The following is a 144179-nucleotide window of genomic DNA, read 5'->3' on the forward strand; positions in this document are numbered from 1 at the left end:
ATTGTGGACAATTGTGTTACCTCATCACCCTAAGATTCAGTTCCCTCATCTGTAAAATGGGGATAACAAGAATGTACGCAGCTCACAAGACAACTGTAAAGCTCATATAATGTATATATATAATGCCAAGGCAATATTCATAGCAGCTGCTATTAAGGCAAAACTTCATAAAGCCACACAAATATTTGCACATATCCCAATCCAGGGAGCACCAACATCTTAAACATTCTTTCTGTCCAGCCTCCCGCCAAACAAGTTTCCCCCAGGCAAGTCCCCCTAGGCAGGTTCCTCCCTTTGCCTCTTCCTTTTCCCTCTAAACAATATAATATATGCGGTTTTCAGACAAAGACTCAGCACCTGATTGGTTTAGGCAAAGAAGCTTGAAAATCTACATGCCTCTGCACTTAGCTGGAAAGCCATGAAAATCCCAGTGACCCAGGGCCTGATTGGCTCTGCATCAGGGCTCTGTGTGACTCAGGACATGTCACAGCTATGAAATGGGCCGGAGTTCAAAGCAGCAAGACATCTTTGATTGAAATACCTGTGTACCTTTAGACCTGGGAACACTGCCTATATTCTAAGGGAGAAAAGGAATGCATGTGGTCACATAGGCCTGTTAATGGACAGGGAAGATCTTATATTCCATTAACCCTACAATGTACAACCCTACAAAATCTAGAGTACTCACTATATGTTAGTTGTTGCTGTTGAATTGCTCCAGTTGTATCTGACTCTTCGTGACCCCATTTGGGGTTTTCTTGGCAGATATTGGAGTGGTTTGCCACTTCCTTCTACAGCTCATTTTACAGATGAGGAAATTGAGGTAAATAGGGTTAAGTGACTTGCCCAGAGTCACACAGTTAGTGTCTGAGGCTGAAATGGAACTCAGGTTCTCCTGATTCTGGGGCTGGTACTCTCTTCACTGCACCACATACCTACCCAATATATGTTAGTTATCATCTCTCAAAACACTAAGCAGACTTTCAAAATCCCTTAAATCTTTCAATTCTTATTTCCATTAGAAGAGGAAACTGTATTGCAATGAAAAGCATGCTGCCTGTGGAATCACAAGACCTGGGTTCAAGTCCCAACACCACCATTTACTAGCTATATGACCTTGGGCATATCATTTCACTTCTCTTTCAGTATTCTCATCTGTAAAATGGGGAAAAGAATCATAGCACTTAGCTCTCACAATATGAAGAAAGCATCGGAATGCTTTCTAGAAGTGTGAACTCATTAAATGTGAGCTCTGACTCCCAGATATTAAATAGACAGGAAGCTTACCTTTTCACATATCTAGATATCAAATGCATAAGTTATGGCACTGAACACTCTTTATGAAATATGTATTACATTTATTACATCAACCTTAGTTCTCCCAATCAGTTCTGAGTAATTGTGATGAAAGTTAATCCAACAATAACTCTAATTCCATACCCTTTCATCACATCAAATATTTACCAATGAAGAGTTTCTGATTACTCAAGTTGTTTTGGGCTGGTATCTATCAGTTGGGGACTTTGCATTGCCTGGGTTGTAGCTACTGATTTATGGAAAGTCATGTATCTATACTTTACCAAAATAACTAAAACTGGAATCTTTAATAAACTATAAACCTAATGTCTGTTTGTCTCACAGAACACTGAGGCTGGTGACCTTTAGAGAATCCAAATAGTCTGTGTAAATGCTTCAGGGCTTACTAAAAACCATATTAGTTTTCAAGCCCTCATTGAATGTCTACTGAGCGCTGCACTGACTCTCACCAGACATACAGGGACAAAGTGAGATGTCTGAGAGAAAAAAAGAAACAAATCTCTGCTTTTAAAAAACTTGTTTTTGATTTGAGATTTCAGATATCAAGGATGATCATTTTTTAGTCTATAAAACTGACACAAAACATAATCTCGTCAGGATTATTATAAGAGAACTGTTTTGTAGTGGTTTAAGAGAAAAGTGGAATTTCTGAGAAAATTTACTTCACACATATTGAATATCATAAAACTTTTTACTGGGTTGCCATAATCAAATAAGTCATCACTAACTGGCCAGCCAGCTGAAACAAAGACGCATCTATTTTAACTGGACAACCAGGTGGTGGAGTGGATAGTGAAGCAGAGTCATAAAGACCCATTTTCCTGAGTTCAAATTCATACTCAAACACTCACTAGACATGTGACTTGGGCAAATCATTTTTTAAAGGCAGGTAAATGGTCAGAGGGAGGAATGGAGGAGGGGGACAGGGTAGAGCCTCTACATGGTGGGGATGGAAGGGTTGAACCTGGGCCAGCTGGCATCCATGATTGCAAGCAGTACCAGGAGGAGAGCAGGGAACTGCTGTGCTGGGTGGATAGCAAACAGGCCAGATGTGGGGAGCAGGATGTAGGGATGGAATTCGTTACATATGTGCACAGAGAAGGGGGGAAGTTGCTTGTAGCTAAGGTAGGTTCATTCCCATCAGCTCCAGTCCCATTCACACCCCAAGGAATTTGGGGAAGGGGGAAGGGGCAGGGGAGCAGTCAAAGTTACGAGGTAGAGGGCGATGTCTTAGATGAGCCAGCAGACACTGACATCCCAGGGTGCCGGTAGCCACCATAAATACCAAGTCTTTTCCCCTATGCCTCATGCTGTGCCTCTAATCTGACTTGTCACTATTGTCATCCTGGTGGGCATCCCTATCATACCCGTTCTTATCGTCCTTAGAGAGATGGATCTGAGAGCCCGGTGCAGAAAGGAAGAAGGCAGTACCAGTACTGACGCTGAAGGTGACAGAGGATGCAGGCCCACCAGCAGCAGAGTCAGGGCAAGGCCAGGGTGTGGAGCTGGGACAGCCGGGGAGCCTAGAGCTCTTGCCAGTTGATAGAGCTCAGTTCCAGAGCAGATACCTGATTGACTCAGTTGTCCCTAACACCAGCTGCTCTTGTGAAAGGTAAGGCAAGACTTGAGCACAAATTCCATTAAGCCCCTTCACGATTTCAGCCTGTTTGTGCATTTCAATGTTAAGGCCATAGGACATCTCCTAACACATGCCGTGGTGACGTTGCATTTCTGACTTCTCATTGGCCACCTTGTCACACTGCAGTTTCAAGTTGTGGTACTGCGCTTGTACGAGCTGAAACTCCTCTTTGATCCGGTCACAGGGGATCGTGAACTTGAGCTGCTGGGACAGGTGTGAGGATCCCCAGTGCCTGCTTTGTGGAAACATCATGTCACTCATGGGGGGCAGGAGGGCTGCAGGCTGAAGGAAGGCAGTAGCCGCTGCAGAAACAGCAGAAGTTGCAGCTGAAGCCACTAAAGGATGACTTGCCCAGGGTCACACACATGACGCCTGTTTGCCTCAGTGTCTTCATTTGTAAAATGAGTTGGAGAAGGAAATGGCAAACCACTCCAGTAGTTTTGCCAAGAAAACCCCAAATGAGATCACAGAGAGTTGGAAGCAACTGAAAAACAATTAAACAATTTATCTAAATCTCATTAATATTTGTTTTCCATCACTCTCAAATATATACATTCTCTCTGCCCTAGCCATGGAACCCTTGTAACAAAGATTAAAAGGAAAAAGAAAGTTGATAAAGTATATGCAACATTCCATACCCACAATTCCCTTCTTCAAAGAGAGGATGGAGGTACATTTTCTCAACTCCTCTGAAAGCCTGTCTTTTTAAATGACAACATTCTTCTGCTGCTACAACTGCTAGTTAGGAGTTATGGAACACTACAGTCTGAGGATCACCCAAAGAAAAATGATGAGGCGCAGCAGGGAGTGAGCAATCTGCCACACACTGAATTATGAAGAAATGGTTTAAATGATGTGATCCAGGAAATATATGAATGAATAAAATTAGTTGATCACATGGCAAAAGCAAGGAGTAATCCATGGATGACCCATGTGCTTCGTTGGCATCCTTGTGAAGTCCAGGGGAATTAATGACTCCTACACATTGGGTCTGGGGAATGTAGACAGGCGATCACAGCTAGAGATCTGCATCCTTGGAATGTCCACATGGATGAGATGACAGACTCTTCTGAGTGACCTTTTACTGTTGTGATTGTTTTAAGTAAAAGCTAAGCACATAGTTGTGTGCATGAAAAATTTATAGAAAAGCAAGCCCTTCTGTCAAAATGAGATGTGACCCAATGGTCCCTCCAGCTGTGGAAGCATGCAGTAGCAGCTTTTCATGATAGCAAAGTGCTTTCTATAGAATTATAAGGAATTAGAATTAGAAAGAACCTTTTAAAGATAATCTGATCCTGGGATTCTCAAACTTTTAAGCATCATGCATCCTTGGGGTGCCCCTTTCTCAAAATGATTTTGTATGTATGAAATACATAGCATGATAAAGGACATCAATTGCATTGCAATAGTTATCAAAATATATTTTTAAAAAATTCACAGACCCAAGATTAAGAACTCCTGAGGGTCCAACCCTGTCATTTTGTGTGGAAGAGCTTGAAGAGTTGAAGGATGAAGGACCCAATAGGGCAAATCTTTTGCCCAACGTGACAAAATGTCTACAATGTATTTCGAACTCAAATGTGGTGACCCTACATCTTATACTTTTTATTTTACCACCCTGACTTAATTTATACACATTTATTGTACTGGATATGCATTTTAAGAATGCCAGTCTATCTGTGCTTCAGTTTTCTGTCCTATAAAATTGCTGCTCAGTCATTTCCAGTAATGTCTTACCCAACACGACTCGATTTGGGATTTTCTTGGCAAAGATAGAGTGGTTTGCCATTTCCTTCTCCAGCTCATTTTACAGATGAGGAAACTGAGGCAAATGGTGTTTAAGTGACTTGCTCAGGGTCACACAGCTAGGAAATGTCTGAGATTAGATATGAACTTGTGTCTTCCTGACTTCAGGACTGGTGCTTTATCCAATGTGCCACCTACCTGCCTCTCCTATAAAATAAAGGTGTTAAACTAGATTACCTCAGAGCTCTCTTCCAGGCCAGAATCTTAACATCATAATAAAAGTGCGCAATTTAGGTTGTGGCACATGATGAATTTTCTTCCATGTTAATGGTACTTTGCCAAAAAATGTTCTCACTAGCCATGATTGTTTGCAAATTCTCTTCTATGATTTTCCTTTCAACAACTCACCTGTTTTAAGGTTTGAAAATTGCTTTCCTTACAACACCTAAAGGAAGTAAATAATTCAAATACTGTCTCCATCTTGTAGATGAGGAAGCTTGAGGATGTCTTGTGAATTGCTCATGATCACACATGTAGTAAGTGCAAAAGGCAAGATTTGAGTAAGTTCCCTGATTCCAGGTAAAGAGGTCGTGCAATAGGTGGAGCACCAGGCCTGGCATTAAGGACTCAGCTTCCTGAGTTCAAGTCTGGCCTAAGACACTTAGCAGCTGTGTGACCTGGGCAAGTCTTAACCCTCTGTGCCTCAGTTTCCTCATCTGTAAAATGAGCTGGAGAAGGAAATGGCGAACCACTCCAGTGTCTCTATCAAGAAAACCCCAAAAGGGGTCACAGAGAGTCAGACCTGAGTAAAAAATGACTGGTCTAGCACCTTATCTATTGGTATAGCCAGTTCTGAATTTGTGCATCAGCAGATCATAGAATCAGAGTTGCAAGAAGGATCTTTCAAGAATATCTAGTCCAACTTTCTCCTTTTGCAGATAAGTAAAACTGGGATCAGGGAGAAGTGAATTTCTCAAGGTCACATGGGTAATAAGAGTTGGAAAAGGAACTGAGGATCTCCTCCAACTTCATATCAAGCCTTTGTTTCGTTGCAATCTGCTCCTCCTACTCTACTCACTACTTTCTGTTCCTTTAACTGCATATCTTTCTCTGAATACAATCTAGTGTAGAATCCTATTAGTCACTTACCTGAAATATGAATCTTTTCTTTGACAATGACCTATGAGAAGATTAAATGCCCCCAAGGGCAGGGACCATGTATCACTTCTGCATCTTCTCCCCACCTCCCAGCAATGAATATCCATACATCTACACCCACACTGTATGTTAGCAGATATTAATAAAATGGTGTCCTGTGGCATAGTCCCAGTGCACGCACACAATATGAAGTTAACGCACTTTTACTGAACGAACAAATTCTCACATATTTCCCCAAATAAGGTAAAATGTTGGTTTTGATTTCCTCTCCCTTGTTAACTATAAGACAAAAAAAAAGTATGCCAGGTGCCGGTGGACAGTTGTCAACCTCATCAAAGACACCTCTGCAAAATTTAAATGGAAGTATTTCAGGTTAATTATATCTTCCAGTATGTTCTTTAGAGATCGCACTGCTCAGGGTCACCCAAGGATCACTGTATGAATGCTGATGTCCTGGTTTTTTAGATACCCCTCATTAATAGGTGTTGCTTGTTGCAGATATTCACGCTGTGATACAAAGTCCAACAATTTCCTTAAAGCTTCCCTCAGAAAACACTGGGCACCTTTTAGAACTGACCTGGTTTCTTCTCTGGCCCCAGGACAAAGTATCAAACAGGGATGAAAAAGATACTCAGAATTTTGCAATTCACCAATATGTGAATATTAGTTCATTTAAAAGCCAAGGTGGTTTGGACACTTCTTCAGTTTTTCAAAGCCAATGAGGAATAATCATTCCATGATGAGGAGCCTTCATCAAAGTCCTATTGACTGCTTCAATGCAGTGGAGAATAGGTGATGACTGCCTTTCCAAGGGCTAGGTCGGTTCATGTTCTGACAGGGTCTACTGAGCTGCAGAACCTCTGAGCACAAGACCAGAGACAGAATGTCAGAGAACTAGTCTGGCTAAGTCTGAGGAGGTTCATCAGCTGTCTCTTGTGATGCTATATATTCCCCAAAACCACCTAGTAAGGTATAAGAGTGGTGACCTGGGTTAATAAAGGAAGTGCCTACTCCAGTGATTAAATCACAGAACCCTGAAACATGACTTGATCAGTCATTTATCTACCATGTACCTAATTGAAACAAAATCCTTAAACACATGAGAAAAAGTCACTAGTTTTCAAAAATGTAATCATCAGGTAATAAATAATGCCTAGATAGGTTTTGATATTCAATACCTAAGCAGGAATTCCACATGTAAATCATTACGTCTGAGTCTGAGGGCCTGAACAAAACAACTCACCTAATGTACCACAAGTCCGGCTGCCAGGTTGCAGAAGATAGAGCTGTCTGGAGGCAGGAAGACTCATCTTTCTGAGGTCAAAATCTGGTCTCACGAGTGGTGTGACCCTGGGTAAGTCACTTCACCCCGTTTACCTCAGTTCTTCCTCTACAAAATGAACTGGAGAAGGAAATGGCAAACCACTCCAGTACCTCCTCCAAGAAAACCTCAAATGGGATCAGGAAGAGCCAGACTCGATTGAAACAATTCAACCACAACCCCAATTCAAGAAATTCTGAATCATGTCAGGATTTACTCTGGTTCCCTAAAACTAACTCAGCTGAGCTAAAACAGAATCAAGAAAAGATCTGATTTCTTACTAGTTGATCATTCTTTATATGCAAGTATATATAATCTTCTTAATCATAATACTCCAAAAAAAAAAAAAAAAACCCCTGAGTTTAAGGTATATTAAGCACTGACAGATTACAGTTTAACTATGAATGTTGGTTAGGATACTGAGTGTTTGAAACACACTTAGGAAACAGAAATAAGTAGATCTTTGTAGGACAATGAAATGGCAAACCACTCCGGTATCCATGCCAAGAAAACCTCAAATGGAGACACATGAACTGAAACTGAACAAAAGATCTTAGTCAACACAGATTTCCATCAGATGGGGAACTTTACCTAATCAAGTACTTAAGACTTATTTAACAAATTATGAACTCCTTTACATCATTTTTTCACATTACAAAATACTCATAAAGCTTGGTAAGTTGGCAGTGCCTAGGATTATCATTTGGTCTATAAATACAACTTGTAGAAAACTCCAGTTCGTTCAAAACACTTGCTGAATTAGAGATGAAACAGACACAGATGGAGAACAGTGATGATTAATTCCAAATGAAGATTTTTTAAATCTTTTTTTAAGAAACAGAAACTTTTCATGGTAAATATTTTTAACATGGAAAATTTATGTGAGGCAGGTGGATGGCACAGCAGTGTGGAAAGACCTGATCTCAGAAAGACCAGAGTTCAAATCCTGCCCCAGAGATGTATTAACTGTGTGACTCTGGGAAAGTCATTTAACTTAACAAAGGCCAGACTACAATCTGAGCTGATTCAAATGCAGATCATCTGGCTCTTGATATGATTCATTTGTAATTCACTACAATATACTGCCTTTCAATAAGTAGTTTTCTCAGTCAGGGGTTCATTACATCTTCAAAAATGCTTTACTGGCATTTTGATTTTTCACATCACTTTCCTCCAATATCTCCTCTTCCCCCTCCCCAGAAAGCCATTTCAAAAAGGGGAAATTAGTACAGATCAATACACTGAAAAAGTCTGAAAGCACATGCAATGTACACTAATGGTCCTGCCACCTCTCCACAGATAGGGAGTGGGAATATATAATCCCTTCTTCAAGACATGCATATTCTTTGTGATTTTGCGATCTCCACCCTTTCTTTGGTGATTCCATTTTTGCTGTAGTCATCGCATATACTGTTTTCTTAGCTCTGCTGATTTCCTGTTATCAGTTCATGTAGCTCTTTCCATGCTTCTCTTTATTCATCACATACTTCATTTTTACAGCACAGTAATATTTCATTACAATAAATTACAATTCACTTAGCCATTCCCCAGGAAAGGAACATTTACTTTGTTTCTAATTCTTTGCTATCACAAAAGTGCTGATTCTGATGAGGACTTTCTTCTTATCAGTAACACATGCCAAGTAATGGAACCACTGGATCAGAGGTTATAGTCATCTTAGTCACTTTATTTTAGAATCATCTGCATAATTCCAAATGATTTCACTGATTCACAGCTCCAACAATGTTTACCTCATGCTTATAATCAATCCCGTGCTTATCTTACCACAACCCCTCCAACACTGACTAGTCTCATCTGTCATCTTCATCAGTTTGCAGGATGTGACACAGTGAAACCCTAGTGTTTTGATTTTCATCTCATATCATTAGTGATTTGGAGCATTCTTTTATGTAAATGTTAATAGCCTACAATTCTTTGGATGAACTTTGTTCACATTCTTCACTACTTATCTACTGGAGAATAGCGATTAGTCTTACATCCATAGCTTTGCTGCTAAACTACTAAGCTTTTTTTAAAAATAAATTTTTAGTTTCCAGCATTCACTTTCCTAAGATTCTGAGTTCAAATTTTCTCTCCTAAACTACTAAGTCTTAAAGTCAACTCCCTTGTTCCTGAAGTCTTTTATGTATTTGATAAAAAGATTTGATTGGGGTTTTATATCTCAGTACTTACTGGGGGCATTAACTAGGAAAATACTGGTCAACAAGACTGAAACCAATAGAAAGTAATCAATAAAAGTTGGATGAGGTACAATTCCTAAAGGATGAGGACAGTTAGATGAGAAGCTCATGCCAAGTTCTGAAAATTTATGAGGGGAAGCTTTCTTGGGTAGCATCTCCCTTGCTTCATATTGGCAATTCCAATTTCTTGGCCCATTTTTTAAAAAGTAAGTTTAAGGTCAGTGAATAGGCACTACAGTTTAATTTCAGTTAAGCTTCCACCTGTTGCAGCCCTCAATTGATGAGAACTCTTTAGACATACTCCATTAAGAAAAAGGCAAATCAAAAGAAAACAAACATATCAGTGGTTTGTGGACAACAACCCACCAAACTACCACCAGGTAAGATGTGCTTTATTGAAAATTAAATCTCTTATCATCTTCTCGAGACCCCCGTATGAATGTCACTCTGAATCATCTGAGTCAAATGCATTCAGTATACCATATATACCAAAGAAATTGGGTACACCAGTACACTTAAAAAGATGGCCAGAAAACCCGTGGTGAGGTACTATTCCCTTCACTTAAGGAATTTTGACCTTATGATACTACAAGTTACTTTCCTCATTTGTAAAATGGGGGCAGCGAAAATCTCATGATCTATATATATCTAGAGGCATTCAGGAAGCACTGTGTGAACTGCTAATGTTCAGAATAAATATGACCTATTACTGATAAATAAAGGTTGACTTTTAAACAGAAAATTCAATGAACCATTTTGATCACTGCATTGTTTAGACCAAAAAACCCTATACAAGGTATAGGGCACAATTAAGAAGCACTAGATACACAAGAGGAAAGAACACTGGATCTGCAGCCAGAAGGCCTATGTTCAAAACGTGGTTCTGCTTCTTAATAGCTGTGACCTTGGGCAAACCAGTTTAACTACTTTTCTAGGTCCACTTTCATTTACGTGTCAAATAAAGGACTGGACTAGACGAACTTTAATAATATGTAACATTTATAAAGTGGTTATTATGTATGTGCCGTGTGCTGTCCTAAACATTCTGCAATTTTTATCTCATTTGGTCCTCAAAATAACCCTGGGAGGTAGGTGCTGTTATTAACCTTTTAAAGATGAGGAAAATGAGGCAAACAGAAGTTAAGTGACTTGCATGGGGTCATGCAGAGAATCTGAAGTCAATTTTGAATTCAGGTCTAGGTCCTGTCTCCAGCCCCATAGGAAAGCATGGTAGTTCCATAATACAGTATTCTGAAGAAATATGGTTACTGAAACCAAGTGAGAAAATGTAAGGGAAGTAGAGGTTGAGAAAAGGTAAACTAAAATGGAGAACTTTAACTCTTCATATAAGATAGATATGTTCTTTTAGTATGGAAACAACTTTGACCAAAGTCAGATCACAAATGGGTGTCGATAAAGTGAACATAGATTCCTGAAAACTTTAGGCTACAAAGTAATTCTTACAGCAGGTAGTATTTAATTATTACTTCACTAAGTTGTAGAAGATGGAAGAACTTTCAAGAGATTTCTTGAAATAAATGCATAGAAGCTCTGCAATGAGAGGGCAGTCTGTCCAGTCACTCTCTTATCTCACAGCAGAGGAACCACACCCAGAATTTGTCTAGTCTTTCCTTACCCACTACACCATGAGAAGTCATAAGAATGTCAATGTAAAATTGGAAGCTGGTGATGGTTACTGGAAATTTGGGGGGAAGGGAGAGAATGTGCTCAACCTTTTAAGATTGGTAACAGGGAAGACAGGCCACCAAATGTTTCTTGGTGCCAATTTCAGAAACAGAATGCTAGATTGTATAGATCATGAAGTTTGGCCCCATGTGGCAATTCTTGTCTTGTGGGGCCAATAACATTTAAGAAAAAAACAAAAACCAGGGTGTAGAAAGCCAGCAAACAGTATTTCCATGTTCATAAGAACTGAAATATGAGATGTGTTTACTTCTGGACTCAGGAGAGATCTTTTAGTAAGACATGGCATATTTTCTCTAAATCAATTAAACTTGACTTACTGAAAATGCTGGGTTTTTTGGGTATGAGATATCTATCTGGAAATAAAAAGTTAACTTACTTCCTCTGACAAATGCATGCTGCTGAAGGTTGAAGGTTTAACAATTATCAATCTAAAGCATATCAAAAGAAAACATGTGTCCCCAACCCCCCCAATTTATGGATTTAAAAAAAAAATCAGCAATGAGTTTTCCTGCCCTACCACTAGAGCCTGGCTTGATTACTTTGAAGTAACAACACTTGAAAGCTCCTATTCTTTGAAACTAATTTAAACACACTGAATTGTTGAAAGATTAAAAACCGCAGTCAGCTAATTACACTCTCTCTCATCTCTTATTCAGCAAATGAATCACTTTTCATTACCACTTAGCTGAAGTACATGAATTTCTGCCTAATTAGAAATGTTGTAGATGGAGCATTAGCAAGACTGGAGCAGGTCAGGATATCTTTGCTGCTTCATTTTTAATTCCTAACAGTAGAGTCAGATAGGAAAGGATGGAGAGAAGTCATTAAACAATTTTAAATTATTTATAAAAATTACTTTGCCCAAATTATAATTATTTTTTCCCCAAACAGTCTCAAATGTCAAACAGAATGAAGGAAAAAGCAGTTCAACAATGATTTTAATGAATATTTTAATGTTATGTATAACAGAACATTATGAATACAATGGGAACAAAGTTTTATCAATTTAATAAAAAAGAAATCCAACATAAAGAGGGGAGGTAATAATTTGATACCTATATTATAGTGTTTATTTTCAATATTATTATTCCCAACTTGTGGGCAAAACAATTGATTTTGCATTCCAAACTCTAGAATCATGATTTTCATGTGATCTTAATGCAGAATTATATCAGGAAAACAAAAATGTTTTTTAATTAATTTCCTTTATTTTCCATTAAATCAATAAAATCTTTGACTGCTACAGGTCTCCTTTAATAATATATATTTAACTCCCGCTACTGGAACCACAGCTTGCAAATGCCATATTTACACCAAAAAAAAAAAACAAAAAACCAAAACAAAACCAAAACCAAGTATTGTATAAAATCTAAAAACCAACACTGTTGGGTTTAAACATTTATATTTAACTTAAAAATGTATTAAGGCTTTTTACCTTATTTTTCGATAAGATGCCCAAAAAAAAAAAATAAATATTTCTGCTCTTTGACTTTTGCTGTTAACCAATGGCTATGGGGATAAAAACAAAAAGTTTTGCCCATCAATGACTACAAATTGTAAAGAATGCTTGCTGAAAATAAAAGATGCTGGAGATCTTTTAGGAAAGGAAACCGTACAACAGCCCCAGATAAAGCATTTCTCCCAGTTCTCCCCTGAATAATAATTATAGTGGGAGAAGTGGGAGAAGCCCTTCCATACCTATCACCAACTGCTTCAAAAGATTTTGTTATAATAAAAATTTGGATAGTATAGCAGTGTGTCTGGAACATTAGCAAAAGTATATACATTCCAGTTACCTCTGATTTAGCCATAATCACATATGTAAGCCTTTTTTTGGACAAAAATAGATATTTTTATAAAAAACAGATTATCAGACTTGAATGACTTCAACTATGGACTCAAGAGTGGTAGTAAAAGCAACGGGTCCAATTATGACAAGGCGATTCAGGGACAGAAAAATCAAGTTCATCAGGTAAAAGAAAGGTATAAAATTAGAGATTCAAACAGATTTGTTCAGCCCTATTTCAGTCTTTCCACAAATTATAATGAAATTGCTTATGTAATTTATAAAGGCTTTTGATGGTCTCACTACAAAACATGGTCTAGGCTCATAGGAAAAAATAATTCTACTGCCTCATCTGAAGTGCCCTGGCCTGTCCATCTGGAACACTAGATATTTCACTTATACAAAAAAAGCCTTTTTGGTTTTTTATGCAGGTTCATTTTTAGTAATTGATAAAAGAAAAGGGTACTGATCAGCATTTTTCACCCCAACATCATCTCTCTGCAGCTAAAAATCCTTCATTCAATCTGGTTCTTTATAGACTCTTATTTGCTAAAGTTGGCAAAGTTGGCAAAGGCATCTTGCTTGGGTTGCACAGTTCCAGAAGCCATGGCTATACTGGGCATTCCCATGCCCATTGTGCCTGTCAATCCCAGCCCCGCTGCTGGCATTCCCATGTTCACATTCATTCCCATCATTCCCTGGTTCATCATAGGAGTATTTCCAAGAGAGGCAATGCCCATTGTGCCAGATATCACATTAGGCATGCCCACAGGCATGGGTCCTCCCATCAATGTATTGGTCTGAGGCCGAACAGGCATCATATTCGGTGGTGAGCTTAGGTTCACAGCTCCAAAACTTTGAGTCATCATATTCATAGGCTGTTGCATATCTATGGGAAGAAAAAATTTTATCGCCTTTAAGTCTCACATAGAAGCAGAGTGGAATGAATCAAGGAAAAAAAAACAACAAAATTCCCTTGGAATTACTTTGTAAGGGCAGCTAAGTGGTACGGTGGATACGGTATCCAGTTTAGAGTCAGGAAGACTCATCTTCATGAGTTCAAATCTGGCCTCAGACACTAACAAGCTGTGTGACTATGAGCAAGCCTCAGTTTCCTCATCTCTCAAATGAGCTGGAGAAGGAAGTGGCAAACAACTCTAGTATCTTTGTCAAGAAAACGTCAAATGGGGTCACAGAGTCAGATACGATTGAAAGCAACTAAACAAAAATAAAGTTATTAGAAAAGACAAAATTTGAACTCTTTTGCTCCCAGCTCATCATGTGCTATATTGTGGCTCCTGGCCCTGCTATCCCAAAATAGTATTGTAGATGGAAAGGGAAAGAGGAAAACATATGAGCCCCTCTGTAACCCTTGCTCCCTAACCTCTTACTGGGTCCATAAGAATGAAAGTTGTCAAGGTGAGAGTAAGAAAAGAAGTCATTTAATGTGATGGGAACAGACAATATATGGCAGCAAAAGGAAGTCAAATTTTAGGACAGATTGTACTGGGTGGTCTCTGCAATTGAAGTAAGAAATCATGGCCTGAAGTGTTTTTTACATGGAAACCAGCCACAGTGCTGGAATCAGGATTGTAGAGTGCAACACAAACAAGAAGGAAACAGTTTGAGGTTAAGGTGAAAGGGTCAGCATCACTTACTTTGTTGCTGGATCATTGTGTTAAGAGATGGCTGTTGGGGTTTGGAAGGCTGCAGACCAGGTAGTAGGTTGTCCAGGCTAATGTTGACACTGGGGTCCGACCACGTAGATGGCAGGGTTTTGCTGACTGATTTCTGGACCATATCTGTATTCTGATTATAGAGAAGATTAGGCTTCTGCAGCACTGTGCTAACATTTTGTAAAGGCTGGAAAAAAGAAAAATACTCTAAAAATTAAGCCTCTTCTCAACTGACACAATAAGGGAAAATCAGAATGTCTGATCACACAGTAGTTTTGTCAAAAATAGCACCAATATATTAGACTTTCAAATGAAGCTCCTGAAACAAAAGACCAACCACAACTACTTAATGTCAGTTTATAAACTTTTTAAAAAAGTTTACAGAGGTTAACAAGTTTGCCCAAGGACCCAGCTAAGAAGTAGTGGGTCCTGAAATCAAGCTTCTGACTCATCCTTCCCGCTTTAGTCACATTTTAAAATTGTATCTATACCACAAAATTAACAACCAGTTCCAATTTTGTGTGCTAATGTCTAGTGGAAAATGCCACCTTTATGATCCAAATTACCTTCTGATTAAAGAGAATACCCAACTGAGATCTGACAGATCCCCAGAGTATACCCTACTCTTGACAAAGGACCCAAAAGTCAAGTAACTGGTTGGGAAAATGCCCCAAAAAGGGAAAAAAAAATAAGACTAAAGGTTACTTTCTTGGTGAACAGATATCTTCTCCCATCCTTTCTGATGAGGAAGAACAATGCTTATCATCAGGGAAAGACATAAAAGTCAAGGCTTCTGTATCCCAAACATCCAAAATAAATATTCAACGGTCTCAGGCCATGGAAGAGCTCAAAAAGGATTTTGAAAATCAAGTAAGAGAGGAGGAGGAAAAATTGGGAAGAGAGATGAGAGCAATGCAAGAAATCACGAAAAGTGAGTCAACAGCTTGCTAGGAGACCCCCAAAAAAATGCTGAAGTAACAGCTTTAAAAATAGGCTAACTCAATTGGCAAAAGAGGTTCAAAAAGCCAATGAGGAGAAGAATGCTTTAAAAAGCAGAATTAGCCAAATGGAAAGGGAGGTTCAAAGCACACTGAAGAAAAGAATTCTTTAAAAATTAGAATGGAACAGATGGAGGCTAATGACTTTATGAGAAACCAGGAAATCACAAAACAAAATCAAAAGAATAAAAAAATAGAAGACAATGTGAAATATCTCATTGGAAAAACAACTGACCTGGAAAACAGATCCCGGAGAGACAATTTATAAATTATGGGACTACTTGAAAGCCATGACCAAAAAAAGGGCCTAGACATCATCTTTCATGAGATATTCTAGAACCAGAGGGCAAAATAAATACTGAAAGAATTCACTGATCACTTCCTGAAAGCGATCCCAAAAGGAAAACCCCTAGGAATGTTGTAGCCAAATTTCAGAGTTCCCTAGGTCAAGGAGAAAATATTGCAAGCAGCCAGAAAGATACAATTTGAGTATTGTGGAAATACAGTCAGGATAACACAAGATCTAGCAGCTTCTACATTCAGGGATTGAAGGGCTTGGAATATGATATTCCAGAAGTCAAAGGAACTAGGACTAAAACCAAGAATCACCTACCCAGCAAAACTGAGTATACTATTTCAGGGAAAAAATGGTCTTTCAATGAAATAGAAGACTTTCAAGCATTCTTGATGAAAAGACCAGAGCTGAAAAGAAAATTTGACTTTCAAACACAAGAATGAAGAGAAGCATGAAAAGGTGAACAGCAAAGAGAAGTCATAAGGGACTTACTAAAGTTGAACTGTTTACATTCCTACATGGAAAGACAATATTTGTAACTCTTGAAACTTTTCAGTATCTGGGTAGTTGGTGGGATTACACACACACACGCGCGCACACACACACACACACACAGAGCACCAGGTGAGTTGAACAGGAAGGGATCAAACCAAATAAATAAAATTAAGGAATGAGGGAGGAATATGTTGGGAGGAGAAAGGGAGAAATGGAATGGGACAAATTATCTCTCATAAAAGAAGCAAGAAAAAGACTTTTCAATGGAGGGAAAAAGTGGGGAGATGAGAGGGAAAATGTCAAGCTTACTCTCATCACATTTGATTCAAGGAAGGAATAAAATGCACACTCATTTTGGTATGAAATACCTATATTACAATATAGGAAAGTGGGGGAGAAGGGGATAAGCATAATAATGGAAGGGAGGGCAATGGGAGAAGGGAGCAATTAGAAGTCAACACTCTTGCGGTGGGACAAGATCAAAAGAGAAAATAGAAGAAATGTGGGGCAGGATAGGATGGAGGGAAATACAGTTAGTCTTACACAACATGACTAATATGGAAGTCATTTGCAAAATTACACATATACAGCCTATATTGAATTGCTTGCCTTCCCAATGGTGATTGGTGGGGAGGGAGGAAGGAAGAGAAGTTGGAACTCAAAAGTTTTAGGAACAACTGTTGAGTATTGTTCTTGCATACAAGTGAAATACAGGTAATGGGGTGTAGAAATTTATCTTGCCCTACAGGACAAAAGAGAAGATGGGGATAAGGGAAAGGAGGGCAGATTGGTGGTAGGGGTAATTAGAATGCTTGGCGTTTTGGGGTGGGGGAGGGGAGAGATGAGGAGAAAATTTGGAACTCAAAATTTTGTGGAAATCAATGTTGAAAACTTTAAATAAATAAAAAATAAAGAGAATCCCCACAAAGAATCACAGAATGTTAGTGATGGGAAGGGCTTAGGCCAGGATCTGCATTTTACAAGAAGGCCTTTTCTAGTACACACTGAGTATTCTCAGTGTTACTGCCAGGTATGCCATACTTTAACTTAGGTGATTTCACAAAATCTAAACTAATTTAAAATAAGAGGGGTGAGAAATATATATATGGCACTCTGAATGCAACTATTATATTTTTCTGTAATTAATTCAAAAGAAGGGAGTCATCCTGAGAGACCAGGATAATACAAGGAAAAAACAAACAGAAAGGTAGTAAGACACTAGGGAAAATATACCTTAAAAGATAGCAAGACAAATGCAGAATTGAGATTTAGTTTTAATTTACACTGTGAAAAGTTTATAAGACTGTGCTTGGAAGAAGTTTTTTGTGGTTTTAGAAAAGAAACCTGTTCGCTCACAGAGAAAGAATGCTCTCTTATCCTGTTGGTGAGACATTTTCCAGCAGCTTCTCACCTTTCCTATCCTAGTTCCCACCACCGAGCACTGTAATTTATTTTTAGATTCAATTTCTGTATACAGCAGTCACCTCTTTATGTTCTTTATTCTCTTCCTGTATCCTAATACCTGGAGGAGTAGAACCTGGACACTGAAACTGGTAGTTAGCATCACAAGTAAATTTGCTCAAGAGCCAAAGTCATAAAATTATCAAGTTTACCACTCAAACATTTCCAAACTCTTAACCTGTACTTACTTTAAACTTTTTTATGTAACTTAAAAATATATAACAATACCCCTAAACTTTCTATTTTCTTTTCATTCACATAAATGACCTAAGGAATTTTGAAAGCGAAACATCTGAACAAATAGTTAACCAATATAAGGTAGACTGAACCCATGAGATGAATGTTCACTTGAATGACATCATTCAGAGAAAATACTTTCCAAATTATCATGAATATTTAAAAAATAAACTTATGCTCCAAATTATTTCGAACACCTTGGAGAGATAATGTTGATCCACCTAAGTTTTGGTTTTTCAGAATACAGTGGAAAATTTTAATGTTATATATGCGTATGTATAAATAGAATGAAATTACTTTCATTTTTTTTCCATCAAAAGTGGCATGCCTCAGGATGCTTCTTCATTCGAAATGAGTTTATTACCTTCTAAACTATCGTGCTATTAACATTCTTAGTTTGGAAAACTAAACAACACAGTATTTTCACTAAGTTGAAAATAGAGAAGATTATTCAGTATCTCCTGAGCTGATGACTTTACCATTCTTTTCTTTCTGTGGGGGAGGGGTGAAGAGGCAAAACAGGTTATACTGGACTTACCTGTGATCGTGACATGGGTAAACCAAGGCCCACCGTATTAGTGCTCATCATAGAGAAATTCATACTTTGGGAAGATGTCATGGTTCCTTGGGAGGAGGAGCCCATTAAATCAAACAGATCTGAAGTATTTGAGGCTGCTGGAGGCTGACTCAGAGTTGGCTGTGAGCTACTGAAGAGTTCCATAGCTGGCTGGGAAGGGCCACTGAAAAGTTCTCCACTAGAAGCCATGGGACCAGAAGAAGCTTGGTTGAAGGCACTCCAGTCACCAAAGTCTCCATTTCCACTTGTTGCTGTATTGGGGGGAGAGGGGGAAGTGGTTTGTGGAAGAAAGGTAAGAGACTTTTTGAAAGGCATTGAACAAATGCAACATTCTATGAACTGAAACAAATGAGAGCTGATTTGTGTCCATCCAGATTAACATCTGCAGGTACAATCTCCATCTGGACTTCATTCTCTCTCATGAATATTCCATGAGTTTTAACAAGGTAGCAATGAAAAAAAAAAACAAAACTCCTACATGTGAAGTAAAATCTATGTTTGACAGGTTGTCTTCAGGTGACACACTTCTGAAATAATAGTGAAAGAGGTTCCCTTCAGCCAAGCTTACAAATTAAAAGCGCTTCTAGCTAGATGATAATGGCATGTGCTGGCTGAGTGAGATTGTCAAAAAAGAAGGAGAGATTTTTCGTTTTAAACAGAACAAAGTTTTTCCAGGGAGTGTCAGTATTCTCAAAAAAAAGGAGCCTGGTACACATAACAAATGCTTTGAAAAACTATTGTCATTTCACAGGACTGACTCTTTAGGAAACCAAGCTACTCAGAATATCTAAAAAGACATCATTAAGCTAATGAAATTCAATTAATAGACACAGACAAAAATAAGAAACTGGTAAAATTAAGAGTATTCAGAGTATCTACCACACCTTCTAACTTCCTTGATCATTTCTTCAATGCCAGCCCATTTTAAACAGTCAAGATGCAGCAGCAATGCTAATTTAGCCTATTTCTTGTTTTACTCGGTTGCAGTATTAATTTTTAAACAAAGTGTTTCAAGAGGCAACATTAAAAGAAGCAAATAAAAAAATTTGTTCTTTTAAAATACAATTACAGTTTTAAAGATGAAAATAAAGGTTTGTATGGAACATTTAATTCAGAGTTAAGATCTGCTGTGAGCAAATGCATAATAACTAAGGGAACACCTTTTTCCTTTCAGTAATTAAGAAGATTGCACATTTTTCTTAATTCTCACTTAAAATAAAGGTATTTAACTGCTCCAAACACCACAGTCTATATTTTCTACAAGTGAGTTGTACATGAGACTATTAAAAGTAAATAAACCTTTGAGAACCCGAACTCATTTGCAGCCCCCAAGCACCTTAACAATTTAATTCAAGAAATTCATTACCTCAGGGCCTTTCACTAAAACTGGTCTTTGATCTCTTCTACAAAAAAGACTGTATTGGGATAATTCAACTAATATTACATATTAAAATTTTAAACCCATTTTAGGTAGTCTGGATGGATACAGTGAACAATGAATGTGCTAATTCTCCACTTAGTTACTAAAGTATATTTTGGAAAATAAGGAGTAGAAAGGGCAAAAGTTGTTACCCGTTTATAAAATTTTACCAAAGCGGATTAATCAAAAGACAGAAAGATTTCTAGTGGGGCTCTTATTATTCAGAAATGATTAATCATCTCACAAGTCTCTCTGCCCCTTGCATAATGATGATCAGGTAAGATTAATCATATTCACATAGACAAATGTATTTAAACTACATACATATATAAAAACTTTAAATATTTTAACTAAAGAGAGGGCTTAAGATACCATTCTGTTCATTTTGATTTTCATGAACTGAAGTCTATTAACTTTTGGTTACAGACAATCAGTCATAATTCCCAATGAAACATGTAAGGAATGAATCAAGAGCTCTGGTTTCCTATTAACCTATGTTTCTGGAAAAGAGTTACTACTCTCTGCCTGAAGTAGCTACTGTGGAGAATAAAGAACCAGGTCATTTAGTGTATGTTACATGTAAATTACACATCTATTCCATCTCAAACCAAGGAATTTCATATCTAACTGAGGAGCATCTTCTCATATCTGCATGTCCAACTGTGGGTTTAACAGAGTTGCAAACTGACAAAAGCAAGCATATTGCAACTTTAAAAGTATTTTTTTTGGTAAAGAGTCTGGATCACTAGACCATTACTCAAAAGCAGAACAAACCTAACAAAATGTTTCCTTATATATAGTTTCATGAAGATTTTACTAGGACAAATATTTAAACAATCTCCATATCTATTTTCCCTATCTTTTTACTGCTTATTTCTTATCTTCTCCTTGGATAGATGTTATTTCTTTCTTTCACTAAGCAGACTTAGAAAGGGACCTGCTACAGTAGCCTTGTTTATCACTTCCTCCTTTTGGAATGTCAAAAAGACGTTCGTAAATCATTTTAGGGCTATTTTAAGGTTTCTACATCATGAAGTTTTAACCCAGACAGTTATATTTTGTAGTAATTTATTTAAATATCTAAATTATTAAAGAGTCTGAGCTCAATAGTTCATATCAATCTTGATTTATCTATGAGTTCTTTTAGAAAAAAACATACCAACAGCTTAACCAAATCACAAAAGACTGTTATAAATATAAACTCTAATGCTTAAGCACAGTACATGGTGCATAGTAGGGACTTAACAAACACTTGTTGATCTGCCTCCTCTATAGCTCCCCAAAATGAACAATTATTTATAACTTGAAACTCACTAAGTCCAAGTAAAGGAAACTGACCTGAATTAGTTTTTCTCCAAACCAAAAGGCATTTTTATAAATAACAGACTTACTCAATAGTACAATATGCAAATGATTCATTTGCCAAATTTTACCTTTTTCATCCTAAATGCCCTTATGAGTGAACAGGAAGTCACACATATCAGAGACAAAAAAAAAAATTCTGAAGTGGAACTTAAAAACAAAAAAAATCTTTAACTCAATCCTTTAGTTCCATGGTCAATAAAATCTTACCATACCTTGGGAAGGAAAGTTTCCTGATGCAGCAGCTGATCCAAAGTCAGCAAATCCTCCAAAGAGATCAGCTGATCCACCTGGAAATTAGGGACAGAGAAAAAGTAAATATTATTTTCAAATAAGAGCTAATAATTCCAAAGCCATTTTTAACATCTTAATTTTTATAACAGAAAAAAACCAGAATCCTTTCCCCAGCAAGAGTTGATCAATATTAGTTTGTAAGACACCACAATGGTTCTCCTAAGAAACAAATGCTACTTAGTTCTATTTCTAGTGAAATAAATGCACCATTTTGGGTATCATTACATTGAAAATACTAAGCTAGGGATGCTATTAAAAAAAAAGGTGAAATTATTCTGTTATTAAAATCTGAAGCTGACTGGATTAAAAACCAAAACAAATAATAAATGATTGGATTGAAAACCAAAAGCAATAACAAATGGGGAATATCAAAGCCCTAATTGCTGCAGGGAGAATAAATTTTAGCATGCAAATTCTAGTCCACATACTGTCAAAAATACAAATGTTAAAAACATTAGGATTTATTTTTCTGATGTTTCAAGGACAAAGTATTCATCATGCTCATTTTCAAACTACCTTGCTTAAAAAAAATCCAAATCACAAATTTATAAATATATAGATTGAATAATGTAATGTTTAATTTTTAGACCTCTTGTCTGCAAATTTATGCCAGGTTTAATATTTAGCAATAGTTTCAACTGAGATATATCCTTTCAAGTTACAGTAATATTGAACATTTCTTTATCCATTTCAGTTTTAAACTTTCTAATAGGCTGACCTAAATTCTGAAATGGTTGCCCTTATTTTTGTTTGTCCTTAAAGAATTCACCTCATAACAGTCACAACCTTAGAAGTAGCAGCAGCTCAATTATTGTGCTTTTAGTGCTATGCGTACATTATATAGGTTACATCACAGCTGCTTAGCCTGCAGTGCTTAGAAACTAGCCAGGTGGGACTGGAACATCTGTGCTGCACTCAAACACCACCAGGGACAACTTCCAACATCTGGTGCCATTTCTGAATTGTCTTATCGCTGCAAGACATTCTGCCCCATCTGCTACACTCAACTGGGTTAATTAAACTAGAACCATCTCCCCTTTTTAATAAATGGCCAGCAGTAATGAAAGGAACAATTCAGTTTCTGATACATGTGTACTTGTATTCCTTTTTAATGCCATCTTATTGTACTCAGCTATCAGCAGGCATAATAAATACCCTTCTCCCTTCCCAAAATGGGATCTAGCACCCACTACACCTAAACTCCTAAAAGATACTGAATCCAAGATGGAGTCACATTTCTGTAGTTTATATACATAGTCTTCAAAGCATAATGCCACTACAACCTTTGTTTTCCCAGTATGTGCACATGCTTTACATTTTGTGCTAATTAGCAAATTAACCTGATCCATACATTAATCCAATTTGTTTACATTAATTTAACAGCAATTAAAAAAAAACCCTTAAATACAGGTCAAGGAAAATAACCAATTTCAAACTAACAGATTTGTTACTGGATGACAGGACTTTATTTTATGATTCCATAGGATCAATGATTTAGAGATGGGATGTTAGGGATTGTCTAGTTCACCCCACACACACTCATTTTACAGGAGGAAGTGAAACACCGAAAAGGTAAACAACTTGCCCTATGTAGAAGTAGAAGGAAGTCTCCAAATCCAGGTCCTGCAACCTCAAAGCCAATGCTTTCCCCATTGTACCACACTGTTTGGATTAACAAATGTGATCAGGAGACCTGTTTTCAATTTCTCTGTATAATGGGCAAAATACAATGTATTTTCACTTAAGCACTAGCTCTTCTCAAACTGCTGACTTATAAATTTAAATGCTTCCATGTTTTAAATTAAATCCTTGAGTAATCAACTTGGTTCATTACACTTCTTCAACTTTTACCATAAAGGCCACCTAAAACAGAGGCATTTGTTGTAGACACTAGCCGTCTTCTCACCTGTTATAAGAAGACCGCCCAAATCAAATGTTTTAGAGGAGGCCCAAGTGGACTACCTTTTATAGGAAAGGGCCCTCAACTCAAAAGGACAACTGATATTTCTTTCATCTCAGAATTATCAAGTGTATTTAACTCATTTATGATTCTACTTAAGCTCAACAAAACAAACACTAACTTAAGTTTCATGTTTCAGAAGTTTCGAATTCAAAATCTCTTGTTTCGGTTGAATTTCCTACTTGCCTGGGAAGTGTCTTTTACCCAATCATGTGGTACAATTCACATAAAAATGAATAAAGCCACCAACACTTTTTAAATTCTTTGGGTTGGTCCCAGCTAATTTCTTTGAAGAGAATTTTAAAAGCTATCTTCTGAACTCTTGCATTCTTTGCTGATAAGAAAAAATGTTCACATACTCTATGCAGAAAGTATATATTGGTCTATCACAAATCAAATGCATGAGAAAGACTGTGTTAAACTTCACAACATGAGCTATCCTTCAAGATTCCCACATGAGAGCTGTCATTATAAATGAACCATTTCCATCTGCCTTCTCAGGGCAGCAAGGAGGTTATTTACAATCACCAGCTGGTAACATGTCTTTTTTCACAACCCTGTTATACAAAGGAGAAATACAGCCAAACTACATGGTGTTTAAAATACAGAGTAAATAACATCTACTTTAAGAAGTAGTTTCATCACCTAGGTATTAAAACTGATGGCTAAAATAAAACTGTCTAATGTAGGAACACCTGAATTTTGAGTTGGTATCTTAAGAATGCACTAGGTGTATAATATTAATATTTATGAAAACTTCAGTCTAAGTCTTAGCTCTGTTAAGGGTTTCACTGAAGATGTATACCAAGTATGTATTTAAATCTCTAACTTATTCATTAACAGAAAATCCTTGGTATAGATATAATGAAAACTAATTTTCAGGTACTTTGTAATTTCATGAGGCTAAGAGAATTTTGTATGAGAGAAAAATTTGTCAATGACCTATTTACAATTCCCCCTTGAATTATATATGCCAACAAACTTTAAATGAGCATCTCCCAAATTTGTACTGAATATAGTTTTTCATTTGAACACCACCAAGCATATAAATAATCTTACAGGAGGGCATCCTATGGACCAGTACTTTAAGAGGGATCTTTGGGAACTGTTTTTGAAGGAAATATGATATATTCAGTACTAAAAGTAAAATAGGTGCCCCCTCCCATATCTGATGCTTGCCATTTACTATCTATAAAAGCCACCAAAATATCCCTAAGACATAGCTCCACATGAAAATATCCCAAAATCAGAAAGTTTTCATGAAATATAGTAATGAATCATGATGAATGGTTGAGTGTTAGTCTCATTTTAAACTCAGTGGAACATTTTATAACAGTTTTACCATAAGTGTCTCAAAGATGCTAACAACAAGTATGAACCCCACCCCCTGCCCCCAATATAAAAATTTTTCTTTTTTTCCTCAAAGGAAACAGTCATCTGTAAGCAGCACAGATGCCAGATATGCTTAGCTTTTACAGTTCATGTTCTTATTACTTGCAGGATGGCACAAGTATAAGTATAGGCACATCTGCTAAACGGCACCCAAATGGCATCCCACACAGCAATGTTAATGTGGCAGCTTCCTAAACCTTCAGATGTGTAGGTGAATCTTTTTTCAATAGTAAAGCCAATTTGAAATGGTTTGTATACTACTGAACATCTAAACAGAGATCCAGGATAACTGGTAATTTTCTCATGTGACAAAGTGGATTTAAGAAAGACTGAAAAAAAACAAGAAAAAGGTCTTAAAAGTAGTGTCTAAGACAATTCTTTCCTTTTGCTTAAGCGCTTAAGCGAAAACTAACTTTAATGTGAGAACTCAGAGGTTTTATTCAAATTTTCACTAAATATTGGGGTGGAAAGTTGACATAACTTTAACTATAGTTTTTCTGCTACTGTGTCACTATTTTAATAATGATTTCTATTTAATTTGTCAAACTTTTGCTTGTACTTGAGAAAGAAAGCTGTTCAAAGAAAGGAAGTATGTTGGTGCTTAGTAATTCTCTCTATTCAAAGTAATACTGATACACTCCCACCCCAAAAGGTTATAAGTCAACCAAATGACCTTCCTAGGACTGCTCTATTAGAAACACACCATAGGTTATGTGAAAGAAGCGGTTTAATACTTCAAGTCAGGAAGTCCAAAATACTTGATACTTTATTATTGTCATAAAGTAAGTTTAAATTTAACCACATACATACCTACAGAGAGGGAGAACTCAAAGTAAATCCAAAAGAGGGAAAATGAATAGTAAAGTGGTTAAAATATTTAATACTTTAGGATTGCCAAACTAATAATGTTTGATAATTCTACCTCGATATATCTATGTTAAGAACATGAAGAACAGGAAAAAAGCTGTGAAAAGCAGAGGACTTTCTAATACAAACCAGGTTTATGAATAAAAATACCTTCAGTTATGCCTTCCACTTAACCTGGAATGCAAATTGTTTAGCTCAAATGTGCTTTAAAATTAATTGCATTCAAATGGTAGCACTTAATCTTCTTTAAAAGATTGTTCATATCTCTCTCCTTATCCTATCATCTTTCTTCTTGCTGTTTGAATTTTACTTAATATGTATTTAAAGCAGACTTAGAAAAACATATGCTTTGCATCAGTTTTAGTTGCTGATCTGTCTTCACCAAAACAGTAATTTATGACACTAGTTATCTACAAAAAAAGTAACTTATGATACTGTAGTTATCTGCACAACCTTAAAAAAGAGCTTTTCCTAAAATCATTTTTTCAAGGTTTAAAAAATATGTGTAGGACATTTAAAAATATCAGAGATTTAGAATGAAAGTTAGGAAGATTTCATTCTCATGTATTGAAAAAAACCTACTAAGCAGACTGATAAAATAGTATGACTGGGCCTTGTTCCTCCAAATGGAACAAAAACTTGCTCTGTCTTCCAGACATGTCTCAAGTTCAACAGAGCCAAAAGAAGTTACATTTGATGGAGGAGCAATAAACAGGCAGAATCTAGTATTTTATCCTCCTAAAACAGAAGGAGCTCAATGATTAGGCAGCTTTATAAAGAAAATCATCTTCGCCTCTCCAAGTCAATTCAGAAAAATTAGAAAGCGACAAATGTGGTCTCAGTGACAAATTTCACTGAGCATATATAAAGCTGAACATAACACTAATGTTATCTAGAGCAGGGTTACTTTAAAGTCAAGTCACTGAAATGAGATCTTCTGAAAAGTGATTTTATATAACAAGCTTTATTTTTTTTAAAGTTATTTTACCCACAAACATAAAATGTACTGAGTACTATGCTAGGTACTGGGGATGCAAAGTAGTAGAGGGCTAGACTAGATGACTGCTAAGATCCCTTCTGGCTCTAGACCTATCAGTCTATGAGGAAGTATGGCTCCTACTTTCAAAGGAATGAAATCTTGTGAACAGGAAACACACATAAAAGATAGTAGCAAGGTAAGCATTTGACCAAATTGACCAAAACAAGTTTGAAGGTTTTCCTCCAACAAAATGTCCTCTATTTGCACTGAAATCATACAGAAGATTCCTTGATAGCCTGATTACAAAGACAACTATTCAACTTTCTTTTGATAACTAATACTAAGCAAAACATAAAATGGGGAGAAGACACCAAATGTGTTTATCATTGTCATGAAGGACTGTCCTGCTCAAAGTTAAAATGGAAAGTGTAGTCCACATGGATAATGAAATTTTCTAAATATTCCTATTTGTAGATATATCTAGCTAAGGAGTTCTACATACAATATTTCCTCAATGACATTCTAACTAACTGAAAAAGACTGGTCTACTAATCCATATAACAAAAATGAAAACAATAAAAAACGCACATTATGCAGGTCATGACTTTTAATCAGTGTATCTGTGTGTCTATTAGTGTTATTTTGGACAGTTGTTGAAGATAGACAACGAAGATAGACAATGACTGAGCACAGTGGACTAGACTGTATTTGGGAAACTACAATATTTTCAGACTCCCAAGATGATTGCTGCCATGAAACCACATCTTTTAAATAGCAATACTCCTGCAATGATACAATGTGGCTATAAATCATAGAATACCAAGCCCATAGAAAAATCCAAATGCAGGAGACCCAAAAGGAACTACAAAGATATTTTGGAGGAAGAAAAGTGTATGCAGAGGTTGTAGCATGCTAATGTTCCATAATAATGATCACAATGGCATAAAATATTCATCAGGGACATATGACCAGAAAAAAAAGAAATAGGCTGGTCGTACAGAAAAAGGAGGATGGACAATAACAGAAGGACAATATTAAAAGACCTAGATAAATACTTCTGTCTCATAGATAGTACACAGAGGATGTATGAAAAGGCAGACATAAATCAGAAAATGGGGCAGGTTTGCAATCTGTAAGGGCAGCTCTATCTTTTAAGTTTATAGATCTGTTTATGTCATATGCTATATTGCAACTAAGTGGCATAGGTTACAGGTAATACACGCACTGAGGGAGATTAACTTAAGAGTTAATCAAATTTCTGTGCCTTTCCATTACCTTATCACATATAATCAAATAGTCAATATCATGGCAGAACTTGAGGTTAGTGGTCTCTCCCTGCCAACACCCCCCCCCAACCCTCTACAACCCCTCTGCCCTAAGTGCTATTGTCTTTTCCACCTTTCTTTTTATAGGATCATGAAATATATGAATTACAAAGGACTGACTGAGAGCATGTAGTCCAATCCATTCATTTTACAAATGGTAGGAATTGATACTTGGAAAGTTTAAGTGACTTGTCCATAGTACAAAGTGGGCGCAGTACAAGACAGGTCTTCCTTATTTCTAATTTAATGCTTTTTCCATTACATATCACATAACTTCCTTTTCAGAAATATAATTTTACAACTTTCTTTCCAACTGTTTAAAAATGATGCAATATGTTTTTCAGTGGAGTCAGAGAGGTTCTGTGATGAAAGTTTTCTTTAGTAGGGGAAAAAAGTAAACACGAAGCTTACCTGTTGGTTGGCTAGTGCCATCAAATAGTAGATCAACAAGGTCACCAGATGATTTGCTGCTAGGCACTGAAGTCTAAAAGCAAACCCACAATATACAAGTTTAAATAAACTTAATTTCTTAAATTTGTCTATAATACAACTCTTCAAATGAATAAAGCTTTTAAGTAATTGAAAAAATTGAGTGGACAGAAACTTTAGCCAGGTGGACAATTAATAAATTTTACATTTTACCCATTTCTACTTCTAAACAAAGCAGATATTCATTTCAAGCAAGGGGAGTCATATTATTCTTTAAAAGTCTAATTAACTTAAACTACAGAAACAACTGAAATGGACAGCGTTTGGCACTTGCAGACCCAGGTAACAATCTGCACTACTAGGTAGATGTGGTTTCTCAGAAGAAGCTTCCAAACATTAATGAAACCATACTTCTTCTAGTTAAAAACAAAACAAATAAAAACTTTCCCAAACACTGACAAGTCTACAAACATTTATTAAATGGCTACAGCACACCCAAAACTGTAGGCATTATAACAAATACCAGGAAGACAACAATGATCATTATCCTAAATCAGCTCGTAATAAAATTAAGTTGGAAGGACCAAGATGTACACATGAAAATGAGAGAGGGAAGATAACTGTAGATTGGAATGATCTCCACAAAGAAGCAGCACTTTAAAGAGCTGGACTGGTAAAGCAGAGTGTGGCTGGGCAGGAATCTAGCTGGGCAGGCCAGGCTAGGAAACTGACGGAAATTGAATGTCAGGTTAAGTGATATTGTACTATCCCCACTTCCAAATACATATTCACTCTTGCCTGAACTTTTGTTTATAGGGTTTATTCTCTTGTTCTTTCTACTAAAACAAATTAAGTGAATCTTTCAAAGGATCAAATCAAATGAGATAACACTTATAAAGCACTTAGCACAGTACCTAGCATATAGCAGACACCATATAAATGCTTTTATTCTATTCCCCTTCCCACTTCAAAGCTCAAATCAAGCCCTATTGTGTCCATGAAATCTTTCCTAATTATATACTCCCCCACATTAATCTCTGTTTTCTCTGAGCTAATATTTAGTTTAGACCTGTGGTGGCAAATTCAAACAGAAATGGAGGTCACTAAACCATACATAAAGATTCTTCTGGGCTGCATATTGACTTAGAAAACCACATATTAACATTATCTATATCCTATTTTTATTTATTTTGTTAAATATTTCCCAATTACATTTTAATTTGGTTTGGGTCATACCTAAATGTTGTGGGTGGGCCATGTCTGATACCTCTGGTCTAGACCATGCAATCTAGTGCTTGCCTATATTTCCTATGATTCTTCTTCCTAAATAGTCTCATGCGCGTACTGCTTCACTGATTGTGAACTCTGGTGCTGAAGTCTTAAAATATTTGGTGACATATGTCACACTTCCCAACAACAGAATTGAACAAGTAATGAAGATGAATTTTTTCCTAACCAAAATTAGGCAGAATTATAGATCAACACGGAAGGCATGTTGCTCAAGTTACCTATATAGTATTTATATGCAAACCCTATGCTACACTACTCATACCTAGCAAAAGTTATACCAAACTCAAAATGTTTCTTTTTTTTTCAGTTTTCTAAGTCAGCATATCATAGAAGATAGAGTTGGAATAAGAACTTTGAGAAAATAAAACACTGAGAAAAGTGTCAATATCACACATGAGAATTTACTGAAAGAGACAGGTTTCTATATTAACACTGGCAAATTCCATATGCTGGGTTCACTTCTAGAGTGACTGATGAACAATTGCAAGCAAAATAGTTTTCTGATGCTCTTCAAAGCTGACTAGCAAACTGGCACCCCTCCCTTTTTCAAGTGTATGTTAAATATATCCTGTCCCTATGTACTTTATTTCTTTTCTAAAATCTTCAATAGCAGTCGTCCACACTCAGAAATTCCTCTGTGGTTCCAATAGTGATGTTAGTTATTCTCAGAAGACTAAGGTAGCTCCAAGAAAGAAATATATAAAGGACATTCTGTTTCTTCTACCTAAAATATTGCTTCTGCATTCAGGATTTGTGTTCAGGGGTCATCAATTGAATGCTTTCTCTGCCCAAAGAGCTTTCTTATCATAAACAGATTTGCTGGAAAATCTCTAATTAACATGGCTACCTACAGTAGACTGGATTGTGCCCATGCTACAGAATTTTGAAAATACGTAAACTTAGGGCTATTCCTACCTTTATTGAGGACTGAGGTGTATGAGTTGTAGCATTTTGATCTGGGCTTGCTTTATCCCCTGTGTAATGTGCTGCTGCTCCAAGATCAATGGTTTTAGAAGGATTTGCTGTGCGCTTGTGTCTAGTGGTGGTTGTCTCTGTGGCCTGTGTAATGTGAATATGTTTCGTCGTCACAGTTTCCTCTTCATCTTTGAATTCGCTTTTGGGAGATTTACCTCTTCTCACTTTCTTTTCTTCATCACTGTCACTAAAAAGATATATCAAGCAAAACAGTAAGATGATACTAGTCTGAAACAGTTATCCTCAGTGACTTGGATTTAGGAATGTGAGGCAGAGTAACATCCAAATTCCATACTTCATTATACTGGCTAGGATCATAAGAAAGCTATCTGAATAAATACTTTAGTGAAAGGAACAGCAACATATTTCAAACAACTCTTATGAAGTGCTTTTCTTATATAAAAGTATAAAAATTTTAAATAACTGAAAACAAATAACTCACAAGTGCTATAGAGATATCATTTGACACACTCCTCCCCCCAAAAAACTTGTGAAATAAGTAAATACTGCAAATTTCATTATCTCCATGTTGTCAATAAGGAAAATGAGTAGGCCTTGAGAAATTAACTGATTTACCTAGGGCACTTTTCTGTTATATTATACTTCTTTCTAAAGTGCCTATCAATGCTTAGAGATTCTGAGATATGGAGTCTTACTTAAAAAACAAAATACCAGAATCATCTTGATAGCAGCATTATCTTATCAGATTTCCATGGTGTAAGCACCTAGGTCTGGCATCCATTTTCTTGCAAAGATGCTTGCAAAATGGCTTCCTGTTTATTTCTTCTATATAGTAATCTATTATTACTAACTCATCTCAGCGAAGTTTTCAAACACTACAATTACCATCCTTTATTTCAATGGATAAGCTGATTTTTATATAATGGTAAAAATTTAATTTTTCAGAATTTAATTCACTTAGTAACAAGTATGCTACATTTTACTCTACATGGAAAGCTTAAATGTATCGAAATATTTTGTAAAATTATCTTCTGGGTAAAGCTTAAAACAAAAAGTTTGTTTTTAACAGAATAAAAGAAAATGGGCAGGTGCCTTTAGATGTTAAAACTTAAACACTGATGATTTGAGAGAAAATAAGGAGAACAATATGCCACATGTCCTGTTTTATCTAATCTCAAAGTAATCAGTTTAATTTAGAGATACTACTTAATATAGTATAGAAAATTCCTTTGCTATAAAAATTACTATTGAAATGTTCCAATTCAGGCTAAGCTAAAAGCAATTTTCTACTTACATATAAACCATTTTGTAAGTCTGAAAATCTAAGTCTGAAAAGCAGACTGACTTTACACAAAGAAAAGGGATAACATGGTTTTTATAAATTACATGGTTTTAAAGCCACAACTCTGAAAAGCATTCAGTGGCCCTTCCTACTTAGCAGCACAACAATAACTGGTCTGAAGAATTATAATACTAGTGTTGTGGATCATGCTAGCTATGGTAAAGAAAATTTTACTTTTTTGCACTCCACATGTTTTAGGTCTAGACTAACTTTGTAGCTTGTGACTTTCAAGCCCAAGCTACCAAAAATGAAGTAATGAGCTTTGTAGTTTGAGTTCTAAAAAGCACCATGAAAAGAGTAGCCCTATCAATACTAAAGGATTCTTTCTTACTCCCATGCCTATTTATTTTGGCCTGATGCTAAGAAGGTCTAGACATTTAAAAATCTACATACCTCATTTCCCAAGAAGGCAACAAAATAGATCTGGCCAGAAAGCTTTTTGTACATTCTAAGAAGTAAAAAGCCTTTGTTGTGTCAATTGTTAGGACTTAAATCTAGTAGGCTATGCTCCCTTTCCAATTTATCCTCTCTATACTTTCATATCCTTCCCTCTACTACATCCTGAATACTTCAAATTAAAGAAATGAAAATTATTAGTTCTTAGAAATATTTACAGAGGTTTTATTTTAGATTTAAGGAATCAATAGGAAAAGTTAAGGAGATAGATGTGAAGTTAAAAAAAAAAGGAAGATCAGAACACAGTAGAGTCAGATCCCTAGTAAATGGGCTGTCTATGCCATCACCTTTTATCTTTTGGGTAAAGCTCCTGAATACAAGAATGACAAAAAGAAAATTCTAAAAATTCATAAATTTCAACATTCCAGAAATAATCTTGAAAGTGATGGTCAGTCTATGGAATTCCCAGGACTCTGAGATGTAAACAAAATAAATGTGCTGAGAAGCAGGGTATTAATAAATATTCCAATACCTGCACTGCCTTCAAATATAACAAATATCTCAGGAGATTAGTTTCACTGTTTTTATAATGGTCACAGAAATATTACAGATTAATGTTCCCTTTAAAGATAGTAGACTTTGCTATGTAGGGAAGAAATACTTACCATAGGCTTAAGAAAAAGCAACATAACAAATGCTGAAATAATTTAGATTTTGTTCTATACAACTACTGGAAGAAGATGGGATGCATGCAAGTAGTACCTCAGAACCATGCTGTGGCAATTAATTCTTCTGGTTTTTATTACTAACCTGTTGGGCACTTTGCTGTTTCTCCTTAAATGTATATGATATGAACACACAATGAAGTGGCAGAAAGCAAAAGAGTAAAATTCCAAATCCTAGTATTTTCTTATATTTTGGAGAATAATTTCAATAAGCGTGCAATCCCCACCCCCACAGAAGGGGCAATTTCTTTTTCCTTACATATTTCACCTGACACCTTAAGGTAACCCACATCCTGCTGAATCAGAATAAATACCAGCAGTTCTTGTTCTAGGGGAAATACCTACCATAGGAGAGATTAAGTGACTTAAATAAATGCATAGAAAAAACTTGTTCAACTTTAGGAATCGGTGGGAGTGACTGATAAGGAAAATGAATTAATACTGTTGGCAAAACACATCTGACACAGCATTAAAAAAAAAACACAACAAACCACAATCTTTCCCAAGAGATCTAGGAGACAAAGTGTTAATACCTGCATCTTTCTGGGGAGTCTTCTCTATCTTTCCTGCGGAACTTGCTGATGGTGTCATCAATTGTGCTTCCAATTTTATCACTCAGTTCACCTAATTTATCACTGAATGGAAAAGCACTCTTGTTTTTATCCCATTCCTCATCCCATTTTGACTTTGGTTCAGGATCATACCTTTCACCTATATGATGCATTAAAAAAACACAAGTAAAGCTAAGGATGTTAAATTCAAAAAGATGCCTGCAGTTCTAATTTCTGAAGCTTTTCCTCCTACAAAACAGTTTTCAAAGCAAAACTGAAAGCTCCCACCGTGCTGAATCAACACAATTACAGCAAGGCACAGCATGTAATGCCAGTCATTAAGTGGCAGGAATGCAGATTCAAAAGCTTTTGTTTATGAAAACTTCCATAGCCTTAATGCCCACCCCAGCACATCAGGAAGTTTTTAAATGCTGCTGAAAGGAACACCACAAGATAGAAAAATCAAACACAAAGATAATGAGAAAATCAGGAATAGAAAAAAAAATTAATGGTCATTTATAGAAAAACATTTTAAGTTTTTGGAAAGATGTTTCAATGCTATGAATATTTGAGAACTGCCATGGTACTCCAAAGCCTAGGAAAAGTATGTAATTTTGCCTTATTGCCTAAAACTTATATTAGAATACATCATGAAGAAAACCTAAAGCACCACTAAACAAAAATCAAATTTCAGAAAAGAATGGAAAGGAAATAAACACAACATTTAAGATAAATATTGAACTGACACTAAAATATTACTAAAATGACTGACAGCAGTTTTGTAGATTCAAATGAAATAAACTCTCCTTATCAAAATGATATATTTTCTAATATATCAAAGAACTTAATAAGAACTAAACGGCAACATCATCTAAAAACAGTTTTGTCTCAAACTTTTCTACTGTGTAGTAGGGGTCAGCAGCAGCTAGTCAATGGAAACAAATTTTTGCCACTACCAGTTACACAGAGTAGAAATAAGATGACTAACAAAAAGGACGTTGGGGTGAATGTAAACTAAATAGTTAAAAACAGCACATCACGTGATCAACTACACACACACACACACACACACACACACACACACACACACACACACAGAGTTCAAACATACACTTGGACTTGCACTATTTAAGGACCATCTGCTTGAACTATAGGAAGCAGTGAGTGAACAAGTCTGAGACCATAATTTCAAGAACTTCACTTTTCTTCTGGTTCATCTGGTGGCCTCAAAGAGAAATGGAAATGGGGAAGAATGGCAATAAGTGAGATCTCATTCGGCAAGCTAGGGGTGTATTCTTGCATACATGCCCAGAATGCATGTAGGAAAAAGCAGGAACAGGCTATGAGGCTAAATGTAACATGGGGGGGAAAATGGGGTAGGGGAATCTTTGAGTGGACAAAGGAAAACAGTACTAAAAGGGATGTAACATAACTAACTAAAAATAATGAACTCTGGAATAAACTAATATTAACTGTAATAGACTTCTTTCAATAATAGTTTTTTAGTATCTTAAGAATAAAGATTGTGTCAGGTGCTTCTGGAACAGATCAACATTATTTAAATGTCCCAAAAGTCTGAAGATAAAAGTGCTATATTATTATTTACGATAATATCTAAAGATCAAAAGAACATTTTTTTAAAGCCTAGAAATACTCTTAACTTAAAAGGTATAACTATATACATGCTATCCAATCAAAACTGAATCTCATTAGGTTTATGTCTTCAATATTAGGAATGTTTTCTAATAATGAAGTACAATCATAAGCAAAATCTAGATTAGAGTATGAAAACAAGAATTAAACAGAAAAAAATTATAGATCATGTACAAAGTCATTACACAAAAATTATTAAATAGTAGTGATAATATCATCTCACAGAAAACAGAACCCTCATTATGTGAGAAATGGCTATTTGAGTTTCTGGGCTACATAAATGGCAAAGTCAAAATTTTAAAAACATAAAAAACATGACTGAATTCATTAAAATCTGCAACTACACAGAAGTAGTGCAATAGAAAGCATTATTTGTTTCACATTTCAAAGGTATCTTAAAGCTCTAAATTCTATGACCTTAAGTTTTCTATCACTCCAAGATAAACTTGTCTAATTATACCAACAGAGAGGAGAGGTATATGTATAGGTAGTCTGTAAAGCAAGTTTATTGAAAAACATGATTTAAAATTTTTTAAAAAGGAAACAATTAATGCTAAACTATACTTATAAAAATGTTTGTTCAGCTACTTTGCTGAACAAAATTTTAAAATTTCTTAGATTCCTAATAATGTGCTTTAATTTTAAGTAATCAGGACTGCTGATTTGCTCTTTATGTTTCTATTAATATAAAAAGAACTGCTCTTTATGTTTCTATTAATATAAAAAATTTTCTGATTTTGGAAGTATTCCTGGATTTCAGGAATATTTATGTTCAACTATTTTCCTTTTTCTCACTGGGAACAGAATATAAGAAATTAGAAACTCTTCACACTTCCACATGTAAGGGGTTAAGATACTTTTATACAAGTTTTCTACCCAAGCAAATCCAAACTTATGTGAGTATGAGTGTGAAACCGTGAGTGCATATGTATGCTTCCCACAAGATCAGAGGATTACTGGAGACCTTAGCATAGACCAGTATAAGCTCAATGGAACATATTCACAAAGAAGAGTTATCCTTATTGTACATTTATCACAAATATAAGGTGGCCCATTTTAAGAGTCTTGTTTTAAACAGATTACAATGTAGCTTGTTCAGGAGTAGCAATGAAAAACATAAGTAAGCAAGTCCACTATAACCATTCTAATTCATGTAAACTTGAAGCTACGTTAGTAAGAACAGTGAAACAGTGTATGACCACAAGTCTAATGGCTACCGAGGATCTGAATTCATTGAGTTCACTGCATGCGAGAGGAAAGTGCTCTGCACTGTTTAAGGAAAAGACCAGTTATAAAGCTGGATTAAAATGAAATTAAGAGGACAACTCATCACCAATCACCTTTCTTGGTCAAGGATAGTTTAAGAGTTGAGACACATAGTCTCTCTAACAAAGCATATTTCCAACAAGAACTACATTGTTAACACACCAGACTGTTTTCATTGTTTCTTGTTTCAAAGTTAAACTTTGAAATATAGATACCAAAGGAGCAAAAATTCTTTAGTATGCTCAACAACTATTTTTTTGCAGTCATATTTCCTAATGATGTTATAAAATATATATTCAGCTGATTACAAAAATTGCAACTTTATATGTTAAACCTTGAGAAGTAGATTGGAAGATTCCCAGGATTCATCAGCTAGAAATTTAAAAAGTCATTCAAAGTGTAATATCCTGGAGTCCTAAATAATTGGGCTTTGGTCTCTGACACTCGGTTTTGTCGTATGTCCCAAGGGCCAACTAAACACTTCAGAATGTTCTTTGCTCACTACTCACCATATCTGAACCCTCCAACACTATCTGAAGAAACCCCAACATATTTGTCTTTGTTCTTCTTTGCCTTCTTTCTCTCTTCTCGAAGTCTATCATCATCCTGGGCAAATTCGACCATTTCTTTCACCTTTTGGCGTATATTTATACCTTGGTCCTTGCCATTTTCATCTGCATACATGAAAGAAAAGAATGCAGCCAACAAACACTAAATCACAAGAAAAAAAAATCATGAACCAAAATCATACTAAAGACAACAGTCTACTATAATATTCTTTCAAAAATAAAAGGTTAACAGCACCATTTCATTTTTAACTCATTTCCCCCTTCTGCAAATTCTCAGACAGCCTTAAGATATTTCAATTTAAAGTATCTTTATAAGAAGCGTCTGATTTGCTAAAAATAACTACGTGGTAGTAACACTATGAAACAACAGCTCACAACCAAACGCCAGTTTGCTTTTCCCTTATATTTAAACAACAAAAAAATACTTTTAGTTTAAACACTTTTTTTTTAAAAAAGTGTTTTATTCCTTGGTTTCATTAGTAGTTTTAGAAAATATTAATTACTACAGATCTTGTTTAAAGTCTGAATTTTTAAAATGCTTTCAATTGGGGTACACTACAAACTGAAATTTGCTTCACTCTAGCCTCTTTCACATTCAAAACACACACTGGCCTTGCTGCCTTTGCACTGTAAATATTATTTGGTGGGAGGAAAAAACCCCAGCTTCAAACAGATGTGTGTGTTTTGGAGCTCTAACCTTTTCTTCCCATATGATTAAAGCTATTCCTTTATGGACACCACAGGGGACCAGTCTCTAGTGCATATTTTAATATAAACCCGAACACTCATGTTGTGTTGGTTCTGTTGTTATTAGCCAGTCTTTTCTGCAAGTTCTTGTCTTCACTAATTAATACTCTAGGGTACCACGTCTTGGATTCTGCACTCTTCACACAACCAGCAACAGTCACATTCTAATTAGAGCGGAGAAGCTTCTAAGCTGGTTCAGGTGACTGACAACTCCAACTACTGTTTTAATTTGCTTATAAGATTTTTCTATTGCTCACCTACAAAGTGGTAATTTTCCAGGGATCGCAAATCATAAATGTGTTCTCTGGCACTTGTAACAACACGCTCTGATCCGTTCCTTATGAGGTAAGCTAGGAGCAGCAACGACTATAAAAATACAAAGCACCTTATGATGGCATGAACAAAAGCTCCCATCAGCATTTTACAAGTGTTTTTCTTTAAAAAACCAACTAGATTACCAAATTAATTAAAAATATAGACTCATATCAGGCTATAAAGATTCTTACCTTAAACTTTATCTTGGATGTATAGGCTTACATAAAAACATAATAAAATTCTTCTATTAAATACAAATCAATTTTAACTTGTTTGAAGGTCAAATGTCCAGTTGAAAAGTAAAAATTTTATATAGATGCTCCCAAATATTCAAGCTCTTGGCATCATGTAAACAAAACATTTACAAAACTGACTAAATTTTTTCACTTTTAATCCAAATGACATAACATCGTTATGGAACCAAGTTTTACACTGTGGATTATAGTAACCAAATCACTCTAAATAAAGCAAGTCAGTCATTTAAGAAAAAATAGAAAATTATATTTTTAAAAATTGAGTACACAGATCCTCTTTTTGCTTTTTAAAATTTGTGGATCCTACTGAAAATATTTATTTATATCTGATTTATAAAAGGTCCATAAAATTCCTAAAGACGATGTTGGGATTTTTAAAAACATGAACTTCCTTTAACTTCTAGAATCTTTATCTAATCTGTGAAAACCTGATGCAGGGAAAATTGTATAATATGTTGAGAATTCCTTTTATCAGAGTATAATTTATTTTATAATTTGCTAGAAGATTGCAATGTTAAAACAGGATGTAGATGATAATTTCAACAACACCCTATTTTCAGGCTTTAAGTTTTTTAAATAAAGTGAGGTTTATCAAGAAAAGATAGTGGATGTCAACAAAAAGTTTTTATTAAAATATGGCTAAAAAAATTACTTGGAACACTACTGAAAAAAAAATAATCCTATACCTAAGCATTTGACTTTAGAATTCTGTATTATAACTACACAAGGTAGGGACAAAATATCATTTTAAGATATAATCTCCTAATTGTTTTTACAACCTTTTTTTAAACAGATCTGTGATCATTTCATTGAAGTAGGTAGCCTATCTCAGTCAGTATATATGGCAACCCTTCCACTTTCTCATACTCTGTGACACTAATATAGACTTAAAAAAAAGCAACACACAAACAACTCCTGCTTCATGTATATGTAATCTAATAATAATAGGATGTTAAGGTTTAAAAAGTGCATTACACTATATCAGAACTAATTTTATTACCTGTACAGTTTCAATTTTCATGCTAGAATACCGTACTGCAGTAGTATTTTATGAAAATTTTCTTTAAAAAGGTTACAGACATACAAAGTCAAATGGAAATCTGGGCCTGTGTTAATTTCATACACTAAAATATAAACTTTGAAAAAGAATACAATGAAATTGAGATTCTTTACATAAGAAATTTATTCTTTATAGAAATCTAAAATAAGCAAGGGAAATGTTAACTGAGGAAATGAAAGATATAAAATACATTTAAAAGCATTATAATAAAGCTTCAAATATTTTCACATAATGAATAAAATGTTTTAAAATGAGTGGAACACACAAACAACAAAGGTGTCTCTTAGCATTCTAAGATAATCTATTATGACACATAAAAGTGTTTTTAAAACACTTATAAGTTCACTTGAGTTTGAAGCATATATAATGTACCATTAAAATAAAAAAACTTTTAAATTTCCTCAAATCCAACCTTATAGACTCTTCTCCAGTTCTTTTTGTTGTCTTTCAACATTCGTGTCCAAAGCATGTTCATAAGTTCAGAAAACTGTTCATACATAAATGTGGCCCTTAAAAAAAAAAAAAGAAGAAGAGAGTCTGTCTACCTTGATTCTCCTGAAAGATTTACAATGTGTTAATTTCAACAGTAGATGGCAGACTTGGTCTAACTTACAATGTTTTCCCAGAAAGCAAAAAAAAAAAAAAAAAAGAAGTCGAAGTATTTTACAAATATAATTCCTAAAACTTAAAGGGGTTAACTCCTTTGTAACAGCTAAAAATAAACAGAGAGAGAGGAAGATGATAGAAATATAAAGATAGATAGATAGACAGAAATGCACACACGCGTACACAGACAATAATACCCAGTTCACTGCAAGGCCCTATCATTAACTTATATATTATCTACATTTTTATTTGCTACATTAATCTTTATATTGACTAAGGAAAAATTATTTTTAAGCTATCTGAGGTTCTTTTATCTACACTACCATCAACAATTCTGTATTAAACAAACAATTCTTTGTGTCTTACTGGAAGGCTAGAAACAAGCAATTTATAAATACACCCTGTGTCACCCTTAAGCAGAATAGACTTGGCTTTCAATTTTCTATATTACTGTCTGTTCAGATCCTACAAAATTAAGCTACAATTGATGGAGAATAAAGCCTGAGTTCGGAAGCAAGGTTTACATTTCTGTTTAAAGATGCAGTTCTTCTTTCTGCACTGCTGAGTCAAATTATCACTTACCTGGCAATCTCTCCCATGAGTTGCCCAGAAGGTCCCCAAGGATCATCGTTGGTTGCCTCTCGAACCTTAGACTCAATCTCTGAATAATTCATAACCACATTGGTGCTGCAAAGGAAAAAAAATTGCACACACATACACATGAAGATTAGCATCAAAACTGAGAAACACATGAAAACTTAATAATGACACTACTGGGTGTCCTAATGAGATACCTCTACAGGGTGGGAAAGAAAACATCTTTAGTGCACAAGCTACCCCGAGGACACTATACCATGCATTTAAGTTATCTTTAAGAAGGCTTTACTGTTCCATTAGCCTTCAAGACTACAGATGAGAGACTAGGGATTACATTAGAGTTGGCATTGGTCCAATATAAAATGGCTTTTGGTCAAATTAAAATTGAAATTGAACCAAGAGTCTATTATAAGACAAAGTTGTCAGTTTCCTGATCAAATCTGGTTTGTATGCAGCCTTTTGTGTTGCATGTTTACGAGAAATTCCATAACTCAATCAGCAAAATTAGATGGGATCTGATGAATGTCATAGTTTCAAGTTTTTGAAAAAGGACTGCAAAGGATTTTCTGAATCATGTGAGAAATTTGGAAGACTTCAAGATGTTTTAAAACAAGGAATGAAAAAAGCATTTTAAGCAAGAACATCAAATTGAAAAATGGGATGGGAAGAATAGCACTAACTCAATAACTTTACCTTTTTATAATTAATTTAAGAGTTTTAAAGGCCCTTTGGGGAAAGCAAAGAAATGAATAAGGTGACAATATTAACTGCTATAATAGTATAAACATTTGAAGTACTTGTCATTAATGAACAACTTTAAAGTATATTAATGAGGGCAACTCAAATCACTAAACGCTTTTTACAAAAGTCTTAGACATAGTCAAAATGATTGTTACTGATTATAGAGTCATAACACCACCCTGTCCTCCCTAACTACATTTGCTTATTCTTGTTTTAGAGATTTTTACAAACCACGGAAGTTTGTTTTTTAGGACTCATAAATTCCATTACAAATGAACAGACATCCAAAAGTCACTTCAATGTCTTCATTTTTGCAAATGAAGGTCACTAAAAATTTTCTGTTATTAAATTAAAATGGAAAGTCAAACAAGTATTTGTTTTAAAAGAAAATTAACATTTTCCTTCCAAAGACAACTGCCATTCAAGTTTGTCTTTTAAATCTTTAGGAAAAGCTGCCATATAAAACACAAATTACTTTAAGTGATACAGGTTACTTTCCCTGTGACTAAAAAGGGCATGTAAAACCTTAAATAAGTGACTTTTAATGGAGATGGGAGAAAAGGCAATATTTTCAAACTGTCAGATATAATAAGGCAAAGTAAAACCAGTGAAGCCACTGGCAAATTTTCACTGAAGTATATCCTTGTAGTGATTTGAAAATACTTATGTATCTCGATAAATCAAGAACATAAGTTTAAGTTGGCTACATTCATAGCTAATTAGCAAAATGAGTCTATCATCTACCATAAATCAAAAAGCATGTCTAAACACAGATGTGGGCATGGACAATAGTAATTAGGATTATAATATTTCATTTTACAAGTACTATTGAAAATTTACTTGAAATTTGCTTATAGTTTTAATTCATTTCGCAAAATAATGGAAGTTAATTCCATTCCATGTGAACACATGCACACACACACACACACACACACACACACACACACACACAGGAGAGAAATGTTTTTAGTAGAGCCTTCGTGAGTCCTACAGTTTTCAGCACACTGGTTTCCTTGTTTAAACTACAAAGAGACCCACGGGTCAAATGAAATAGGTCCTGTTTATATAACCCCCTCACAAAGTTCTTAAAGGTCTGTATGTGTGTAGAACGACAGAGGGATGAAAAAAGTGTTTCCTATATTTCTTCAGATGAAAAACATTAAGTTATAAAAAGTGCCAAATATTTTCACTTGCAAATTCACAATTTAAAAAAAAAATAGCAGGCATTCAGTGTGTAGTGGTGAAATGGTATTCAAGAATGGATATAGCAACCAAAAAAACATAACTGTAATTAAGATATCACTAAACAGGAAACCATGCTTCATTTCTAAAGTCAATACTGTAATAAACTTATTGTTTTCAGCAAAATGGAAAGTACTCTCTCAAAAATGCCAAGGAGATATCTTGGCATAAATAGCTCCAAAACAAAACATCTTTAAGCTACATTTAATTCAGAAACCAATGTAAATTTGAAAAAAGTTGTATAGTTTGGCTTTTTTCCAGGTCATTTAAAAATAACCATTTCTAAAAAGGTGGAAATAACATTTTATTCTTCCTTTCCCATGTTTTCTATGGCCTGCATTCCATGCCCTACCCATGATTCCTGTGACCTTTTCTGCAAAAAGAAATAATAATAATAATTTATGTCCAGATGTGAAGGGGGAAAAAATGACTAGTTTGATTTCTAAGACTTCCTGTGATTAAGGACAAGTACAATGAAAGAGCATTTTAGACACTAGGGGGAGCTCTCTGATCAGTTTTCACTAGGCACAGTACAAGCAATTGTGTCGACTGCCTTTTTGCAAGAATAGTTATACAAAACAGTTGTGAGAATACCATATCAACTAATAGCTTTAAGTTATGTATATTACTTTTAGATTTATACTAATCCTATACAATTTAGATCGCACAGAGAACTTATCTAGTTACTATGGCCTATTTTCTGCAAACATGGGTTACCAGGAAAATAACATTAAAAAAAGACAGTAGATTCTATTGGCTAAAGTTTCCCGATAGTATATTCTCAGACTCTAGGTAAGTAGCAATTTTTTCATCTCTTTACTAGAATGAACAGTGAATCGTCTAATAACTGTACGGCAAGTTACATAACATTTGCAGATTTAGCCAAAGCAACATTTATGATAAAAGAGTAGGTCTAAAACCACAGGTGTACTGCTCAGCAAAGATTATGATCAGTACTGATTACATCCCACTATTCAACTGTAATGGGAAACACTCTGGGGTAATTTCCTAGTAAAACTAATGAAGGATCCAAGTGGAAAAGGAATAAATTATTGGGTTGTTGTTGTTTTCTTTTAAATGCACTAACTTTTTGAGATTTGCCTGAGGGCCACTTAGTTTCCCACTAGAAGAAATAGTTTACTAAGTAAGCACTAGGGCAGTGAGAAGCAGTGAAAAGAGCATTACATTTGAAGTAAAGGCACCTGACTGAGCTCAAGGTCTACTACTAATGAACCTTGGGCAAGTCAAAACCTACCTAAAGCTCAGGTTGTTCTTTACTGTAAAATGAAGGATCTGGATCTCTAGAGAGACTCTATAGTCCCTACTTTTAGCTTTAAACTGAATGATTCAGGAACTGTAAAGTTCTCCAAATTTTAGCTATTCACTACATAGCTAAACTTAAATATTGACCAGTAGTATATTGGCATACTACATGTCTAATTTTGCACATCCAGATTTTTACAGAATGCAAACAAAAATTTAATAGATTCCTCACTTAAGAAGTGATTTCCCAATTGGTGACTTATCCATGCTCCTCCTTTTCTTCCCCCTTACATGAACTTCTATTTTTTTTTTAAATTTCTGGTCAGTTCACTTTTTTAAAAGCACCCCCCAAAGAGTCTATAGGATTGTCCTAAGATGCTAAGCAATGCAACTCAGTTAGTTTTACATTTTATCAGCAGTTCTGGAAAATAGTTCTGATGGTTAAAAAGGTTGAAATCAATGTTTAAAATGGTGCTTTTGACTTGCTTCTACATTTCAATCACCTATGCTATTCTTGAAATGCATATTAAGAATGACTTACCTATTTGGTTATATTAAGAAAAATTCACACCCTATTTTTGCATTACTTCCAGTTCAACAAAAATTGATGTGCTCTGTAAAAACAAAACTTACTTTGAGAAAATTTAAAATGTAACTAATGTGGGTCCATCAGTGTAACCAATAAAAAGAATCACAGCAAAACTCACAGTACAACTATAATTATATTTAACTACTTAAAATTCAATTCAGTCCAACAAAGAGAGTTGTCAACTACACATATGGCAAAATGTACAAGAGCTAAAGTCACTGCCCTAAAATAGCTTACAATATGGGCTTTAAGTTATACATTCAAAATATGAAATAAAGGAGAATGTAAAGTTAGACAGCAAGCTCTGGAAGACATCTTCTGAATTCAAATCCAGCCTCAGACACTTACTGCATGACTGTGGACAAGTCACTTAACCCTGTTTACCTCAGTCCCTTATCTAGAAAATGAACTGGAGAAGGAAATGCCAAATCACTCCAGTATTTGGTCAAGAAAACCCCAAAACAAGGTCCCAAAGAGCTGGACATGACAAAAATGATTCAGCAACAAAGTGACTTTAAAGAAGGGAGTGAATTACTTCTGAGAATGGGGAGAGAAGGGTTAGGTTGTATTTACACCACAGTTTCTTAAGTACGATTAACAGAAATACCTATTTCCAGATAGATATGTCATCACTGCATAATAACAAAGTTCTCAAAAGAATAATTACAAATTATTAACAACCATATGAATGACGACTTCAAATCACTAATAATCAAAACAATCCTGAATTTCAATTCATACTCAACAAATTGGAAAAGATAAGAAAAATATGGGATTGGGGAAATACAGGATATGAAGGCATTTTTGGTGAAGCTGTGAACTGGTTATAACCATTCTAGAAGGCAATTTCTAATTCTACAAATACAGGGCCTAAAATCCACACCTTTTGAACCAGAGTTTCACTTGCAAGGCAGAAACCAGAAAGAGATCGCTGACAAAAAAAGAAAGGCCTGTATGCCCCAAAATATTGATAGTAACACTTCTGATCAGGTGATGGCAAAACAAATTATGGTATAGAATGTAATGAAATATTACTGTGCTGTAAGAAATGATGAATATAAAAGAAGCATGTAAAGATTTATATGAGCTGATATCAAGTGAAATAAGCAGAGCCAGGGAAACAATATATACAACAATGTAAATGGAAAAAACAATCAAATGTTTGAATGTTGTACAAGTGTGGTGTCAAAGATCCTCTTCCTGTTCCTTTGTAGATACACACAGGGGTTCACAGGTATGGAACACTATATTAAGATAAGACTTTGTTTTTTACATTGATAGGTTTGGCTGTTTTTCTTGTTTTCGTACACAGATGTGTAAGTAACAAATATACTAAATATGCACAGAATTCAAATAATTTTTATTAAATTATCTTTCACAGAAGTCTTAACCTGACATTAAAGGAATTGAATTGAGAATGATTTCCAAACACATGAAAAAATGTCAACATGAAGACATCAGAAGGGGGTAGGAAAAAAAAAAGAGGAAGGTGAAGTGAATTGTGTCTTCTGGATAAACATTTTCAAAATGTTTTGACATGAAAATCAAAACAATTAAGAAAAAATTTTCCTTAGAACTAGCCACTTAAAATGCCAGGAAAATTGACTCCTTATTTTGTGTTTCTTGCCTAATTTGTAATGACTTTTTAAGAATATTTGCACTTAAAGCCTGATAATGATTCATGCAATTTCCACTGTTCATCAGCACTTCCAAGTCCTCCCTGTAGGCAAGCTGAAAACTCCATAGGGTATTTTCTAAAACTGATGTATATCACTCTTGTTAATACTAAATCTATCATGACCAACCAACATTCCTCACCCGGTTGTAATAAATACATATTCTTACTGTTAGTTTAAATCCTAAGAATAATAATAACTCATAAGCATTTTGAGCGCAAAGCACACTCCCATTACAACCCTGTGAGGAAGGCTCAGCAGAGAAAAAAAAAAAACTTAACTATCATTGCCAACTCTATTGCTATATTTGGTTACATAGGATCACAATTTACAAAGGAGCTCTGTTACAGAACTGCAATGCCAAATAAAGTATAGTATAACTTTACATCTCCCCTCCCCCAAACATTCAATAAACATTGCAAAGTTGATAGGTAACAAATAACCCATTCTCCATTATCTGAAAACAAAAAGCCAGAGTATAGGAAAAAGGAAGAGAATTGGTAAAAACACCAAAGAAGAATTTTTGTTTTAAAAACACTACTGACCAAAAAAAAAAAAAGTATTGAAATAGCTTGTTAAGTAATAATAATAGTAAGGCATTAATGCAAATAATGCTTCAACAAAGTGCAAGGAAATGTGAGGATACATTCTGATAATAGATCCATCCTTCATTCACCTTGCAAAATATGAAATATTCCAGTGAAAGAGAAAACAATTTGACAAATTACATTCATGTATTACAAAAGGAAAGGAAAACCACCTTGAATGGGAAAACAATTAGAAACATTTCTAAAACTCAATGCCTTATTCTATTAGAAGATTTGAGAAAAGGGAAATCTGGTTCCTTTTAAAATGTATATTTCAAACCAATTATATCGTGTGTACATGGAGGGCCTGTGTGCATAATATTATACAGTCAACTATTACACAGAGGGCCTTGCTGGATTAAGCACCTTCTGTTTTCCATCTTTACTTTCCAAGAGGGAACACTAAAATGCTAAATGCTGAAATGTGAAACTTTCTAACTCCCCCTCCTTTTTCTTTTACTACCACCCTGAGTTTTCAATGAAACAGTATACATCATCCTTCCAATATCTCCTTCCGTAAGGAATAAAGGAGATTAAACAAATAAAAGAGCTCACTGCCAGGTTCACTGGAAAAAAGGTTTTTTTCCTTCCAAAATTCAATGTTTAGGATCATTCTCAATACTTGATAAAATAGTTATTATCCATGACAATGGTAGCCAAAACTTTTAAAATGCTACAATGTAGAAAAAAAATTTTGCCTGTCACAAGTATTGTCTGGCATAAAACAATAAAAATGAAAAAATACAGTTTTCTTTTGCCATTCATGGACATATCAAAACAGTGACACATCTCTGATACCACCATTTTTGAAGTTCTAATAACTTAATCTGCCCTTTGTTTTGTAATCTGCCTAGGCCCTTAGCACAGAGTTTGGCACATAGTAGGCATTTAATAAAAGCTTGTTAACTTGATTTAATTTTCTAAATCTCTCCATAACCTACACAACAAAGAAAACAAAGGATTCTATTTTTCCTGACTAATCTGATTTTGTCCTTTTCAAAAGCTCCCCAATACATAAATTCTACTCATTAATATTCCCCCCCCCCCAAAACTGGCCTATAATTTCTGTAGTAATCAATCTGCCAACATCTTAGTATTTTAGGAAGCAATTCTGAACTACAGAATTTGAATTAACCCTGTTGTTTTCCTATTAGAGTAATACTCTTTTGGTGTTTTCTCACCAACGCACTTGCCTGGCAGTTTAAGTACTTTTTAAAAAGTTGTTCCTATTTAGACTATTTTTCATGTAAAACATAAATATAATTTCAATAGAGAGTTTTGACTTTTTTTAATAAGCAAAAACTTGTATTTTAGGAAAAGAAAGGATCTGATGGGGTTAGAATAAAATTTAATTTTATTACTATCAGTAACATTCACACAATAATTTTTACATTAATCACCAAACAATGAATTAAACATTAAGCACTCCTCAAAGAAAATCCATAATTATTAAAAGCTTAAAATAAAAAAGCTAAATCTTAAAAGCAAAGGAGAATTAAACCCTTATTTTCATCTACTGTGTACTTGAAACATCTGGAAAGTCAAATATCTTGCTTTAGTGCAAAAAAGCAGTGGAATTTCAGTTAAGAAACTTGAGTTCCAATTCCAGCTCTGCCCTTTTACTTAGCTGTCTGCCTCTGTATAAGCTACTATGCTCACTTCTCTAAGCCTTTTTCTTCATAGGTAATGGGGACATTATGCCTACTTCACAGGGTTACTGTGAGGATCCTTGCAGGATCTATAAAAAGTATAAAGTAATTTATCATATTATTCCTGATAGAAAAGCTTATCAAAACTCTTCAAGTTTTGAGATAGTGGAAAGTCTGGACTGAGTCACAAGACCTGAGTTTAAGTCCCTGTTCTAACTTACTCACAATCTCCAAGTGCTTCAGTTTGCTCATTTGTAAATGGGGGATAATATCTGCACAAGGCTTTTATAAAGAAATTATTAACTGAGTTTTTAAATACATGCCCAGTTGACCCAAAGCACAGGTATACTAATAGACCAAAAACAAGCTTATTTAGTGTAAATCTTTATGCATAAATCAAACGAAACTCCTGCTTTTAGTTTAACGAAAGCTGCATAAGTAAACAGGCAAGCACTCTTGAATGTAGTTTCATCTGGTAAATAGTCTGAATTGATCATTTTAAACATGCAGTATAGTATTTTACTTAGAAATACACAGCATTAGGCAACATAGCTACTCAAATACCTAGATCAATGTCATAGGTCTAAGACAGCAACCCAGTGTTGACTACAACTTGACCATGAAAAAACCGTTAGGTTTCCCCTCAAAAAACATATCAAAAACAAGACAATTAACTTGATCTGAATATACCACAGTTTATATAGATACTTCTGGGATTTCTCACTTTTCCCCCTAAAAGGGCATATCTTCTTAATACACATTCAGAATCTAATTTGAATTTGCAACTTTTCAAGGGAATACTTTAATAATTTATGAAGCAGATGTGCAAGGCAAACTGCATAGAAACAGATAAGCCAAAAAAAACATCCTGATGTCCATAACTGAATTGTGACTAGTGGGAGGAAAAACTAGAAAGCTATTTCCTGTGCCTTACAACTTCAGTGGTTAGACAGCATACCAAGTAAAACAGCCCATTATGTAGCTCCCTCCTTTTTAAACATTATAAAAGACCAAGACTCCAGGAATTCCCCCATCTAATGTATTTATATGTTTCCCTCTATCCATTTGATGGATATATGCCTATTACCTTAAAATTAAATGCTTGGGAATTTTAGCAATTAAAAAAATGAATATTAGTTGAGCACCACAATTCATTAGGTTACTAAATATATAAGTGGTGACCACTTTGGTATATTAAGGATGACATCTTTTTTGCAGTTTTTAACTGAAAAACACAATCTGACCCAAAGGTGATGTAACAAAAGAAGACTACTATTTTGTAGTATATATCTATAGGTCAAAAGGTGTCCACTCCTTGTCACAGATGAATAAATAAGCCTTGATACATTTTTTATTTTAAAGATCAATTTCTTCCATAATTTTGTGGATAATTCCTTCTGAACTAAAGTTTTATTTCACATTATATAAAAAGGGGAAATCTGGTACCCAAATCCTTCTTGCCCCTAATTTAATTCCTGTGTACCTACAACCTATGTGGAAGTGGAACCAAATCCCACCTACCCTCCATGAAATAATTTTATTACACAAATTAAGCTGCCAATAAAACTAGCATAGACCATGCACTTGCTACTCAACTTGTTTACAGAAATTATTTTTACATAAACTCAAAGAATTGTGCCAGTACTGAGGAAAGTAATGCTATCAGGAGAGGCTGCTACTGAATTCTTAAACTGAGGTTCTTTTAAAACAACTCTTTTATTATGAACTTGATAAACATTAACACAAATTTTCTATATGCAAAGAACAGAAAAAGATGATTGTATATGAAGTCACAAATTTTTTTTACACACAACTGACAGTCTTACTGGTTTTTGACTCAGACCTTTTTGGTAGTTTGTCTAAGTTTACCACCTTTTTCTCAGAGTATATTTAAACGTATAAAATAAAATGCATAGGATTACAAAGAAAACTGATTATACTAAATGGAGTTACCAAAGTATTTCTCCCAGTCAAATTCATGGAAATCTAGTTAAGAACCACTGACATAATAGCTTCTATTTTAAAAATATGATAAAATTTAAAACAGTAATACCAGCATTGTCCTGACTTTTTTCATTCCTAAATTTACTACACAGACTGTTTCCCTGACCTTTGAAGAAGCCTCATACTATTATATTCCTGTCTTCTGCTCCTTCTGTTATTGATACACCTCCCAATCACCTTATTGATGCTGATGTTGAGCTGCTACTCAACGAATTCCACATTACTTAGGGCTTAGCAGCAGCTTTCTATCTTGATGTTATTTTCCTCTTCAGACTGATCCTAATCCTTTGACTAATAACTTTTGCACAACTAGTTGAGCAACACGATTATTACAGAAAAAACACTTGTCTGGCCTTCAGGTCAAAATTTTAATCCTGGAGCTGGCTGCTCACCAGGTATATGACTCTGGATAAGTTCAATCATCTCTAATCTTTATGCTCCAAAGCTATAAAATGGTGTTATCAATCTTGCTTACCTCAATATACCCCAATACATTTTAGTACTATCCTATCAAAATTAAGTGAAATATCTATCAAATGAAATAACATCTGAAAGTGCTTTAAACTTTAAAGTGTTATAAAATAGATTATTATGGGACAGTTCTATGATTAGGTATTGATGGACATCCCTACACTTTTGGCCTAAGGATTGCAAAACCTTACTTTTCAACGCCTTTAGCTTTGTAGCTCAAGAAAATCACAGGGCACCAGGCTGTCTGCTCCAACCACACTGTTATAACTTAAGCAGCAATGTGGCATGCTCAAGGGAAACTGTTCCACATAGGCTAAGGCTAGTCCAGATAGCGAAGCAGCCCGGAAGGAGGCAGTGTGGAGCAGCAACTTGAATCAAAGATTTTTAAGAGTCTAAACTAAACCATAGGCAACGCCTCTTTAGAAATTGTGAGAACAAAATGTTGATAATCATTTTCAGAAAATTAGATCTCTTAATGTTTAAGTCAATATACATTCCAAATGCGCAAAATTTCAATTTAAAATCAACTTAGCTGGAATTTTTTTCATATATGACTTCATACAACTTTATGCTCTGATGTACTTATAATACTGTCCATGTAAATATCTTATCCCCTCCTGCTATAACGTGAACTCTTTATAGACACTTTATCCTATTCATCTCTCTATAATGCCTAGCACTATGCATTGCAGATGATGAATGCTTAATAAATGCTTGTTAAATTAATGAAGACAATTTTTCTGTATTTTAAATGGTATTTCAACAAAGGAAAATTCATATTAAATTTCAGATGCATTTGTGCAAGTAACCATCACTAATGAAGCTTTTATTTTATAAGGATTATATACCCTTACAGAAACATACTCTCTGGCAATGTTAAACAAGAATAAAATCATACTTAACACAAAAAACAAGCAATCATTTCTTTTCTTAGTAGAGTAGGAAGACTAAAGGACAGTGTGCAAAGAGATTTAGATTTTCTGAAACAATAAGGAGCATAAATACTTCAATTTCCATGCCTAGGCTTTGCAACAAAATCCCAGTACACCACCATGTTTATAGTCAAGACTGCAGTTAAAACTTCAGATAAAAATCATTTCTCTCAGACACGCCGCCTCTCATGTCTAACGGTAAAAAAAAACCTAGAAATACTAGTCTTTAAGAAAGTGATGGTATTTATCAGAACTACAGATTGATGTGTATTCTGAATAGTTATCTCTTGTGACGGATAACTTCTTTTTAAAAAAGTTATTTTACCTTATTTATCCTTGTAGCCACCACCAAAACAAATTCATTCTCTGTTGCAGAATGGAAGAGTAGAGGAACTATACAGTTTTTGAGTTTATATTTATTTATGAAATCTGGAAAGTGTTGGAATAATAGTTGATGGATTCTATATGGGGGAAATTATCTCTTTTGAATTTATCTTGATAGGCAGAATTACATACTATGAAAGAATCAAATTGAGAGCATAGGAGAAGAGTCAAGAGACTGAGGGTCAGGACATTTGGGTCCTAATACTGATACTACCCACAGGCAGCTAGGTGGCGCAGTGGATAGCGCTAGACTTGAAGTCAAGAAAACCTATCTTTCGGAGTTCAGATTTGGCCTCAGACATCTACTAGATGTGGTCCAGTCGTCCTGATCTATATCTTGCCGCTGGACCCAGATGGCTCCAGAGGAGAAAGTGACCTTGGTGACCTTGCTCAGCCCTCCTTCACTTAATTACAATTCACTTGCAAGTCAGGGAATCTGCTTCCTGATGTCATGGTACTCTTCAAGAACGAAGAACAAACAACCCTGGGCAAGTCATTTAACTCTGTTTGCCTCAGTTTACTCAACTGTAAAATGAGCTGGAGAAGGAAATGGAAAACCACTCCACTATCTGCCCAAAAAAACCCCAAAAAGGGTCACAAAATGTTGGATATGACTGAAATGACTGAAAAACCAACCACTTTTGCTACCTGAAAATAAGAGGATAAGGAAGCTCTCTGAAGATTATTAAAACTATTTGAGAATTTGGGTTTTGTACATTCTGACTAGAGGAATACCATTATCACCATTTGATCTGATCCAATAAAACTATGTGGATTCATACTGAAAATTATGTGGTCAAATTTTTTTAATAGAACTTTCCTTCCACTACATATTTGGAGTTGATGTCATGAACCTCTTCGAGAATGAAGGACAAACTACAACCTATGAGTAGTTCGAGCTACCTGAATGGGGAGCCAGCAGGCCAGTTTCAGTTGAGTAACTTCTCTCCTCTTCCCTAACCTGAGGGTGTTCTGCCCAAAGGAAGGGAAATTTTGATGGCCCAAAGCTACCTCATTAATTTGGGGTTGACTGGCTAGATTTCTTTCTCAAAGACTAAGCCTTAAACCCAATTCACTCTGGATCTCAGGGATTGCACAACAATATAAATAGTAACAGTTTCTCTTTTGACCAGCAAACCCAAGGATCTTACTCTCCCAGTTTGATTTTTTTTTAATTAAAGGGGCCAAACCTAAATTCACTTCTTAAAGAGGCCTATTCACTAAATGGGCATTGCCTCAGGCAGCGAGAACTTGGTAAGACCTTAGCTTAAAAGGGCCAAGGTCTCCCACTGCATCCTGAACCATTTTCCAGGCCTCCTGATCAATATCAGGCCATTGGACTCAGATGACTCTGGAGGGCTTTGCATAGCCCTTCCTCCCTCAAATCAAAGTCAACTACAAGTCATGTCATCAGCTCCCTCATGTCATGGTCCTCTTTGAGAATGAAGGGGAGGCAAAAGAGAAATAGAAGTGATGAAATTGTATATAAACAAATTTCTGAACTGAGACAACCAGTAGGACAAAAAGAAGCTCAGTGAGTAACAGCATATTCAGGGTGAAAGGAAGCAATTAAAAACTACATATATGTTAATTTCCTACCATACAGGAAATCAGTATATAGCATACAGATCCTTGGAAAAGTCTGCTTTTTTTAGATGACAAATCACAATTAAGGAAGGCTTCATACCACACAGAATTTAGACATGTACATATATATATAACCCAAATGAAATAACTACTTTATTGTAAACTGGGGAGGGATACAGTTTTTATACATAATTTTTCTCCTCCCAAGCCATGGTTAAAGAAAACAGAAGGAAAACAAAATACGTAACCAGCAACTAAGGGATGGTTACACAAAGCACAGTATATGAATGTAATGGAATATTACTGAGCAACTGGGAAGAAGGATTAATAATTTAGAGAAACACGGGAAGATTTCTACAAAACAATGAAGAGTGAAGAAAGCACAAGCATAAATGAAAGCAACAACAACAACGTAAAGTATGTCAAAACAAAAGTTGGGCAAAATACCCCAATTCATTTTAGTACCATCCCATCAAAATTAAAGGCTACATCTTTCCTTTCGGTTAACTATTGCCAAACTAACTTTTTAGGGAAAGTAAGGATGTATGTTGGGAAGGATCTGTACTGAAATGAGTCAAATGAGAAATTCTGATACCAAACTTCAGTGGATCTCTAGTATAAAATGAAAAACTCTTCAGGCTGGCATTTACAGCCCTTTGTACTTTGTCTCAAACCATCTTTCTGGACTCATGTTCCATACTTCCATTCACTCTACAATCCTACACAGATCTGCTTGCTTCCTGGCTGATCCCTGTATCCTCCGTGGGATCTCCTGCCTCTTGCCCTATGCAATGTGTAAATTCATTTATGTTATGAATATTTTTCTCCCTCCTCTACTGCTCATGGAAATCATAATTCCCTTCAAGACATGCCTGAAGTGCCACCACCCAAAGAAGCAGTCTTTTTTGACTTCCTTCTAGGTTCAGTTGTGAAATTTCCCCAGAAATGGCTTTGCATTTATTTTCTATTTATCATCTAAATCTCACATACCCCACAGAAGAATAAAAGCTGCTTTAAAGTTCTGCTTTTGTTCTGATATTCTCAAAGCCTAGCACATATTCTTTAGATATAATGGGCACCTGAGTAATTGGGGAATTAAATTACCTAATTAAATAAAGTAGCCCACTAAATAAAAAGGTTAAGAGAAGTAGGGATTGGATTTGTGGCACTTTTTTCACTGTTCCTAACAGTGCCTTGTACATTAATGCTCAGATATTTATTGAATTGAACACATCCAGATACACTTGATAACTTTAAAAGTATTCACTATAAAATGTCAGTTAATAAAAAAGGTTAAGCCTCAACATTTTAACTAATCATTCTCAGAAAACCTATTCAAAGATCTAGAAATTTGTTATGTTGCCCAAGGCTCTCATTTTACAGATGATGAAAATAAAGCCCAAAGAAGTTCAAATCACTTGTCCAAGATCACCCAGGTACCATGTGGCCAAGTCAGGATTCAAATTCTATTCCTTCGAATCCAAATCCAGTGCTCTTTCAACCATACCTCTTATTACCCTTTGCTATTAAAAAGATAACAGAATGAGATGTATTGGTCCTGAAAAGGTTACATAATTAGAACTCCTTTAATTTATAGGATACCCAGGTATTAACCAAGAGAGAGAGGATTTGCTTCTAATTCTAGCATTTCAGACTCTCTACAGGGTTCCTTAAAAAGTCAGGTCTTCCTGGGCCATTTGAACAGGATAGGTTGTTTTTTCTTTTTCAGATGGGCCAACTGACAGAACTGATGAAGGTACCTCTGACACAAAATTTTTCATGACCCTCTTAGTTAATGTTGTATTCTTCTGAAATCACTCCACAACACATATCTTAATACTTCTTATACAGCCTCCACCCCCTACATGTGCAAACCCTGAGAGAAGGGACTGTTCCATTCTTGCTTCCCAGTACTTTGAATACAGTACATAGAACTAGAACTGTGACTTCCTTAGTATGAGAAACTCTACAAAGACAAAACTCCCTCTTAGAATGTAGGTCCACACCCATTCTGCAACTTAGTCTTGGAGAGTTGGTTAGAACACTGAGGATTAAGTGATTTGACAGAATCATGCATCTGGTATGTGTCTAAGGACAAACTTGAACCCAGGTCTTCCTGGTTTCAACACTGCCTCTGCGAGCATAATGTGTGTACTCATCTTTCATTGTCTAAGAAGACCATGCCATCAGAGAAATAATGACATGACTTGCACTTGACTTTGTTTTGAGTGAGGGAGGGCTGTGCAGCTCACCAGCCTCACTTCTCCTCCAGAATCATCTGAATCCAGTGACCAGACATTCATCAGGATGACTGGAGATGACCCAGGATGAGGCAATTGAGGTTAAGTGACTTGCCCAAGGTCACATAGCTAGTGAGTGTCAAGTATGTGAGGTGACATTTGAACTCAGGTCCTCCTGACTCCTGCACTGGTGCTCTATCCACCCCACCACCTAGCTGTGAGGATAATAGATACTTAATGTTTACTGACTTGAGAACCTTGAATCTTAACCAACCACTGGGAGCCCCTATCCACTGAAAAACAATTAGAAACAAAGTATCTATCACTGATTGAATTTAGTCTTTGTTCAAGTCACTTCACTTTCTGGACCCATCTCTTCACTTGTAAAATGAGGGAACTGAACCTCTAAGATCAATTTTATTTTTAACAAGCCTTGAACTTGAATCCTGTGGTGCCTCACGCTTAGAAATAATCAACATCAAACAGAAGTAGTGTTGTGGGGGGGCAGGGAGGGGGAGACAGTCAAGGAGGCCCAGTCTTACCCCCAACCTTACCATGATCCCCCACAACTCCTTAGGCCATGTTAGCTTATCTCTGTTGTACGTCTTCCTTCCACTCTGGGATTTAGTTGTCTTTTGGTACTCCACCCTCCTTTCCTGGAGGGCAGGACAGAGTTCTAAGAGTTGTTCAGCCCTTTTCTGGAGAAAGTACAGTTATCCATTCCACACTGCAGAGTTACCCCCACAACCTGGAAATACGCGAAAAATGTTTGGGCTCCCTTCTTCATATCAGACAAGTCTGAATTTTTTCTTTAAGGGGTGTTACAGAACCTTATTGTAAAATTTGGGTTAAATATTTAGTCACAGGTTCTGTGTCATCTGCTGGCCTTCCATCTGAGTTGTCTGTGGCTTTCACAAAACTCTTCCCAAACTTACTTACTTACATACTTACAAACTTTCTTACTTACATTGACCCATGATACATTGCAACCACAATGGGTAAAGTCACAATGTGGAAAGGATAGCTATAGTTACATAATAATACATTTATTAAAATTAAACATTATTTTTTGGAAAAAGAAAGGAGCCTGAAGCTTAGATCAAGCAAAAATGATGTAGACTAGGCACAAAAATTGCCTCTTCCCACTCCAGGGTGACTGATCTGAAGGACAGTGGGGTGAGAGTCAGGGGGAAGAGGGGATACCAGTGTCAACCTAAGTGTTAAGAGTTCCACTCAGCCATGTGATTAAGAGATGGGAATGTGACACCACATTCAATAAATACCACTCATTACTTCTCCTATAATAACTACTTAATAAAGGTTTATATTATATCTTATAGAGAAAGAAGGAAAGAAGAGACAAAAAAGTTTGAGGAGCAAACATGCATAGAAGTACACATACAAAGGGACACTCCCTCCCCCAAAATACATACACATATACACGCACAGAGTCACAAAGATGTTCATGGAGCAACACTGCCATTTTGTGGACTTTTAGAATACTACCACTACTGAACACCTTTACAACTACAGATATAAATCAAGCTATCTAGGTACTTTCACTGTCAGCTGGATAAAAGAGGTTGCTTATGTCTGATGCAGATTTCTGAAAAGTTTTAACTACATATTTAATATGGGATTAGGAAGATCAAGGTACTTGGAAACTGAGAGATTTTAGAGGTACTTCTAAGTAATGGGGAAAAAAAAGGGTAATCTTTCTTATTCCTTGGCAAGAACTGTGAATGAGTTAAGATATTTCACATGGGTGGATATTTTGGATATAATTATATATTACATGTGGATATTTTGGATATTATATATTACATGTGTGTATATACACACACATTCTCAGTAACATATAAACTTACAATTGCACAAAAATGGCCAAGGAGTGGTAGAGAAGGAAAAAAAGCATTTCCTACTACATTTGATTTAGTCTCAAAATCCCTTTGAAGATCTAGGTATATAGGGGCACTCAAATATTTAGATACGTAGTTTAAAATTCTTACACAAAAAATTTTTTGTCATTAATACAGGAAGAGGAGTTACTAAAACTATTAGTTTTAAAAAGGTCTGGTGTAAACATTTCTGATCAACTGTAAAAAAAGCATCTTAAACAGAAAATAACTCTACTTTTATCATTTACAAAGTGTCGAAATTAAACTAAAACGATCAAGAGGTTGTTTTTTAATTCAAAACTTTACACTAGAAATTTAAGTCCCCCTACTCAATATACATCACCCTTGTTTCTTGAACTTCAGATAACTATTAGTTGACAGAGTATTTTCCATTTTAGTTTCACCATGTCAAAGGCTAATTAATATGCAAATATTTTATTCACAGCAAATTAAAATCAAGATGATAAAATACTATTTTCAACATTTCTATGAGAAAACTTGGTTTCTCAAAAGTGAGTTCATGGGGGGTGGGGGGTGGGGGTGGGCACAGAGCCAAGATGATGGAGTGAAAAGATAGACCTGCTGTAGCTCTCCCCACAAAGCCCATAAAATACCTGTAAATATGACTCTAAACAAATTCTAGAGCAGTAAAATCCACAAAAGGACAGACTGAAAGAGCGTTCTAGCCCAGGGCAGTCTGGAAAGCTGACAGTAAAGGTCTATAGCACTGGGCTCAGAGGAGAGCACAGCCCAGCCTTGGCCGTGCTAGGATAGGACCAGAGCAGGCTTCAGGGAGCTGAGTCACAGGTTTCAACTCCAGTTCTCAGATTCCTCAACCCACAAATGCCAGAGAAAACTTCAAAGGTCAGTGAGAAAGCTCTTTCACCTGGGTGAGAAGGGAGCAGGGTGCTGACCTGCAGCTTCCATTTTTGAAGCCCTTCACCTAAGACCCCTGGGAACGGGGCGGGGGGGGGGGGGGGGGGGGGGGACGGAATCAAACAGATGATCTGAATCTCAGCCCTGAGTGGCAGCCCTGGAGTGAGGAGGAGCACTGCTGGTGGAGCAGGAACCCTACTCACAGATCCTGGACAGAAAAGCTTGTGGTTGCTCCCAGACCAAAGCACAGACCAGGAGAGGAGTAAACTTCTCTCCCTTGATTGTGCCTCCCTGGAGGAACTGAGAACTTACAGGTCCTTAACGCCCAAAAAAAGGGGGGAAAAAAGACTATAGAAGGTTACTTTCTTGGTGAACAGGTATTTTCCTCCTTCCTTTTGAATGAGGAAGTTTGCAAAGCATACCATTAGAGGAAAACATCAAAGTCAAGGCTTCTTCATCCAAAACCTCCAAAATAAATTTGCAATGGTTTCAGGCCATGGAAGGGCTCAAAAGAGATTTTGAAAATCAAGTAAGAGAGGTGGAGGAAAAATTGGGAAGAGAAATGAGAATGATGCAAGAAAATCATGAAAAGCGAGTCAACAGCTTGCTAAAAAATGCTTAAGAAAATAACACCTTTAAAAACAGACTAACCCAAATGGCAAAAGAGGTCCAAAAAGCCAACGAGGAGAAGAATGCTTTCAAAAGCAAAATTAGCCAAATGGAAAAGGAGGTCCAAAAGCTCACTGAAGAAAATAGTTCTTTAAAAATTAGAATGGAGCAGATGGAAGCTAATGACTTTATGAGAAACCAAGAAAATTACAAAACAAAACCAAAAGAATGAAAAAAATTGAAGACAATATAAAATATATCATTGGAAAAACAATCGGCCTGGAAAATAGATCCAGGAAAGACAATTTAAAAATTATGGGACTACCTGAAAGTCATGATGAAAAAAAGAGCCTAGATGTCATCTTTCACAAAATTATCAAGGAAAACTGCTCTGACATTCTAGGAACCAGAGGGTAAAATAAATATTGAAAGAATCCACCAACCACCTGCTTAAAGAGATGTCAAAAGAAAAACTCCTAGGAATATTGTAGCTAGATTCCAGGGTTTCCAGGTCAAGGAGAAAATATTGCAAGCAGTCAGAAAGAAACAATTTGAGTACTGTGGAAATACAATCAGGATAACACAAGATCTAGCAACTTCTACATTAAGGGTTTGAAGGGCTTGGAATATGATATTTCAGAAGTCAAAGGAACTAGGATTAAAACCAAGAATCAACTACCCAGCAAAACTGAGTATAATACTTCAGGGGGAAAAATGGTCATTCTATTGAACTGTTTACATTGCTACATGGAAAGATAATATTTGTAACTCTTGAAACTTTTCTCAGTATTTGGGTAGTTGGAGGGATTATATACATATAGACAGGAGGCACAGGTTGAGTTGAATAGGAAGGGATGATATCTAAAAAAATAAAATTAAGGGGTGAGAGAAGAATACATTGGGAGGAGAAAGGGAGAAATGGAAAGGGGCAAATTATCTCTCATAAAAGAGGCAAGAAAAACCTTCCTGAATAGAGGGGAAAAGGGGGAAGGTAAGAGGGAAAAAGCAAAGCTTTTTCTCATCACATTTGGCTTAAGGAGGGAATAACACGCACACTCAATTTGGTATGAAAATTTATCTTACACTACAGGAAAGTAGGGGAGAAGGGGACAAATGGGCTGTGGGGGGGGGGGGGATGACAGAAGGGAGGGCAAATGGGAGGAGGGAGTAATTAGAAGTAAACACTTTTGGAGAGGGACAAGGTCAAAAGAGAGAAGAGAATAAATGGGAGGACAGCATAGGATGGAAACATAGTCTTTCACAACATAACTATTATGGAAGTCTTTTGCATAACTACACATGTATAGCCCATTGCTTGCCTTCACAGTGGGGATGGGTGGGGAGGGAGGAAGGGAGAGAAATTGGAACTCAAAGATTTAGGAAGGAATGTTGAGAATTTTTTTGCATGCAATTGGGAAATAAGAAATACAGGTAATGGGGTATAGAAATCTATCTTGCCCTATAAGAAAAGACAGAAGATGGGGATAAGGGAAGGGAGGGGTGTAACAGAAGAGAGGGCAGATTGGGGGAAGAGGTAATCAGAATGCATGGTGTCTTGGGGTGGGGAGAGATGAGGAGAAAATTTGGAACTCAAAATCTTATGGAAATGAATATTTAAAAATAAGTATTTTTTTTTAAAAAGTGAGTTCATAGGTCCCAAATGAATTATCAACTGATAAGTTTCAGTAGGGCAAAGACCCTTATTATTTACCTATCTATAGAAAAGTTAAGTTCAATGTCTATTTGTACATCAACACTACTTTACTTCTAGTTGCTGAACAGACAAGTGCCACATAAAGAATGGCATTAGAGAAAGTCTTAAACTATTCACTAATAATAAATAGTCAGAAGTGAAACAGTGGTTTTTAGAGTACTCTGAAGGAAGAAATCACCATAACTTAGAAAGAATTCATTTCCACATCCTTCTTGGCACTGACACCATCCACTACCTAGTTCAGACCTTGGCTGGACTATTATTTCAACAGATTTCTTCCTAATTAGTGCCTGTGCTTACAGTCTTCCCCTCTTTGATTCATGCTCCAACACAGTTGTCTAAATGATCTCCCTCACTACAGGTCTCAGTACATTACTCCCCTGGTAAGGCAACTAGGTGGTACAGTGAATAAAGCACTATTCAAATCTGGCCACAGCAACTTCCCAGCTGTGGTGACCCTAAGACTTACTGTCTAACTCAGTTTTCTCAACTGTAAAATGGGAATAATAATAGAACCTACATCATAGGGTTGTTGTGAGGATCAAATAAAATAATATTTGTAAAATGACTGGCACACAGCAGATTGTTAATAAATGCTTGTTCCCTTTCCTTTTCCCTTTCTGCTCAAAAATCTCAGTGGCTCCTTGTCTCTAGGATAAAATACAAACTGCCCAGCCTGGCAATTATCAATTGTTCTATATAATATGGTGCCCACTAACTTGTCCAGATATATCATCTCTGCTTTTGCACATGTTGTCCCTTATGCATAGGATGTACCCCCCTTCACTTCTTCCTCTTAGAATTCTTAGTTTATTTCAAGGCTCAGCTCAGATATTACTTCCTAAGGCGGAGCCACTCTGAATCACCCTAATTGTTATACTGTTCCTCTCCTCAAATTACCTTGTATTTACTTACCTATATAAGATACAGTCCTCCAGCTGAAGATAAATCCCTTAAGGGAAAGGTTTATTTCTTTTTCTTTGTTTTCCCAATGCCCAATACTACTTCTATGGCTTAAGAAACGTTTACTGAATTAAACTGAATAGTCTCACCCTATAACATAGATACTGGATTTACAGTACTGACTCTTATCCAATTAAATTTGTAGCCTACCTTTCCCCATTTCAAATTTATTACCAGCTTATTTCAATTAAGTGTCTAAAACAAAACATTTGCAATGCTGTTTTGTAATCACCAATTGCCCCATATAGTTGTACACATACACTCCCATGCAGATTATTAGTATGGAAACAACTAGTTTACCAACGTAGTATAGAAAATGAACAGAAAATTTTGTGCTACATCATGAAAGTATGGTTAAAGTTTTCCAGCTAACTGAGCCATGCTGCCTTCTAAAGATTATTCAATAAGCAATATTGCTCATAAAACTGAAAGACTGGTCGAAGAATTGACTGTCAAGACTACAAATTAGTGGATATGGCTGCCTCAAGTCTCTTCCCCACTCCAATACATCTGGCATTCAGCCATCAAAGTGATTTCCTAAAGCCCGGGTCTGATCATGTCCCAACCCCACCCCAACCCTCCTTAATAAATTCCAGTGGCTCCCTATTGCCTCCAGTATCAAATACAAAAGGCTCTGTTGGGCATTCAAAGCTATTCTGATTTAGCTGCCAACTACCTTTCCAATTTTCTTATGCTTTACTTCTGACGTCTATCCAGTGTCAATGGCCTCCAGGCTATTCTAAAAACAAGATACTTCACATCTCTTGACTCCTGGAATTTTCTCTGGCTATGTCCCATGCCTGGAACGTTTTCCCTCCTCTACTCTACCTACTGACCTCCTTGGCTCTCTTCAAGATCCAATTAAAATCTCATCTTTTACTGGAAGTGTTCTCCAACACTTTCAAATTCTAGTGCCTTCCCTATGTTAATCATTTCCTATTCACAATGTAATTCCTCTCTTTCTCTCTCTTTACATATACACACTTATTACACGTACATATATGTACATATGTATATATTTATTTTGTCTCCCCTATTAGACTGCAAGGTCCTCGAGGGCAGAGATTGTCTTTTATATTCTTTCTGTATCTCTACTGCTTTGCACTGAAATGTTTATTATTCAGCTCAAATTTCCATTTCTACTAGCACTGTAATTATTGTACAGAGCTTATTCTAAAATTAAAAGTGCCAGTAATTTGAAGTTTCCACAAGGTGTAGGAAGGACAAGCTTCAGTGGAGTTCCCAAATAACAAGATTAAGGCTAATGGACTCACCTCAAATAACCTAGCACTTTTAATGAGGATGTGAAAGAATGAGGCATCAACTGAGCTATCAGTTATACTCAACCAATCCTTCTAAATTTGTGTGTGAGAGAAATCGCAAATATTTAATGAATCCTAGAATTTCCTGTATGGCTCAGAAGTCACTACGTTTCTAAAATCAGCATATGTGGATTAATTTTCCTCAAGCATTGTTAGGATGAAACAAAACTACCACATAATGACTTGGAAAAAAAGTCAAAATTTTAAAAGAAAGTTGATTAATTTTAATGTTTTTTCATCGTGATCTACCATTTTAGGGAACTTGCAACTTAGGGAACATTTTAATGTTGGCCTGGCTCTCTCAAATAGGGTCACTCTCCCACCGAAGCATGAAGGATTTGTATGTAGAATGTATCAATGCTTAGGGAAGTTGACTACATGAGTTTTAATGCAAAGAAAAGTTTATAATAGTTAAAAACATTTATTTTGTGATTTAAGTTTGAATAATTTTTATACTTACTGTCATTTTGAGTTTATATTTAAATTGGGTGTGTATAAAGTTAAAAAAAAAACAAATTCATCCCATTCAGTATATCCAAAATCAGTATGAAAACTATCAGGATAATTCACATGATTATTTGGTAAAAAGTATTTTTATTCTGGAAAAATGTCAATTTAAAAAAATCCTAATATAACAAATCTGTTATTAATGTTCATTTATGTCTACTACAGAATATTAGTTTTTGTCCATATAAGATTCAAGGGTATGTGGGGGGGGTGACACTTGAGTTTGTTCCTATAGTCTACTCAATCAATCAACAACTGACAAAGTTGTAAAGTATTTGCCATGTACCAGGTGCTATGCTAAAATTTAAGTCTCTAGTCTCAAGAACTTTGCATTCTTTTGGGAGAAATAACACACAAACAAGAAAGGTCTCAAGCAACAAGTAGTGCTTAAGTTAAGTTTTGAAGCTTAGGGGATTCTAAGAGCAGAGAAAGAGGGAATGCATGGGGAAGACTGCCTGCGCAAAGCACAGAGAGGAGATGGAATGTTCTGCGTGAGGACCATTAGGCCAGTCTGGCTAGACTGCAGTATGTGAAGGGACATCATTTTGCCAGATGCCTTACTGATGAGACCAGAGACCATGCTCAAGAACTTAACTTTTCCAGCTCTGAAACTCCCTCCAACATCTATACCAATTGGTGAATGTCCCATGTGGTGCACTTATTTAGGCCTATCTCAACAATGCTTCCTTTACTACTTGGCTATCTTTTCGTATCTTTTCATGTATTCTGCATGTACACTGGGGAACTTTGTCCTAACCTATTTTCATGTCTGGGAAGCATAATTAAATCAATGATGGCAACAATATTGGAAAGTATATGAATCTACACTCACCAATACTGTAACTTTCCAAACCAAAATACCCTCCCCTTCTTTATGTGTTGTCTCCACCAATTAGAAAGCTCTTTGAAGGCACAAAGAATGTCTTCATTTTTATATTTATATTCCCAGCACTTAGTACATAGTAAATGATTAATAAATTCTTTTTTCTACTTCATTTCAGTAAGCAGGTAAGACCCAAATAGTGAAGAGCTTTAAAATGCCAAACTGAGTTTTATTTATTTGATCCTAAGAGTAATGGAATCATAGTTTGTTGTGTAACAGAGAAATATGGTGAGCCTTGGGCTTTAGGATTATCATTTTGACAGCTGTGTGGAGGATTCTTGGAGAAGAGAGACTTAAGGAAGGAAGGAAGTCTAGTGAAGAGATTATGAGGGCCTGATTGGACTAAAGGTAACAAATGTAAGAGGTGTGGAGGTGGCAGGATCAACAAGATTGAGAAATGACTTGATATGGGCTATAATGAAGAATGAGGACGCTTATGACTCTGAAGTTGTGAAGAATGGCCCAAAATATTCTCCATTAAAAAAAAAAAAAAAGATGTGATACTTTACCTAATTACATAACTTTAATATGGCACAGCAACTTATCCTAATTCAGGGTATCAATTTATAAAATCTACTAGGATTGTTAAAGTGTTCATATTTAGTTATATTTCATTTCCAACACTTATTATGGCAGTAGATAATTAGGTTCCTAGATTAAATTCAAGTAAAGAACATTCAAAGAGGTCTAAAAAATTTACAAAATACCTCTTCCTCTTATATCTTTATCTTATTAAAAAAAAACTTTTGATGATGCAGAACTACATATTAACAATAGCATTAAAAAGTGGAGACTTAACAGGATTGGTCTAATTTTAGAATACATGCATAAAACAAGCCTAATTTACCACCCCCCCCCATTAAAATGAAACCTATTATCTATATACTATGCACTAAGGTGTGTAATTCTTAATGTGTTATCCATTTGATACACAGGAGACACACAAAACAAACAGAAGAGTTGTGTCACTATCCTGATACACTTAATACACAAGTTTATCAACCCATTAATTTTTTAATTCCCCCAAACTATAATAGAGCTTATGATTTTGTGTACAACTATATTTTCATATTTCTACATTTATGTTAGCCCCCCCCCCCAAAAGTACAATTAGTATCATATGATTTTCTGAGTTGCAGAAGACTTTTGCCCAGAATATTTTCTTTTTAGTAGGCCTGGTTTTTATAGATAAAACAATGTGAAGTTTCCTCTTCAAAGTGGTATCATATGTTAAACCAGCTCCACCAATAGATCATATAACAAAAGCAACTCAAAAAATGAGTACAGCAAAAGGTGGTTTCACTTGTGTTGCTGCTCCCAATTCTAATTTCCAAAGACATAAAGTTAACGTGTTCTAAATGAAATGAGGGATAACTTTAGAAAACCGCTTTTAAAAGTTGAAAGTACAGATTTATTCACTCAAAATTTCCACCTGTTTTCTTCCAACTAATCAGCACCAAGCTAAGCCAATACTGTTTACAGACTTTTCAAACAATTTCTATTTAGAACTTTTTAAAAAAACCTAGAAATTTCAATTTTATCCAAACTTAATAATCAGTGTTTGTAAAGAAGACTACTTATCTTATTCTTTATGGTATCTTATTCTCGTATCTACCACCTCTTGTTCACAGAAAGCACTCAAATATTTGGTGAATTAATGAAATACTAGCTCACCTCAAAGTAAAGCCAGTTAACCAAGTCTGAGTAACCTTCATGTACTGCTAAGGTATCAAAGATACACTGCATTATAAGAAAAGTACACGATTCTCTTTTCTTTAGGAGTAAAATATGATGAATTAATAAGTGTTGGAAAAATGTAACATTTGTGTATGATTCACCTTAAACCATAGGCATATTTGATTTTCTAGGCACAAAGAAACAGCTATACATAGCTAATCAACTACTCCAAACCACAAAGACCACACACATCTTATAATCCTTTTAAATGAAAGATAAACACAAGGATCAGTTCTTCTATTCCTATAGAGTAGATTGTAGAAAATTTGCATAACTATAATGAAACCTACCATTCAGACTACATTATAAAATCAAATGGACAATCCAGAGAGCAAGTCTATCAATTCACATACCTTGGACAAAAACTGTAGATGGACAATAAGCCGGCCCTAGAATACAGGAGGCTGAGAAAGGGATTGGATAGAATTTAGGAAACTTGGGCCATGATTTTAATGACTCTGTGCTTTCTCCTAAAACCAAGGCTCATCTTTTTATCAACAATATTTTTCTGGTGCTGCTTTACGATTGCAAGACAATGAAAACGACTAATTTCAAAGAACTAAAGTTGTAAGTCACCTAAAGGGCAGTTAAGGTACATGGTGGGTATAAATAGTATCAATAAAGTACTGTGCAAGAAAACCCACATTAAAGATGTCATAATATAGATGCATATTTAGAAAAAGAGAAGTAACAATATCACCCAATATCAAGGAATACCTCCCAGAGAGTTGCATGCACTCCCTCCTAATTAAGGACAAGGAAAGGAATTAAACAGTATGGGAAGAGTGGGTTACAATTTGCACTGATGGAGGGACTACCTAAACAGTTTCATAGATTCATCAAAATACCAAATAAATCCTTATTGGAAAAATAACTAAGAGATATTTTCAAGAATGAAATACAGCTATTAAATCATATTTTTACTTTCTTCTACTAGATAAAATTCAGAGGGACTCTGAAGTGTCAAATACTAGACACTAACTTTTCTAACATAAAGAAACCAAGTTCTTGATGCCAGAATTCCCCATTACCTGAAGGTACAATTTTGGAAATCTGGACAACTTAAGAGACATTTTTTTGGGCTGCTGCAAGAAGCAGTATCTTGTATATTTCAAACAATTCACTTGGGTGAAAAGATAAAAAAATGAAGATTAGATTGTTTTTGTTCCCATTAGAACAAATCAATCAACTATTTATGAGTGCTCACTAAATGTTCAGCCCTGTCAATAAACAGTAAACTCCATTTATAGATTCTCCATCTATTTCCTATAAGGCTAAATTTGATCTGTGTCCTACATTTTTCACTCATTATCTAATATGCCTAATCTGCCCTCCTCCCTTTCCAACCAATCTAAATCCTTTAAAATCATTTTTGGAACTTATCTCTATACCTCCATAAAGTCTTTCCTAACTATTCTAGTTCATTTTCTTTACACAACTACAAAGTACTTCTTATGACTATGTTAAAATCTTGTTTCAGCTCACCCTCTAAAAAGTGTCATGTGTTTTTATTTTGTCCCCCTACACGAACTAAGCTTCTTGTGGTAGAGATTGTGTCTTCTTACTTTTATATCCTAAGCTGCAGGACAGTTAGGTCGCACAATGGTTATGGTGCTGAAGAGAGTCGACAATAAGACTTAAGTTTGAATCCTATCTCAGACTGCGTGAGCCTGGGAGAACCACAACTTCTGTCTCACTTTCCTCATGAAGATAGTAACAGCCACCTACCTGACAGGGCTGTTGTGGGGAATCAATGAGATAACATATGTAAGGCATCTTGCAAACCTTAAAGTAATATATAAATGCTATTGTTATTATTATCTCAAAAAAACCTTATTAAGATCATTTCAGACTAAAGCTGGGAGAAAACAATTATCACTGTATCAATTAACATTTCAAACTATCACCACAACATAAGTACCTGATTAGGACTGCTAGAGATTTAATTGCTATACAACAATCATAGATAAATATTTTGAACATAAGAAAAATCAAGAATAGAATTTCATAACTAAGCAATTAACACGAGTCACTATAATACAGCATTACAGGCATAATTAAACCATAAAAAAAAATCACGTTATCATACATGGAACAGTAGTAACAAAAAGGCCACATGAAATTTACCAAAGCTGTTAGTCACCTACAAAGGTTTCAAATAAAAAACAGGCAGAACCCAGAAAATGCATGACTATGGGATCTCTGGTATAATATCAGAATATTTTAAAAGCTAAGGATCTTGCTGATGTTTCAGGCGTTATTCACAGGGTTGAGTATTTAGTAGGTGTCAAGTAAATACTTGATTAATGTGTTCTAACAGGGAAAACTTTTGTTTTTTTTCTTTACTTAAGTAGACTATTTGAAATGTATAGATACTGCTTCTTGCAACAACCACACGTAACCTCTCCAAGTTGTCCAAATTTACTAAATTGTACCTTTAGGTAACAAGGGATTCCTGGTGTCAAGAATATGGCTTCTTTATGTTAGAAAAGTTAGTGTCTAGTACTAGAGACCTTGTAGTCCTTCTTAATTTTATCCAGAACAAATTGAAAATATGATTTTAAAGTGAACTATTTTGATCTTAATGATGTTTTCAAAATCTAGAGTCTTAGGTATTTTCCTATAATGCTTCATGATTCTGTACAGATTGTCCTTCCATCAGTGAAGGGGGTCTCTCCTCTTCACCCCCAAGTTAGATACATTTGTTCATTTCTTTCTCCATGACATGGAATCATTAAGTAATATTAGGAGGATACAGAATAGAGACCAAAAGAGCAAAAGAACCTAAAAAAGAAAATCAAGGCATTACATATTTTCTTCTTAGGTGCCACTCTATCACCTAGGATTAATGTGATATATACCCTACTAGAATGGCAGCTACTCTCCAGCAACTCCCTCTAACTTTAGAGGTTTGGTAACAAAACTAACACCATTCAATTTTATTTGGGAACATACCTTTAAGGCCTGATTTATTTAAATTCATTTTCAACCTCAAAAATAGTAGGTAAGTTAGGTATTTGCTGAATGAGTTAAATGAAAGGAAGCTTTGGTAATCACAGACATCCAACTAGAATGGAAAATACAGATTGGCAAAAACAGTTAAATTTGCATTCTAAGAATTATAACTTTCCCAAATCTTTACAAAAATTGCCATTAGATGACTTCCTTTGAATAAAATATTTAAATGTGTAAGGGAAGTCACATTACGTAGAAATTATAGTAGAAATGAAAATTCATACTTTAAATATGCATGTGACTGTTTATAAATACATGCCAAAGCCTCAAACAAGTGATATAATTTAAATATAAGAATACAATCCTCCACTGAAGTGCTACTTCATTACCTTACAATGGTATGAAAATAATCTTGGGTTATCAAAGACTTTGCCAGAAGGCAAGTTCTGGTAGGTGCTATACAAAAATGCTTAGAGTGGTTACAGTAATTAATTTGTGGAGTCACTGCAACTTTTTGTTTTTCTTTGTAATTTAATTACAAGTCTACCGTTAAATTCCTTCTCTCCCTCAAAAGAAAAAAAAAATCCTGCAACAAATATGCATAATTATTGGCCATGTCCAAAGGAATTTACCCCAGAATTCATCATCTTTCTGCCAAGAGGCGAGTAGAAGGTTTCATCATTGGTCCTCTGGAGTCAATTGCTAATTGAGCAAGCAGAGTTTGTAAGGTTCTTTAAGGTTTTTTCTGTATAATTTTGTTGTCGTTTTATAACTGTTTTCTGAATTCTGCTCAATATATCCTACATCACTTCACAGAAGTCTTTCTTGGTTTTTCTGAGACCTATCTTTAGTCATTTCTTACAAAATAATAACATTCTATCACATTCAAATCCCACATTTTGCTCAGTAATTTCCCAACTGATAGGCAATCCCTTAGTTTTCAGTTTTATGTTATACCAAAATAGCCACAGCAACTACTGAAATTGCTAAGATGGTGAGGGGCTATAATCAGCATTGATAGAGAAGTACTCACAATGATGAAATCACAGGCCTTTGGAACGTAAAAATATAAGGCAAAACTTAAAAAATGTAATGTTTTCATTGGTCCCCAAATCAAGTAATTTAACAAATTTGCAAATAAATAGTTAATGGAAAAATTAGAGAAAAATTTTGAAAAACATACTTTTGTAAAATCTTATTTTTAATCAGTACCTTTTGTTTTTACATCACTTTAATTTTCAAATATATCCCACTCTCCTCATCTACTCAGCAGTCCTAATAACAAAAGTTGAAAAAAAACCCAAAAAACCTTGGGAAAATCATCCATACCCCAATTGTTTCTGACTGTGCAATTATGCAATACTTCATAACCACAGTCCCCCATCTCTACAAACAGGGGAAAGGATGTGCAGATAAATATATATGTAAAAATAAGAAGAATTTGTAATGATGCAGGAAAATTAGTCACATAGCAAAATTTTGATACAAATCATTTTTGTTCTCTAAAAGATTTAAAGACTAAAGTCTAAAACCAGTTAAATATTTCAAAGCCATATACTATTCAAACTGTTACTGTGTGAGCATAAAATGCATGTAAATAACTTACATATTTACTCTCCTGAAAATTCTGGCAACTGGGAACAATTTAAATTCTTTTTAGAAATAAAGCATATTTATGCATGAAACAGCATGGGCTTATGCAGAGAAGTAATACCTATTAAAGCTGAGTTTGGTTTACCAAATTTTCTAAGGTTTACAAACCCTCAATCTTAGTGGTGACTTAGATGAAGAATTCCTACATTTCTTGTCACTTAACAAAATCTTCCTGTTTAAGTATCTCATGGACTTAAATCCAACCCAGGAGTTATGGATTACTTTGTACTGGCCCTGTCTCTTTGGTCTAAAAACAAAGTGCAACTCAAGGGCATAATAATAGTAGGCCAATAATAAGCGAACAAGAGACATCTGCCAAAGTGGGGAGTATGAAGAAAATTCTTCTTGTGTCTCTGGACTGGTCTTCCATTGTAAACATTATCAATTTCTGTTGTAGATACTAAATATTGTACCAAATTAATAATTTTCCCCAATAACAAAATATTCAAAATTATAAAAAGATCACTAATATAAATTTTTATAGTGAAGATCAAATTAAAAAACTTGTAATCTGTCTAAAATGCATGACCATGGACTTTTGTACTAAAAACAAATGCAGATAAAAGGTTTTTACACATCTAGTGGAATAAGACTGTCAATTACTCAAGATAAAATGCCAATAAAACAGATTTTAAAAAATAAGGATAGGTAGGTAGAAGCTGCAGTAGATATGTTACACAAATTATCCTGCAAGAGGTCTTCCACAAATTGTATTTCTGCAATATAGACTACAATGTTAAATGGCATGTGCTCTTGATTTTTAAAAAATACATACCAAAACAGACTAAGGAAAGTACATTTAAAACAATCTTAGTTGCAAAATTCAATGGCCTCTTTCTCAATTCTCATTCTCCTTGACCTCTCTTCTCTATAATCTCTGCCACTGTTGATCACTCTCTCCTCTTTGATACTCTCTTTTTCTGGGACACACTCTCTCCAGGTTCTCACTCTACCTATCTGACTACTCCTGTCTTCTTTGCTGGATTCTTTTCCAAATCATGCTCTCTAAAACATAGGTTCAGTCCAGAGTCGGCTTGTCTTCTGCCTCTAAACTATACTTCACCTGATGCTCCCAACAAATTAATTATCATCCCTATGTTGATGATTCTCAAATCTGCCTCAAATTGACCTCCACTCTTGTATCTCAAACTGACACTCACACATATTGAAATGAATGCCAGTAGACATCTTAAACGATATCAAAATGGAATCATTAGCTTTCCCCTTAAACCTTTCCCACCTCCTACTTCCCTATTATTGTAGAGGGCAACACCCTTCAGTTCCTCAGACTTAAGTACCTAGGCTGTCATTCGTAACAACTCACTATCTCTCAAGCAACTATAACTAATCTGCTGCCAAAACCTCCTGATTTCACCTTTGCAACATTTCTTATATAGGCCTCCAGCTCTCCTTTGAGCCTGTTACAGTTACAACTGTAGTCCAAGACCTCATCATCTCACACCCGGACCTATTTTAATAGCCTGCTGGTGGGTCAGCCTGACTCAAGTCTCCCTCCACTTCAATCCATCCATTCAGTCACCTCACTAAAGTAGAGGTCAAATATCCCTACTCAGTAAACTCCAGTGGCTCCCTACAGCCTCCAAGATCAAATACAAAATGCTCAGTTTGGCATCAAAAAGCCTTTCATAATCTCACCCCCTTGTATCTTTCCTGTATTCTTACACCTTACTCTCCAACCTATTGTCAATGGCCTCCTGGCTGCTCAACAAAAAATCAAAATACTTCATCTCTTGGCTCTGGGGATTTTCTCTAGCTCTTCTCCATGTCTAGAAAGTTCTCCCTCCTCCACTCAAGCCAATGACCTCCCAGTCTTCTTTCATATACCAAGTAAAATCTTAACTTTTACTGGAGGCCTTCCCTAATCCTTCTTAATTCCACTGCCTTCCTTCAGTTAATTATTTCCTATTTATCCAGTATATAACCAGCTTTGTATATATTTGCTTGCATATAGTCTCTTCTCTTAGAAGGCAAGCTCCAAGAGAACAGACGGAATCTTTTAGTTCTTTTTGTATGCACAACGCCTAGCACTTAGCAGGTGCTTAATAAATGTTTATTGGTTGACTGGTTATATTTAAGTTCTCAGTTGCACTATAGAAGATAGCATGCCTCCAGCACTCAGACATACATTATTCTATTACACAGATGTATCTAATTTATCTCTACAGCAATAACTTGTGCTTTATATGCAAACTCCCGATTCCTTGTTTTTCAGACTCCCGAATATACAACCAACTCCTCCCCTCTCCCCCCAAAAAGCTACCAAACTTACTTATATCATAAACAAAAAGTGAAACATTAAGTAGGTCTGTTCCACCTATGCATAACAGAATAGTATTTTCCAAACCAGTAGTAGCAAGACTAAAAGGAAAAGGTGCAATTTGGACAGAGTGGATGCTAATATAAACATAAGATGGAGGCATACTGTATATAAAATATGTACAATATCTTTAAAAATTAAACAAAATACAGTTAAACAGTTATCAACATGTTGTGGTATGCTATGAAAAGTAATACACAGAAGAAATTCACTAAGAGTATTAACTTTTTTTGCAAAAAAAAGTAACCACGGAAAGCAAATGTTCCTTTTTAAGCTAAACATGAATGAAGTGAAACCTAGAGGGCATGGGCTCGATGATTTAATTGGATCTCTTGAAGTTATAGTAACACCTACTATCACTAACAGAAAGGACAAGTGCTTTTAGTCAAATCAAAAAACAGACTATAAAAGAACTTGTTAACTCATACACTAGAAGGCATAAGAAAAATTTAAGAGGTAGTTGAGTGCTTTTTTAGAATCACCTATGCAGTACTGATAAGAAAAACTCGCTCAAGTTACAGTAAATCACCTCTCAAAGAAGCTGGCAAAAAGTTAAGTAAACTTTAAACTTTTATTTCCTAGTTAAGATCTTAATATCTACTTATATCCCAGGTACTAGGATTGCATAAGGAATTAATAGAGGAAGGAGATGTAACTTCACTTTAAATGAATATTCCCTCAACAAAATTTAAAGGCCCAGAAAATATTCGGTACGTCTATGGAAGATACAAAGATAAATAAGATATAGTCCCAGTTGTAGAGGAACTTAAGAACTAGCAGAGGTGATTGATATAAAATAGTACACTACAAATACAGAAGAGATACCGAGAATAATATGAGTTGAGGTGGGAAAAATCACTACTAGTGGGAGCAAAGGTGGAGGAATTAAGGGAATGCTTCATGGAGGACACAGTATTTGGGCTGGGCTTTGAAAGTTGAGCCAAGGAGAAATGGGAGAGTACTGCATCCTTGATTTCTTAACTTTTTTTTTATGCTTTAACCTATGCAAGGATGAGAATTGTTGATGGAATGAAGATTATAGGGAGGAAAATATATATGGCTGAAAAGAAAAACAAAAAACAAAAATCATTTGTTTTGGAGAAGCACATTCTAAACAAAGTTGTTTTCTGAGGGTAGAGAATGTAGCTTTAATGTTGAAAGCATATTGTGGACTTCCAATAAATAATAAACTGTTCTCTCTCTCCAAAGGTTGATATGATGCTATCTAAACATTTAGGATATACGAACAAGGAGATGTACACATACCACCCCACCGCAGGTGAGTGGGAAGAGTAATCAAAAAAAAAATTTACAGAAAGTTCAACAGTTATTTAACAAGTTGCTGCAGAACCTAGGCAACAATCTGAGGAACAAATCTTCACACAATACAATCATTTCACAAATTCTGATTAATTTTATAAATCTGGCTGAAATCACTAGTCAAATGCAAATGATAACTTTTAAATTATACAAAATAATCTTGTACTTGAGTTATTTTTAGTAAACAAGAATTACTGTTCAAATTATCAGTATCTTTATATCAAAATGAAAATGAGGAAACTACTTAGAATCAAGATATGCAGCATTAGCACTACATGGCATAAACAGGTAGGTTTACCTACCTCACCAACTCTTCCTAAACTTGAGAAGCAAACTCAATGGTCCTATATCTTACATGCTAATTACTCAGATTGGTAAGGTACAGAGGTATCCCAATTAACTTATTCCTCAAATGAATGCAGATAGTTAGGTAATCAATGCTGAAGTAGCTTTACCTAAATGACCTTTGAGAAAAACAGAAGGATGGTATATTTCTCCTTAAAAGCTCTGCAGACAGTGATTGACTCGAGTTTCTTCTGACATCACCATTTATCTTTCTTTGATCAAAAAGAGCTGAAGTGACAGATAACTGTACCTGATCCTGGTCCCTGGTGTTTCCAGTCTTAATGTTCTTAGTTTTCATGCCAATTAAAAAAAAAAAATCCCCCTAAGCTCTCAAAACTACAATATGAATACTAATTTCTGTTTCTGAGAAAAGCCTTAAGATTCCTATTTAGAAGAATATGTTATTCCTTTCTTGAGATGAACTTCAATGGTTAGGGATAAATTCCACATAATCCTACTTTCTCTAATTCTACTCCATCATCTATAAATCTGTCTAAACTTTTTTTGAATCTGTTTCATCCAGTATCAGCCATGAGGGTTGTAAATTCCATAAATTGACCTACTGTGCACATTTCTGACAATACCTTTGCAAGGTGTGCTCTCATCTAAGATTTGGTGTTTAACCTATTGATACTATTCCTGATTTTGTAGATTTCAATCATAAGCATTTTAAGTATTCCTAAACACTTTATTTTCTCCTCAGATGGATGGACCCCACCACATCTAGGACCAATAGTTTTCCTCCTGAGTCTTCATCAGCTCCACTATTATCATTTTTAAAATGCCTTAGTAACTGGAATTGCACACAGGATTACTCTAGGAATGGACAGACCATGATTTTTGTACAAGAGCAGGGCAATACTAAAATTTATTGGAAGTGAGTTTCTTCACTCCTGCAAAATAGAAGATGAGAATTATGGGTGGGATGTTATACCAAAAATATCCAAATACCAATTATAACTCTATGTTCTTGATAAGTAAAAGTCTCTATGTGCGCATGGGAAAGTGAAAAGTTGTCTTAATGTCCCACTCACAAAAAACAAATTCCTAAAGCAAAAAGCCCATCTTTTAAAATGATTTTATTCTTGTAGGTTTATCATAGGGCTGAGACATGGCACTATTAATCTCTAAGGAAATGACAGTTTCATCCAGAGTGCAATGATAAGGCAAATGTTAGTTGTGAGTAGACTGCAACAAACTATAAAGAAGGAATTAAGAAGTGGAAAGAATTCAAAGAAATCTTTAATGAAAAAGGTTGGTAATGTATTGAAAACAAAGGATAACTTTCATACAAAACCCAGTGCTCCACTGACATCCTTAAGACATGAAAAAACCTCTAGCTCATTAGTAGATCTGGGAACACTTATCAGGGGACCATGAACAAGCTATCATACAGGACTGGCAAGCATGGGCCAGTTTCAATTTACATTAGTGGAGGACATAGTCAAGACAATGAGATCACCTATTTAAGTTCTGAGTTCTTAAATTATACACAAACTATGTACTTAGGTGGCCATTACAAGTTTCTTAAAGATTTTTTTTCCTTTTGAAATTTTCTGAAAAGAAAACCACTCACAACACAAATATTGTTATGATGAGTTAACATTTCTAAGCTAAACTATATAGCAAAGTCAAGGTGGAATCATTTCTCAAGAATAGGCTTTTCAGATAATTAGAAAAATTGTGTAGTAACTTAAGGTGAAGAAACTACAAAATTATAACATTAGGTTTATAAAAAATGAATGGTAATCATAGGATCATAGATTTGGGGCTTTAAGAACCTTTAGATGCAGTCTAGCCCCAACCCTTCATTTCACAGAAGAAACTAAAGATTCAGAGAGGGTGTGATTTCCTCAAGGTCACAAAGGCAGTCAAGAAGAAGCAGAATTCAGGTCTTCTGACCTCAATATGTAACAAACAATACAAAGTTATTGGCAAAATTCTACTAGAAAAACTTTTGAGTCATAATTTGATCCTCTAAATTTAGATTTACAATTTTATTTTTCTTCTCTTCTATACATTCTCTTTCCCTTTCAACCTTCAGCTTCCAACCCAAAGTTGTGAAATTTTTAAAAAACCTTTTAAAAAGTCTTTCAGATTTAGATTAGTACCTATTTCAATTTTGTACTGACCTACTGGTAATACAGCACATTATACCTAGTTCAATAAAAACTAGGAGATGCCGTAAGATCAGTATTTGATTATTATCTTGGCTTAGGCAAAAACAAAAGCAAAGGTAAATATCATTAACCGAAATCAAAATTTTAAGTTTTATTATTTCGAAGAAGGTGCTCTAATGGAACTGACTAAATGTATACAGTGCAAAGCCATAACGCAAGCACTATACAAAATATGAAACACGGGCCTTCAGCCAAAAAGTATTTCTAAAAGAAACCAGGTCAGTATCACAGACACCACCAAAAATATCATTTAATGATTTTTGAAAAATGCCTGCCTTATTAACCTGCTATACTACATTTTCTTGTTTTAGGGTAGCTGACTTACAAAATGAGCCAATTTTTAACCACCCTTACTTGCATAATCACTAAACATTCAAAAGGAAGGAGGCTTTCTAAATTTTCTAACTTTATTTCCTGTTGGCCTAGAAAAAAATGTTACTTAACTCTCCATTTTATCTAGCATGTTCTTAACTACCAAGGTTTTCCTGGTCCACTATCAGTCTAAAAAGTCTAACTTTAGAAAGAATGAGTAAAAATTCTAAAATGTCTTAATAGTTACAGATTACAGTAGTTTAAAACCAGTTAACATTAAGTTCTATCCTTAAAAAAATCCAGTGGCCACTCATCACAAAGTACTTTCTTGTTGTTTTGGGTGTACATTTACTTTAGGGGAAATTTCTCTGCAATTCCATTCAACAAGGAGGAAGTGGCACACCAACAGTGAAGTGTAATGGAAACAGGCACAACAAGTTACGGCAACGCACCTTTTCAAAGGTGTCACCAAAGTTAAAAAAAAAAAAAAAAAAAAAACCACCGGAGTCAGCTTAACTGAACTGTCAGCACCCCTATCCTCTGAACAACTTTAGACCACTACTTGTCTGGGTGACCACCTGTTAAACCTGACACTGGAATTACCAGGCTCGCTTTAAAAGGCAAAAATAAAGTTTTCTTGGAAAAGAAAACCAGGCCATTCGGTCTCCTACGGTCTAACTGATAATCCTCCCACCCAATGGGGCACCAGGGTCCGGGGTCTCCGGCACGCCTGACCTGCCCCAGCCCCGGGGTGACTCCACGGCCTGGCCAACTCCGATCCCCGCCCCCTGAATCCAGGAGTTCCTTCCTTAGGCCGGGGGTGGCCAGAGGACACTCGTTGTCCCGGAGATGGGCCCGGGTCCGAGGAAGGGAGGGAGTCGCTTCAGGAGGGCAGGGAGACCAAGTTGTCCCTCCCGCCCCCACGGAGAGAGGGCCCAGAGGCGAGGAGACCTGTCGCCGCCATGATGGGACTGGATCAGCTGGAAGAAGTGGGGGGGTAAGGGGGGGGGGGGTTGGCCAGTGTGACGTGGGGAGGCCCTGGCGCGCGGAGCCGGCCCGCCCCCTCCCTCCGCGGGCCCCCGACAACAAACTGCCCCCCGGCTCTTCCCCTACTCACGCTTTGTCCACCAGCTCCCGGACCTTCCACATGTTCAACATCTTGCCCCACGGGAGCTGGGCCTCCGCCGCTTCTTCCTCCTCCTGCTCCCCGCAGACCCAGGGGCACTTCCGTGCGGGAGCAGGGGCAGGTCGCGGCCGGGGCTGATATCGCCGGCGCCGTCGCCACCCGCCGCCGCTACCTCGAACTGGCCCCTTCACTCCTTCCTCTGCCACAGCAGCGGCGCCGCCGGTGACACGTCGGGGACGTGGCGCTGCGTGAAGCGGAAGTGTTAGCCTACACACACCCCCTCCGCCTCCGTTCCCGCGCAAAGCACTCTGGGTGTGGTAGTTTTCTCCGCGTAAGGGGTTGGCCTCAGAGAGTTGTTAGTTTCTTTCTAGTCCTGCACACGCTGCTTGACATGGATACTTTTGTTACTGTTGCCTTAATTTCTCTTTAACAATGTTAAAGAGGTTAGGTGGGCTTGCAAATTGTAAAGGACAAATTGAAACAGTCGCTGTTTCACTCACATAGCAGCTGCACGGGAGACCCCTTCATTCGGAGGCAGTTAAGAGGAGCCTTTTAAAGTTTATGTGGGACTATAGAGCTGGAAGGTATGTTGGAGGTCATTGAGTACAATTTCCTCACTTTACATATGACGAAAACTGAGGTCCAGGTGACCTATCCAAGATAGCACGTAAGTGGTAGATGTGAGATTAGATGCTAGGTCACCTGTTTGCAAATGCACTTCCTCCAGACTTTGGAGACCTCGGAGAACACTAGGTGAAATGGAAAGAGTCTGCAATTGAACTCAATTCTCTTTACCCCACCCCCTCAACCCTCCCCTCTACCTAACTTCCCTTTTACTGTAGGAGGAACTACCACGGGTCATCGTCGACTTTTCTTCACTCTTACTCCCATATCCAATGTGATGGCAACAAATTCAGTTTTTACCTTGATAACTGACATCTATATGCCACCTTCTGTGCTAATCACCTGACCCCTGGGACCATGGTCCCCATTCCAGTCTATCCCCCACCCAGCCGTTAAAATTATCTTCTTAGAGAACATGTGTGACCTTGTCACTCACCTATTCAATAAGCTTTAGTCACTTCCAGGATCATAATTTCAACAGACCTCTGTTTAGCTTTTAAAATTCTTCATAACCTGCTACCTTTCTACATTCTCAGTCTTCTTACGCCTTACTTCTCTCTACATACTTTAGTCATGATTCTGGCCAGTAAGACACTTCATCTCTTGACTAGGCATTTTCAGGTGCTGTCTCCCATGCCTGAAATGCTCTCCTTCACCTCTGCCTCCAAGCTTCTTTGGCTGCCTTCACATCTCTGCTGAAATCCTACCTTCTACAGGAAACCTTTCCTCTCCTATTGAATATGTTAGTGCCTTTCCTCTGAGATTATCTCCAATTTAGCCTATGTACATATATGTTTTTTTTCTATATAGTTGTTTGTATATTGTCTTCTCCCATTAGATTCTGAGCTATCCAGAGTAGAAATCATTTTTGCCTTTCTCCATATTCTTAGCACTTAGCACAGTGTCTGACACATAGTACACACTTAATGTTTGTTGACTTCAAATTTCACCTCTGAAATCTATTATCTTTGTGACCTTTTAGGCAAGTTAGGCTCCCTTGACCTCAGTTTCCTCCTCTTTAAAAAAGGGGGTTGGCATTATCCTTCAACTCTAGCGATTGTCTAAGATTCAAACAAACACCTTAGAGGCCTAAGAGAAGTCAAATAATTTGCTCATTATATCAACAAAGTAGCAAAATAGCAAATACAATGAAATCCAAATGCATCACTTTTTTTTGCTTCACTCCTTAGCCTTCTCTAACTTCTTTCGAGTCTCACTTCTCAAAGTCCTAAAATTTAAGCATTCAGTCCAATATTAGGGTGGGTTGGAAGAAATGAGGATATATATAGTTTGGAGAAGAAAAGATTTAGCAGGATATATGATAGCAGTCTTCAAGTATTTGAAAGATTGTAGAAGAGGGACTTGTTCTATTTGTCCCCAGAGGACAGAACCAGGAATAATGGACTGAAAATTGCAAAGAAGTATATAGATTTAGGCTTAACACTGGGAAAAACTTCCTAACAACTAGATCTGATTGAAATAGAATTAGGAGGGAGGGGTACCCTGAGAGGTGGTAAATTTGAAGATCTAAAAAAAAGCTGAGTAGACACATAATCACATCAACTCTCATGTATTTATTTTCTATCTCTATGCTGACAATTTTCAAATATTACTATCTTGCCCCATCTCTCTACTGACCTCCAGTTTTACATCTCTAATGCCTTTCAGATATATTAAATGAGGTCCAGTACACATTTTAAATTTAACATGTCCAAAATTGAACTCATGACCTTTCCCCCACAGCCTCCCCATCTTCTACCTTCCGTATTAGTATAGGGAACATAACCATTCTCCCAGTCCCTTGGGCCCCAAAACCTAGGTGTCATCCTCAATTTTGTACTATCTCTCACTCCACCCCCCTTTTCCTATCTGTTGCCAAGGTCTGTCAGTTTCATCTGTGCAACAGTTCTCCAATACACACCCTTCTCTAATACTACCGCCACTCTACAGCAGACCCTCATTACATCACATTGGGACTATTGCAATGGCCTTTGGAGGAGTCTGACTGCCTCAAGTCTCTTCACACTCCAATCCATCTTTCATTCAGCTACTAAAATGATTTTTCTAGGTACAAACTCAACCATGTTACCTCCCTACTCCTTGAGTTCCAGTGACTCTCTATTACCTCCAGGATCAAATAAAAACAATCCTTTCCTTGGCATTTAAAACCCTGTATAATCTGATCCCCTCTTACCTTTCCAATCTTCTTAATCCTTACTATCTCCTACACTTTTACTCTGATATATGATGTTGACCCCCTAACTGTTCCATGAACAAGATACTGCATTCAAAGCTCTACTTCCTCATATCAGCCTTCCCTGGTTTCCTTTAAGTCTCAGCTAGACTCCCACCTTCTACAGGAAGTTTTTCCCAAACCTTTTTCTTCTTAGTTATTTCCTGTTTGACCAGTATAAAACTTGCTTGTAGGTTATCTCCCACATTAGATTGTAAGCCCCTTGAGGACAGGGATTCTTTAGACTCTTTTTGTATCCTTTGCACTTAGCACAGGGCCTAGCATATAGTAGGTACTTAATAAATGTTAATTCAGTGACTATATGGGGGTAGAAATTCCTTTTGGATACAAGTTGGAATGGATGACTGCTGAGATCCCTTCCAACTGTTAACCTCTGAGATTCTGTGATTCTGTAATTTAATGAACACTTATTAAGCACCTTATATGCAAGGACACTCATGACAAAAGGCAAAAAGGAAAATAGTCTCTGCCCCCAAGGACCTTATGTAACCTGTGAGGAAGAAGAGGAAACAACCATTTTAGTATATTAGTATATAGAACATAATTTGAGTAGGGAAAATGCACTAACAATTAGGGTGATCCTGAAAGGCTTCCAGTAGGAAAAGGAAATTGAGACAGGTCTAGAAGGAAGCTAAGAATTCTAAAAGCAAGAAGAGAGGCAGGAATACACTCCGGGCATGTCAAGGCACAGAAGCAGAATATGGAATACTGAGTTCAGGGAACGGAAAGGAGGCCATACTGTCTGGTCTGGAGAGTTTGTTAAAAGAAGTCATGTGCAATAAGCCTGTGAAAGCAGGTGGAGTCAGACTGTGATGGGCTTTATGTGTCAAACTGAACTTAAGCCTAGAAGCAAATGGTAACCACTGATGCCTCGAGCTGGGGAGTGACATGGTCAGATTTGTTCTTTAGGAAGATCATTTGGGCAGTTGTGTGGAGGCTGGATTGGAGAGGGATTCTGGAAGAATAGAAACCAATTAGAAAACAATTGACTGGTCAATTCCTTAAAAATCAGTTAGTGGGTTACCTACTTTAGTGGTTGCATCTAGGAAACTTCCCTTTAGGATATCAGTAAAACTGTATTTCATATCCCAGAAACAAAATCCCAACCAGTTATATCATTTTAGCCCAAACTTGTATTTATTTCTAAAAAAAGGGGAGGAGGCCTGAATTCATAACAATTCAGCACTTAGAAGAGTGTTAATGAACAGGCTCAGTGCTTTACATTCCTAGTTAGAGAATACATCTCTTTAACAATGGGTTGGGGTTTGAGCTCTCAAAACTACTCTAGGGAAGATCACTCTCTCCTACATTGCTCTCCTTGGGTCCTTAAGCCACAAATGAAGGGACACCTAGTAATATAAGGACAGCATTGAGTACAGGTGTTTATGAGAAATAAAATTAAATCTAGCAAATACGTTCTTTAACAGAATGAATGTAAGGAGAAAGCAATCTTAAGTGAAGCTGGGGCAGGATAGGACAGTTGGCTTGCTTCTCTCAGACAAATGCCAGAGAATGAATACCCACAGTTATACAGGTGTTCATATACTTTCCAGATAGTCTGTTTATATGAAGATCATCTCTCATGGTCTAATACACAAGGGAACAGCAAATGAGGCAGACAGGGGCTGCCCTAATGAGTTGCTGCCATGGGACAACTGCTACCTCTCCTTTCTCTCCTTATTCTATAGAGTCCCCGGACTCCTACAGATCCCATGCTTAAAAAAAAAACAACCCAAAAAACAATTTCACTCCTCTCCACCACACACACTCACTCAGGACTGACTTTTCCATCTGTTATTCTTAAGGATACAAATCCCAGGAGGCTTCAGGCCAGTCAGCCTCTTGCAAGGAGTTGTCACATTGGCATTAATTTTACTCATCTCCTGGACAATGGGTCAGTCACTGAGAAGCTCAAGGCAGAAGTGATGCTTCTCAAAGATGAAGCAGGGCCTAGGTATGACTAGATTTTACTAAAAGTAGCAGTCCTGTAGGCCTCAGAATTAGTCACCTGGGGATCGGGGAGTCACTGGTGAGGAGATATCCTAAGGAAAATTCCCTTCCCCCTTCCACCTGCATTATCCTGAGAAAACTGAGAAAACCCAGCCAACCTTGACTGCATAGAAGGGAGCTCCCAGTTGATGGAATCATAAAATCATAGGCTGGTTTTGTTTTGCTCTTCTCCTTTTTCTGGGGAGTTTTCTTTCTTTTTATCTAGTTAGAGGTTTTGAGCTACTCATGGATATTCCACATTGTCAAGGGACAGGGAGAAACTACAAGGTATAGAATTTTATTTGGTGACATTTTCTACATCATTCCCATTTTTTCCACCAATGAAGACAGTAACATTTTATTTTAGAAGCTGGACTTTCCTTAGGTTCCTTTGTCCCAGACAGAAGGTTTGAGTCTTCATTTTTTTTTTTTTTTACCAACTTTCCTGTCAGACTCCTACCAGCACCCTTTGTTGTCTTCATTTATTGGACTACAGCTAAAGTTCCCATTTTGGACATGCTGGAAACTAACCCCATCCATGTGATTCTAATCTTTCCTTGAAATACCAGCTGGTCTTTCTGTAGTCTGAAGGGCTTGGGCTACTTCCCTCCATCTCTTGTCGGAGACACTTGCTCCAGAATCCAGCCTCTGAGAACAGGTAAAAAAGTAAGAGCTGCACTTCACATAAGACTTTTTTTTGGTGGGGATATAGGTTGGATCAGCCTCTACAGGGAAGCTGACTTATTTTGTGATCCTTAGAAGTTAGACTAAGAAGTCTCTTCTTTGTTGAGAGCCATGTTCTCTAGGGACTTCTCACTCTCCCTTATGTGTTTCTGCCAGATGGAACTATGTTCCTGGTATATGAAGATTAACCTTCTGCCCCTAACCATTCCTGGGTTCCTTCCTCTGTTAACCTGGGTGTCTGTTCCAGTGCTATCTTTCTAGTGCTGACTACTATTGCTGCAATCACTTCTTATTCTCTTTCAGAAATTTGGCTTTTTTGGTTTTTTACCCCCTAAAGATGGCTGCTTGTGAGCTGTTGGGCAGTGAATCTTTTTCCTTAGGTAAAAATGGATCTAAAAATCAGCCAGTATAAGGGGGAGGGGGAAGAAAATTCTCCTAAGAACATCCCTTGACCAGTGACTCCCATTTGATCTGGATTGGACTACCTTTACATCTGAAATCATCCAATAGATCCTCACTTCCCCTGTAATGCTAATGTCTTCAAGATCTTCCCCACCCATGGATGGGCCTGCCCATTAAGGAAAGCTTGATAAGAGGACGCCCACACCTTTTGTTAATTTTTTAATGAGGCTCTGGTTCTCAAGGGTTTTGATGCCCTCCGGCTCTCAAATACTCTGAGGTGAGGTTTTATTTTGGGACTTAATCACTGGAAGTGTTTGTTTGACCAGAGAAGAGTCTGAGCAGCCACTAAGGAGACCCCTGGCTTTGAAAACCTAGATGTTGGTGCTTTTCTCTCTGGTAACTATGTATGTATGATCAGATAGTTGCATCTGTCTGTTGATCTGTGATGTATGTATTGCTTACAGTCAGACAGTTGAAAGCCCTGTCTGTTGATTATTATTTCTTTGTATTTTCTCTGAAGTTCAGGGTGCTGACTTTTTCCTCTGATCCAAATGAATAGCACATATGCTTGATTAAAATGATTGTTGGCCTCTCAAAAGTTGCTTTCTTTTTAGAAAAGCAGATCAAAGATCCTGTACAGCAGGGCCTCCTATGTATATTAGGGTGTTAAGGTAAGCTCAGTTCTCATGTGAATGGTCTTGGTTCAGGTAAAGGTGAGGGCTTCTTGAATCCGCCCGAGCTCTCATGAGGCCCCCCAGAGAACAGCTGGGAATTGAGGAGTGAGACACGAGTTATCTTGTTTTCCACCTCTTCTCAGTGGAAACTTGCTGGGGAGAGCATCCCACCCTTGAGATTGGTCCATGGTCTGAGCACACCTTTTGTTAATTGGCTAAGGGGCTGAGAGCATGCGGTCCACGATCTAACTATGTAGCTGGGAGAGCTTAAATGGGGATAGGAAAGCCTGAGAGGGGGTTGCTTTTCCTTTCTCCTCGGGAAGGAGAAGGAGGCTCCCACAGGGAGAACTCGCCCTGCATGCTGAAATGTAGCTTGTATCCGGAATAAAGCCTACACCTCTGTTTGACTCTGGAGGTCTCTTCTCTCATATGTTTATCTGGCTGATCACCAAAGACCTGGGATAGGTAAGAGGACCCGGCAGCCCATGGCATTAGGCCGGACATTGGGGTCCTTGCTTTTACATCCCTCTTAGCCCCAAACTCATATATTGAGTTCAACTGATCATCCTATTTATCATGTTGATCATCATAGCAGTTTCTTCCTCTAGTCTCTATCCCAGTAGTTCCCATTAGCAAATGTTCTTCTTTTTATCCTAGATTATCCTAGATTCAGGACTTCTACAGAGTCTTGCCATCCCTTGTATTAATCCTTCGTTCCAGACCAGTCTTTATCCTGTCATGGGCCATCATGATATCAGTCTGAATCACAACAATCATGAAACTTGTCCTTCAAACATCAGTCCTTAAAAGACAGTTGTCAACAGTGGGATCTATGTCATAGCAAGCGCTTTATACTGGGTTTGTTTTGTCAGACTCTTCATTTCACTCCTGCTCATGGTCTTCTGCATTTGATCAATAATACCCACTAGTATTATTCTGTTGCCTAGAGACTCTTCATTAAGGTTCAAAGCATTGGGATGAAAATCTTGTCTTCCAATTTGACATAATCAAAATCTCTCAACATTTCTGAATTTCTTACTTTATGTGGCAAAATATATTGTGTTGATAATCAGTCTTCTGAAGTAATCCTTAATAGAATGTAGTCATGTCCTAAGGCAGGTACCCTAGAAAATTGTTGTAAGGTGGCAGCTTAAGGAGATAGTATTGGGTTGATATTGAGTTCCTGAGATATCCATGGAACCACAGGCTTGTTTTAAACTTGGGATATCCAAAGAAAAACTCACTTATATTTCTCCCCAACTCCTACTCTTTTCTTAATTTGCATATTAATATGTTCTTAAAGATTCTTTCATCCTCCCTGGCATCCAGCTTATAACCTCAGTGTTTTCCTCAACTCCTCACTTGTATTCACCCCACCTATTCAATCTGTAGCCAAGTCTTGTTTTTACTTTTACAGCATCTCTCATATAAATCCCTCTTCTCTCCTGCTACTACTCTAGCATAAGCCCTCATCACCTCATGCCTAGATTATTGCAAGAGCTCACTGATTGGTCTCCCTGATTCAGCTTTCTTCCTTTTCCAGGTCATTCTCCATATGCTGCCCCAGTGATCTTCCCAAAGTGCTAGTCTGACCATATCAACCTTTCCCCTTCTTTTCAGCAAACTACAATGGCTCCCTTTTATGCCTCCAAGATCAAATAGCAAATATAAGATCTTCCATTTGGATTTTAAAGTCCTTCACAACCTTGTACCTTCTTATATTTCCTGTCTTCTTACACTTTATTCTCCTCCACATATTCTGTGGTCTAGCAACACTAGCTTTTATTCTTTTTCTTAAACACAACATTATATCTCCTGACTTCAAGCCTTTTTTTACTGGCTGGGATGGTCTCCCTCCTTATCTCTGATTTTCCTGTCTTGTTTTTAAGACTCAGCTCCAATTGCACCTTCTACACGAAGTTTTTCTAGTAACCTCCAGTGCTAGTGCCTTCCCTCTGAATGTGTCTTGTATGTAAATTTTGTATGCCTGTGAGGGCAGGTTCTATGTTTTTGTCTTTCTTTATATCCTCAGCATTTACTTATTGCTAGGACATAATAAATACTTAACAAAAATTGATTGATTGAATGGCGAAACAGAGGTGTCTTGTACATATATTATAATCACTGTGCCAAGTGATGGAAATATCTCTTAATAGATAATCTATTTCATCATTCTAACTGACTGGTTTGGAGACAAAAGTGCTTCTTTCACCATTACTATGGCTAGCAATAAGGAAGTCTGTTAAGATGAGGTTCTACTTTTCAGCTGAAGCTGCCATATTGGGATAGGGCACTAAATAATTTTTATAAGTGGAAGGAAACTAGAAGTCATCTAGTCCAATATGCTTATAAATCAGGAAAATGAGGTTCCATGAACTTATCTGACTTATTCCAAGGTTACACAGCTAAGGAGTGACAGACATAGCTTGGACTTAAATAAAGATCCTCTGAGTCCACAACACATGCTCTTTCCACTATACCAGTGGTTTCCAAAATGTTTTGTTCTGAGAACCAAATGCTTATAATAGCTTCAGTAATAACTTCTCCCTCCAAGAGCTTTAAATTAAATTTTATATTACATAATAAGATAGGAAATGTTATTCTGCCTCTAATTATGAAAACTACAAGCATGAAATTATAAAACTCTAATTATAAAATACAAATATTTTATGTGGAATATTCTGTAAGAATTAAAAGAAATAATCCATCAAGACCTCATATGCTAACTATTATCTGTAAGAATTGATATTAAATTTATTTGCAAATTTTATTACATATAAATAATATTTTAATGAAATAAGTTACAATTTGGAAGATATTTAACATTCTTTAATAACCACATATAAACTTAATTTTGAAGTTGGATGTTTTTATTTGAACAAAAGTTTTCAACATTTTGCTCAATGCTAGATGGTCTTAAATCTGGTTCTGCATTAAGTTTTTCTATATTTTGATTTAAAACAAGAATAAAATGAAAATGCTTATCTATACAAATATATGGTGGAAAATAGAAGAATTTTTTTGAAATCTCTGATTAAAAGGTGGAAATTTATGTTTAAAAATTTTCAGTGTAACCAATCAACAAAAATAAAACCCTAGTTAAAATCTGAAATATTCACTTTAGTACTGGCTAATAATAAGCATTGTATTAAATGATAAATGTACTTAAAGTTCAATTGCATTTGATGCTCTATATTTATGTCTATATTTATGAACTAACCTTCTTAAGGAAAGAATCTCTTCAGATATGACTTACTTGTCTCCTATCACTTGCATACTGGCTTCACTTTCACAGAAACTCCAGGACTGATCAGGGTTGCCAGCCAGTTCATTTGAAAATATATCAAATGAGGGAATAGTAACATAAATGAAGGTTAAATCTAACTTCGAAGATAGTCTTAATACTAAAAGGAGAGCTGTTATAAGGTTTGTTTCTGAAAAGCATTTGTGATGGTCCATGATGTTTTCAAGTTATCTTACAAGGGTCATATGCTCAGTGATCATGGTTTTCAAACATCTCAGCATTTGTGCTACAAGAATACAAATGTTTGTTATCCCCTGATCATATGATCACACAGATGATGAGGAATTATTATAGAGTAACAGGGAAAAAGAGAACTACTCTGATGCAATGTACAGAATGTGAATGAAAGTATGCACATACATCTGACCATCTGTTGGAAATATAATTGAACTCCAATCTTGAACCCTTGTGGTAGTTTGGAAACAATTTGATGATGAGTTGAGAAACTGCAAGAACACCTTATGCTTAATCAGAAATTGTCAGATTTTGAATGTAATCACTGTACCAAACACCAGAATCATTGAGCACATGATTATGATAGTTTCCATCACTGTGGAAACAAACCTTCGGGTGTCAAACCTGCACATTCTTGCTGTTACAGAAGAAAAATATTTTTGTAACATGATTGGATAATTATTTGCTGCTTAAAGCACCACTGCAGAATATTTTCCACAAACCTCTTAGACCATTGTTGAGGTTCACAAACTACTGAGTTAGAACCACTACCCTACATATAATAGGTGCTTAATTAGTAGTTATTAAATGGTTGAATGAATCTTTTATAGCCAATAGGTATCAACTGGGTTCATATAGTCCCTGCAGAATTAATTTGCATCTCAGCTATTTAGAGGTAACTTCCAGGCATAAATTCTACCATTAGTCAATCATTCTACTCAGCAAGCATTTATTAAGCACCTACTATGTGCTAAGCATCATGCTAAGCATTGGAGACAAAAAATACAAAAAATGAAATAATTCCCATTACTCTCTAGTAGCTTGGCTATACAGTGGATAGATTTCAGGAAGAGCTATGTTTAAATTGAGCCTAAGATACTAGCTTTTTATGACAAGTTGCTTAACTTCCATCTGTTTCAGTTTCATCATTTGCAAAACAGGGATAATAACATGGGCTTTCCAGGGCTGTTATAAGAATAAAATGAGATAAGGTTTATAAAGTGCTTTCTAAACCTTAAAGCATTATATAAATGCTAGCTATTATTATTGTTGTTTTTAAGATTGTTGCTGTTATTTACTTAAGAAAGCCCCAAGCAACTGTCAATCAATAGCAGATGTAGAAGTCCTATAGACATTGTGGGAAGAAATGAGAAACATAAGATTTGGCTATTGCTGTCAGGAATTGACTCTAACTGGGGAGATGGGAGACATGCACATGAAAAGAATAGTAACTTATCAAGACAAGTATGATGCGGGGCAAATGAATCTTAGGACAGTACGTGCCATGGTATAGTTACAGGAAAGAGATACCATTATGGAGTGGAATGGTCAGGAAAGGCTTCTTGAGTAATAAAGACTTTGAGGAATGATGGAGAGGAATTTCATCGGGAAGGAAGGAAGGAGAAAGGGTGCCAGGGGGCAAAGTCATGGAGGTAGGCAAAGGAATCAAAATATGATAGAAAGACCATAAAGATTAGAACAAGAGGATCTGGAAAAATAAATTCTGAGCTTTGGTTTGCTTTACTATAAAATGAACCTTATTTCTAAGGTCCCTTTCAGCTTTAAATTCTGTGATCTTGTCATAGTCCCTAAATTTATCATCTTCCTGTATCAAGGAAGGCTATTTCCCTTGAAATCCAACTACCTAATCTCCTAATTGTCCCCCAATGTATGTCGTAATCATTACTCATTACCCTTTCTATACTTTTACTCAAGTTGTTTCCCCAGTCATGAATTCCCTTCCCTTTCCTCTTTACTATTCAAATTATACTTATCCTCTAAGTGTAGCTCTAGACTTACCTTTTCCATAAGCTACCCCTGCATACCTTATCCTACTTTGGTAAACTGAGGTTATAGATGTGAAAACACTTTAGAAACTTTAAAGTATTATATAGTATATGGTTGTGTTGTCTTTTATATCAGGGCAGCCATTGAATGTTAAATAAAATGAACTTTTACAGAAGAAAGAAACTTGAGCTAATTGAAAGTATTGTACAATTTCTTGTATGTTTTCTAGTTTTAATCAATTCCAACTCATTTCTGTGCCCACCCCATTGTTTAACTGCATTTTCTGTAGATGTGTGTACTGATTGATTAACTCAATGTCCCACTCATCTGCCTGTGTATTGTAATATGGTCTGCTCAGGACTGTCATGCACTTTATTTTTACAAAATGGATTCCTAGGCCAATCTCTTTTGAATGACTTTGAATCTCTTGCGGGAGGTTCTGACATGTTTTATGGGTGGATGCATCAGCAAAATGTCATCTACAAATATAAACTTCTAGTGGATGCCATTATCTACTCTCCATGATATATGGCTATATATCATGAAATATCACAATTCCAGAAGAATTAGATTTGCAAGTGATTCACAAAAGAATGGAAAAATGAATTTTTGGGCTAAGTATGCTGCTAGATATTATCTATTGTGACTAATACTGGAAATGTGTATAAAATGATGTCATTAAAGACATGCATATCTAGACAAGGGGTAAGACCTAGTCATATAATAAAAGTTGGAGATAATAGATAGATAGCCCAAAGTGCTACAGAGATATACACAGAGTATTAAGAGACCTAAAGGAAAGTCTTCACTCATTAGAAAGTTCTTCTTTAGAGAAGGAGGAACTATTTGCTGAAGTAGAAATGATGGGAACCATAGGAAGAAGTAACCACTCCATCTTCTAATTTGTGATAGAGGAGAAAAATGCCAAATACAGTCTGACATGCCTTAGATTTTTGGAAAGCAGATTTCAAAGATTTCAGAGAAAGGAAAGATAGGTTTCATGACTTAAAAGTCTCCAAGGTCAGTCCAAAAGTGATAAGAAGATCTCAAGAAAATAAATTCTAATGACACAAAGATAAAGTATTCTGATGAGGAACAAGAGGGAGAATGGTCTTATAAAACTGACATCAATGCATAAAGAACTCATCTTCCAACTTAGATTTTTTTAGAAGACATATATAGGAGATGGAAATGATGATGGATAATTGAAGATGACTACAAAAGAGACGCTGTCTTTTAAGAAGAGCATCAGGAATATTAAAATTAAAAATGAGCTGAGGCTGCCAATGAATGCAAAGGACAATAAATGTTAGGGACAAGAGAGATATCAAAAAAAAGACAGAATCACTGCTCAGGGAATATGGGATAATGATAAAGGATGACAAAAATCAAGATGAATTACTCAACTCCTATTTGGTTTCTGTTTTCTCTAAAAAGGAGAATGATCTTGGGCTGGGTAGGATACCAAAAATAGTTAACAAGGTATTGAAACCCAGGATAAATGAGATAAGAGACCACTTCACGGTTCTCAATGAGTTCAAGTCACTAGGCCTAAATGTATAATGTGGCAGAATACTAAAATTAGTGTCACATTTGATTAATGCCACACTGTCAGTGATCTTTGAAATACTATAGTCAATATGAGACGTGTCATAGCCCTAGAAGTGGGAAAATGTCCCAATTTTCATAAAAAGAGGAAGACAGTGTCCTTTAGGTTATTGAGCTTGATTTGGATTCCTACAGGATTTAGTGTAGTTTGTTAAAGTCATGATTTGAGAGCACTTAGTACATGGTGATCACTAAGAGCCAGCATTACTTTGTCAATAATATGTTATAACAGTCTCACTACATTAAGTTTTTGGTCAAGGTTACCAGACTGATAGATCAGAGAAATGCCAAAGAGACAGAAAATACTAACTTCAAAGGGATAACTAACATGTTGGATGGCAGAATCAGGGTTCAAAAGATCCAGATAGTCTGGGATAATAGGTTAAATTCAATAAGATTAAATTTAATAGATAAATAGAAAGAATCACATGGGTTCAAAGAGGCAACTTTTAAAAGGATGAAGGAAGTATTGCTAAAGAATAATTCATATGAAAAAGATCTGGAGTTTCTAGTGGATTATGTGCTCAATATGAGTCAATAGTGTAACATGGTAAACAAAAAAAGCATTATGACTTTTAGGTACATTAAGAGAAGCATAATGCTGACAATATAGTTTCATTGGCCTGTGCTGTGGTCAGATCCTGTCTGCTATATTATTGTACAGGGAACTATATTTTAAGAAGGACTTTGGGGAAATGGAGTGTGTCCAAAGAAAATTGACCAGGATACTATGGTAGACTGGAGAACATGATATATGAAGGAACTAGGATATTAGCCTAGAGAAGAGTTGGAGGAGAGGGGCAGGACAAAAACTGTCATCAAGTATTTGAAGGACTATCATATGAAAGAAGAATTGGACTTACTCTGTCTGATTCCAGAAAGATAAAGAAAGAGAAATCAATAACTAAAAATCGCAGAGGCAGATTTTTGGTACAACATGGGGAAAAAAAAACTAAATGATTTGAACTGTCCAAAAATGTAACGGGTTGAGTTGTGAATTCCCAATCACTATAAGTTTCCAAGTGGAAGCTGGATGATCACCTGTTGGGGATGTTGTTCTGGGATTTCTATTCAGTTAGTCATAGGTGGGAATAAATGACCAATTTCAGTTGTAGGTTGGAATAAGTAATGACCTCTGAACTCTCTTTTAGCTTCAGAATTCTGTGATTCTGGATTTTTAGAAAGACCTAGATAAGAATGGCACATGAGAGGGCATGGAGGGCTTTCAGTCTTTATGTATATAAGAAGTACTCATGATGGGGTTCAGACTCTGGGAACTTTCTTGAATTGTCCTTGAATCTCCCCACTTAACCTGGCCTTTCATTCTCAAATCTGTGGCCATTATCTATTAACTCTTGATTGCCCCACCTGCTTCCCACCCAGTGGCTCCATTGTCTGATATCTCCTGATTGCCTCCAGCTGTCTCTAAGTCTCCAGAATTCCCTCTTTGGACTTCCTCAAGACCCTCCCTAAACCCTCTCCTCCCATCACCCTGGACTACCAGACCCCCCTCCCCCCCCATCCTTCCTATAGTCTTTTCTGTATTTAGTTCCATCTCGCCTCCATGAAGGCGCTCAGATGCAATCCAACTCAGACTCTGTCTAGTTGAGATTCTGTCTGGCTTGCTTGTGAATACAAGCGTTACAAATGCTTGGGCTCTTTAAGAGCCAACCCAATCTGGCGAATCTTTAATAAACTTTGTTTTCCTTGGCTTTAAGAAGGCTTGAGTCAAATTCATTTAAGCATGACCCAGACTGTCAGTATTTTGGGGTCTCCATCACCCCTAAACTTCATTTATGGTTCCCTGACTGGGATTCGAACCTGGGCTGTGGTGGTGAAAACGCTGGATCCTAGCCACTAGACCTCTAAACCTTGTCACTTCCATCATTGACTGGCACCATGGATCTCTTTGAAGTATCAAAGCAACAGAGTCAGTCAGAGACAGATTGAATCACTATCTTTGCTTACAATTTAATGCAGTACAATTCTCTCTAAATAGTAGGTGCTTAATGCTTGTTGAATTGAGATAAATGCTCATTGCAGAGAAATGAATTATGAGGAGGTAGACATAAAAGATATCCAATCAATCACAAAGACACCCAAAGAAATAACTACCATATAAATTGCTGTACAGTGCTACCATATAAAACTGGGGATTGATGAACACATGGAGTAACTAGAGTTGAGTTAGTCGGAGAAGGCTTCATGGATTCAGAGCTGAAAACATTAGAGACCATCTAGTCCAATCTCATTTTTCAGATGAAGAACCTGATCAGGGTCACACAGTAAGTGTCTGATGTGAAATTTAAACACATATTCCTGATTCTAAGTTCAGCACTCTAACACCTACACTGTGAAAGAGAAAGACTAGGAAGTCACCTGGTAAGATAAGGTCAGAAAAGACCCTATATTTCCAGAGAGGAATGCAGAAAACACCCTCTCTATTTGAACAGAAAGGCCCCTATCTTTGCTGGTCCTACTCACTTCAAAAATCTGTGATTTTATAGGTACACGTATTCCCTTTATTGATATGGAATGCATCGTGATTTTTTGCGTGATAGATGGTCCTTTGGTAAAAAAACAAAACAAAACAAAACTGAAACACTGGCAGGCCAGACTTCTGGAGATGACCCTTTATGATGATAATAGGATTCTTCTCAATCAGTAGCGTACTGTTAAGCCCTACCTCAAGGCTTTTCAATTTTAAAAATCTTGCTTCTTCATACACACACACACACACACACACACACACACACACACACACACACACACACGCAGAGTTTCAACACAATTATCACTGTCTGACAAGTATATGAACAAACCTTCTTAAAAAATACCTTCCTCACAAAACATTTAGTTTGTTGATTTTTAACAAAAAGAACTTTAACTTCTTTAACTTTTCCTTCTTTTACAGAAGGAACATCCTTTAATTCTGGTAATATGGCATTACAACAGCATGAGCCTAGAGTGTTGTTGTCTTTCTAGTTGACTGTTTTATATTGTTGAAATCTTTGTGTATATTGTCTTTCAGTCCTGCTTTCTTCATATGACATCTTTATATGTACATTTTCTCTGAATTCTTCATGCTTCTCTTTTCTTTTGGCATACTCATGTTTTATTGCATTCATATACCATGATTTGTTGTCCATTCCCCAATCATTAAACGTATTCTTTCCCACCATTTTGTCTCTCACTCCAAAAAAAATGCTTCTATGAACTATTGCTGCATGTGATATTGCTGTCATTCATCTCTTTGCCACTAGTCTTTTCTCCAGTCCATCCTCCGCACAGTTACCAAACTGGTAGTCCTAAAATTGAGAATTGACAATGTTATCTTCCTATTAAAAAAATTCAGTGAGTTTTTATTGCCTTCAGGATAAGATACAAATTATTTAGCCTGTAATGTAAAGCCCTCCAATATCTGACTCCTATCTACCTTTCTGGTCTTATTTCATGTTATTCCCCTTCATGTACTCTCCTCTCTAATCAAACTATCCTACTTGTAGATCCCTTATACACGGCATTTCATCTCCCACCTCTGTGACTTTGCACAATTGGCTCCTGTACTTGGAATGTCTTCATCTCTGACTTCCTAGATCTCTTGATTCAAGGAATTTCTTACTCCCTTCAAAGCACAGCTCAGGTTCTACTTCTTACCTACAGGAGAACTTTCTGATGCCCTCCTGTTATTACCAGTCTGCATCCCCTTTTGTAATTACTTTGCATTATTTTGTAAACACTTTGTATTTACTTACTTGTTTACATGTTTATATCCCTATAGTAGAATATAAGCTTTTTGAGAGCAGGAACTGTTTTGTTTTTGTCTAGCAGAGTACCGTTTGCATACAGACATAGCTCAGAGACATTGTGGGTTTAGTTCTAGACCACCACAATAAAGCGAATATTACAATAAAATGAGTCATGCAAATTTTTTGGTTTTCCAGTGCATATAAAAGTAATGTTTACATTATGCTATAGTCTGTTAAGTATGCAATAGTATTGATAAGGGCTGGAAAGGAGGATGGGATGGATGAAATTCTGAAATCCCCTAAACCCAAAGTACCAGGGGCAGGTCGCCTGGAATGAGTTTGAGGACTCAAGCATTCTTGAGGTCAAGATAAAGATTTATGATACTTATTAGCAGGCAAGAGTTATTAGGGAACCTGCAACCTTAGAGGAGTATAAATAAAGTTTATATAGGATATTCTATAGTATAACATGTGCCAAGTGTGATGACTAGTTGATTCAGAGTAGGATTAGGGAGTGGTTAAGGAGTGGTTAGTTTTTCAAGGAACATGCATTTTTAGTGCCAACTGCACAGGTATTTTACCCAGAATTCATTGGGAAATAGCCCAAGGTGGGGGCTACATGGAGGTGTGGTTTTAGGCCTAAAATATCACTAAGTCAACTTAATGACTAAGTAATACCAGGTTGCTCTCACTAATGTCTTGTTAGACAAGATAAATGTAAGGGAGTATACGTATGTCTAAGTCTAGAATACATAGTGAGTAGTAAATGTCCTTATGACCCAGTACACAGCTGGTTTTGCCAGTACACAGCTGGTTCAAATGAATGAATTCTATGGGGGCAGCTGGCTATTGTATCAGGGAGAGAGATAAAGTATTTACTAGGGCAAGTTATTCTTGGGCTGGGGAGAAACTTCCTGCAATAGTATTTTGAGGTTAGAGAGAAATGTGATTTTTAGAGAGAAATGTGGCTTTAGAATTGGGTTCCAAACACATGCACCCAGGCACCCCATCAGTATTATGTCTAAAAAGTCCAATGTATGTACTTTACTTAAAAAATACTTTGTTACTAAAAAAATGCCAGCCATCACTTGAGCCTTCAGTGAGTTGTAATCTTTTTGCTGGGATGTTGATGGCTGCTGACTGATCAGGGTGCTGGTCGCTAAAGGATGAGGTGGCTGTGGCAATTTCTTAAAATAAGGGCAACGGTGAAGTTTGCCATGTCGATTGACTCTTCCTTTCACTTGAACATTTAGAGGTCATTGTAAGGTTATTAATTGACCTAATTTCAATATGGTTATGACTCAGGGAATGGGAGGCCTAAGGAGGGGGAGAGAGATGGGGAATGGGGTGGATCTGTGGAGCAGTCAGAATACCCACAACATTTATCAATTAAGTTTGTTGTCTTATGTGGATGTAATTTGTGGCACCCCTAAACCATTACAGTAGAAATATCAATGATCACTGATCACAGATCACCATAACAGATATGGTAATAATGAAAAAGTTTGAAATATTGAATTACCAAAATGTGACACAGAGACACAATGTGAGCACATGGTTTTGAAAAAAATGACACCATGCTTGATTCTGGGTTGTCACAAACCTTCAATTTGTAAACATACACACACACACACACACACACACACACACACACACACAAAATAACAACAACAACACCCAGCCCCTTCCAAAAAACAACCTCCCCAACAATATCTGAGAAGAGCAATAAAATAATATACAATATAATGAGATATGCCTGTAGTTGGAATGTAAGAAATATTTGTTGAATTAAATTGAGTAGAATTGAATCACGATATTATTGCAGTAGCTGTACTTCTGAGTAAGAGAATAAGATCAATTTAGTAACTGTTCTCACATATTTTCAAATTGTTTTCCTGAACAGCTGATCCAATTCACAGCTCTATCCGTGACAATTAATTACCATACCTGTCTTTCCACAACCTCTCAAACAAAGAGCTTGACAATCTTTTAGTCTCTTTTCTGGCTTGCTGAGTGTAGAGTGATAGCTCCAGATTGTTTTAATTTGCATTTCTGTTTTTATTAGTGATTATTAAACATTTGAAGTGATTATTGATAATTTATATTTATTCTGTAGATTTTGCATATCACATTTTACCAGAAATAATTAATTCTATTTTTTTATTTATAAATCTGTATCTTCCAGTTTTAATTGCAGTGATTTTATTATGCAAAAGCTTTTTTAGTTAATTAAGATTATCTCTTTAATCTTTTCTTATTTCTTCTCCGCTATCTGAATTTTCGTCCTAGCCATAATTGTATAACCTTTGATCCCCATCTAACTTTTATGTTTTGACTTTTTAGATTTAGATAATTTGTCCATGTGGAATATATTCTGATGTAAGGAATGGCATAATATAGAAACCTATTTTTCACCAGATTGCTAAGCATTCTGCTTCTGTACTTCTCTTCCCCAGTAGTTTACACTAAAACATTATTTTCATTTGTTTCTAAGTCCTGCTTACCAATTGCATTCCACCGATCTATTTTTTTATCTAGTACCAAAATGTTTTTGATAGTTATTGCATTCTGCTGTAGTTTGAAATCAAGCAGCACCTATTCCCTTTCCTTCCTACTATTTAGTCATATCCCTTGATATTTTTGACCTTTTGTTCTTCCAAAGAAATTTTGTTATTATTTTGTTTAATCCTGTAAAGTCTCCGTTTGGTAATTTGAATGGCATAGCACTAAATCCACAGAATAATTTGAGTTGAGTTGACATTTTTGCTAAATTAGCTCATACGAGTCATGAATATTGAACACTTCTCTAGTTATTTAGGTCTCATATTTCTGTAAAAAATGTTTTGTAGCTTTATTTACATAAGTCCTGCATATATTTTGGCAGGTTTGTTTATAGATATTTAATACATTCATTGTTATCTTAAATGCATTTTTTTCCCTATCTCTTCCATCTGGGTTTTGTTAGTAATATCTAACCTTGATGAATCACTATTGAGTCCACAGGGAACTACTCCCAGTTTAGTACTGAGCTATACAGTATACATCAGGTTTAGTTCTGGGAGAGCCTAATATATAATGAGAAGATTTGGCTTCCTTCTCTCACACTTTTCATATCATTAAATTCCTATTATCTTATTAAATTAGGGCTCACCTCTAGAGTTTTCCCAAAATGAGGGAATAAAAGGTACTCAATGTATTATATAAATCAGGTATGGAATATGTTTATTTCTACCCAGAAAGAAATTATATACAGAAAAGATACGACAACATATGTTTACAATGACTTGTATGGTAACTTAATTTAGAAATAAAAGGTTACAAGGTTCTGGGAGACTGATATTTAGATGTCATCAAAACAGAAAGTAGTTTGTAAACATTTTATATTTTATTTCAACTCTCCACTCTCCAAACCATTCCTGGTACGTCTGCTAGTAAAGCAGCCAGGTTTGGGCCAATTCTCGTTTTGGCATCATTTCCTCCAAAAGTGCTAGAGTAGTTGCTAGAGACTCTTTTTTTCTACCAGTCAGCTCTTTTACCCAGGAACCCTGAGAGTCTTCCCTTCCCAGTCTTTTTAAAAAATTATTTAAAGGTGCTATCCCTAGACTCACTTCTTAAAGAGGCCTATTCATTGAATCGGCATCACCTCACTCAAAGTGAGAACTTGAAAAGACCTTGTACTAGCTGCCACATCAGCATGGTTGCCATGATGCTATTATGGAGAAAGGCCATTCTTTTCACAGTCCTCTGAGTTGTGTTATACTACTTGGAGAATTAAAGGAAGATGTTAAGCTAGAAGCTATCCCTTCTTTTAACTGACCCAGCCTCCTGCCCCCTTGCCACTGTCACATGATGGGGAAAAGACCAAGAGATCTCTAAGGGCTTGTCATATCGTAGAATACCAAAACACTAAGTTCTCCCAGAGCTAGGCCACTATATGGCCAGAAGGACCTAAAATTCCCATGTGATGAAACAGAACCAGAAAGGGCAACTTTGAGCATGTTCCATGGGATGGTCTCACCTACAAATACATGAAAGAGTCGGTGATTTTACTACATTTTTTTTTGTGTTATTTTGCTATGTTACTGATGCTATTTATTTAATTTAACTCTATAAATATTTTTACAAAAGTGTCTACAATAAGCAAGGAAATGGGTTTGATTCATGAGATACAAAGACAAAGAGAAAAACATATTCAACTGTCAAGGAGCTTGTATTCAGTAAGGAGCATATAGCATGCACCTAGCAAAGCTCATATAAGATAATCTGAGAAGGGAGAGAACATTGACAATTATGAGATGAGAAAACTTTGTTTAGAAGGTGGTACCTAAGTCTGAATCTGGAAAGAATCTAGGGATTCTAAGAGGCATAAGTAAGAAGGAGTACATTCTAAGATCCAGGGATAAGCTGGGCAATGTCATAAAGGAAAAACTGGGACAACAACCAGTCAAACTTGACCAGAATATAGAATGTGAAAGAGGAGTAATATAAAATAAGTTTGGAAAGGTAGTCTGTGCACTTGATTGTGAAGGGCTAAGTTCTAAGTTGAGGATTTTGTATTCTAAAGGCAATAGCGACTCATGGCTATACAACAATGCTAGAAGAAAGTAATGGTTAAAAGGTTGGACTTAGTTTCAGGGGGAAGCATGGGGGTCATTAAAAGAATTTTTAAGCTTCTCAAAGACAATCCAACCTACTCTCTTGTTCAGTTCTAGGCCCAACTCATGATTGCAAGTCACAGAAAACCAGTCTGAAGAACTAAGAAGTTCACAACAGGGCAATAGAGACTGAGAGGCCTGGTGGACATGAATGGTCTGCAACACACAATAACAGATTTTAAAGGATAATCAGTGTAAAGGATGTCATCAAAATGAATGAGTTGAGGAAGACAAAATAGTCAATGAACATTCATTAAGTGCCACTATGTGCCAGGAATTGCACTAAATGCTAGGGAAACAAATACAAAAAGACAGTTCCATAGTTCCTGCCCTCAAGGAGCTTCCAACCTATTTGGGGAAGTAAACACAGAGAAGAAAGCTAAAAAGGTGGTGGAGTGGTGGTGGTGTTGATGAAAGTACTTGGCACAGGTTCATGGTGGAGGAGTCAAAAAAGTCTAGAATGAATGAAGCCAGGTGGGAAATGGAAAGATGTATGTCTTATCTCCAAATAGATGATGAGGAATCCATGGCTTCATCCTACAGAGAAGCAGAGGATACTGATGAGGAGTGAGTACCAATGAAGAAGATGGTCTAGTCACTTGGCAAGAGCAAGGGGTAAACAACAACATCTTTGTGAGCCCATGGGTAGTTTTGTGAAATGTCGTTAGAAAATATGGAAGGCCCTTGAGCATTTTGGCCTTGGGGTGAGTTTATGGAAGGACATGGATGGGAATCACATATGTTGGACAGACATGGGTGAGTTACAACCCATATTATTTGAAGGCATACGCACATTATTGAGATCACAAATTCATCTCAGCTGAACCAATAAGAAAACTCAGAGACTCCTAAAACCAAGAGAGTGACATAGTCAGATTTGTGATTTAGAAAAGTTATTTTGTCAGATGCATCCTTATTGCTTATGTTTATTCCCTCAATTTTCTTTTCATGTCCTGTTTCTTTTAATAGTTGATAATATTTAATATAAATTTTGAACTTTAATAAGGGCCATAGTTTGAATTAAGAAGTACCTGGACCAAATAGTCCTCTTTGTTTAACTTAGAGGACACCTTTTGATGTCAGGCAAACAAATGGGACCTCCTTACCAGACTCTTCTTCTGGCATCTTAGTGCTAAGGAAAAACACAGATATCTTGGGTTGTAACTTCAGCTTTGTCAACTCTGTTAAGATACCACAACTTCAAAGGCCTGGATATCTGTCATGAGAATGGTGGGATGTTCTCCTTATCTTATGTTACAGAGACATGCTACAGAAAGGAGATTCCCACGCTTGGGATCATAAAACCCAATTGACACTACTTTGTTAATTGTCTTACCAAATTTACCATGTGTTTATCTAAGAGAGCTCCTTTCTCATGGCAAAAGGTACTTAAGACAGTCCATTTCTGTACTGAGGGAGCCAGTTCTGATCCTGGCTCCATAGCGCTATGTAACCGTTATCTTTATAGGGAATTGTTTAATTAATTATATCATAAAATGTATGCATTTAGCCTGTTGCCTTTTCTCTAACCAAGTTTTCAGGTCAACATAGTAAACAAATGATAAACACAGTGAGATCTTCTATCTATTACATCTTTTCGTCAATTTTGTGGCTGTAAAAATTGAGTTTGCTATAGGATATTTTTTAAAAAGCCCTCATGTTTCAAAGGAGAGTATTCTGGGAAGATGATGGAACAAGTCAAAAAACTTTCAGCTCTCCATATTTCCTCCACAAATAAAAAAAAGACAGAACAATGCCTCAGAGACACAGAAACAAACACGGGGTAAAGCTATTGTCCTCTCAAAACAATTTGAGAAGACCACAGTTAAAGACCAGACTTCCAGCGGCAGAAGTTGGGTCTGAGTGAAATGCAAACACCTCCAGGCTAACTATGCAAAATCAAGAAACAACAAGCACTGGAGGCAGCTGACTTGAGAGGCAGCCTCAGCCTTAGAAACTTTCATCCCACGCTGTGTGGGTCTGACAGCTGAGTAGAAGATTGAAGGATCTTCCACTGTTGAGAAACAGGGAAGAGGGAAGAAGAAGCTACCATATACCTGGTGAATATAGTAGTGAAGAGCAGGGACCCTACTGGCTGTGGGCACTTGTAGGAGAGCAGAATCCCTGGTTTCAGTTCTGGGGCAGAGAGGACAGTTGTACTTTACAGGCATGGGAAGAGCCACAGGGAACAAGATTCACTTGTGGGACAATGTGGCTGGGGACCTTTGCTGTGCCTTAGGAATGGAGAGGAGTGCTCAAAGTTGGGCCCTGAGACAAACCTCAGAAAATAAAAGTAAGAAGGACCTGAGGCTTGGGACATTGTTCCCCATACTTCCAGACTAGAACTTGATCATACCCATTCTATGGGTTGGAATATTGTGGTGTAGGAATTGATGAGCTGGTTGATTTGGAAAAACATGGGAATACTTTGACATACTAAGGAAGATGCTAACTACCTTCAGAGAAACAAATGAAAGGAGAAAACAAACATAGTATGGTCTTACATATATATATATATATATGTTAGTACATATGTGTATGTTTATAGATATTTATGTATATGTATATAACCATACTTAATTGTAACCTTCTTCAGAGCTGTGAGGGGAGGGAAGGGAAACAACGGAGTAAAAAGAGCATAGCAAAGAACCAAAGAAAACCAACAAGGAAACAAAGAAAAGCTGAGCAGCTTTGAAAACAATGTGTAGTATTTATTACACAGGTTTTCTTGAAAGGGAAATTTATTGTTTTATATTGAATCCTCTCTTATGGTCTGCTGTGTACCTGAAAATATTTTTTTCTTTTCTCATTTTGTATTTAAGCTTCAAACAAAAAAAATTACCAAAAAAACAGCCTCATGTCTCCTCACACTTTTATCAAGGATACCTTCAAGTCATGTGCAGATTATTTTTATAAAAATTGTGTAGAGGTCGGAAAATAGGTTTGTGGGTCAGTAGTTCTTAATTTTATTTTGGTCAACATTTTTTAGTAATAATACTATTATTGTGTATTTATTTTTAGAGTCATTTAATTCAGTGGAGCAAAATGTTCTTCATACTCTACTTAACCCTAAGATAACTCTATCAACAAGATGTCTTCAAATTATAATCAAAATCATACAAGATTGCCAAAGATTCAACAAGGGATATAACTTGATTTGACACTCTCAGATGATTAATTTCAAATAAGGCATAAAATACTTTAATACTATCATGGAAAACATATAGGCAGAGTCCTATATATTTTAAGAGAGGTTCCCCATAGATGCTTCTTATTGTGAATGACATTATGTTGATTGTACCAAGCCTGGAACATTGCAGAGCATAATCAGTCAAAAGAGTTTAGCTTACCTTATCCACAGAAGAAAGACTAAATGGATTCAGAATGCCTACTGCCCTGACTATAACATGCAGTTAGATGAATAATCCATAGTTCATTTTTCAATAAGTATATCTTGGTCAGACAATCAAAATAGACAATGTTCAGAATTGAGCAGAAGGAGAGTGGGCTAGATTACCTTTGAGAAATATCACAATTCTTTTAAAAACCACAGTCTTCTTCTTGTAACAAAGGCCCATCTTTTAAAGAATAACTATTTTTCTGGTGATTTTGTATGACAGACTGAGAATCATGGAATAAGACAGTGTTTAAAGAACTATCACTGCCAAAGGGCAGTGGAAAGACATTTAATGGTGGTAAGCTGACTATAGCTTGTTACAAAGTTGAAACTGTGCACTAGAAGAGATATAAAGGATATAATTAGGAGGACATATAACTAGAAAACAATAGATCACTTGGTTAGATAGTGAGATTGAGAGAAAACTAATGGGCAGCCTGTTTGTTTCATGGGTAACCACACAATGTCAAGTTATCTGAAGAAAGGCTTTGAAAAATTTGGATGGAACCTCTGTGATGGATTTATGGTAAGACACAGACCATGGTCATAGAGCCTGGGATGGTTGTGAGCTGCATTAGTAGAAGGACTGACTTCAGGGATCAAATTATATATTCATCAAAGTACTGAAGAATTGCTTTAGCTTAGTGCTATGAAAAATAATGAGAAAGAGAGTAAGCATCTTTACATCCCCTTAATCCAAGGATTCTTAACCTTTTTTGTGTCCTGAACTCTTTTGGTACTCCAGTGAAACTTATGGACACCATCTCAAAATAATGTTTTCAAATGAATAAAAAATAAAATATATGGAAATATAAAGGAAAACAACTATTTTGAAATATTGTTATCAAAATATGTATTTTCAAAACCAAGTTCATGAACCCTAGGTTAATGACCTTTGTCCTAATCTTACTGATAAAGCTTGAAGTTTCTCCATTGATGATGCTAAATTTTAGTTACTTTGATCAATTTAAAGAAATGTCCACTTATTTGTCTCATTTTTAATGTATTTAACATAAATGAGTATAGCATTTCTTCAAATACTTTTCCAGCATCTATAGATCTAATTGTGATTTTTATTAATATTGTTATAAACATGATTTGATGTATTTGTCATTTTTCTAATATTAAGCCATTTTTACATTTCTGGTCACTTAAATTTTAATTTGCTGTGATCAAGCATCATAGTGAAGGTTTTGAAAATGTATTGCTGAAGTCTCTTTGCTAACATTTTACTTAATATTCTCCTAGGGGCAGCTAAGTGGTACAGTGGATAGAGCACCAGTGCAAGAGTCAGGAGGAACTGAGTTCAAATCTCCCCTCAGATACTTGACATTCACTAGCTGTGTGACCTTGGGCAAGTCACTTAGCCCCAGTTGCCTCATCCTGGGTCATCTCCAATCATCCTGATGAATATCTGGTCACTGGATTCAGATGGTTCTGGAGGAGAAGTGAGGCTGGTGACCTGCACAGCCCTCCCTCACTCAAAACAAAGTCAAGTGTAAGTCACGTCATCATTTCTCTGATGGTATGGTCTTCTTTGGCAATGAAGGACGAACACACAACACACACTTAATATTTTTGCTTCAATATTCTTTAGTGATATTAGTCCATCATTTTCTTTTTTAGCTTTATCTCTTCTTGACTTGGGTACTGAGATAATGCTAACCTCTTAGAAGAAATTTGACATGTCACCTTTTTCTATTTTTGTGAACATTTTATGTAATAGGAATTATTTGGTTTTTAAACAAATTCTGTAATTCACTTGTAAATTGAATGATAAATCTTCCAAAATTTGGTTGTATAAACTTTTTACTTCCTGTGTTATCCGGATGCCTCTTGTTTTCTACAAATATTTAATAGTTCACTTGTTTTCAATTTCATTAGCAGAAAATTGAGTATAGAACTTTCTGGCATTTTCTTTATTTCTTTTTCACTCATTGTGAAGTTCCTCTTCTTATTTTTAATTTCAATAATTTAGTTTTCTTTTTTCTTTGTGGGGGTAGATTATATTAGCTAAATTTTATTTATTTTATTTGTCTTTAAAAACCTCAAATTTAGCTTTTCTTTGTTTTGTTTATAGCTTAATAGTCATGCTGTTTTCAATTTTAATTATTTTTTGATGTTCAACAGTTCTACTTTTATGCTTATTTTGAAATGATTAAATCATTGATTTCCTAATCATTTTTACATGCTTCATTAGACTTTTTTCCCTCTCTTGTTAATATAAGAGTTCAGGGATATATACATTTATCTAAGCACTGTTTTAGGTGATTCCCATAAATCTTGTCATTTTGGCTGATTGTTATAATATTCTTTAATACAGTTACTTATTATTTCTATGATTTTATTTTCAATCCACTTGTTATTTAGAATAACATTATGTAATCTCTATTTAATTGTCTCATTTATATTTTCTTTGTTGATTCCAATTTTTATTACATTATGGTCTGTAAAGGTCCCATTTATTATTTCAGCCTTTCTGCATTTGTGTATATGGTCTTCAGTACGTGAGATTAGCTAGACAATCAGTCGACAAGCTTTTATCAGGTATTTACTATGTTCCAAGCACTGTGTTAAGTGCTGGGGATACAAAGAAAGGTAAAAACAGTTCCTCCCTGAAAAGCTCATATTCTAATGGGAAAGACAACATGTAAATACAGTCAGTTTTCAATTTTCATAGGGGTAACATTCTTCAAAAAAGGTGTGAAAGTAAAAAATATGAGTGTTGATACATTGGAACTACATGGGGTCAGGTTCCCAAGCCCACCAAAAACTATAATCTTTTGCTAGAGATTTGCTGAAAATACACTTTTCTGCATATAATTCTTTATATCAAAACATTATTTCTGCCAATATGTTCTTTTCCTAACACAATAACCATGAAGTAAGCCACAAAATGCAGTACACAAACAAAAAAAATTGGTAACATGCAAAACATTTTTCTCACTAGTAATCCCTTAAATACTATGACCTTTTGTGCTAATATCTCAATAAAAAACCCACTGATTTCAGACAATATTTACTTTTCACAACATCTGAAATCTATAGTACTATGAATACTGTACAGCAAATAAAATTCCTAAAACTAAAATTCCTAAAATTTTTTTTAACCTGAATCTTAACCTTCTACTGTTTCCACTGGTGGTGTGAGGTCATTGTACTGTATATATTATACTGTATACTGCTGTAAACTTTTCTACCTTGGCTGCCTTCTGAATACCAAGGGAGAGATTGCTGGGACTTTAGTCACTGCTGTTGGAAGATGCTGAGATTGGCAAGGTCTTGATATTGCCTTGAACAGTCTGCCCTTCATGGTTCATAGATGGTATTGGAGATAGTGAGGGACACACTAGCCTGATCAGATTCTCGGGGCCATAATTGTAACAGAAAACTTGAGTTTTAAAGGCAAACAATGAAAATGTGTACAACGAATACAGGGGAGCTCTTTACAATGGTAGGGTGAACAAGACCAGTGCAGCATGTTGAAGCTTGACTATTTAATAATAATAGCCAGCATTTATACCACTTTAAGGTTTGCAAAATGCTTCACACACATTATCTCATTTTGTCCTAGGTAGGTGCTATTTGTATTTCCACTTTACAAATGAAGAAGCTGAGACTGAGAGATGTTGTATGACTTACCCAAGATCACGCACCTAATAAGTAGCTGCCATACAAGATCTCTATCTATCTCTATATATGATGCAAGGTAGTTTCAGTGAGGAAAAAACAGCAGCTAAGAGACTGGGAAAGAAGTCCTACACAAGGTGAAAAGAACCCAGGGAAACTATAAGTTACAGATGAAGAAAAAGAAAATGCCAAGTATAGGGAACAGCCAGTATAAATGAATGAATGTGATAGAATATTACTGTACTAAAAAAAAGATGTGCATAAGGAATACAGAGAAATGTGGAAAAAACTCTATGAACATATGATACAGAGTAAAGTAAGCAGAACCAGGAAAACAATATACACAGTAATTACAATAAAGTAAATAGAAAAAAATGACACACCAAAAAATCAAAAGTAAATGTAACAAAATTATAAAGTGTGACTTGAATGAAGAGTTATAAAAAGACACCCCCAACCTACCTCTTCTTGGAGGTGAGAGGCCCACACGTATTATATAATGCACATGTTTTCGGACTTTTTTCAACATTTTAATTGATTGTGCTGATTTCCCCCCCTCTCTCCAAGATATACTATTTGTCACGTGGGATGGTTGTCTGGGAGGAGGAGGTGAAGGCATACATGCGATACTATAGTAAAGTAAACACCAGAAAATATCAATAAAAGTTATTTTTAAAAAGCGTAATTCAAATGTATAACCTATATCAAATTGCTTACAGTCTCAGAGAGGGAAAAGGGGAGGGAGAAAATTTGGAACTCACAATTTTATAAAAAATAAATGTTAAAAATTGTCTTTACATGTAATTGGAAAAATAAAGTGATAAAATTGTAAATAAAATAAGCGTGATAAATAAAATAAATATTAAAAAAGAAAACAAAAATAAATTTGGAAAAACAAAAATAAATAACAAACAACAAAAAAGAGTAATTGTTTTTTTGAATTTCCGGAATATTTGTTTCCAAATACCATCTGGCCAAAATGATATTGGGACAGCAATCCCTGGTGATTGATAATGGGGAGATGGTAACTAGGTGAATGATGTTGGGCAATTGAAAGTAGATGCCCCAGCCTATTAAGCTTGGTTTTGATTCCAACTTTATCTACATCATGCTCTTTCATCAGTACCCTTAATTGAGTCTGTCCTTCTGATTGGAGAACAGGGCAAAAAACTCCTCTTATACCTCCCTGGGCTCAAAATCTCAGCCATCTCTTTATCTGCCACTACCTATGTTGGTTTTGACCCAGGTACCCTTTGGTGCCCCACCCCATTCCCGCCCCTTTCATCTGTCTTTGTGTGTATTGTCTTCCTGCATTAAATTGTAAATTCTTTGAGGCAAGGACTGTCTTTCTTTTTCTCATTTGTATCCCTAGTGCTTACCATTGTGCCTGGCCATAGTAGATGTTTTATGAATGTTTGTAGTATCTTATATTGTACCTCTTAGGATTACATCTAGCTTGCTGATGGAGATGATGTAGTAGCCGTATTCTAGAGACCCAACATAGCAGTGTAAGTGGAATCGAGAAAGCCAGCCTAGAATATGCTACACACAGAAGTGGGTTTGAACCCAGATCCATTGGCTCCAAATTCAGTGCATTTCCATGCTTCTCTTCCCATTCTTCCATGCTTTTTTAAGAGTTTCAAGTTCTTGTGCAGACACAGTTATTTAGGAGTTTTGTCATGGTGGCTATTGCTTCTTTACTCTTTTTTCCCACACTTAGATAATTTCTGTCCTGGTACAGTGATTATAGATTTTTAGACTTCTAAAACCTGAAGGGACCTCTCTGCTTACAGACTCTCCCCTTGACATACATCCTCCTCAACAATCTTCCTGAAGGATAGATTGAGGTTTAGGTTTAGGGATGCTGGAACCCTGAAATGACGACACGCTGAGTCCTGCCTGAATGAATTCAACCCAAGCCTTCTTTCAGTCACAGTAAAACAAAGTTTATTAAAGAGCCACCCTATTAGATAGACTCTTAAGGAATCTGAGGATTTGTATCATTAATGCCAGTGGGACAGATTAAACCTTGAGCCTTTGTAATGCTAATGTAAGAAGGATAGATAGAATCTGAACATTTGTGACTCTTGTATTGACAAGGAGGCCAGAATGACTCTGAGTACTTTCATGGAAACAAGATGGATTTTACATGTAGAAAGACTGAGGGAAGGATCTAGGGGTGGTCTTGTAGTCTGGGGTGTCTGGAGGAGGGGGGGTGTCTAGAGAGGTCTTGATGGGAATGGGGTGTAAAGAGGTTGGACTCCAGGAACTAAGAGAATGGGCTTTTGATAGGATCAAGGGTGGGAAGCAGATGAAGGAAATCCAGAGGTAACAGAGATTTGAAAAGTTTATGGCCTCAAGCAAACAAGAGGTCAAATGGGGAAGATTCAGAGAGTTCAAGGGGGCTCCCAGAGCTTATACCCCATCATAACCATGTCATGCCCTTGCTCAAGAAACTTCAATGTCTCCCTGTTTCCTCTAAGAACAAATACAAACTCCTCAGCTTGGCATTTAAAGCCCCTCACAAACAGGCTCCCATCTTTTCAGTCGTATTGCATATTACTCTCCTTTTCACTACTCTAACCTATTTCTTTTTGTATGAACTTGGTATTTGATCCATAACTTTGTGGCAACTAGATGGTGCAGTAAATAGAGTGCCATGCCTGGAATGAGAAAGACTCCTCTTTCTGGGTTCAAATCTGGCCTCCGACACTTACTAGCTGTGTGACCCTGGGCAAGTCACTTAAGCCTGTTTGCCTCAGTTTCCTCCTCTGCAAAATGAGCTAGAGAAGGAAATGGCAAACCACTCCAGTATCTTTGCCAAGAAACCCCCAAAAAGGGTCATGAAAAGTTGGACACGACTGAAATGACTGAACAACAATTTGCGTCTTTACATGAACTGTCTTCCATACCTGGAATACATTCACTGCTTCCTGGAACACTTAGGTTCTTTCAAACTTGAACTTACATTCTGCTTTCTGCAGGAAGTCTTTCCTGAGTTCCCTGGTTAGTGGTTTCTCCCTCCTCAAATTGTCTTGCACTTACTTATTGGTGTAAATATGGAATGTAAGTTTCTTGGATTGCCTTTTGCTTTGTCCTGGTAGCTCTCAGCACTGGCTTTCTCCACTGGAGGCGCTTAATAAATGCATCCCCAATGCGTGAGGTTAGGGATCATCTAGTTCAACTCCTCCAGGTTTTATAGAGGAGGACATAGCTTAGAGAGGTGGTGTCTTTATCAGTCATAGAGTGAATTGATGGCAGAGCTGTGACTAGAAGCCAGGTCTCCTGATTCCCAGCCTTTCTAAAAACATGCCACCTGGGGATTATTGTACCCCTCCCAGTTCAGAGTGGTGACCTAGAAAAAGGTTTCGGAGAGCACATCGGGCCTTGGTGGAAGCTGGTTGACAGATGCGATTGGGATGGCAAAAGAAAAAATTAGAATTAGAGAATATATGAATGGAGTATCTCAAAACTGTATCAAGGTAGGAGTACTTAGCAGATTGAAAGAGGTGATGTAGGTGTAAGTGAGGAAGGGGTGAGGGTTGGCAAAGATGAACCCAGAGAGGTGGGACTGGATTTTCAAAAGAAGGAGACATTTATGCTTATATCAAAAGGACTGGGGGACAAAGATTCAAAGGGTGGATTGTGGCCAGAGCATCTAAGATACTGTAGCTACTTTGCATAAATAAAAGTTTACTTTCATACAATGGGGCCCAGATTATGTCTGCAGGGTGGGTCTGCCCTACTAGTTCCCCTTTCCCCACCACTAAAAACATTTTGTACATTCACAGCACTTTATGAGATGCCTGAGTACAAAATGACCCAGCTTGTAACATGCAATTATCCAGTTTGTTGGAGAGGGATACATATATTACAAAATTGTAATTTGTAAGATTTTTCATGTTTGCCCTGGTTTGCTTAGGTTGTCCCAGTGCAGAAAATGATATGTGTGCCATTCATTCAAGAAGTCCCAAAATAGATGGCCCCAAATGAAAAAGGATAGTTTGTAAAGTAAGTCTTCTCAGGGGAGTGTCATTTGCCTAATGTCCTCTTCAACAAAGGGTTTCTGTATTTATCTATAGAAATTATTTTTCTTTGCAAGAATTTAGAGGTTTCCATAGTAACAGCTTTGCAATTTAAATATGTCCCTGGCAGAAAAACAAATGGGAAACCAACTGCTACTCCCCCCAGAAAAAAAACAACCAAATACGTGTATTTACCAAATAAGATGCTATATTTAGCAAGATTGAAACCTATGCCCAGCTGTGTTAGTTGTGTGCAGAATACAATTACAGAGAATGGACACTCTCTACTTTCATAACGTGTTGCGGTTCCAGGTGTTTCCCACGTTTAATTTGAAACACATACTTGTGCCTTGCTTTCAGGAGAATTCTGAATTAAACTGATATCAATTCAACAAGCATTTTAAAGCACCTACTACGTACTAGGAGCTGGTGATTAAAAAATAAAAAAGAATTGGTCCCTGCCTAACGAAAGCTAGCTATACATACTACACACTAGACTTGGACAAAGGCGCACATCCTGGGAAGGATGTTGTTTCTCTTTGACAGATCCGTTAGCGAGTAGAGCACTATTTTTGGAATCAGGTGGCCTGGGATCAAACTCCACACTCCAACACTGACTAGCTGGGTAACGACCCTGGGCATTGCTGTTTTATTTCTCTGAACCTCAGTTTCTTCAGGTGTTATGAAAGGAATTATAGCACTTTCACTTAATAGTGTGGTTGTGAGGAAAGGGCTTTGTAAACCTGAAGGAACTATAAAAATGGGAATTATTATTAGGACTGAAGTCCATGGAGGCAACTGGACTGGGGCGAAAAAGGAATATTTGTGTAAGAATAATTGAAAAGAGAGAGGAAATGAATAAGGAAAGGTTTTCTGAGTTGGGAAAGTTGTGTTTTTGAGTTGCTAACACTGTGTAACTGGTAAGTTGATCACTCGGATATGCCCCAGGCTGCTCTCTGTTCTGCCCCGTGGTCTGGCCCCTTCCAAGATGAAATCCAATCCCCTTTCAGGGTAGTCACTAGGGCTCAGGTGGACAGATTCAAGAGGCAGGCTAAGCATTGTAAAAGGCAAAATCAAATCAAAACTCTCTTATGTGAATGTGAAGGCGCTGACAAGGGAATACAGTGAGGGAGAAATATTATGGAAATAATTTCCCTGCCTCCCATGGAGCATCCCCTCCATCTGTTTCCTGGCTATGGGCTAGAAAAGAGTGTGAGTTACTGGCAGATCTTCAGCAAAACCCTCTTCAAAAGAAGACAGACTGCTGCTAATGAGGAAAGCTGGGAGCTGAATGATTCAGAGAACTGGTCATGAATGATGAAATGGGATTGTGGTGTCACTACTCTTTACAAGTAATTTCCAGCCAAGAAACATGTGGGAGCTATGGATCTAGAGCTGAGAAGTCTTGAAACTCTGCTCTCTAGTCTTACAGATAAAACTGAGGCCCAGAAAAATGTCAGCAAGCCTGCAAGCATTTATTAAGCTTTTATTATGTATCAGACCCTCACCTGGGTGATAAGGTTATTGAAAAAGGCAAAAACTCTGTTCCTGCCTTCTCAGAGGTCACATTCCAATGGGGGGAACAACATGGAATAACTTTGTACAAACTAGACATCGTAAAAGTGTATACGTGTATATATGTATATACTGTGTATATACATGCTTGTATGTATATGTATTTATATGTGTGTGTGTGTGTATAAAAATTTCAGTCAGTCAGGGCCTCTGACTCCCTGTCAGGAATCTTTCCCCTATCTAGGGATGGGGAAACTTCAACTTCGATGCCACATGTGTCCCTCTAGGTCCTTGAGTGTGGCCCTTTGACTGAATCCAAACTTCATGGAACAAATTCCATTAATAAAAGGATTTGTTCTGTAAAAACTTGGACTCAGTCAAAAGGCTGCACCCAAGGACCTAGAAGGTTCTCCACCCCTGAAGTTTATATCATAACTATCTGTCTAAGTGGTGTTTGTGAGGGGCAGTGTGGTGTGACAGAAAAACCATAGATGAAATTTTGTACTAGAAGATGTGAGTTTTACTCTTAGCCTTGTAGATTAGTGATGTGGTAGGCAAATCATTTAATTTGGTGTCTGTGGCACTGGAGCTTGTGGGCACTGGGACAAAGTTTCCTCCTCTCTCCAAAGGTAAATAATATTTGCACTACTTACCTCAGAGGGTGATGAGGAGTGCTTTGAGAAGTGCTTTGTAAGTGTGAGTTATCTGTATAGGAGCCTGTTATCTGGCCCCTTATCTCTTGGGTCAACTAGTTTCTCCCTTCCAAGCCACCGTGTGTGTGTGTGTGTGTGTGTGTGTGTGTGCCTGTGTATGTATAAATATATTCATATATCTGTATTTATTCACTTTACATTTATGCTGAATATACTCAGATATACATTTGTGGCCTCCACCCATTAGACTAAGGACTCATTTCATTCTTTGTGTTTATATTCTCTGCACCTAGCTCAGAGCCTGACACATGTAAGTACTTAATAAATTTTTGTTGACTGACTCACTGAATGGTGTAAAAATCGTTTTGCATCAGCTATCACCTACCTTGCTAGCCTAATCTGAAAAATGAGCTAAGGTTCAGTAGGGTTTTAAAACCCAAGGGCAAATAGCCAGTCAGGTCTTCGTCACATTGATGGGGTATGGGACCTGGACCCCCCAAAATGCAATTCATCTCCTGGATCTTCCCACACATCCCCACCTAGCTATAATCCTTTGCACTGTCCTTTCATTGTGGCCTTCAGCCTTCATTCCAGGTTACCTCTGATCCAGCCTAGCCCTTTGTTGTCTGTTCCCTCCAGATCACCCCAGGTCACTGGCCAGTCCTTGATCACATCTAAATCTTTCTGTATAAAAGTGTCCGTCTTTCCACCATCAAATTGCTCAGGTTCTTAACATCTGGCCCCCTTATGTTGGTGTCACAAGTAAATCTTGTCTCTGACTGAAAGAAGACTTGACTGTTTGGATTCTTTTGAGGCAGACCTGGACCTTTTGCCCTGGAATTTTGGGGTTCCCATGACTCCTAGACTGCAACAACATGATAGGAGAAATGGGAACCAGTAATTTTACTCTACTTTGGAGACCTTTCCTTTGCGTCTGGTTCTAGATATAGTTCATTCAAATTTCACTGTCACTTTCCTTTTTTCTCACCTATTAGAGCTCAGCACCCTAACAATAATACTTTCAAATATGTTGGGACACAGTGGTTATTGCAATGAGGGAGGTAAAACAGGGGAAGAAAAAGACTTAAAGCCATATTTCTTAACTCTACCCACCCTTCAAGGAAAAAGGAACAAGGAACTAGGAATCAGAAAAGCAAGTGTGAATTCTTAGCCCCTTTGTCAATTCACTACTTAAGGACTCTTGGGTGCCTCCTTTCAATTAATTTAATTTAATTCAATAAACCTCAATTAAACTCGATGTTGTGCTAGGTGCTGGGGGTACAAAGAAAAAAAAAGTCCCAGCTGTTGTAGAAGCAAATTAAAATCTTTCTCTTCCATTTCTCCAGAAATATTAGGAAAAATTTCTCTTGTCTAAAAAACTCTATTTGAAAGTGAGTAGTATACCAAAAGGCAAGGCCTGAGTTTTAAATAGGTTAAGAGGGAAGAATGAAGGTTATCTCAGGTTTAGATTCTTTCCGTTCCTTCTCCATCCCTTGAAGCAATGACCTCTAACCTTCTCAAGGGGAGTGCCCTCTTCTGTTCTTAAGAAGGGAGGACAACCTTTCAACACTTGAGGGGTAGTCAAGGAAGTGATGAGCAGAGATTCCTGTTCTGGAATGTTAACTCCAAACAGCATTTGAACATATTATGGTATTTTCTTGGTCCAAGAATGTGACTTTAAATCATCTTGAGGCAGAGAGATAGATGTCTGAAGGCATGGGAGGAACTCTGGATTTGGAGGGCTCTTCAAGTTAGAAAATACTTAAATATTAGAATAACATTAAATTAATAAAAACTGTTTCTGACAGACTTCTACCTAAAACACAGTATTAATAGAGTACAGTATTAGTACTTTTTTTCTTTGACAGCCTCAAAAAACTTACATTCTACTGGAGGCAGGCAGTATGCAATATGTACCCAGGGAAGTTAATATAAATATACAGAAAGTAATTTCAAGTATGTGTGTGGTGGTAGGGGGTGTGTGGAGGCAGTGCCCTAATAATTGGGGAGATCGGGGAAAGGTTCAAATAATCAGTGTCATTTGAATTATTCCTCAAAGAAAGCTCAGCATTCCAAGAAGCAGAGGTGAGAAGGGACAACATTCTAGGCACGAATGACCATCTGCAGAAGCTCAGAGTTGGGAGAGGGAACAGTATGACTGTAACACAGAATATATAAAGGAGGGGAGTAAAGTGAAATCAGTCTGAAAAGAGGTTGGAGCCAGATAGTGGTGTGATTTTAATGACAAGTAGAGGTATTTATTATTTATCCTAGGGGCACTGGGAAATGAGCAGGACGGTGGTATCAATCAATCAGGGGTCTGTCCGGGGCCCTCTTCTCTTCTACTTCCATATTATTTCACTATCAGCTCCCACTGATGAAATTACCATCTCTATGCTAATGATTTTCAAATCTACCTTCCTGCCCCATCCTCTTTACTGACTTCCAATCTCACATTTCCATCAACCTTTCAGACATCTCTGACTGTATGTCCGGTAGACATCTCACAGTAAGCATGTTTAAAACTGAACTCATTATTTTTCCTTCAGACCTCTCCCCCTGCCCCCCATTACTACAAAGGGCAACACCATCTTTCCAGTCTCTCAAGCTCACAGTCTAGGAGTCATCCTGGATTCCTCATTATCTTTCTCCCTCATTATCTTTCTCTTCCATATCCAGGCTGTTGCCAAGGCCTGTTGATTCCATTTAGTCAACTACTCTTAAATATATCTGTTCTTTCCTCCACCACTGCCACCACTGATGCAGGCCCTCATTGCTTCATGTCTGGACAATTACAACAGCCCGCTTATCAGTCTGCCTGCCTCAAGTGTCTCCTCACTCCAATCCATCCTCCATTCAGCCTCCAAAGTGATTTTCCAAAAATGTGGGTCTTGATGGGGTATGGGATCTGGACACCAAAATTGTATGTGCTCTAGCAAACACCTCTTGTTGTATGTACATCAACAGTTCTGGGTTGGTAGAGATTCATACTGAATGTATTGTGGAAAAGGCTAGTTGGGTGCAAGAAATCCATAATAACCTCAGTGTCCCCAAATCATCTTCATGGAAATCCTGGTTCCTTTCAAAACTTGCCCCCATTCTTATTTCCCTCCTGATTATATTCCTGTTGTGCTGATTTGGTCCTTGTTTGCTTTAATCTCCTTGCCAGGTTTGTCTCCTCCAGGGTCTGAGCCATCAATTTCCAGATGACTGCTAAGGCTATATATACCAACCTCTGACTGAGTCAAAGGTCTCTAGCCCTCTGGACCTGGCATCAGCCAGGTTCCAAAGTCTGACCCCTTGAATGGGATCCAGTGAGGCAGGGACAGCCCTTGCCAGTAGGAATCAGGTTCAGAAGCTGAGACCTTCACCCTTTACCCCAAAACAATTTGGATCTCATTTGTTTGAGGGGATAGTGATAGGTATGGGACCTGGACCCCAAAAATGCAATCCAGCTCCTGAACCTTCCCACATATCCCCACCTAGATACTCAGTAATCCTTTCAACTGATCTTTCATTGTGGCATCTGTCCTTCTCCCCCTCAATAGCCCAACCTTGAATTCTGTTGCCTCTGAGCCAGTCGTTGTCTGTTACCTCTGGACCACCCAGGCTATTGTTCATTCCTTGATCCAGTCCAAATCTTCTCATTCTTTTTCCCTATAGAAAAGTCGGTCTTATCCCTATCAAATGTGCAGATTCTTAAAATCCTGTCCCCTTCTATTGGAGACACAATACCAGGTTTGTCTCTGACTGAAAGAAGGTTTGAGTGGTTGAGTTCTTTTGAGGCAGACCCAAGCCCTTTGCCTTGTCATTTCAGAGTTCTTAGCACCCCTAGATCTCAGTAGTCTGACCATGCCACCCCTCTTCCAATTCAATAAACTCTAGTGTCTTCCAGGATCAAATACAGAATACTCTGGTGTTTAAAGCCCTTCATAACCTCAACCTCTCTTATCTTTCCAATCTTACACCTTCTGATAGTAATTCCTTCATCCAGTGACATTGGTCTCTTGAATGTTCCAATGAATAAGACTTTCCACCACTCAGCTCTCTTCCACCACTGAGCTTGCTTGCAGTGCTCTCCCTGCTCCAGTCCACCTACTGACCTTCTTGTCTTCCTCTGAGTCCCAACTAAAATCTCACCTTCTACAGAAAGTCTTTCCCAGTGCCTCTTAATTCCAGTGCTTTCTCTCTTTTAATTATTTTCTACTTATCCTCTACATAGTTTGCTTTGTACACATTTGTTTGCTTATTGTTTCCCCCAATAAATTGTAAACTTCTTGAGGGCAGAGACTGTCTTCTGCCTCTTTTTTTATGCCCAGCTTAGCACATTGCCTGGCACATATAGGACTAACATTGATTGGTTGATTGAGTTAGTGAATGGGGATTAGAAGTCATAGATGTGAAAGTGTTAGTGTAGAATTAGAATGAACAAGTCTTAGCAAATGATCTGATGTGGACTCAGGGAGGGCCAAGAGAAAAAGGTGACTCCAAGGTCAAAGCTGATTTGAAAATCATTAGCATTGAGATGGTAATGAAATACTTGTTGAGTGAATGAATACATGCATGCATATTTGCTTATTGAAGTAAAACACGCGCTCTGGGGGACTATCCTGACTTCCATTCATATGGTGACAATTTAAGTCTCCAAAAAGCAGATATTTTGCCCTTCCCCCCAAGGACAAGTCTGAGGGTCCTGGGCTGTCTCTCCCTAATGCTATTGCTCACTAGCTCCCATTGCTGTATTTCCCCCATCATTATCAATTGATACCCGTTAGCTAGACAGGCTTAAGTTTTAGAAATGGGTATTTATTATAGTATTAAGGTTGGCATAAAACATCCCCCTCCCCCTCAAAAAAAAAAGAAGTCTGTGACACACTCTCCAGCTACATATACAGAGTCCAGTGAAAAGTGAGATCAGATTTAGAGGACATGTGCAAAGAGGTAACACAGATACTAGAAATTCTTTTATGGAACCTTTAATATATTCCCCTTAGGTATAGTGCAGTTTTTCTACTAGGCTTCCTTGAATCTGCTTTTCCTTGTCTTGTCTAGTCTGTCCTTGGCTCCCAATGCAGAACATCGTTTCAGCTGTTCTTTGGGTGCTTCCTTAGAAATGTCTGACAAAGAAGTTATTTCACATATATTTCACAGGATGAGTTGATCACTGCCTTTCACTTGAATCCCCAAATCCTTTAGACTCTTCAAAGCTTATGCCATCCTCCACCAGTGGTGCAAAGAGCCAAGACAGCCTGGGCCAGAGGTTGCTGCTGAGGCCAGGGATGTAGCTCTTTTCTTCCCGACCAATAAATTCTTTCTCGAGGGTTTCCTGTATGCTTGCAGATTCTGGAATTCGTGATTCTACACTAGCTTTCTGGTTTTATAGAAGCCCCAAAAAGTGTGAAGACTACCAAGAAATCTAAGAAGACTTCTTGTGTGGTGTTATTTCACTTCATCCAATGACTTTCAAGGCCTTATAAACTGATTGACAACTTTTCAAATTTAGTCTAAAAAGCCTATGATTGATTTGATAGAGATGTTTAGAGCTATTGGACTTCTTGATTCCTAGTAGGAGGCAGTAGCTGGTTCCTACCTCAATTTGACTGATTTATCAGATATGTGTTCTCATCTGACAAAAGGATCAAGGATAAGTTAGGGTGGGATTCAATCAACTCCTACTCTTATAGAAAGAGTTGGGAAAATTTTCTAACATAGTTAGGGAATATCTGCCTTAGAACTTATTTCACAGCTGATTAGCTGAGTTTACCACACTATCTCTCACCTGGCATCGCAACCCCAGGATTATGCCCATGAGCCCCACTGCCACAGATGCCAAGTGGATTTGGCAGAATTAATGATTAGCTATGGAGACCTGTCAGGTCTGCCCATCCATTCCCATCCAGCAGGTCTAGAGGCAAACTGGGCCTCTGTTCCCTCTGTAATGCTGCCAACATTCCAGCCACTGCTGTACTTTGGATAGTCTCATTGGACACAGCATGAAAGTCAACTCCCTACTGGCTCACTTAGAATGCTAATAGAATGTTTTTAAAGAGTCCAAACAGCCAGAATGGCATCCCTAGTTACTTTTCTGAGCACTGTTCTTTTCCAGGTTAGCTCCCTGATGATAGGCTGATGTGTGCTGAATTCAGTGATGTGATTAAGAAATACAAATAAAGAAAGACCAAATGAATACAGCACATCTAAAGGGCAGGACATCATTATTAATGACAATAGTAATAGTGGAAATTATTATTTTACTTGTTGGCCTGTGTCAGGCATTCTTCCTTCCTGTTTAGCCTTAGACATTTTGGTTCCAGTCATTGCCCCAGAATCACTGACTCTAGAAATCTCTTTGTTAGTCATAATAACAAATCTGGCAAAGTGCTAAGGTAGTAACAATAATAACAGCTCACTTTTGTACAATCCTTTGCAGCTGACAATACTAGTGGGATTTTAAGAACAGCAAAAATATGCCTGCCTTGCTCCAAAATACTTCCCCAGTTCAATTCAATCAGTTCAGTTCAATTCAATTCCACAAACATTCATTAAGCACTAATAGGCAAGGCACTGCACATACATAAATATTTCTAGCAATACAATTTGCAATAGAAAATAAAACTGGAAACAAAGTGGTGTCCCATGATTGGAGAATAACTTGAATATATTATACATTATGATATGTGAATGTAATGGAAGACTACTATACTAAAACAATAATGAATACAAAACTCCCTCAGAAATATGGAAAGATTTATATGAAATGATCCACAAAAGTGGAGACTAAAGAACAAAGAACATCCTAATTGTGACTATGTGATTAAAGACAGCAATAACTGCAGCAAATTCATGTTTTACTTCTAAAAGAAGAGATCTAAAATGTGAGTTTTTAAACTGGGGTCTATGAACTTTTAAAAAAAAATTGACAACTGTATTTCAAATTAATTAATTTCCTTTGTAATGATGGTAGAAGCAATGTTTTAACCATTGTTCTCTCTTTCCTTGAATCCCCTTGTGTGAATTAGGCTAATTTTTCCTTAAGAGTTATAGAGACATTCCTTGAGTTGTAGATGACTTAGGGAACTAAGTTTGTTATGATCATTTAGTTGTTTTCAGTTGAGTCTAATTCTTCATGACCTCTTTTTGGGGTTTTCTTGGCAAAGGTACTGCAGTGGTTTGCCATTTCCTTCTCTAGCTTATTTTACGGATGATAAAACTGAGGAAAACAGGGTTAAGTAACTTGCCTAGGGTCTCACAGATAGTAAGTAGCTGAGGCCAGATATAAACTTAGGTCTTCTTGACTCCAGGTCTTGTACTCCATGCCCTGTGTCACCTAGCTGCCCCAGCAGGGGACTAAAGGCTTCGATGATTATCATAACTTTCTGGTCACTGAAAGTCAGCGCAAGGAACTCCAGGTGCACACTGAGGGCTAGTAAATCAAGATGGTCAACTCAGAAAAGATGTCCTCAATGCCTATCCTTGTTGACTATCCTCCTACTGCTGTGGCTGAGCAAATCTCTTTTTTTTGTTCACTACTGAGTGACCTATGAATGTCTCATTTTGTTTCAAAATTTAATCTGAACTACCAGAGGAATGGCATATGTCAAGCCAGGCTTAGCACAATAGTCTTGTATCTTTTGTGCATTTAACAACATTATTCTGGGGTGTTTTGGTTTTACCACACTGACCAATGAGCCCATGCCACAAAGAAGCTTAAGAAACCCAGTTCTAGAAAGAATCATGAAAAAAGTATGGCATGTTTATTACTATGTTCAAGTGAACAGGCACATCTACTAGTTGAAGCTTACAGACACATGCACACTCATTTTAAATCTCTTAATTTATGTTTCATTTTGCTCATTTGTTTTCGTTTATTTTCTTTCCTTATGTCTTTGAAGCGTTGCTGTAATGGTTAGAAACTTGGTTTTGGAATAAGGAAGAACTGAGTTCAAGTTCTGACTCTGATGCATACTGACTTTGTAATCCTGGGCGATTCATTTAATCCCTTCGTGTCCCTAGACAACTATCCAGTAAAAAAAGTTGCAAAGCAATTGGAGATCTGTATTGGTAAAAGGAGTTTCCTTACCTGGTGCTCCCTACGCCAAGAGAATGTTCTATATAGTAACAGCAATATTGTTTTGAGAACTTTGAGTAACTAAGTTATTTTGACTATTATACATGCCCAAATTAACTACAAAGGACATAGGAAGGAAGATACTATTTGCATCCAGAGAAAGAAATGATAGAGGTATATATAAAATGGTTTTGCATATCTATGTATACATATTTGTGTTTAATGGAAGCCATCTATAGGGTGTGGGGGGGAGTGGAGGGAACAAAAAAAATGGAAAAACGTTACATGATACCTTTATTATATGCTTAAAAGGAATAGCAATTTGTACATAAGATTTGCAACTTCATATACAATCATATTTTTTCTTTATTCAACTATGTTATGGAAATGCTTATTTAATTTATTAAGTTCAGAATAAAATAAATACAAATTTTTAAAAAGTAAATGAAAGAAACCTAAGAAAAAGAAAGCTCTTATATATCTATCTCTCTGTGTGTGTGCCCATCCATAAGCTTATCCATAAGTTTATACTTGTCGATGGAAGATAAGATAAATAGACATGTATGGAGATTGCTTTAGCTATAGATGAGAGGCAGAAGAGTATAATGGATAAATGTGTTGTGGTTGGTCTCATTGTAGGAAAGTCCTAAGTTAAAGATGAGTTTCTTACATACACTGGCTGTGTGATACTGGTTGGGTCACTTTCCTTCTCAGTCCCTTAACCAACTCTCTAAGACTAAGTTGCAGAACAGTCAATGATCTACATTGGAAGTAGAAGTTCCTTACATCAGATTTCTCCAAAATGGGGTATAAATGTACCTTTGGGATATGAGAAGAAAATATTAGAACAATTTATATTTATTTTTAAGTTAAAAAATAAGAAATGAATTAAGCTTCATTAATGTTTAATATATGGTCCACTGATATCTGTAATTGGTCCAGATGTCCAATCATTAACAGTATATGGGAGGCAACTTAAGGAAAGACTAGGAGCCTCTCAACATGGAGTAGCTGACAGTGGTGCTTAGAGTATTGTGACATAATATAACATGTTTTTCTGGTCAAATGGCTTTGTGGATTGTATGATTAAGTTTTAAGTAAACTAAACCTCACAAAACAGACACATGTGGCATTAAAATATTCTTGCAAATGAACTGCAGATTGGGGATAATGCAAATAATATGAGCACAAGAGAATAAAAAAATGCTGACGCTTCCACTCAACTCTTTGAAATTAAAAACAAAGATCTAATCAGATCTGAAAGTTGCTCCCCCCAACTGAAATGAACAAGAAAGTTATTTGAAATATAGATTTATGTTCACTACCATTAATGATATGCTTATCCTAAGTGTATATTGTATCTTAAGATATTAGCAAATGATATTATGAGGCCACTATGATTAGAAAGACATTTGAAAACTAAGCTTTGCCTATTAAATAACATATGTGTGTCAGTTATAAAAACTCTCACATCAGGACACCTAAATAACTTAGAAATAAAATTTTCTAACCTAAAAACTTTCAAATGAAAGTGTTCCAGTAACATTTGTTAAAGACATAAAAATGCAACATCTTCTGATTAGCTTGAAGGAAAAATTGATTGACATCAGAGAAGACAGAAATTTATTAGGCAAACTTCACCAGAAAACTTTTGCATTATTGGAAAATGGATTTGAAAAATGAGAATCATGATTTAGTAAGTATAACCAATGATGAACTTCTATTGGTATCTATGCATCCTTGTAAAGTGTGTTGTTCAGTGAGATGCCATTAAAATCAAATACCAGCTAAACCAAAATCAGAACCAGACTTTGAATCACTGCATCACAAAATGTTAAACCAAAATAAAAAAAAATAATGAAGCATATTCAGTTACTAGATAATTCCTAATATTATTGTTAGTAATACTTTTTATTGAGAGCAAAAAAGGTTTCTGTAATGTCAGTGAATAAAATATGTTTAATGTTTATTTCATTTGTATCTGTCTTTTTAGTTTCTATTTTTGACTCATGATACATTAGCATAGTAGGAAACATATATATAGTGTAGACTTGTGGGCTCACTTGAATAACCTTATCTCCCACCAGCAGATAGGGTCTTCAGAGGGCAGCTAATTCTACCCTGAGGGGTTGTGGGTTCTAATACTGCCACTCACAAGACCACATCAATGTATTCTCCTATATCTTTTAACCAATTAACATCAATTAGCTTTTTTCCCCTTTCCCAATCAGAATTTTATTTGGAAACATCACTGTGAGCTCTGGCCCCCTGCTACACAGCATCACTGGAAACATATGTTCAAGATGTTCCCAAATCACACAATTCTTACCAATACCAGGACACTACAGCAATCTTGATATGATCACATCCAAGGAATTCTCAGCACTTGACATTTAACCCCACAGTGCAATTATCTACCAATATTTAAGATTACTATATAGCATGGGAAATTGAAAATTCTTGCTCCTTAAAAGTTATGAACATGTTAAATCTTTATAAATAAATATTCAGTGAAGAGAAAAAAATGACAATTCTAATTCATCTTTATGCATAGATCACTAATGGCAAAGGGGCCCCAGACAAGCAAGGTGGGACATGGATAGAAGAATCACTAAGTCATTGGGCATTTACAAGACCAACCGCGGACTGGACAACTGTACCAACTGTTGGGGCATTAGTTCTGGAGTGAGTTGGGAGGGACAGGACGGTTCAAGACAGGTCTTCACATCATACTTTGGCTGCTGGGGACAAGTTGGGGTGGACTGGGCTGGGGTGCTGGGAAGAAGGGGAAAAAGGGGGCTACTTGGTAGAGAGAATGAGGGCCACAACGAGGCTGTACAAACCGAGCTCATTGGCGAAGATGAGGATCAAGATCGTCCCCAAGAAGAGCCTGAGGCTGCTTCGCAGTCTCTGGAACCCAGGCGTAGCCCACTGTGTCCACGGCAAAGCCCGCTTCCTGTCCACTCCAGGTCCACGCTCAGATCGGCTTCCAGCTGCAGGAAACCCTTGCACAGGCTGATTCTGTCTGTCACAGAGTTGATGATGAGGACAGCCACTACCAGATCGTAGATCGGATGCTACCCACCATGACCACGGGGACAATGGACTTAGTGATCGGCCAGGGTGGCACGACGGACTTGGCGGCAGTGCGGGTGCCACTTTTTGCCGTGCCATAGACCGCACCCAGAGCACTGAAGACCCTGGTGGCCGAAGTGCCCATGACGGCGAAGGAGGGCTTGTACTGGGGGCCGTCGGACATGGCTGCGTCGGTGCGATGGGCCTGACGGTGGACGGGAGAAAGACCCGGCCTGGGTTTGGAGGGTGGGTGGTGGTGGGGACGCCGTGAAATCGGGAGACCGCAGCAAGCCTTTAGAAACAGAGATTTATTCATTGAGAAGGTCTAGCAAAGACCAAAATACCCCAAATCTACCCTAACAGGGGGGTACACTCTCTCCTCTATACATGTACTTGGTGCCAAGGAAAGAGGACTCGAATTTAAAGTGATTATTATAAAAATCCCTCCCCCAGGCTAAGAATGGAATATTTTCTGGTGCTCAGCGACCTTTTTTTCTTCATGAAGTCCCCACAAAGTTCACCGTCTGGAAACTGAAGGATGAGTAACTTCCTAGTTCAGCCGAGTTGGCTCCTTGCTGGGCAAGGTCAAGCAGATTACTCCTCAGGGTTGCTTTGAGGTGTTCTCACTTTGCTAGGCCTGGAGTCAGGAAGATCTGAATTCAAATTCTGCTCAGATACTTACTAACTGTGACCCTGGGTAAGTCACTTAACCCTGTTTGCCTTACTTTCCTATCTGTAAGATGAGCTGAAGAAAGATATGGCAAACTACTCCAGTATCTTTGCCAAGGCAATCCCAGGAAAGGGTCAGGAATAGTTGGACTGAAAACAACTGAACAATTGATATAATATTAAAGTAACTTACAAATGTTGGTTAGTTAGGATTCTGAATGTCTTAAACAAACCTGGGAAATAGTAATAAGTAGATCTTAGCTGGAGAAGGAAGTGTTAAACCACTCCAATATTTTTGTCAAGAAAACCCCAAAATGACGTCAGGAAGAGTCAGGCACGACAGAGCAACAAATAACAAAATCCTCATCAGATTCAACCATTGTAGCCACCAGTTTCAGGACTTCTACTGTCAATAGGACTTTGGATGTTGGATCTCCCAGTCTCACCTGTCACTTGGATGCTCTAGTCTCATTCATTTCAATGATGCTCATTCACCCAACATCAAGAAAGAAGAGGCATGACAGGTACAGAAGAAATAAAGATGCCATATATGCCATATAATCATGGTCACACTGTTACTGGGTGGGGGAGGCATTTCCCTCACAGCTAGCCCAAATTAGTTTTTATCTTTCTTGCTGCCAGGAAAGAAAATGAGAGATGGTTTGCTCAAACCTTTTGTATGCACACTTATTTCTGGCTTAGCATCTAGTTAAAAGATGTTTCTGTCAACATGCAGTATGGACAGGAAAACTGCAGAGGAAGTCTGCTCCTGCTCTGAAGTGAAGAGTCCCTCCATTACTCATGTCTGGAAGCAGGTTCACTAAAGTTCCATATAGTATATTGACAGCAGGCACAGAATATTAAATATATTCTGTTTAGTCAATCATGAAAGGCAAACCCCTGCATGCTCTAAGTACCAGGCCTTCATTGGCCAGTGCTCCATTAGACTGGCAATTTATAAATAAATATGCACCTATTAGGAATATATGCTCAATTTTTTTTTACACATAAAGATGATAGTACAAAAAAAGTTTAAAAACCATTGTTCTACACCAGTGAAAATCATAGGTCTAGAGACACATACTTATGTATATGTGTGTCAATATGTACATTTATAGGCACATGTATATGTATCTATAGATACTCATGTATGTATTTGTATATAATACATATAAAATATACCTATGTGTTTGTACATAATACTTATAAAAATGAAAAAAATATATTGTCTGTCAAAGTTAGAGCTTAGTCTTTCGACCCATTTTGCTATGGGTAGGGAAGGCTTGTTTGGTGTAATTTTAGGGACTCTGAGAAGTTCCTACTGCCACAAAGAATCTTCTTACACATTTGCTGATCCCTGAAATTTCTTCTTTAGAGCTTTAAGCTTTTAATATACCTCTTCATTTTCCCCTTCTTCTTTCAACTAAAGCTCCCTTGAAACATTGATACCTTTAGGGCTTTTTATAGGAGTTGGGTATTTTGGGATTTTGATGGATCTCTGATTTCCTCAGCATGATTACTCTTGCTAATGTAATCTTGGAACTGAACACTCTCTCTGTGATTCTCATCTATATCTTTCCATTAAATATTTCCATTAAATCACCAGAGAGGCATGTGACTATCTGAAGGCCTTTATATTTTTAGGGGTATCTATGCAGCACTTGGTCTATCCATCTGTTATTTCTCATTCACCCTAAGTGACTAGTTACACAACGCAAGTATAGGATTTGAGAGCAGATTTTGATTTTATGGATAGGGGAGGGGTCTCAGTTTCTAAACTGAGGGAGAGGAAGGTAGTGTTATCTTACCATCTTTTCTACAGTCTGGGCTCCACCTTGCTTTATTGTTTAGGCCTTTGAGCCAGGGTGGGCAGCCTTCAGTCAAAACTTCACAGTACAAATCAGTCAGAGGGCTGCACTTGAGGACCTAGAAGGTCACATGTGGTCTTGAGGCTGCAAGTTCCTCACTCCCTGCCTCAGAATCTTCAGGAATCCTTTGTTAAAATATAAACACTATGGCTAGAAGGGGTAGGGAGTTAAACCTTTGCAGAAGATTAGTTAATCAGCATTCTTTTCTGCTGAGACACTGTCGGGGACAGATAACACCAAGGACAGACAACAAGGAGGAGCCCGGACTAGTAAGGGAGATGGAAACACTCAAACTGAACTTTGTCACTTACATGATATTGAATGGGCTAGACTTGAGTCATAGGATCTATTTGGAGTCACAGGACTCAGGATCTAATCCTATCTCTTTCACTATTTAGGTAGCTGAGTGATATTGAAACCTGGCTCCTACCTGATGACACAGCCTCCCTGGCCACACTTTTCACCACTGGCCCCACCTTTGCTCATTCTCCTATGCTTACTGGTAGAGGAGGGGTAGTGAGAATACTCCTTGTTGTCCATTGCCACTTGTAGATTCTCCCTCTACATCCATTGCTCAATAATCTCTCTTCCTTTGAGGTTCATGCTATTTATATTTACTACCAAGTCAAAACTTGGTAGCATATATAGGCCCATCACATGGGAATAAGTTTGAGAATAATATAATTTACTGGTATGTCGGAGAGGTTGTCATTTGTCTCACATTTGCCAAAGACTTTCAAGAGCAGTCAGTCATTACTCAAATACTCAAGTAGTTTTGATTTCATTGATTTGCAAGTTATCTCCAGTGATGCAGATCCCAACCTATCTATGCTGGTCTAGCCTTGTGCCTCTTGTCCATGTCCTCCTATAAACTCACCAAAGGGGATTTATTCTACATTCTGAAGAGGAAAAGCCAAGATTGTAAAATACAGGTGACTGATCTCCTGAAGAATTTATACGTTTCTTATATGAATAAATGAATTCAAATTCAACAACTATTTATTAAGTACGTACTTCATGCAAGGCTTCATGCTAAGTGCCAGGGATATGAAGATATCTTTGATTTCACTGATGAGGGTATCCCAAATAATGGTCAGACCTTCCTCATGCTTCCCTTGTGAAAACTGAACCCCCTTAGTGAGAGTTAGCCCTTGCATACCCCTTCCACCTGCATACCAGGTTATCAAAAGAAATAGAAGTGGAAACTTGCTGCATCAGTTTCTAAAGTTTTCCCCCCTTTGAAGGACATTTGTGTCCTTCAAACCCTTTAACAGTCACATGACTTGGCTGGCTCACAGTCTGTTCTCATGGCTGGCTGCAGCTCACTGCAGCACTGCTGTTGCCCCATTCACACTTGATGAAAGGTCATTGGCCCATAATTTTAAGCTTTAAAGGACTTTCATTGAGTGGGAGAAGGGAATAAGCTGTGGCCTGCCTGCCCTACTATCTTTTTACTGGCTAGACAGGTTTTTCTTGGTGGAGCAGCTTAGTTAGGCACTCCTATTCTGAGGCCCCAATGGAGATGAAACAGGTTAGTTAGTATCCATAGCATTGCAAACACAGGCTACACTAGCAAAACATGGTTTTTCCGAGAGAGATCAGTAACTTGAAAAGTAACTTTGCCTGTAAAATCTCCAATTTTACTTCCTGTTTTCTAGTGAGTTTTACTTTTGGATTCCACTTCATATTCAAACCCCAGTCAGGTGTCTACTCCAGTGCTTTACAAAAGGAGATATATCTTCTAGTAGTCAGTCAGAAAACATTTTAAAGAGCTCGGTGGCTGTCCTTTAGTCCATAACATTATTCCCTGACTGGTTACCATCTTATTGAATATTAAATATCAAGAGAGGGAAAGAGAAAAAGTGCTCAGAGAAAATGCCTTTTTTTCTTAGAGAAGAAAACATCAGATATTAGTGTTTACCTTGACTGGAAAGAAATTCTTCCAAGCAATATAATTTCTACAAAAAAAAAGAATTATGAAGTGCTTCTGGATGGAACACTTCCTGGCTTTGTGCTGGGCATATATACTTCTATATTTGTGTAACAGTGATTACTCTGACCCTGATTTCCTGAAAGCCAGGTAATACACATTTCTATCCATCTCTCAGGGTTCTTCAGTACGCTTAAGAAGATTAGAAGATGTCTGGCTTCTGTCATTGGCTCAAATCTCCACCATCATGTTCCTTTAAATTTAAGGGTCCCTAGTACTAGTTCCATTTAACCACTTAGTCAGCTTAGTATTCACTAGATCTTGTGTTATCCTGATTGTATTTCCACAGTACTTGAATTGTTTCTTTCTAGCTGCTTGCAATATTTTCTCCTTGACCTGGGAATTCTGGAATTTGGCCACAATATTCCTAGGAGTTTCTCTTTTTGGATCTTTTTCAGGTGGTGATTGGTGGATTCTTTCAATATTTATTTTGCCTTCTGGTTCTAGAATCTCAGGGCAGTTTTCCTTGATAATTTCATGAAAGATGATGTCTAGGCTCTTTTTTTGATCATAGCTTTCAGGTAGGCCCATAATTTTTAAATTGTCTCTCCTGGATCTATTTTCCAGGTCAGTTGTTTTTCCAATGAGATATTTCACATTATCTTCCATTTTTTCATTCTTTTGGTTTTGTTTTGTGATTTCTTGGTTTCTCATAAAGTCATTAGCCTCCATCTGTTCCATTCTAATTTTGAAAGAACTATTTTCTTCAGTGAGCTTTTGAATCTCCTTTTCCATTTGGCTAATTCTGCTTTTGAAAGCATTCTTCTCCTCATTGGCTTCTTGAACCTCCTTTGCCAATTGAGTTAGCCTATTTTTCAGGGTGTTATTTTCTTCCGCATTTTTTTGGGTCTCCTTTAGCAGGGTGCTGATTTGTTGTTCATACTTTGCTTGCAAGTCTTTTATTACTCTTCCCAGTTTTTCCTCCACCTCTCTATCATGATTTTGAAAATTGTTTGGGCTCTTTAAGACCTTTTCCCAGAACTGATCCCATTGAGTGGGCTGGGATGTAGAAGCACTGACTTCCGTGTCTTCCCCTGATGGTGAGCATTGCTCTTCCTCATCAGAAGGGAGGGGAGGAGAAACCTGCTCACCAAGAAAGTAACCCTCAATAGTCTTGGTTTTTTTCCCTTTTCTGGGCATTTTCCCAGCCAGTGACTTGAGCTCTGAATATTCTCCTCACACCCACCTCGCCTCCGGATCCTCCCAGCCCGGCTTGGGATCTGAGAATCAAATGCTGCTTCCCAGCCTCAGTGCTTTGGGCGGGCAGGGCTGCTATTCAGTGTGAGATTAAGTTCAGGTGCTCAGGTGGGGGCAGTGCCACCACAAGGGGCTTACTTCCCTCAGGGGATTTATGTGGAGACCTTCAACAATGGATCCAGGCTCCTGCCTGCTTGGGGAGCCCTGGTCTGCTCCCACCTCCGCTGTTGCCTCCCGAGGGGGCCTGAGTGTGGGGGCACCCCACTCCCCTCTCGACCCACCAAAGAGACCCTCTCACCAACCCCTGTCACCTGTGGGTGGAGGGACCCGCACGGCCGCTGGAGATTCCGTCCCTGAAGCCCGCTCGGATCTGTTCCTCTTGGTGCCCCAGCCGCGGCAGGGCTGGGCTGGGCTCCGCATCCGCAGCGCGACGGACCTTTTGCAAGAGGTTTGCGGGTCCCTCTGGAACAGAAATCTTATCCGCTCCACTATTATGTGGCTTCTCCTGCTCCCGAATTTATTGGCAGCTCTTTACTACAGATATTTCATGGGCTGTGGGTTTGGAGCTAGCATATTTGTGTGTTTCTACTCTGCCATCTTGGCTCCGCCCCCTCAGCTTAGTATTCACAAATGAATATTTACTTCAAAGATACAGTAACAAACAGACCAACATCTTTGCCCTTAGTACCGTGGGTATTAATCCCCCTTATGCCCTCTTAGTCTCTGAGTCAGTGAAGAAAGAGTAGATTCACAGTCTAACTTGTTCCTACATAACTTGGTCCCACCAAATTCCAAGTCCAAAGTTCTCTGGGCTTGTGTCCTAGTACCCTGGCATCTCAGGGCTACTTTGCTGGGCTGGCAGCATCCTCTGGCCTGGAATCCTGGTTCCAAGGTCATCACAATTTGAACTCCCAAAGCTAGGAACTCCACCTCCTTTGCTTAGAAATTCAAAGGATTACTGAAACAGTTCAAAACCCCAACTTTGTTTTTTGGGACCACAGAACCTAAGGAAGGGAGGAAGGAAGGCCTTCTTCCACTCCTCCAGCATGGTGCATGGTGCCCATGCTATGGGTAAACAAGACCTTTACCCCTAGACCAGAAAGAAGTGACAATGAAATTGTCTTCGTGTGATACATTTAACAATACAGCCTATTGTAATTATGTAGCCAATGGAAAGAAGCTACTCCTACTCATGTGCTAGGGGAATGCAGAGTGGCACCTCCTAGATAGAAGCAGGTATCTATCATCTCCCACACAGATGACCCCATAGGTGATCTGAGTGTGTGCCAAGGTCTGGTTACACTTGGATGGATCAGTGACCTCCTTAGTGTGGGTGCTTACTTTTGTAGCCCAAACCACAACTTATCCTTTCTATTCCTCCTGTCTGGCTCTTGTTCATATCCTCCCGTAATATGTGGGGGCTCTTCCTATGCATCACTTGGCAATCATGGATACCTGCGAAACACAAGAGCCATATGTAGGTTATCTCTTGTGTACTTTTGCAACTGAATAGATACCCAGATAATCAGATAGGTCTGTGTTTTCCTCAATATGGGTATTCTATCCAATAACATAGATTGCCACCTATTCATGCTTTCTCATTCTGTGTGATTTTTGTCCATGTCCTCCCATAAGTTCCCAAAAGGGGATTCACTCAGCGTTCTGGGGGCCTTCATTGATTTTTTTTTCTGCAAGAATACCCATGGAGCACATGAGTCCATTGATTATCACTTGCTCTCTGTATATGACCGAACTATTTTTTTCACTCAAATATTTCTTTGATAACTCCACTTATTTTACTTTTTCTTCATAATTCCTTGTTTGTAATGTGTTGCACTATGTTCTCACCAACCATGCATCTCTTCATTGACTTTTGAGTGATATTCATGTTCATTTCTTCAGAGTATAGTGGTCTATGACTTATAGCCATTCAAAATAAAGTATGTAGAGATGGCTAAAATACATGTTGGATGTGCTGATTCCTATTGTTTGCATCCAAAAAAACTTGAATCCTCCAACTATCCCTTTTCCTTTTATTCATGATGAACCTTTAAAAAAACTATTCAAAAATATTCTTCTCTTCCTCCACCTATTTTTTTTTAACTTCAGTGGTTAAGAATTAATTAATGAGTCAATTTATTAAGCACTTAGTGTTTTGCCACACACTGTGTTAAGCACTGGGGACACAAATAGAAATAGTGAGACAATCTCTACTCTCAAGGAGTTCTCACTAATTGGGAAAACAACACACAATAAAAGAGAGATTAGCTGCATGGTAGAAGCAAAGGCCCAAGAATCCTAAGGTTGAGCAGCACAGTAGATGGTAAAGCCTAAGGGTTCTTGTGGTATCAGTAGATCAGGATACAGAATGATCAGTATGAGAGGAGGAGGTATGTGGGAATAATAGGGGCAGCACAAATGGTAAGGCATGGGGGACCTCAGGAATTGATGGCAGAGGCAGACGCTAAGGCCTCATTATAAGGAATACAGATGGGTGACTCTCATTTCATATAAGCAGGGGGAGCAGTCAAGCAGCACATATGGCTCCTGGGCACTTGGGACTGGTAAAAGATGTGAGAGGAGAAGGGTGCTGTTTGTGGTGATAGGTCAGAACCCCTGACTTAGATCTTGTTTGTAATAACTGACATTTCTATACCACTTTGAGAGTTACAAAACACTTTCTCACAACAGTCTTATAAAGCAGAAAATGCAAATATTATCTTGTTTTGCAAACAAGAAAATTGAGGTTCAGAATGAGAATTTTGTATTACAGTCTCTGTACATTTTTGGAAGGAAGGACAGGGCTTTATTTAGCCTTGTTTAGTATTTTCTGGGTTCCATCTAATAGCTCTTGCTGTGTATTGAGTTCTGTACTCTTTGATATTTTCAGACGAGAGACTTGCAAACTTTCACTGTGCCCTAACTGATCTGGTCTGAAGTGTGGTAGCAACCAGGCAGTAGCCATCCTAGTGTGAACTTTGCAAGATTCAGATCCTACTTTGGGTCTGGAGGAAAAAACTATAAGCTTGCCCATTTTTGAAGCGCCAGTAAACTGTTGCTGGCCCCAGGCCCTGTCAACTATCTGAAAGGCTCTCTAGGTTCAGAATGATGGAACTAAGGCCCCTCCTTTGGCCTGAGCTCCCTGGCTTGGTCATTCAACTACAGAACTCAGATAAGGCTGAGAAGCATAGTCAACCAAAATAAATCCACACATAGGCCATATCTGACAATGTATCTGATGTCCACCACCTCTCCTTCAAGATGTGGATAGCATTAGTACTCTGGGAGTCGTGTTAGTCATTGCATTGATCAGTTTTTTGTATCAATTCGTATGTCTTCCCATGTTTCTCTGAATTCATCCTTTTTTTTTTTTTTTTGCATTCAAGACTCAACGATGTTCCATTGTATTCTTCTATATATTTGTTCACCCATTCACTAAATGATGGGCACCTCTTTATTTCCCTTTTTTTTGCTACAACAAATATTAAATACTTTTGTATATATGGATCCTTTCTTTCTTTGATCTCTTTGATGTATATGCCTAGTAGTGGTATCACTGGGTGTAATGGGTATGCAGAGTTTAGTGGATTTTTAGATGTAATTGCAAATAGTAGTTTCAGAATGGCTGGGACTTTTCCCATATCCACTCCAATAATCCTCTCCTTTTTTTTCTGACATCATTGCCAACCTCATGGGTATAAGGTAGCACCTTAACTTACTTTTCTCTTTTTATTAGTGATTTGGAACATTTTTTCAGCTTGCTATTGATAACTTGCATCTCTTCCACTAAGAACTGCCTATTTATGTCTTTTGGCCATTTATCAGCTTGGGAATGAGTAGTAATTTGAACTCAGATCTCCTGGCACCAAGTCCTATGCTTTTCCTACTATATCACACTGACTCTTGTGTTTCCCTGAACCCTCATGTTACAAAACTGCATGTACACAGTAGACTATATTAATTTGGAGCTGGGACTTTCTCTGGTTTAATCTTCCTCATTTGATTAAGATATAAAGAAGTTTAGCGATTTGCCCAGTATGACAGAGCTGCCTAGAGTCAGGAGCCAATTCATCGGCATAATGGAAAGAGTATAGCAATTGAGCCTGAAGACATGGGTTCCATCTAAACTCTGGTACTTACTTTGTGATTTTGTCATTTAATCTCTTTGGTTAACCTCTATTTAACTTCTTTGGGTCTCAGTTTACTCATCTGCAAAATGAAGGGGTTGGCCTAGATGACTTCCAAAGTCTCTTCCTAATATATATCTGTGATCGATGAACAGGTATAAGGGCAGGGCTAGAGAGTTTGCCAGAATTCTCCTTGCATGCGTTATTTGCTACCATTCACTTGTATACTTGAAACAGCAAAGACCCTGCCACTCTGAATAAAAGACACAATTATCAGGTCAGGGAAGAAAGGAAAAGTGCAGTAAGGTAAGAGTTCTGTAGAGGCAAGAGTTGTCAAAAAGCTTTGTCCATCAAAACAGGGAACAGAGGAACTGTAACAGAAGGATTGGGCAACAGTCAAATGAAACCATGTAGGAAACTGACAAGAGGCCCCTCAGAGAATCGCAATACTGACAAAAGACATGCAAACTTGAGAGCTGTACATTTGTGTGAAAATCCATTACGACAAGAAGTCACACTTAAGTCACCTACAGGGCTTGGCCTCCAGGGCAGAACTCCATTGTCCCTGCACATCCAATGAAGTCAGCCATGGATAAAGCAAATGGCCAATGAAAGGGAAGTGTTTCAGCAAGCTAATCTTTCAAAAACAATTTAGCTCCTTACTCCAGAGTCCTGGCTGTAATTGACAGGTATTTCTTTACCTGCCTCCTTAACCAAACGGACACAAAAGTGCTGAGCCATTGTAAATGTTCCCAAAGCCTGGGCTTATCTTGGAAACAAGAGTTTGAATATCTCCTGCCAAAAGATCCCATCTACTTTCAGAAACTTTCTGTTATCATTAGTATGAGTAATTGGCCACAAAATTTCTTGACCTTCTGTGCTATGATTTGTAATATCTGAGGAGAGAAAAATAAAGAGATATGTCATGTTGGGGGTAGAGAAAGTAGTAAAATTTCCAAATCTGTTTTCTCATCAGTGAAATACAGATGATAATTACCTCTTGTGGGTGGGTGAGGGCTAATCAGTTGTCACTGTGGAAGCCTCAAGCTTTTATTTTTTTTTAATTTTTTAAATTTTTTTTTTATTAAGCTTTACTATTTGCTGAGACCGGACAGAAGTCTTCTATGTCTTAGTGGGTGAAAATGATTGCCATGGAAAAGTTAGGGATTTCTGATAACTGGCCTCTATCTATCTTCATCTCTTGGCAATCTTTAGACATTTACATCTAAATTGGGAAGTCATGTCACTCTCTATATGCTAATCCGCAGAGTCCTTAGAATGCTTTTGACTGTGTATTTCATAGTATAAAAGGTCCCAAAAGGGACCTTAGAGAAAATCTAGTCCAACTCCATCTTCTTACAAGTGAGGGGGGAAAGGTCCCCAAAAGGGAAGTGATGGGCCCAATTCACAAGATATTAAATAGTAAAACTAGTATTTGAACCTAGCAGAGGATAGAGGTAACTGGGGTTTTGTTCCAAAGGTTTAGAGATTTGCCTTCTTGTAGGAAACTTAAAGGGTTTCCGATAGTGTTTCTCCTCTTCTAAAGAAGAAAGAATGAGTGGTGGGGCAGGGATGGACCACAGCTGTGATGTGGGATCAGAGCTGTGGCTAGGTGGAGATGAGAATGTTAGAATAGATGGAGAGAATGGGAATGGGCATGGATCAGTTGTAGGTTTCCTCAGATGAGCAGTCAGAGAAGGCAGACACTGAGGTTGACAAGACCTGAGCTCTGGACTGGTTGGAGTCTCCTTGTCAGAGAACTGATTCTCTTGGGACCAACATTGATTTCCTTTCAGGGCTCACCTCATAGCACGTCTCATGAGTGGGAGAAAGGGGTCAGTACAGTTACTGATTTAGCTCAATTTGGGAAGTGGGGCCTCCAGTCACAATTAGCTTGCAGAGATGGGGAGCCCATGGGGAGGACATTAAGGCCTGGGAAAGGAGAAAGGGCCTTAACCCCCTACCAGAGGGACGTATCTTCTTGAGGAAAACTGCCCAACCTCAAAGACCTGTTGTTTTCCTGGAAGTTTTGCCCTCCCTTGCCTCTCAAACTCTACCAAGTCCCAAAGAAAGGGGGAAAGTGATATTGATTGGGGCAGGAGGAATGAGATGAAAATTTGGAGGAGTCGCACTCTTTGGGTCAAGTAAGGGTGCTGAGGGGCCTTAGGGCCCAGAGAATAGGGAGCCAGATGCCCCAGGGAGGGGGAATACTGAGAGTTCTCCCCAATAGTTTCCTCAAAGCTTGTTTAGTCCTGGAGAGAGAGAGAGAGAGAGAGAGAGAGAGAGAGAGAGAGAGAGAGAGAGAGAGAGAGAGAGAGAGTGTGTGTGTGTGTGTGTGTGTGTGTGTGTGTGTGTGTGTGTGTGTGTGTGTGTGTAATTTCCAGGTGAGATAAATTAGGGGAGAATTTTCTATTCCTTAAAGCTTCGCTCTCCCATTCTCTCTCTCTCTCTCTCTCTCTCTCTCTCTCTCTCTCTCTCTCTCTCTCTCTCTCTCTCTCTTTTGTTTTGAGATTTAATTCCTCCTTTTCTGCCTAGCTGCCTATTTGGGGGCATGAGAGCCAAGGCAGGTGCTTGTGAAAGCCAATGCCCTGGAGGCCCCCAAGGAAGCCATGTTTAATAACCTGGCTGAAGGAGGGCTGGTTTAGGCTTCAGGAAGCATGTTTTAATCCTCCCTTTTCTAACAACTCTGGGGTTCTGGGCTGCCTCTTCTATAAAATGAAGACCTTGGACTAGGTTGTCTCTGTAGTCCCTTTTTTGGGGCAGCATAGTGGATTGAGTGCCAGGCCTGGAGTCAGGAAGATGAGTTCAAATCTTTCAGGAGTGTGCTAGTAAGGTTTGACAATCAGCTCTCCAAAAATGCATCATACATATTTGAGTTTCATCGGTATTATTAATATTTTCTCCACCACTTTCTTAAAGGCTAAACAATCAACAACCAAGCCCCAGTTTGTAGTTTTCTGATGTGCTTTTTGGAAATTTAATAAGTGATCTCAAAGGAGCTAGCTCCAGCACACCCCATATCTTACCTCTGATACTGACCTTCTGTGTGATTTTTAGAGAAGTGATGTCACTTAATCGCCTTGGGCCTGTTTCTTTAACTGTAAAATGAAGAAGTTAGACAAGGTAACTTCTGAGATCTCTTTCAGAGCTACATCTATGATCCTATGATTCTTTCAGCCCCTTCCTCCAAAAAAAGCATCTGTTTGCTGTGAGGATTTTTATTTTACCTTTCCCCTCTCCTACTTCAGTGAAATGCCAAATGTGAAGAAGTAGCTAACCCTGGCTAGTTATCAAGAATCATTAGTTCAAGTAGGAAGCAACCAAAATAATCCAATCCTTCTGGAAGGGGATCTATTTGATCATACTAGAGATTTAGAACTTGAAGGGACCTTTGGAGGTCAGTCCTTTGGTACAGCCCCTTCATCGTAGGGCAGCTAGGTAGTGCAGTGCTGAGACTCAGGTTGAGGGACTTGTTCACGGCTGCACAACTGATGTGCAGCAGGATTTGAATATGTCATCCTGATTCCAAGTCTAGTTATTGGCAGAGTCAGGAATGGAATTCAGATCACTTGACTCAAAATCCAGGGTCTTTCCCTTTGTGTCATATTAGTAGGAGGAGGGAGGCCTCAGGGTGTCCTGAAATCATCTCATCCCATAGGACAGACACTGCCCTACCAGGTCAGGGTGTTTTTTTTTTTTAATGTGACTTGATTGAGGTGTAATTTATAGTGTCTGTTCCCGCTATAAAAATTCCTAATGATGGCTATGGAATCCAAGTCTTCTGATGTCTAGATTTCATGCTCTTTCTATTATTCCATGCTGTGTCTTTGAGTACTTTTGATTATGCATTTTGTAAATTGTCAGAGCTATAATTCTTTTAAAAACAAAACCCATTCCAACAATCTGGTAGAATGGATAATTCATAGTAGTAGTCAGATTGTCAAAAGCATGATGGAACTAACAGTGGCAGAGGCAACTTGCACTATTTGACCTAGCAAAGCATTTAGAGTAGATGTGAGTTCTAATCTCCTGGATTAATCACATAACTTCCCTCACTTCTCTAACTGTGAAAGAGAATTAGCCACATTACCCTAAACTGTAAGGAACAGTTTATAGACATTTGCATAGTTGCATAGACATTTTGTCTTTTATTTGTTTTGTTTTTTTGAATTAGGATGTTAATTTACCCTCATCAAATAAATAAACACATAGAAGGGCACTCTTTTAGACGCTCTAAACAGGACCAAAGGATTTCAAATATTGTTGGAAGATACCAAAAAAAGCACAGTTCAACTTCTTTTTTATTTAGACAAATGAGGAAACAGATCTACAGAGGGTAAGTGACTTGGTTTTGATCCTTCCTCAAAGCTGGTCTGAAACTAGTAGGTAGCAGACAGAATTAAAATCTACTTCCTCTAATTCAGAGGAGTCAAACTCAAAAGGAAATGATCCCTGCCTATGTATACTGACTTAGAAAACCACAAATTAACATCATCTATATTATACTGTCTTTTGTTTATTTTGCTAAGTGCTTCCCAATTATATTTTAATCTGTTTTGGGCTCATTCAGGTATTTTGGAGGTCATTTGCAGTTCTGCACAGTGAGTCTGACACAGTTGTTCTAATTCACTAAGGAGAGTAATATTCTCCATGTCCTTGTTTTTAACACTATCTTTACTTTGTAACAGTGAAAATTAGCTTCTAATCAATCAGTCCTTTTTGTTGTTGTTCAATCCTGTCCAATTCTTCATGATCCCATTTTTTTTGTTGTTTGGCAAAGATACTGGAGTGGTTTGCCATTTCCTTCTCTAGCTTATTTTACAGATGAGGAAACTGAGGCAAACAGGGTTGAATGACTTGCCCAGGGTCACATAATAAGTGTCTGAGGATGGATTTGAACTCAGGAAGAGAAGTCTTCAGGCCCAGTACTCTATCCACTGTGCCACCCTCTCCCTGAGCATTTATTAAGCACTACTTTGTGCTAGGTACTTTCCTAGGTTCTGGAGACAAGAAAGACAAAAGACTTTCCAGTCTTCTTATACCTTACTCTCAGGTGTGTACTTTTGGACTGAATGGCACTGGCCCCCTGGCTTGTATAAGAACCAGAGACTTCATCTCTGGGCTACTGGTATTTCTTCTCTGTGTCCTCCATGCCTGGAATTCCCTACCTCCTCCACTTCACCTACTATCCTCCCTAGCTTCTTTTAAGTACCAACTAAGATCACTTCTTTTATTGGACACCTTTCTTAACCCCTCTTAATTCCAATAATCTTCCCTATTAATTGTTTCCTATTTATCCTGTACATAGCTTGTTTGGTTATGTTTGTTCTCTGAGTAGTTTCCCCCATTAGACTAAGGAAGAGGGAAGGAACTGTCTTTTGCTTCTTTTTGTATCTCCAGTTTAGCACAGTGCCTGGCACATAGTAGCAGCTTAATAACTGTTTATTCATTGTTTGAAATTGCTTGGACCCCCAAGGAGCTTACATTGCATCAGGATAAATATTAAATACCCTCTGATAAATACTGAACATTTGTCTGTCAACAGAAATAATTAGGATTATTTTCTTTCTTTTCTTACCTTTCTTTTTCTCACCCATCTCCCTTCCTAATGCTAGTATTTGAGCTAAAGGGTAAAATAGCAAATTGACAATAACTTGATCAGAGGAATGAGTAGGTACAAATTGCTCTTATCTGTAATAATATGACGATATCACAAATTTGCTTACTTGTGTTTCTAGGAGATCAGATTAGTACAGAATCAATGTGCAAAATGTCAAGTATGGGCTTTTCAAAAGCATTTTTCTCCATGACTAATTCTTCCACATAAACCTCAGGACCTATGAGGTTGCTAGTCACAGAGGGTGTAGCATGTTTATGTCTACAGGCTACCCATCTACTTTTTAAACTCAAGTTTTGAGTTTCCTCATGGTCCTATACATTCAATAAATATTGAATTGAATTGAGCCTAGATGCTTAATCAATAGTTATTTTTTGAGCAACTAATATGTGCCTAGCATAGTGTGAGACACAAAAACTTTTAAGATGTAGTCCTTTCCCTCAAGGGACTTAAGTCTATTTAGGGAGACAAGATATTTGTGTAAAAGATAAAAAGCCCAAGGCAGTATGTGACAAATGCCCAGTCATCAAATCAACCACCCCTGAAGAAGCAAGTCAGAAGCTAGGTGAGTATTAGAATAGATGGAGGCATCAAGATATAGAAAGAATACAGAGGATAAGGGCTATAGAAAAATTCAAAGGGAGGAGATCACTCTGGGCTATGGAGGAGGTAAGCTTTGAAATGATCTTTACTGAAATGAGTAAGATTCATTCAGTCATTCAGTAGACATTTAGTGCCTGACAAGGTATTGGCATTGTGGTGCATGGGATGTTCAGGTAGGCTAGCACCTCTGGTGTGAGGGCTGCTGAGCCCTTTTCAGGGCTACTTATCTACCTTTGGTGTCTACCTGCTACTCAGCTTTCCCCTGTGGCTCCAAGAAGTTGTAGTATGCACAGTAGCCACACCCCAGTAAAGTGTCTCAGATGGGCCAAACCAGGTTGAAGGTAACTGTCAGGCCTCAAACCCTGGTGAGTTAGGTGGATATCTAGCATATGAAGATTTCCCCTGGTAGAAAGGAACAATCTGTTTCAATAGCCATGAAGGTGACTGTAGCAGGTACTGTGGAGTGCTTAGAGCTTGGTCAGATATTGAACATTAGAAGGTCATACATTGTATCCTGGGCCATGGCCAGTGTGAGAAATAAAAGAAGGAATTCTATTTTCACAGAATGTTTTTCCCAGCTTTGCAAGAGAGATAACAGGATATAAGTCAGAGGTGACTGGTTCTAAGGAGCTGTGATCTAGCAGAACCAGGCTTCTGATTAAGTAAAAGGTCAGAAGCTTGTACACATGCTTAACAAGCTATTTGTGGGGGAGCATATCAAGGAGAATATGAAACAGGTGGTCCAAGAAGTTGCATCTAGCCAGTGGAGAACAAAGCGGGAAATTTGAATTAGAAGGAAATAAAAAGCCTTGCATTTGTCTGAGCAAATGTGCTCCACCAGGGAGTTACCCATTCACAAGGCACGTAAAACAAATGTAAAATAAATAAGAACTTTCCCGGCTTCACAACGAGTATTTTCTTTCTAGAGCAAGCACATTTCTTACACCAGTCATTCTGATTTTTGTCCTGCCACTGAACTTCAATGACTCTGGAAAAGAAAGTGAGGCTGAGGACTTTGTGCAACTCTGCCTCACTTAAATCCAATTTGCTTGCAAGTCATGACATCAGTCCTATTTGAAAACTGAAGAACCAATAACAGTACCTGACAATTGTGTACAGAATACAACAATAAGCACTCATTATTCTAGTAAAGAAATCAGAGAGGCTAGTAGAACTGCAGCAGTTTCTTGAAGGGATGGGAGAAATGAATGGGAACAAGCTTCCATCGAGTGCCTACTATTGTCCAGGCAATGTGCTAAGAACTTTACAAATAATATACAGAGAGCAATGTATCAGCTATTATTATCCCCTTGTTCAATAACCTTCAGGGCATTCTTTCCTGTCATATTAAGGCTAAATCACTCTGACTGGTTTCCTTACCATTCCATAAATAGTAAGTTTATTTCCACTTTCCCTGGCAAAGGTGCCCTCCTTTCTCTTCTGTTAACCCTAATCTTTCAAGGGCTGGATTTTGGAAGCTTTTCCTGGATACTCTAACCCATATTGACCTTGACTCTGAACTCTGAACAGTAGGAAAAATTGCATCACAGAATCCAGCACTTAAAAAATATACTGCTTTATATCACTCACTATTGTCACAGTTTGGTTATAGGGCTGAATATAAGGTCCTCAGAGTGAGGGGCAATAGTTTATATGGTTTTTTCTCTTTCACAGTGCCAAAATAAATCTTTAAAAGGCTTGTTGAACTAAAAATAAGCTGAATGTGGAGAAATTATAACAACAATTCTTGGTCCCAAGAGGAGGTGAGGAAGTATCTCTTTCATTTCTGTGGAGAGAAGGGAATAATGAGTTCAGAGTATTACATTCTGTTAGAGGAGTAGCCCCATGTCAGTTGGTTTTGCTTAGTTTGTTTTTGTAAAATAAGGTGGGCCTTTTTTTCTTTTGGTGGGGATGGGAGTCTCATAGTATAGCTGAAAATAAAAGAAATGTATTTTAAAAAATAGAAATAAATACTTTTGAATTATTGATTAGATTTTTTAAAAAATTCTACGTTTCTTCTATTAACCAACAAGAAATTAAGGAAGATTGGTCAAAATTATATTCCTACTAGATCCCTTAATTGGAATAAACTTGTTTATGATGGGGACCTCTATTCTGTTAGATTTTTTTGCCATCTAATCATTGGGAATGTGGTTTTCTTATTCTTGTGTATCCCAGTTCATTCCAACCCTTGTATTATAAACAGTGTTATCAGGAAAGTTGTTAGGGTGAGCTAGCTGACAGAAATGAGGCTCACGTGGGTAAAAAGCTGGTTTGCAGCTCAGCTATGAGCCTGTGAAGGAAAGACCATCCTTGCCAGAGGCAATGGCATTGGGGCCTTCAAGGGAAATACATGATTACAGAAAACAGGAGAGTGGGTGGATGTAAAAGCTATCTGAGAAAGTCCATAACAGGAGTCAGCCCCTTTTGAAAATGACAATCACTGTTGTGCCTGGCATCAGGTATTTGTTGGTAAGACTGAGTGTTAATGAGGCCAAGGTCAAGGTTTAATACTCACATGGGCCATCCAGCTTCTTACTAAGCAATTCTAGACCAAATACCCCCACTCCTATCTCCACCGTAAATCAGGCTAGCCAGCTTTCTCTAAAAAGGAAAACATGGCAAGGGAGTGTGATTGTACAAGGACAACTAATAACTACTCAAAGTACCTGCTTTTACTAATCAATCTACTGATCAACAAGCATTAACAAAATTTTTTTTGAGGCAGTTAGGGTTGACTGTCCCAGAGTCACATAGCTAGTAAGTTTCTGAAGCCAAACTTGAACTC

The 144179-nt window shown here is 37.2% G+C and overlaps 1 protein-coding gene and 2 pseudogenes across 4 annotated transcripts; all 3 read right to left on the reverse strand.

The window, feature by feature from the left end:
- Positions 1–2543: 2543 nt before the first annotated feature.
- LOC140518572 (TLE family member 5 pseudogene) lies at positions 2544–3291 on the reverse strand (annotated as a pseudogene).
- Positions 3292–12022: 8731 nt separating this feature from the next.
- CLINT1 (clathrin interactor 1) lies at positions 12023–79308 on the reverse strand. Of its 4 annotated transcripts, XM_072630854.1 has the most exons (13): positions 78662–78917; positions 44737–44809; positions 40935–41039; positions 40159–40255; positions 38375–38483; positions 37311–37475; positions 33865–34042; positions 30848–31094; positions 28625–28697; positions 21612–21686; positions 18576–18865; positions 14534–14738; positions 12023–13764 (listed from the first exon to the last, which is right to left on the reverse strand). In XM_072630854.1, the coding sequence occupies exons 3-13, from the start codon at positions 41024–41026 to the stop codon at positions 13418–13420; spliced, it is 1878 nt and encodes a 625-aa protein (XP_072486955.1). In that variant the 5' UTR covers positions 41027–41039; positions 44737–44809; positions 78662–78917; the 3' UTR covers positions 12023–13417. The 4 variants fall into 4 exon arrangements, with proteins under 4 accessions (XP_072486955.1, XP_072486957.1, XP_072486954.1 ...); XM_072630856.1 differs by lacking the exons at positions 44737–44809; positions 78662–78917 and adding an exon at positions 79044–79308; XM_072630853.1 differs by lacking the exons at positions 44737–44809; positions 78662–78917 and adding an exon at positions 79044–79307 and having other exon boundaries at positions 14534–14684.
- Positions 79309–124890: 45582 nt separating this feature from the next.
- LOC140526031 (V-type proton ATPase 16 kDa proteolipid subunit c-like) lies at positions 124891–125504 on the reverse strand (annotated as a pseudogene).
- Positions 125505–144179: the final 18675 nt, after the last annotated feature.

The sequence above is a fragment of the Notamacropus eugenii genome, chromosome 1, assembly GCF_028372415.1.
Source record: "Notamacropus eugenii isolate mMacEug1 chromosome 1, mMacEug1.pri_v2, whole genome shotgun sequence".
Taxonomy (NCBI): Eukaryota; Metazoa; Chordata; class Mammalia; order Diprotodontia; family Macropodidae; genus Notamacropus; species Notamacropus eugenii.

Bases quoted from the DNA above. Each gene is read 5' to 3' on its own strand.
- CLINT1 (XM_072630856.1), bottom strand. From the start codon at position 79,084: ATGTTGAACATGTGGAAGGTCCGGGAGCTGGTGGACAAAGC. The intron at 38,484-40,158 runs GTTGGATTTGAG...GTATTTTTATAG, and splicing joins ACTGGAGAAGAGTCTATAAG to TCGTTGCTGCTCCTAGCTTA. The intron at 18,866-21,611 runs GTATGGTAAGAT...CCCCCAATACAG, and splicing joins AGGAAACTTTCCTTCCCAAG to CAACAAGTGGAAATGGAGAC.